We start from the raw sequence: 144,179 nt of genomic DNA, 5'->3' as shown, positions 1-144,179 counted from the left end.
TTAATTTTCTTTTTAGGGGCTGGACAGATGGCTTAGTGGTTAAAGCATATGCCTGCGAAGCCTAAAGATACAGGTTCGATTCACCAGTTCCCACATAAGCCAGATGCACATGATAGCACATGCATCGGGAGTTCAGTTGCAGTGGCTAGAGGCCCTGGTGTGCCCATTCTACACCCCCTCTCTCTCTCCCTATCTCTGTGTCAAATAGATAAATAAAATGCATAAATAAAATGTTAGAAGAATTTAGACAGCCACTGAAATCAAACTCCAGATGCTTACGCCACCTAGTGGCCATGTGCGACCTTGTGCTTGCCTCACCTTTTGTGCATGTGGCTTACAAGGGATCTGGAGACAGATCAAACCTTGGTCCTTAGTCTTTGCAGGCAAGCCCCTGCCTTAACCACTAAGCCATCCCTCCAGCCCCTTTAAAAATCTTTTTTCTTAAAACTGGTTTTCCGAGGTAGGGTGTCACTCTAGCTCCGACTGACCATGGAATTCACTATGTAGTCTTGTGTTGCCTTGAACTCATGGTGATCCTCCTACCTCTGCCTTCCAAATGCTAGGATTAAAGGCATTCGCCACCACACCCAGCCCAAAAAGCTTTTTTTTTTTTTTTTTTTCCAATATACTTAAGCATTTTAATGTGTGCATATGTATTCCTTCATTTTTTTAATTAACAATTTGCATGATTGGAAACAATATCCCATGGTAATTCCCTCCCTCCTCTCACTTTCCCCTTTGTAACTCCATTCTCCATCATATCCCTTATCCCTTCCCCCTCTCAATCAGTCTCTTTTATTTTGATGTCATGATCTTTTCCTCCTATTATGATGGTCTTGTGTAGGTAGTGTCAGGCACTGTGAGGTCATGGCTATCCAGGCTATTTTGTGTCTGGAAGATCACGTTGTAAGGAGTCTTACCCTCTTTTGGCTCTTACATTTTTTCAACCACCTCTTCCACAATGGACCCTGAGCTTGGAAGGTGTGATAAAGATATTTCAGTGCTGAGCACTCCTCTGTCACTTCTTCTCAGCACCATGGTGCCTTCTGTGTCATCCCAAGGTCACTGTCCTCTGAAAAGAGAAGGTTCTCAATAAAAAGTGAGAGTATCATTGATGTATAGGTGTGAACATTAAGAGAAGTGCTTACTGGGCAGTTTGATAAGCACAGTATATACGTTTAGCCAGACAGCAACAGATGTTACACCATTAGGGCTCATGACTACCCCTGTTTTAAGTTTTTGGTATCAAGGATGTATTCCCTCCCATAGAGCGGGCCTCCAGTCCAATTAGAGGACAGTTGGTTTTACCATAACAGACGTGCCACTCTTGTACCCATTGGCTCATTTGGCCAAATTTAAGGCTTGCAGTGACTACTGTTGAGTATCTTCACTGGTGATTTCTCTTTCTCCCATTGAACTGCATGCAGAATGTCTTCTTCCAGCTTTCTGTCAGCTGATCTACATGGAGGAGGTTATCAGCTCAGTTTCAGCAGGATTTCTCAGTGGCTTTGCAGCCCAAGTATGTGAAGTCTTCAGCAATAGGGTTTTACCATCTATTCCTAGTGGGAAACCAAAGGCCTCAGCAATGGTCTATAATATTTTGGGGGCATCAGAGACCTCCATGGCAAACAACTCACTGGAAGGTATCTCATCACTGGCATTGAAAATTTTCTAGTAAAAATCTACGGCTCCTGATTGTTCCATTGTCCAAAAAAGTAGGTTTCCATCTGATTTATTTATATCCTCTTAGATTTTGATTAGCCCTCCCTCCACCTTTCCTTTACTCAATCTCTTCCCCTGACCTCACTTGGGCCTTTTTACCTGCATTAATCTATTCTTCTACTTACATATATATAATACCATCCTATTAAGTACTCCCCTCCCCTCTTTTCTCTTTTCTTTATATCTTTTCTAGTTTACTGGACTTTCCTACTGAGTTTTCTTTTATTATTATTTATTTATTTATTTTGTTTTTTGCCAGGTAGGGTTTCACTCTAGCTCAGGCTGTGTTTGGTGCTATCTGTCACCTTAGTTCTAATAGCATTTGTTTGATAAAGTTGGGAGCCCCCATGTGCGGTGCATATATGTTTAGGATTGTAATGTCCTCCTGTTGGAGTGTGCCTTTAATCAATATAAAGTGACCTTCATGATCTTTCCTAACTAATATTGGACTTAAGTCTACCTTGTCAGATATTAGGATAACACCTGCTTGTTTTCTAGGCCCATTTGCTTGAAACACCATTTTCCAAACTTTCATCCTAAGATGGTGTTCATCCTTTGTAGAAAGGTGAGTTTCTTGAAGGCAACAAATTGAAGGATCCTTCTGTTTAACCCAGTCTGCAAACCTATGCCTTTTGGTCAGGGCATGAAACCACTGATATTAAGAGATATTATTGAAAGGTATGTGTTTATTTTTGCCATTTTTTTTTTTTTGTAGTTCTTCCAGTTTTACCTTTGGTGTCTTATATTAACTAGTATTTGAGTATGTTTGGTTTTTTTTTTTCCAGGTTCCTTATATGTGTGCTTTTATTTCTCTTCAGCATGGAGGAGTCTTTCAGATATTTTCTGTAGAGCTGGTTTTGTTTTGAAATATTCCTTTAGCCTGCTTTTCTTGTGGAATGTCCTTATTTCTCCATCCATTTGAATGGATAGCTTTGCAGGATAAAGTAACCTTGGTTGACAGTTGTTAGTTTTCAGAACTTGGAATATATCACTCCAAGCCTTTCTGGCTTTGAAAGTTTGTGTTGAGTAATCTGCTGTGATCCTGATGGGCTTCCCTTTGTATGTAACTTGATTTTTCTCTTTAACTGCTTTCAGTATATTTTTTTTTATTTGTATGTTTGGTAGTTTAATTATATATGGCAGGGAGAGTTTCTTTCCAGGTTTTGTCTGTTTGGTGTTCTAAAGGATTCCTGTATCTGCATTGACATGTTTTTCCCAATTTGGGGGAAGTTTTCTATGATTTTGTTGAAAATGCCTACTATGTCTTTGGAGTGAAATTCTTCTTCTATTATGTCCTGAATTCTTATGTTTGGTCTTTTCATAGTGTCCTGAATATCTTGAAATTCCCATTCATACTTTCCTATTAGTTTGTCTTTCTCTTAGTTGGCCTGTATTAGATCTGCCACCTGGTCTTCTAGTGCAGATGTTCTGTCCTCTCCTTCATCCATTCTACTGGTGAGATTTTCTAGATTTTTTTTTTTTTTTCCTCTGAGGTAGAGTCTCAACTTCTAGCTCAGGCAGACCTGGAATTCACAATGTAGTCTCAGGCTGCCCTCAAACTCACAGCAATCCTCCTACCTCTGCCTCCTGAGTGCTGGAATTAAAGGTGTGCACCATTGCTAGCTGTCTACAGAGTATTTTATTTCATTGACTGTGTTCTTCATTGCTAGTAATTCTGACTGGTTTTTCTTTATTATTTCTATTACCTTGTTTACATCTTGTATTGACCTCTTTATATCATTAAATTTGTTTCTTGTGTATTCTTTCATTCCTTCCATATCTTCTTTGACTTCTTTGAGCATATTTGTAATTATTCTTTTGAAATCTTTCTCAGGCATTTCTTCTAACTCATTCTCACTGGAGGTCATTTCTGATGCATTAATACTTTGTAGTGGATTTATATTGTCTTCATTTTTGGTGTTTCATGTGTTATAATGTACATATTTTTGCATTTTGGATTAACTTAATGCTTGGATTTTCTAGTTAGCTGTAGCATTATTAGATGTATCAATCAATCTGATGTTATATTTTTTCAGGGTAGGAGCTTAAGGTACTAGGTATGGCTCTTAAGACTTTCAGAGTATCTACAAAAGTGACCCTAGGTGTTGGATTTGCCTTCTATGAGAGTATTCAAGTAGGCTGAGTGGAACAAAATAGAGGCAGATTCTAAAATTTAACTAAACAATGTACACATTCAATGAAACACAGCACAAAGTATTTATGCAAGAGTAGGTATTATGACAACCATATCCTCTAACAAAGCCTCAATCCCTTAGGGTGTGTTTTGCCTCACACCATTAATCCTGTCAATTAGAAGGTTAAGATTTCTGATCTGTTGAGGGTTCTAAGTAGGCTTGTGACCAAGTGAGACCCTTCTCTAGTGAACAAGAGAAGAGGAAACAAAGCCACTATAAATCAAGAAACAACAAATAACAAACCAAAAATATAGCTTATTCAAGAATGGCAAATCCAACCATCCATCAGATTGAACATATAATTTATCCTGATATGGAAGCTGCAATTAGCTCTTTCAATTCAAGTCTATTTACCAGGCTTATTTGGTGGGTACTGACCTGGTGTAATCCCAGTTACCTTTTTGGATAATTTTGGTCTCAGTTATGTTGTGCTCCTGCTTCGGTCCCTCTTTGATGCACTGGGGGTTCAAGTAAGCTGGCTGGGTCACCGGATTGCTGCTCTGGTCGCTGGTGCTGAGTGCTGTGATCTCCCTTCCCCAGGTCTTTTGTGCTTGCTGGGGCTTGTGCTGGGGTGAGGGGTTGGTGTGTGGTGGTGGGGGTCTGTGGATGGTGGTTCTAGTTCTCCTGCTGGTCTACCTGATCCTCTACCTTATGATCTGGTCCTCCATTGGTCGTTGTGGTCCTGCCTTCACTTTTCTTGAGTTTGCAAGGAGCTCTGGTATGAGTATAAAATGTGCTCACCTGGCTTTTCCTGTGGCTCAAGCCGAATCTTACAGCTGTGGCCCATGGACCTGGTACCGCCGCTGCTGGAGCCCCTTCTGCCTGTCTATGTGGGCTCTGGATGCTTTGGATCTCTTTTCCTTCTCTGCTGCCATTGGTAATTTCTTATGCACCTCACTTTTTAGTAGAAGAGTGTATTTTGCTGTTTTTTTTCTTCTTCTTTTTCTTCCCTAGGTCACTTTGGCGTGGTTTCTACACTGCCATCTTAACCGGAAGTCCCTCAAAAACCTTTTTTAGAAAATTTCAAAAAAATGCCAGGCATGGTTGTGCACGTCTTTAATCCCAGCCATCAGGAGGCAGAGTTAGGGGATTGCTGTGAATTTTACGTCAGCCTGAGACTACATAGTGAATTCCAGGTCAGCCTGGGCTAGAGCAAGGCCCTACCTCAAAAAACAAACAAAATAATAGTAATCATATAAAAAATAAGATAAGACTAAGATACAGATAGTGCATACTGAGGAATAACTAAGGATACAGTGAGAAGGCAGCCATCCACAACCCAATGAAAGGTCTTAGAAGAAAACAAACTTACTAACACCTTGATCACAGACTTGTAGCATCTAGGATTATGAGAAGTAAGCTTCAATTGTTTAAGCCACTTAGTCTGTGGTCTTTTGTAATGACAGCCTTAGCAAACTAAAAATCCTGAAAGGCCTTCTGTCTCTCAGACTCAAAAGCCTGAATGTTTCAATCTTCAAACTTTCACAGCTACAACACTGACAGTAACGTTCTTTGTATCTTCACCAATCCCTAATTATTTTGGACACATTTTATTTTTCTTATAGTAGTTCCACAAGCAAGAGCTCTCTGCTTGCAACTGAAGAAATTTCTTCATAGTACACAGGATCTGCTACCTGATTTTTCTGAGCAAGGACAGATGATCCAACTCTCCAGTCAGGTCAGAAATCTCTCACTGAGCTGTTGATTGCATTTCAATCTTTGGATACCAGTAACAATGGTAATAGGATGGTTTCCTTAATAATCCCACAAACCCACTAAATGCTTTCTTAAGTAAAACAAAGGCGAGTGATTTCATTATGCTAAACATTTTCCTTCAATATTAACATAGCAGACTATCAAGAATATAAAATTATTCTTTTCAGAGATCTCTGTTTTTATTTTCAAATAGGATGGTAGCTTTAGGAAAGCCATTTCATTAATATCAGTGCCTCACAAAATCATTTTATTATCATGTTCTATTCAGTTTTTAGAAATTATAGAATCTAGTACTTGTAGATAATGCCATTGCTTTAAATAAGACAACCTGTTGTTAGAAGCCGAGTGTGGTGGCACATACCTTTAATCCCAGCAGGTAGAAGGATTGCCATGAGTTTGAGGCCACCCTGAGACTACATACTTAACTCCAGGGGAGCCTGGACCACAGTGAGACCCTACCTCAAAAAACCTAAAATAAAATATATATCATAATAAACGGAATAAGTAACAATAAACATAAACTCACTTGAGGATCTCTAGAGATGCATTACTAATGCTCTTGTTAGGAAGACTAAAACCCGTGCCTGAACATAGCATGTGTTTTAAGAAGAAATGTGACTTTACTGTAAGATAAGGAAGGAGACTGACTTGTATTATTCAATTGCATGATTCATTTTCATGTTGATGAGACTGGGATAAAGCAAAGTAAATGGCTTGTGCAATTTTGAGTTGCATGGTGCTAGTTTTTGAATTACCAAGAAACACTGGATTAAGTAGCATTGCAGGGTCACAGTGGTCATTCTGATGAGAGCAGCTGGACTGACAGCTGGATGAAGGAGCGCTCTCACAAAGGCGTTCTGACCTTGGTGGCATGCTTGACCTCTCCTTTGAGCTCTCGTAGTCAGCCCCTGGAGCTCTCAACTCTGGCACTGCTTTCAGGCATGCTCAGAATAGAGCTGAAATGGAATCCTGCTATAAATCAATGTCTATGAATGGCTATTATAAAAGTCCCAATTTAAATGCTACATGGTGCATATTCCTTTGAGAGTTGTAAAGTTATGCAAATCATACTCTGAAAGTTCTGATATAAGAGGACCACTTTGCTAAGAAAGGAAGCAACAGAAGTCAGCAAGTTAGTGAATGGCGGTACCTCCGTGGCTATACCACCATGCACTGTGAAAGGGCCACTGCAGAGGAATTTGTAGGAAGCTGCTAAAAATTTGTAAATCAAATAGACACTGAATTTTATTTCCAAACTAATTCAATATGGTGTAATTACCTTCTTTGTCTAGTTGGAAGCTATAACAAACCTCTAGTGCAATTTCAGACCAAATTGGAAAAGGCTTTCTCTTGCCTTTTTCCTGAGCATTTCTTTGCTAAAAGCCCCTATGAACTTAAGCAGACTATGAAAGGCTATTTCTTTACACACAAATGTGTTCCTGGGAAATCCAGAGTCAATCCTCATATCCCTTCCCCCAGACTGTAGATGATGAATTACTTTCACAGTTCAAATGAGCAAGTTCAAAATTTGCACTGAGGCTTTGGTGTTAGTGCATATAGAAGGTATTTCACTATTTATGAATGTTTGTCTAATTACTCTAAGTTGACACTTCTTTTACACTTCTTTTAAACTTATCATAAGTACTCAAGATAGAAAACCAGAATGGTATAAGGTATAGTGGCTCACACCTTTAATCCCAACACTTGGGAGGCAGAGGTAGGAGGATCACTGTGAGTTCAAGGCCAGCCTGGGACTACAGAGGGTATTCTAGGTCATCCTGGACTAGAGTGAGACCCTACCTAGAAAAACAATCAAACAAACAAAACAGACAGAATGGTGCTTATTTTATGACATCTACAGTACAGATCCACTTGAAAAATTTCTTAGGTCAACTTATCTGTGTAATCAATCTCGCAACAATTTGGTAATACATTGTGAAATGTGTCCACTGAAATCAAGCAAGTCCTCAGTACCTCTTGCTAACCTCTCATGGGACCAGATGGTACCACTTGACATTTTAATTTGTTTGATGGTGTTGAGGGAAACCAGATGTGGAACACATATTTCTTTTTTTTTTTTCTTTTTTTTCTTTCTTCTTCTTTTTTTCTTTTTTCTTTTCTTTTCTTTCTTTTTTTTGGCTTTTTGAGGTAAAGTTTCATTTCATTTCATTCTAGTCCAGTTCAAACTGGAATTCACTATGTAGTCTCATGGTGGCCTTGAACTCATGGTGATCCTCCTACTTCTGCCTCCTGAGTGCTGGGATTAAAGTCTTGTGCCACCTCACCCGGTGGAACACATATTTCTAATTCAACTTTGTAGTGCTTGGTTGATGTTTATCCAAGGCACTACATTTTAGATAAATTTAAATCAATTAATTTTGAAGCTGAAATATAAAATAAAATGTGTGTTTTAGAGAAGATAACCCTAGGAGTTTTGGGTTTGTGAGTCCAGAACTCTGTTTAGGCATTACTTTTTTTGTTTTTTGGTTTTTCAAGGTAGGGTTTCACTCTAGTCTGACTAGACCAGATATTTATTTATTTATTTATTTATTTATTTATTTATTTATTTATTTATTTCTACTCTAGGCTGACCTAGAATTCACTCTGTATTCTCAGGGTTGCCTTGAACTCATAGCAATCCTCCTACCTCTGCCGCCCAAGCGCTGGGATTAAAGGCATGCGCCATCAGGCCCAGCTTTAGGCATTAGTATTTTTTTTTAATTTATTTATTTATTTGAGAGCGACAGACACAGAGAGAAAGACAGAGGGAGAGAGAGAGAATGGGCGCGCCAGGGCCTCCAGCCTCTGCAAACGAACTCCAGACACGTGCGCCCCCTTGTGCATCTGGCTAACGTGGGACCTGGGGAACCGAGCCTCGAACTGGGGTCCTTAGGCTTCACAGGCAAGCGCTTAACCGCTAAGCCATCTGTCCAGCCCTAGGCATTATTTTTTGAAGGGTGTGATGTAAAAATTTCTCATCTTTATAACTGAGCTTAAATTTGGAACCTATAATAAGTTAAAAATGGCACATTTTGGATGAATAATGTGGATTTTGTTTTGTTTTTTGTTATATAATTTATTTGGGAGAGAGAAAGAGGCAGATAGAGAATGGGTGCTCAGGACTTCCAGCAACTGCAAACAAACTCCAGATGCATGTGCCCCCTTGTGCTTCTGGCTTACATGGGTCTTGGGGAGTTGGATCTTGGTCCTTTGGCTTTGCAGGCAAAAGCCTTAATGGTTAAGCCATCTCTCCAGCTGATAGAGTTTTTTTTTTAAAGAAACTTTATTTAATTTATGTGTATGTGTACACCAGGGACCAGGGTCTTTTGGTACTGCAAATGAAACCCAGATATTTATGTCATTTTATTTACTTATTGTTATTTATTTATTTGAGAGCAACAGACAGAGAGAGAAAGAGGCGAAGAGACAGAGAAAGTGGGTGTACCAGGGCCTCCAGCCACTGCAAATGAACTCCAGATGCATGTGCAACCTTGTGCATCTGCTTGTGTGGGTACTGGGGAATCGAGCCTTGAACCAGGGTCCTTAGGCTTCACAAGAAAGCACTTACCCACTAAGCCATCTCCCCAGCCCCTTATTTACTTATTTAACAGAGAAAGAGGGAGAGAGCGAGATAGAGAACGGGCACATCGGGGCCTCCAGCCACTGCAAACAAACTCCAGACATGTGCTCCCCCTTATGCATCTGGCTAATGTGGGTCCTGGGGAATGGAACCTGGGTCCTTGGGCTTTGCAGGCAAACATCTTAACTGCTAAGCCATCCCTCCAGCCCTTGTATCACTTTTTGCATTTAGCTTTACTTGAGTGCTGGGGAATCAAACCCAGGTCAGCAGGCTTTGCAAGCCAATGCCTTTAACTACTGAGCCATCTCTCCAGTCCTGATCAAAGCTTTTTTTTAAACATACTTCTTTTTGTGATTATATTTATTTTAATGTTATATCAGAAACAAAAACAGGGCTGGGTGTGATGCTGCACACCTTTAATTGCAGCACTTGGAAGGCAGAGGTAGGAGGATTGCCATGAGTTCAAGGTCACAGTGAGACTACATAGTGAATTCCAGGTCAGCCTGGGCTAGAGCAAAACCTTTGCGAAAGGAAAGAAAGAAGGAAAGAAGAAAGAAAGGAAGGAAGGAGGGAAGGAAAGCCCCCAAACAGCACAAGCATGCAACATCATTGAGGTGATGAAGCAATGGAGGCACCCATTGTAGGTTAAAGCTAGCTTCCCTGCAGCAGCTGAAGTGACTACATACACCAAGGCAACAATGGTGAGCATAGTGACAGTAACTGCCCTCTGGAGTGGACACACCAGTGAAAAGTTTAAAACAAATTTAAGAAACATTGGCTACTGCTGACCTCTTCGCCAGTAGGTAAAATTGAGAAGCCATCACTAGGTGCCTCAGATCTCTGCCAACACTTAGGTTTACAAAAATAAGCCCAGAGCTGGAGGGATGGCTTAACGGTTAAGGCATTTGCCTGCAAAGCCCAAGGACCCAGGTTGGATTCCCCAGGACCCGCATTAGCCAGATGCACAAGGGGGCGCACATGTCTGGAGTTCATTTGCAGTAGCTGGAGACCCTGGTGCACCCATTCTCTCTCTCTCTTCCGCTTACTCTTTCTCTGTCAAATAAATAAATAAAACTAAGCCTAAACCCTAGAACCTCAGGCAATGTTGAAGTTTGTTCTTGGGAGATCCTCATTTTATCATGTTTAAACATCTTCCTTCTGCTGGGTAGTTTCAATCGACGGAAGAGGATTTTTTTCTTCAGTATTAGTTTTCTTCAATTTTGGTTTATCCAACTTCTTCACTTCCAACAAGTCAGGTTTATTATTCATTCATCTAGATTAAAACAGAGACTGAGAGCATAGGAACTCATGTAAGACTGCCACCAAATGCCAGCACGCACTCCGGACAAGGATAATGTACTTTTTTTGTTGTTTTGTTTTGTTTTCCGAGGTAGGGTCTCACTCTAGCCCAGGCTGACCTGGAAATCACTATGTAGTCTCAGGGTGGCCTCAAACTCTCGGCAATCCTTCTATCTCTGCCTCCAGAATGCTGGGATTAAAGGCATGAGCTACCATGCCCGGCCAGATACTATACTTTTTAATTTTAAATTTTAGCTCACTTATTTAGCCATTTTTTGTCAAGTTAGTAATCAGATTTAGAGACCTTTTGAAAAAGATACCTGGCCAGAGATGGGCATGTAGCTCAGTGGTCGAACACTTTCTTAGCATATGCAAAATCCTGGCATAAGTTCTCAGCAAAACCAAACCAAGCCCAAATAAAACAAAACATTATGATCAGGGTATATTGTATATACGTACTGAGGTTGTCAATAAAAAGTTAAAAACAGAGAGGCGTGGTGATGCATGCCTTTAATCCCAGCACTCAGGAGACAGAGGTAAGAGGAGCACCATGAGTTCGAGGCTACCCTGAGACTACATAGTGAATTCCAGGTCAGCCTGGGCTAGAGTGAGAGCCTACCTCCAAAAACAACACAAACAAACAACAACAAAAAAAAGTTAAAAACAAAAAACCTGAGCTTATAGAGTATATGTTCTTATAGTGTATCCCTATGATTTTTTTAAATTTCTCTGGTATCTGTTGAGATGCTGCTTTTTTCATCTCTACTTTTAGTAATTTGTGTCTCTTTTTTCTTTCTTATGGTCAGATTTGCTGAGGGTTTATCAATCTTGTTTATCCTTTCAAAGAACCAATCTTTATTTCATTGATTCTTTGGATTGTTTGTGGTTTCTGTTTCATTAATTTATGCCCTATCCTTTATTATTTCTTCCTTTCTACTGATTTTCGGTTTGCCTCTTCTTTTTCCAAGGCTTTAAGGTGAAGCATTAAGTTGGCTATGTGTGACCTTTCTAATTTCTTAATATAGGCACTTACTGCTATAAATTTCCCTCTTAGGACTGCCTTCATTGTGTCCTAAATGTTTTCGTATGTTATGTTCTCATTATCATTTGACTCTATAATTTTTTAAATTTTCTTCTTGATTTCTCATTGACCCATTCATCATTTAGTAGTGTATTGTTTAGTTTCCATGATTTTGTGTATGCTCTATAGCTTTTCTTGCTATTGATTTGTAGGTTGATTCCACTGTAGTCAGATAGAAAGCAAGGAATTATTTCAGTTTTCCTGTATTTGTTAAGATTTGCTTTGTGTCCTAATATAGGTTCTATTTTAGAGAATGTTCCATGTGCTGCTGAAAAGAATGTATATTCTGCAGCATTTAGATGAAATGTCCTGTAGTTAGATTTATTTGTTCTATGGCCTCATTTAATCCAGATGCATCTCTATTTATTTTTTTGCCAGGATGACCTGTCTATTGATGAGAGTGGGTGTTGAAGTCACCCACTACAACTGTGTTTGATGTTATCTGTGACCTTAGTTCTAATAGTGTTTGTTTGATAAAGTTGGGAGCCCCCATGTTAAGTGCATATAGGTTTAGTATTATAATGTCCTCTTGTTGAAGTGTGCCTTTAGTGACCTTCTTTATCTTTATAACTAATATTCGACTGAAGTCTACCTTGTCAGATATTAAGATAGCAAACGCTGCTTGTTTTCTAGGCCCATTTGCTTGAAACACCATTTTGCAACCTTTTACCCTAAGATAGTGTCCATCCTTTGTAGAAAGGTGAGTTTCTTGGAGGCAACAAATTGAAGGACCCTGCGGTTTAACCCAGTCTGCAATCCTATGTCTTTTGGTTGGAGCAATGAGGCTGCTGATATTAAGAGATATTATTGAAAGGTGTGTATTTATTTTTACCATTTTTTGTAGTTCTTCTGGTTTTACCTTTGATCTCTTATATTAACTAGTATTTGAGTATGATTTGTTTTTTCCAGGTTCCTTATATGTGTGCTTTTCTTTCTCTTCAGCATGAAAGATTCTATCAAGTATTTTCTTTCTTTTTTTTTTTTTTTTTTTTTTTTTTTTTTTTCAAGGTAAGGTCTTACTCTGGTCCAGTCTGACCTAGAATTAACTATGTAGTCTCAGGGTGGCCTCGAACTCACAGTGATCCTCCTACCTCTGCCTCCTGAGTGCTGGGATTAAAAGTGTGCACCACCACACCCAGCTCTATCAAGTATTTTCTGTAGAGCTGGTTTTGTTTTGAAATATTCCTTTAGCCTGCTTTTGTTGTGGAATGTCCTTATTTCTCCATCCATTTGAATGGATAGCTTTGCAGGATAAAGTGACCTTGGTTGACAGTTGTTATTTTTCAGAACTTGGAATACATCATTCCAAGCCCTTCTGGCTTTGAAAGTTTGTGTTGAATAATCTGCTGTGATCCTGATGGGCTTCCCTTTGTATGTAACTTGATTTTTCTCTCTAACTGCTTTCAATATATTTTCTTTGGTTTGTATGTTTGGTAGTTTAATTATAATATGGTGAGGAAGAGGTTCTTTCCAGGTTTTGTCTGTTTGGTGTTCTAATCGATTCCTGTAGATGCATTGGCATCTCTTTCCCAATTTGGGGGAAGTTTTCTTCTATGATTTTGTTGAAAATGCCTACTATGCCTTTGGAGTGAACTACTTCACCTTCTACTATACCCTGAATTATTATGTTTGATCTTTTCATAGTGTCCTGAATATCTTCAAATTCCCATACATACTTTCCTATTAATTTGTCTTATTCTTTTTGGTCTGTATTAGATCTGCTACCTGGTCTTCTAGTTTAGATATTCTGTCCTCTCCATCCATTCTATTTGTGAGATTTTCTACAGACTTTTTTATTTCATTGACTGTGTTCTTCATTGCTAGTAATTCTGACTGGTTTTTCTTTATTATTTCTATTTCGTTATATTTATGTCTTGCATTGAATTAATTTTATTAAATTGGTGTCCTGTGTCTTCTTTGATGCATTGGATTTACTCTTTCATTCCTTTGATTTCCTCTTTGACTTCTTTAAGCATATTTGTAATCATTCTTTTGAAATCTTTTTCAGGCATTTCCTCTAACTCATTCTCACTGGAGGTCATTTCTGATGCATTAATACTTTTTGGTGGATTTATTTAGTCTTGATTTTTGGTATTTCTTGTGTTATAATGTATATATTTTTGCATCTTGGATTAACTTAATGCTTGGATTTTCTAGTTAGCTGCGGCATTATTAGATATATCAATCATTCTGATGTTATATATCTTCAGGGTAGGAGCTTAAGGTTCTAAGTGTGGCTCTTAAGACTCTCAGAGTATCTACAAAAGTGACTCTAGATATTAGATTTGCCTGCTATGAGAGTATTCAAGTAGGCTGAGTGGAACAATATATAAGCAGATTCTAAAATTTAAGTAAATAATGTACACATTCAATGAAAAACAGCACAGAGTATGCAAGAGTAGGTATTATGACAACCAGATCCTCTAACAAAATCACTGTCCCTTAGGGTGGGTGTTGCCCCACACCCTTAATCCTGTCAACTAGGAGGTTAAGATTTCTGGTCTGTTGAGGGTTCCAAGTCGGCTTGTGACCAAGTGAGACTCCTCCCTAATGAACAACAGAAGAGGAAACAAAGCCACCATAAATAAGAAAGCAACAAAGAACAAGCCCAAAATATAGCTTATTTAAGAATGGCAGATTCAATAATCTATCAGATTTGGCATACAATTTGTCCTGATATGGAAGGTGTAATTATCACTTCCGATTCAAACCTATATACCAGGTTTATTTGGTGGGTAACTGACCTGGTGTAGCCCCAGTTACCTTTTGGGATGATTTTGGTCTCAGTTATGCTGCACTCCTGCTTGGGTCCCTCTTTGGTGTGCTGTGGGTTCAAGTAGGCTGGCTATGTTGCTGGATCACTATTCTCTTCACTGGTGTACCACCAGGAACAGACAGCATGACATGCTGAAGATGCCACATGCTTAGGCAATTTGAGGGCCAGATAATAGGGATGGAAGAGTTTGTGGGGATGGGAATGAAAGGGTAGGGGGAGATACACACAAAACTAAATCCAAAATGAATAGGTACCATAGAAACCTTCTTCCTGGATGGTAGACTAAAAGGTGTAACCTTTCATAGGAGTATGGGAGGATCATCTGGTAAGACATTCCCTGGAGGGTTTGAGATAAAACCTAACCCTAGAACATTTGGCTCTGGCTTGCAAGTCCTAGTACTAGAAATCAATTACAGCCAGTAGTGGTGGCTCATGCCTTTAACCCAAGTTTTTGGGAGGCAGAGATAGGAGAATCACCTTGAGTTGGAGGATAGCTTGGGACTACATAGTGAATTCCAGGTTAGCCTGTGCTAGAGTGAGGCCCTACCTAGAAAAACAAACAAAATCAGTTACAGCCCATATTTAGCTGTTGATTGGAGAGACCTACAAGGTCCCCCAAACAAGACAGGCTTCTGTCAAAGCATTTGATTACCCACCTGAGATAAAAGTTAAGACCCTATTGCTGAAGACACCATATTCTGCCAATATAGAACACTGAGCGATCTAACCTGAATCTGGAAGAAAGCCAGTTCCCAGATGATCTGCCCAGATAGTGCTGGAAAGTGCTTCATGAGCTTCTTGGGGAAAACAGCCACCAATGTTGTGAGCAGAGGACACTGCTATGTGAAAGCAACCAGCCTGACAAGATGTACACACCTCTGCAATAGTGACACCCAGCCTAGATGGGTTACCAGTGGCTTTCTGATTGGCTATGAGATATGCTCAGTGGAAAGGAACCCATAGCTGGAACTGGGAACTGAGTCAGAATCCTATGGAGACCAAGATTATGGACTTCAATGTGAAGTTCTTACTAGTTTTTGGCCAAAGGAGAGGCTATACCCATCAAAATCTCTCTTACTTTACAATGCTTATCTCCTTAAACCTATGCTGACCTCACTCTCCATTGGAGAATCTGTTTTCTTTTTCAGAAAGCAATGAGAACTAAGGACCAAAAAAAAAATATATATATATATATATATATATATATATATATATATATATATATATATATATATATCTCAACAAGACAAGAAAAGATAGCTGACTCCCTGGCAGGAGATGAACCACCCCTCACACATCAGCCAGGGCCCAGATGAGACCACAGAGGAATTGGTGAGATGAGCAACAATGCTGTTTCCATGGAGAGCCTGACAACCTGTACCAAGGTGAAGGAGAAAGATACTGAGGATACTCAACACATACCAAAGCAGAAAACCAGAAGTTGCTGAGAGCTCAACACTAAAGTAGACTTAAAACACACCCACCATGGCTCAGGCAATTTTGCGGAAAAGGGGATAGGGAGATTGTAAGAGCCACAGGGTGGAGGGTATTGTCCAGAAGCATCCCCTTCCCACAAAGACTGACTGCTGCTCTCACAACCCCACGTGGAATACTGGTAATTCCACTGAGGAAGACCCTCTGGAATGGGAGCAGGGAGGGGGGAAATGATGGTACCAACACATGAAGTGTCCATACAAAGTTACTACCTAATAAAAACACTAAAATATAGCTATTATAGGAAAAATGCTAAAAATATATAATCTATATCCTCTTAAAGCATTCTCAGTTAAAAAAGTAACATTCCTATTTTGTTAGTCATTTAACTATATCTATATATTTACAATTCTCTATTTTTCAAGTCTGTACATTAATTGATCAATAGTGTCTAATATTGTAGAAATTTCCAGTAATACATGAAGCTATATCAATATATAGGCAAACATTAATATAATTTACATCACTGAAGATTACCAAAATAAAGCTGACTTAATTAGTATAAAAATGAATTATTTAGTCAGACTTAGGTATGTTAGGAGAAGACCTGACAGGTTTATGTATTCAGGGAGCCCACCCAAAGGCTAGCCCACCTAGGTAGTTTGCTAGATTGTGGAGACAGCAGGTGGTTCTGCAGCCATTGTGGATGAAACTGGCTCAGACACAAATTCCAGTTCTGCCAACATTGGCAGAGTGACATTCAGTTTTCTCTTTGGGCTCCTGTTTCTAACTAAACTGCTTAAGAGAAGCTACCTTTCTCCTGTCTCCTTCATTATTTTGGGTTGGCAGCTATGGTCTTATAAATTTTTCTATGTTCCATTCTAAGCTCTTTTGGTTTTTAGAGTTTCTATTGAAAAATCAGTGGTTAGCCGGGTGTGGTGGTGCATGCCTTTAAGCCCATCACTCAGAGGCAGAAGTGGGAGGATCCATGTGAGTCTGAGGCCACCCTGAGACTACATAGTGAATTCCAGGTCAGCCTGGGCTAGAGCAAGACCCCACTTCAAAAAAACTAACAAACAAATCTCGGTTTGGAGGGATGGCTTAGCTGTTAAGGCACTTGTCTGTGAAGCCTAAGGACCCTTGTTCAACTCTCCAGATCCCATGTAAGCCAGATGCACAAAGGTAAGGCAAGCACTAGGTCATACATGCCCACTAGGTGGTGCAAGCAATCTGGAGTTTGATTGTAGTGGCTGAGGCCCTGGCATGCCAGTTCTCTTTCTTCCTCTCTCTAAAAATCCATCAATCAATCATAGGTAATTCTGATGGGTTTACCTTTATATGTAGCTATCTGTTTTTCTCTTGCAGTTTTAAGTACTCTTCTTTCAGTTGATAGTTTTAACTGTATTGTGACATGGGAAATTTGTTCTTGGATCCTGTCTGGTTTTCTGTGTACCTCTTGCACTTGGATGAACCTCTCCTTTGTAAGGTTAGAACATTTTTCTTCTGGCTGGAGGGATGGCTTAACAGTTAAGGTGCTTTCCTGTGAAGCCAAAGGACCCAGGTTTGATTACCCAGAACCCATGGAAGCCAGATGCACAAGGTGGCACATGTATCTGGAGTTCATTTGCAGTGGCTAGAGACCCTGGCACACTGACCTCTCCTTCTCTCTCAAACAAGTAAAACAAAGACTACCAGAAGTCTTTAAAAAATTTTTTTAAAGAAAAAATTTTCTTCAATAATTTGTTAAAAATTTTCCTATATTTCTTCCCCTTCCTGTATGCCCATGATCTGAAATATTTGATCTTTTTAAGGTATCTTACATTTCCCTCATATTCTGTTCATATGTTATTTTGAACTTGTCATTGTTTTTGACTCAATCTATTTCCTTCTGTGTTGTCCTCCAGGGTTTTTGTTTGTTTGTTTGTTTTTTGAGGTAGGGTCTTACTCTAGCCCAGGCTGACCTGGAATTCACTATGTACTCTCAGGGTGGCCTTGAACTCACGGTGATCCTCCTACTTCTGCCTCCCAAGTGCTGGGATTAAAGGTGTGTGCCATCATGCCTGGCTCTGGCACACCCATTCTCTCTCAAATAAGTAAATAAATAAAATATTTAAAAATATTTTGTATTTATTTGCAAGAAGAGGGATGGGAAAGAGAACATGGGCCTCTTGCCACTGGAAACAAACTCCAGACGCATATGCTACTTGGTGTATCTGGATTTTATGTGGGTAAGGGATAACCAAACCCACAACAGCAGGCTTTGCAAGCAAGCACCTTTAACCACTGAGCCATCTTTCCAGATCCTTGTCCTCAAGTTCTGATTGGATATCCTCTAACTGCTCTATTCTGTTCATGAGGCTTTCTTGGGAACATTTTAAGAGTTATTTTACTTTTTCACTTGTTTATTTTTCAAGGCAGGGTGTCACTCTAGCTCAGGATGACCTGGAATTCACTATGTAGTCACAGGGTGGCCTTGAATTCATGATAATCCTACCTCTGCCTCTTGAGTGCTGGGTTGAAGGTGTGTGCCATCATGCCCGGCTTTCACAATTCCTTTTTTTTTTTTTTTTTTTGTCAAGGTAGGATTTCACTCTAGTCCAGACCAACCTTTAATTCACTATGTAGACTCAGGATGGCCTCGAACTCATGGTGATCCTCCTGCCTCTGCCTCCTGAGTGCTGGGATCAAAGGTATATGTCATCATAGGCCGGGCGTGGTGGCGCACGCCTTTAATCCCAGCACTCGGGAGGCAGAGGTAGGAGGATCGCCATGAGTTCAAGGCCACCCTGAGACTACAGAGTTAATTCCAGGTCAGCCTGGACCAAAGTGAGACCCTACCTCGAAAAACAAAACAAAACAAAACAAAACAAAACAACAAAAAAAAAAGGTATATGTCATCACGTCCAGCTGAATTCTAATTTTTAAAAGTTTTTGTTTATTTATTTATTTGAGGGGAGAGAAAGAATATGAGAGGGAGAGAGAGAGATTGAATAGGTGTGTCAGGGCCTCCAGCCACTGCAAATGAACTCCTGATGCATGTGCCACCTTGGGCATCTGGCTTATGTGGGTCCTGGGGAATTGGACCTGGGTCCTTTGGCCTCGCAGGAAAGCACCTTAACCATTAAGCCATCTCTCTACCTCTTTTCACTATGTAGTCTCAGAGTGGCCTTGAACTCATAGCATTTCCTCTTATCTCTGCCTCTGAGTGCTGGGATTAAAGGCATGTGCCACTTGTTTTGACTTGCTTGTTTCTTGGAATTAATTCATTCATTTGATCATATCCATTGTTGGTTCTCTTCTATTTCTTTTATCCATCTGTTAACTTTTATTTTCATTCTTTTCAATTTTATTGAAGTGTTTATTGAGAATTTTTTGTTGTTTCTCTTCCACTTCATTCAGGTGTTAATTAAACTTTTTTTTTTTTCCCCCAGGTAGGCTCTCACTCTAGCCCTAGCTGACCTGGATTTCACTATGTAGTCTCAGGATGGCCTTGAATTCACAGCAATCCTCCTACCTCTGCCTCGCCAGTGCTGGATAAAGGCATGCGCCACCACGCCAGGATTAGTTAAACTCTTTTTGTTGATTTGCTTCCATAGCATTCACCCATGTTTTGAGTTCTTTATTTTTAATTTTTAGTTATTTACAAGCAGAGAGAGAGATAGAAGAGAGACAGAAAGAGAGAATGGGCCCACTAGGGCCTCCAGCCACTGCAAAAGAACTCCAGATGCATGTGTCACTATGCACCTGGCTTTATGTAGGGACTGGGGAATTGAACCAAGGTCATTAGTATTTGTAGCAAGTACCTTAACTGTTGAGCCATCTCTCCAGTCTTTTAATTCTTTTCTGAATTCTTTCTGTTGATTTTCTTCATTCAGTCATGCTTTAAATTCTATTTTAAGTTGTTTTTATCTAGTCTCTTCCATTTCATTCAGTCATTTGTTTATGGCTCCATTAAATTTGTTTAATATGCTGATTGCAATTTCATTTTGGGATTTATGTCTGGAGTTTCCTCTATATTTGCACTGAAGGCTTACGTTATAGGACTAAGCATTCTTGGTGGATGTGTCTTGGCTCAGTTTCCTGCATTGTTTGTTTTGCATTGGAACTTGCTCATCTTGAGGTAGGTAGTCGTCTTGTTTTTGCCTAGAATGCAGCAATAGTAGCTCTTGTGGAATCCATGTTGAGTAGGTTGGTCAGCTTTGATCAAGTTGGGAGTGGAATGGAAGTATATTCACAGGTCTGGACTGGACACACTAGAGTCTGAGCAGGGTCTTCCTTGTGTGTGCAGCCTCCTAGCAAGTCTGGATGAGACTCTGTTCAACTCAGCGATTAAGCAGGGCCCTGCTCTCCCAGTGCTACATGCTTCCTTGTCTTTGGTGGTAGGATCAGCTCCAGGACCCTCCTGGGGGCTGTGGTGGCTAGTGGCAGGCAAAGGGCAGAAAGGGAGATCCAGCTAAGAGGGTTTGACCTCAATCACAGCAGTTGTGGGGATGGTTGCATGTATACTGTGGGTAGAGGATCTGCACTCATGAAGTCTCCACAATCATGTGATTGTGGGATCTCTCCCAGTTTATTATGAATTCCTTACACACCTTCACTTTTTAAGTTGTATTGATGCCTCCTTTCCCCCCTCTTTTCTATGGTTTTATTCTGCCATCCTAACCAGAAGTCTCTCCAGTTTTAGTTTTTTTTTTTTAATTATTATTATTTTTAAAATATTTTTATTGACAACTTCCATAATCGTAAACAGTATCCCATGGTAGTTCCCTCTCTCCCCCCACTTTCCCATTTGAAACTCCACTCTCCATCATATCCCTTCCCCCTCTCAATCAGTCTCTCTTTTATTTTGATGTCAGGCTCTGTGAAGTCATGGATATCCAGGCCATTTCATGTCTGGAGGAGCACGTTGTAATGAGTCCTACCTTTCCTTTGGTACTTACATTCTTTCTTCCACCTCTTCCTCAATGGACCCTGAGCCATGGAAGGTGTGCTTGAGATATTTCAGTGCTGCAAACTCCTCTGTCACTTCTTCTCAGCACCATGGTGCCTTCTGAGTCATCCCAAGGTTGCTGCCATCTGAAAAGAGAAGGTTCTCTAGCCAAAAGTGAAAGTAGCATTAATATATGGGTGTGAGTATTAAGAGAAGTGCTTACTGGGAAGTTTGTTGAGCATAGTACATACTTTTAGCCAGACAGCAGCAGATGTTACAACCCAAGGGCTTGTGACTACCCCTGTTGTAGGTTTTCAGTATCAGGGATATATTCCCTCCCATGGAGAGGGCCTCCAGTCAAATAGAGGGTGGTTGGTTTCCCCCATAGTAGACGTGCTACTATTGCTCCCACTGGCTCATTTGGCCTGGCTGACCAAATATAAGGTTTGCAGTGTCCACTGTTGGGTATCTTCACTGGTGATTTTTCTCTCTCCCATTGGATTGCATGCAGCATGGCTTTTTCCAGCTGTTTGTCAGCTGGTCTACATGAAGGAGGTTTTCAGCTCCAGCAGGGTTTCTCAGTGACCTTGCAGCCCAAGTATATGGAGTCTTCAGCAATAGGGTCTTACCATCTATTCTGGTGGGAAACCGAGGGCCTTGGCAATGGCCTGTAATGTTTTTTAGTAACAATCTATGGCTCCTGTGTGTTGCATTGTTCAAAAATGTAGGTTTCCATATGACTTATTTATATCCTCTTAGATTTTTTAAAATAAATTTCTTTGTGGCAAGCCCAACAAGACTGGCCTTTATTTAATTTAATTTAATTTTATTTGATTTGATATATTTAGAGTGACTGACAGAGAAAGAGAGAGAGAATGGGTGCACCAGGGCTTCCAGTCACTGCAAATGAACTCCAGATGTGTGCGCCCCCTTGTGCATTGGGCTAATGTGGGTACTGGGGAATTGAGCCTCCATCTCGGTCCTTAGGCTTAATGGCTAACCCATCTATCCAGCCCCCTCTTAGATTTTGATTAGCCCTCCCTCCACCTTTCCTTACTCAGTCTCTTCCCCTGACCTCACTTAGGCCTTTTCACCCCCATTAATCTGTTCTTCTACTTACGTATTTACAATACCATTCTATTAGGTCCCCCTCCCTCCCTTTTTATTCCCTTTATATCTCCTTTCTAGCTCACTGGTCTATGCTACTGAGTTTTCTTCCTACTCACACAGAAGTCCAGTTATTTGTAGCTTGGATCCACATATGATAGAGAACATGTGATGTCTGGTTTTCTGGGCCTGGGTTACCTCACTTAGTATAATCCTTTCCAGATCCATCCATTTTCCTGAAAATTTCATAACTTCATTTTTCTTTACCACTGAGTAGAACTCCATTGTATAAATATGCCACATCTCCATTATCCACTCATCAGTTGAGGGACATCTAGGCTGGTTCCATTTCCTAGATATTGTGAATAGAACAGCAATAAACGTAGTTGAGCAAGTATCTCTAAGGCAGTGAGACAAGTCCTTAAGACATATGCCTGGGGTGCTATAGCTGGGTCATATGGTAGATCTATTTTTGGCTGTCTCAGGAACCTCCACACTGATTTCTACAGTGGCTGGAGCCGATTGCATTCCCAACAACAGTGTAGAAGGGTTCCCCTTTTTCCACATCCCCGTCAGCATTTATAATCATTTGTTTTCATGATGGTAGCCAATCTGACATGAGTGAGATGGAATCTCAATGTAGTTTGAGTCTGTATTTCCCTGATGATTAGGGATGTCAAACAATTTTTAGATGTTTATATGCCATCTGTGCTTCTTGTTTTGAGAACTCTCGATTTAGTTTTATAGCCCATTTAAAAAATATATTTGTTTATTTATTTGACAGAGAGAATGAAGGAGCTTTCCAGGAGATCTTTCAACTGCAAAGTCCAGATGCATGTGCCACTTTGTACAGCTGGCTTTATGTGTGTACTGGGCAATTGAACCAAGGCCTTCATACTTTGCAAGCAAGTGCCTTTGATTGTTGAGCCATCTCTCCAACCCTATAGCCCATTTTTTAACTGGGTTGTTGATTTCTTATTATTTAATTTTTTGAGTTCTTTGTATATCCTAGAGATAATGCTCTATCAGATGTATAGCTGGCAAAAATTTTTTCCCATTCTGTAGGCTGCATCTTTGCTGTATTGACAGTGTATTTGCTATATAGAAGGCTTGTAATTTCATTAGGTTCCATCGATTAATATATGGTTTTATTGCATGAACAATTGGAGTTATATTCAGAAAGTCTTTGCCAAGACCAGTATGTTGAAGCGTTTCCCCTATTTTTTCCTCTAGCAGTTTCAGAGTTTCAGGTCTGAAATTAAGGTCTTTGATCCATCTGGACTCAATTCTTGTACATAGGGAGAGAGAAGGATCTACTTTCATCTTTCTACAGATACATATCCAGTTTTCACAGCACCATTTGCTGAAGAGGCTGTCTTTTCTCCAATGAGTATTTTTGGGATTTTTGTTGAATATCAGGTAGCTATAGCTACTTGGACTTACATCTTGGTCCTCTATTCTTTTTTTTTTTTAATTGTTTTTTTTATTATTTATTTATTTGAGAGCGACAGACACAGAGAGAAAGACAGATAGAGGGAGAGAGAGAGAATGGGCACGCCAGGGCTTCCAGCCACTGCAAACGAACTCCAGATGCGTGCGCCCCCTTGTGCATCTGGCTAACATGGGACCTGGGGAACCGAGCCTCGAACCGGGGTCCTTTGGCTTCACAGGCAAGCGCTTAACCACTAAGCCATCTCTCCAGCCCCCTTGGTCCTCTATTCTGTTCTATTGATATACATGTCTGTTTTTGTGCCAGTACCATGCTTTTTTTTTTTTTTTTCTTACTATGGCTCTGTAATATAGGTTAAAATCAGGCATGGTGATACCACCAGCCTTATCTTGTTGCTCAAAATTGTTTTAGATATTTGAGGTTTTTTGTGCTTCCAAATGAAATTTTGGATATTTTTTTCTATTGGAATGAAGGATGCCATTGGAATTTTGATGAGCATTGCATTAAATGTGTAGGTTACTTTTGGTAAGATTACTATTTTCACAATACTGATTCTTTTGATCCAAGAACAAGGTTTCTTTCCATTTCCTGGTGTCTTCTGCAATTTCTCGCTTGAGTGTTTTAAAGTTTTCATTGTAGAGATCCTTCACCTCCTTGGCTAGATTTATTCCAAGGTACTTTATTTATTTTGATGCAATTGTGAATGGGACTGATGCTCTGATTTCATCCTCTAAGTGTTTGTTGTTAGCATATAGGAAGGCTACTGATTTCTGTGTACTTAATTTGTATTCTGCTACATGGTTAAAGGTGTTTATCAGCTCTAACAGTTTGCTGGTCGAGTCTTTAGGGCCCTTTATGTATCGAATCATGTCATCTGCAAATAATGATAACTTGATCTCTTCCTTTCCAATTTGTATCCCTTTTATGTGTGTCTCTTGCCTTGTTGCTATGGCTAAGACTTCTAGTACTATATTAAATAAAGGTGGGGACAGTGGACACTCTTGTCTTGTTCCTGATTTTAGTAGAAAAGCTTCAAATTTTTCTCCATTTAGTATTATGTTGGCTGTAGGCTTGTCATAAATAGCCTTTGTCATGTTGAGATATGTTTCTTCTATTCTCAATCTCTGTAGGACTTTTATCATGAAGGGATTGGATTTTGTCAAATGCTTTTTTTTTTTTTTGCATCTAATGAGATGGTCATGTGATTTTTGTCCTTCAGTCCATTTATATAATGTGTTACATTTATCGATTTGTGTATGTTGAACCATCACTGCATCTCTGGGATAAAGCCTACTTTGTCGGGATGAATGATCTTTGTGATATATTCTTTTTTTAATAATTTTTTTAATTAACAACTTCCATGATTATAAACAATATCCCATGGTAATGCCCTGCCTGCCCTCACTTTTCCCATTGAAACACCATTTTCCATCATATCCCCTCCCCTTCTCAATCAGTTTCTCTTTTATTTTGTTTTATTTTGGTTTTTTGAGGTAGGGTTTCACTCTAGCCCAGGCTGACATAGGATTCACTGTGGAGTCTCAGGATGGCCACGAACTCATGGCAATACCTCTGCTGGGATTAAAGGCATGTGCCACCATACCCAGCTCTCTTTTATTTTGATGTCATCTTTTCCTCCTATTATGATGGTCTTGTGTAGGTAGTGTCGGGCACTGTTAAGTCATGGATATCCAGTCCATTTTGTGTCTGGAGGGAGCATGTTGTAAGGAGTCCTACCTTTCTTTTGCCTCTTACATCTTTCTACCACTTCTTCCACAATAACCCCTGAGTCTTGGAAGGTGTGATAGAGATATTGAAATGCTGAGCACTCTTGCCACTTCTTTCCAGCACCATGATGCCTTCTGAGTCTACCCAAGGTTTGTGATATATTCTTGTATTCTGTTTGCCAATATTTTTTTGAGAATTTTTGCATCTATGTTCATGAGGGTTATTTGATTTGTAATTTTCTTTTTGTTCTGTCTTTGCCTGGTTTTGGTATCAGGGTGATTCTGGTTTCATAGAAGGAGTTTGGTAGGATTCCTTCTTTTTCTATTTTATGGTAAAGCTTAAGAAGTACTGGTGTTAGTTTTTCCATGAAGGTCTGGTAAAATTCACCAGTGAATCCATCTGGGCCTGGACTTTTTTGAGTTGGGAGATTTTGATAACTGCCTAGATCTCCATACTTGTTATAGGTCTATTTAAGTGGCTAATTTCATCTTGATTTAACTTAGGTAGGTCATATAAATCAAGAAAATCATCCATTTCTTTCAGATTTTAGTGAAGTATATGTTCTTATAGTATGTCCCTATGATTTTTTAAAATTTCTCTGGTATCTGTTGTGAAGCTGCCTTTTTCATCTCTAATTTTATAAATTTGTGTCTCTTCTCTCTTTTTTTTTTTTTCAGGTTTGCTAAGGGTTTATCAATCTTGTTTATCCTTTCAAAGAACCAACTCTTTGTTTCATTGATTCTTTCGATTTTTTGTTTGTTTGTTTCTATTTCATTAATTTCTGCCCTAACTTTTATTTTTTCTTCCCATCTAATAATTTTTGGTTTGCCTTGTTCTTCTTTTTCCAAGGCTTTAAGGTGAAGCATTAAGTTGTTTATGTGTGACCTTTCTAATTTCTTTTTTTTTTTCTTTTTCTAATTTCTTAATATAGGCACTTAAAGCTATAAATTTTCCCTTTAGAACTGCCTTCATTGTGTCCCAAAGGTCTTGGTATGTTGTATTCTCCTTATCATTTGACTCTATGAATTTTTTTATTTCCTTCTTCATTTCTTCATTTACCCATTCATCATTTAGTAGTGTAATGTTTAGTTTCCATGATTTTGTGTATGCTCTATAGCTTTTCTTGCTATTGATTTGTGGTTTGATACCATTGTGATCAGATAGAATGCAAGGAATTATTTCAATTTTCCTGTACTTGTTGAGATTTGTTTTGTTTCCTAATATATGTTCTATTTTAGAGAATGGTCCATGTGCTGCTGAAAAGAATGTTTATTCTTCAGCATTTGGATGAAATGTCCTATAGATATCTCTTAGGTTCATTTCTTCGATGATCTCATTTAATCCAGGTGTATCTTTGTTTATTTTTTTCTGGTATTACCTGTCAATTGATGAGAGTGGGGTGTTGAAGTCACCTACTACAACTGTGTTTAGTGTTATCTGTGACCTTAGTTCTAATAGTGTTTTTTTGATGAATTTGGGAGCCCCCATGTTAGGTGTATATATGTATAGGATTGTAATGTCTTCCTGTCAGAGTGTGCTTTTAATCAATATAAAGTGACTTTTCTTATCTTTCTTAACTAATGTTGGACTGAAGGCTACCTTGTCAGATATTTGGATAGCAACTTCTGCTTGTTTTCTTGGCCCATTTGCTTGAAACACTATTTTCCAACCTTTCACTCTTAGATAGTGTCCATCCTTTGTAGGAAGGTGAGTTTTTTGGAGGCAATAAATTGAAGAATCCTGTTGTCTAACCGAGTCTGCAAACCTATGTCTTTTGGTTGGAGCATTGGGTCCGTTTATATTCAGAGTTATTATTGAAAGTTGTGTATTTATTTTTGCCACTTTTCTTCTTTTGTAGTTCTTCCAGTTTTCCCTTTGCTTTCTTTTATTAACTAGTATTTAAATATGGTTTGTTTTTCCAGGGTCCTTATATGTGTGCTTTATTTTTTCTCTTCAGCATAGAGGATTCTTCCAAGTATTTTCTGTAGTGCTGGTTTTGTCTTCAAATACTCCTTTAGCCTGCTTTTGTTGTGGAATGTCTTTATTTCTCTATCTTTCTGAATGGATAGCTTTGTAGGATAAAGTAACCTTGGTTGATAGTTATTATCTTTCAGAACTTGGAATACATCATTGTCAGCCCTTCTGGCTTTTAAATTTTGTGTTGTGTAATCTGCTGTGATCCTGATGGGCTTGCCTTTGTATGTGACTTGATTTTTCTGTCAAATTGCTTTCAATATATTTTCTTTGGTTTGTATGTTTGATAGTTTAATTATAATATGGTGAGGAGAGGTTCTTTCCACGTTTTATCTTTTTAGTGTCCTAAAGGCTTCCTGTATATGTATTGGCATCTCTTTCCCAATTTGGGGGAAGTTTTCTTCTATGATTTTGTTGAAAATAGGAGTGAAATTCTTCTTCCTCTACTATACCCTGAATTCTTATGCTTGATCTTTTCATAGCATCTCTAATATCATGAAATTCCCCATTCATGCTTTCCTTTTAGTTTGTCTTTCTCTTTTTTGGATTGTATTAGATCTGCCATATGGTCTTCTAGTTTAGATAGTCTATCCTCTCCTTCATCTGTTCTACTGGTGAGATTTTCGACAGAGTATTTTGTTTCATTGACTGTGTTCTTCTTTGCTAGTAATTCGGACTGGTTTCTCTTTATCATTTCCATTTCCTTATTTATGTCATGTATTGACCTCCTCATTTCATTAAATTTGTTTCCTGTGTCTTCTTTGATGCCTTTGATTTCCTCTTTCATTCCTTTGAATTCCTTTTGACTTCTTTGAGCATATATATAATCATTCTTTTGAAATCTTTCTCAGGCATTTCCTCTAAATCAGTCTCACAGTATTATTAGATGTACCAATAAATCTTCAGGGTAGGAGCTTAAGGTACTAGGTGTGGCTCTTAGAGTAACTACAAAAGTGACCCTAGATATTGGACTCTTCTCAAATTCCCAGGTCTAAGGGATCCTCTTGACTCAGCCTCCAAACAACTGGGACTATAGGTGTGTGCCACCATGCTAGGCTATTTATTTGAGAGATAGGGAGACAGAGTATGAACACACCAGTGCCTCCTGCCACTGCAAACACTGCAAATGAACTTTGCTTGCTCCACTTTGTCCATTTGCCTTTACTTGGATACTGGGGAATCAAAACTGGGCAATTAGGTTTGGCAAACAAGTGGCCTTTAACCGCTGAGTCATCTCTCTGGCTTTCTTTTGTCTTTTTAAAAAAAATTGTTATTTATTTGAGAGCAACAGACAGAAAGAGAGAGAAAGCAAGAGGCAGAGAGAGAGAGAGAGAGAGAGAGAGAGAGAGAGAGAGAGAGAAAGCAAGAGGCAGAGAGAGAGAGGGGGGGGGGAGAGAATGAGAGTATGGACACATCAGGACCTCCAGCCATTGCAAACAAACTCCAGATGCATGCACTACATTGTATATCTGGCTTATGTGAGAATCCACACTCAAACTGGGGTCTTTAGGCTTTATAGGAAAGTGCTTAACTGCTAAGCCATCTCTGCAGGCATTTGTACAGGTTAACAGAAAAACCACTAGTATCTATATCTATAGTGACACATCTTTCTGTAGCCAGGATATTATTAGCCTTTAATAAATGGTAGCTAGATGTTAATTGTAATCATAATATTTTGTACTTGGTTGAAAGGTAGGCAGAGGAGGTACTGATTAACTAGAGGTGCAGAGGTCAGCAAAAGGTTAATAGGCCCAGTGGTATTGGAGCTGGATCTTAAAGAAATAAGAAGCTGGGTGTGGTGGGGCACACCTTTAATCCCAGCACTCAGGGGGGCAGAGCTTGCTATGAGCAATGGGAGACAGAGGTAGGAGGATCATCATGAGTTCAAGGCCACCCTGAGACTACATAGTGAATTACAGGTCAGCCTGAGCTAGAGTGAGACCCTACCTCGAAAAATCAAAAGGAAAAACAAAAAACAAACAAAGAAAAAAACAACACCACTACCAAAAAGTAGAGCTGGATGTGGTAGATCATGGCTGAAATCTCAGCACTTGGAAGGCTGAGGCACTTGTGATCATAATCTGAAACCAACTTGAGATACATAGTGAATTCGAGGCCAACATGAGCTATACAGTGAGATCATGTCTTAAAAAATAAAATGAAAGCCAGATGTGGTAGCACATGCCTTTAATCCTAGCACTTGCAAGGCAGAGGTAGAAATGCTGTAAATTCAAGGCTAGCCTGAGATGACATAGTGAACTCCAGGTCAGCCTGGACTAAAGTGAGACCCCACCTCAAAAAAAACAAAACCAAAATAATAAAAGTCCAACCAACCAACTAACCAATGCGTAATTTCATAACGTGATCCAATAGACGGTGCTATAATTCAGTTGGTAGATTGATTTCCTAGCATGTGTGAAGAACTGGGTTTGATCTCTCGTTCGTATAAACCAGACATGGGAGCACACACTTGCAGCACTCAGAAGGTAAAGGCAAGAGGATCAGAAGTTCAAGGTCATCCTTGGCTACATGATGAGTAATAGACCATCTTGTCTACATAAGACCATGTTGTAATGGGTGTGCTATGGGTTCAGAAAAGTCCTTGAATCCCAAACCCTAGGTTCGCCTTTAATACCAGCATTCAGGAGGCAGAAGTAGGAGGACCACCATGAGTTTGAGGCCACCCTGAGACTAACTACATAGAGAATTCCAGGTCAGCCTGGACTAGAGTGAGACCCTACCTCAGAAAAAAAAAAAAAAAAAGGACTGAGGATAATTTTATTTATTTATTTTGTTTTGTTTTTTTAAGGTAGGTTCTCACTTTAGCCCAGGCTGACCTAGAATTCACTATGTAGTCTCTGGTTGGCCTTGAACTCACAACAATGCTCCTGCCTCTGCCTCATAAGTGCTGGGATTAAAGGCATGGGCCACCATGCTCAGCTTAAATTATATTTATTGAGGGAAGTACAGAGCCCAGAAAAGGTACCCACGTGGCCAGAAATCACACATGGAAGGCCTGGGAAAAAAAAGCATGGAAAGAAAAAAGAAAGTTTCAGTTGGGGAGCTGGAGGAGATAAAAAGAAGCCATGTGGAGAATAAGGGCTCAGGGGCCCTCCCTGCAGGGCCTGGGCCTCTGCCTGGGCAGAGACAGGCCAGGCCCAGCCAAGGGAAGAGCTCACCCACAACTGGAAGTTCCAAAATGGTCAAAGAACCTGCCCTCCTCTTGCAAAGGTGTTTATAACCTTAAAGTGATGGGCTGTTCTCTGTCTCAGGTGAATTAAAAGGACAGCTAGTTGGTTAGGGCTAGGGAGTCTCATGAAGAGGCTAGCCCTGACATCAAGTTTTGGGGGCTGAACTTAACCAACCACAGAGTTTAAATCCTATAAAATACTTCCCTCCCAGGAGCGGACCAGTTTGTTTATGGAAAAACAGGTGTAGGGAACTAGGCAAGATCATCTTTGATTTTTATTTTTAGCAAGCGTACTTTCCTGTCTGTCTCTCTTTTTTTTTAATTTAAATAAATTTAATTAATTAATTACTTAATTAATTTGAGAGGGAGAAAGAAGGAGAGAGGGTGAGAGAAACAGAATGGGCACACCAGGGCCTCCAGCCACTGCAGATGAAGTCCAGATGCATGCACTCCTTTGTGGCTTATGTGGATCATGGAGAGTCAAACCGGGATCCTCTGGCTTGGCAGGCGAAAGCCTTAACCACTAAGCCATCTCTCCAGCCCTCCTGTCTCTTTTTTACCTTCATGGCTCCAGTCATCCTAACTGTAGCCCCCTTTCACTGTCTCAAAATTATTTAGCTAATTAATTAAAAGGTCAGCCAGATGTGGCGGTGCATGCCTTTAATCCCAGCACCCAGGAGACAGAGGTAGGAGGATCTCCGTGAGTTTGAGGCCCCCTGAAAATACAGAGTGAATTCCAGGTCAGCCTGGGCCAGAGTGAGACCTTACCTCAAAAAACCAAAAAAAAAAAAAAGTAATAATAATAATAAATAATGAAAAGGTCAAATGGGGAAAGACAGTCCAGGTAGAGGTAACAGTATGCAGAATGTATAAGAAAACAGAAGAAGCCAGGTTTGGTGGCGCACACCTTTAATCCCAGCACTGGGGAGGCAGAGGTACGAGGATTGCTGTGAGTTTGAGGCCACCTTGAGACTCCATATTGAATTCCAGGTCAGCCTGGGCTAGAGTGAGAAAACCAAACCAAACCAAACCAAACTACCACCACCGACGACGAGGACAACAAAGAAGAAGAAGGAAAAGAAGAGGATGAGGAGGCCTGGAGAGATAGCTTAGCAGTTAAGGCACTTGCCTGTGAAGTCTAAGGGTCCATGTTCAGTTCCTCAGTACCCACAAAAGCCAGATGCATAGGATGGTGCATGCCTCTGGAGTTTGTTTGCATTGGCTGGAGGCCATAGCACACCCATTCTCTCGCCTTCCCACACTCCCTGCTTCTTTCTCACTCCCTCTCTCTCTCAAATAAATAAGTAAAATATTTTACATTATACCAGAATGTGGTAGTTTGCATTTGAATGTATGGCCCCATAGACTCATTGAACTTTCTACTTCAGTCCCTACCAGGCAGATTCCTGCTAGAAGGAGTGTGTCACTGGGGGGTGGGTCTTATAATCCAGCCCTAAAGTGTGTTTGGGTTGGATCTGAGTTTAGCCCTACTAGGTGTGTTCTGAGCATTTGAACTCTGGTGGCTCTTGCCTGCTGTTTGTGGTGGGGGCTGTTTGGTGGTGTCTCTCAGTTATTGTTCTGTGAGAGGAAGCCAGTTTCTTCTGCCACTGATGGTTTTCCACTGGCTCTGTAAGCCTGAAATAAACCCCTTTCCTCCTATAAGCTGTGTCTGGTTGGATGCTTGTTCCAGAAGGTGGAGCTAACTGCAATAGCGTATGTTCAGTATATTCCAGAAACGACCCCTTTTAACCTAATAATATATTTTTAAAATCCTGGTAGGGTCCAGGCTGACCTAGAATTCACTATGTAGTATGTAGTATCAGGCTGGCCTCTAATTCACAGTAATCCTCCAATCTCAGCCTTCCCAGTGTCAGGATTAAAGGGGTGCACCACCACACCTGGCTCTAAGAATTTTATTTTTATTTATTTATTTGAGAGAAAGAGAGTGAGAAGGAGAAAAAGGCAGAAAGAAAAAAAGAATGGGTACACCAGGGCCTCCAGCCACTGTAAGTTTGGGTACTGAAAAAGTGTTATGTGGAGTTGGGTGTGGTGGCACACACCTTGAATCCCAGCACTTGGGACGCAGACATAGGAGGATCACTGTGAGTTTGAGGCTACATAGTGAATTCCAGGTCAGCCTGAGCTACCTTGAAAAACAAACAAACAAAAAAAAAGTGTTAAGTGGGAACTTGGGAATTGAACTCAGGTCCACCTTCTATGAGGCCAGCATCACCCTGATACCAAAACCAAGCAAAGATAGAACAAAAAAAGAAAATTACAGACCAATCTCCCTCATGAACATAGATGCAAAAATTCTCAATAAGGGCTGGAGAGATGGCTTAGTGGTTAAGTGCTTGCCCTGTGAAGCCTAAGGACCCTGGTTCAAGTCTTGATTCTCCAGGACCCACGTTAGCCAGATGCAAAAGGGGGCGCATGTGTCTGGAGTTCATTTGCAGTGGCTGGAAGCCCTGGCGCGCCCATTCTCTCTCTCTGTCTCTTTCTCGCCCCTTCACTCTCAAATAAATAAATAAAAATGAACAAAAAAATTAAATAAAAATTCTCAACAAAATATTGGTAAACAGAATACAAGAGTATATCAAAAAGATCATTCACCCTGACCAAGTAGGCTTTATCCCAGAGATGCAGGGATGGTTCAATGTATGCAAATCTATAATTGTAATACATTATATAAACGGGTTGAAGGACAAAAATCACATGATCATCTCATTGGACACAGAGAAAGCATTTGACAAAATCTAACATCCCTTCATGATAAAAGTCCTACAGAGACTGGGAATAGAAGGAACATATCTCAATATAATAAAAGCTATTTATGACAAGCCTACAGCCAACATATTACTAAATGGGGAAAAACTGGAAGCTTTTCCACTAAAATCAGGAACAAGACAAGGGTGTCCACTGTCCCCACTTTTATTTAATATAGTTTTGGAAGTCTTAGCCATACCAATAAGGCAAGAGACACATATAAAAGGGATACAAATTGGAAAGGAAGACATCAAGTTATCATTATTTGCAGATGACATGATTCTATACATAAAGGACTCTAAAATCGCTACTAGCAAACTGTTAGAGCTGATCAAAACCTACAGCCAGGGCTGGAGAGATGGCTTAGTGGTTAAACGCTTGCCTGTGAAGCCTAAGGACCCTGGTTCGAGGCTCGGTTCCCCAGGTCCTACGTTAGCCAGATGCACAAGGGGGCGCATGCATCTGGAGTTCGTTTGCAGAGGCTGGAAGCCCTGACGTACCCATTCTCTCTCTCTCCCTCTATCTGTCTTTCTCTCTGTATCTGTCGCTCTCAAATAAATAAATAAATAAATAAATAATTGAAAAAAAAAACCTACAGCCAGGTAGCAGGATACAAAATAAATACACAGAAATCAGTAGCCTTCATATATGCTAACAACAAACACACAGAGGATGAAATCAGAGAATCATTCCCATTCACAATTGCATCAAAAAAAATAAAGTACCTTGGAATAAACCTAACCAAGGAAGTAAAGAATCTCTACAATGAGAACTTTAAAACACTCAGGATGAAATCAGAGAATTGCTCCCAATCACAATTGCATCAAATAAAAGAAAGTACCTTGGAATAAACCTAATGAAGGACGTAAAGAATCTCTACAATGAGAACTTTAAAACACTCAAGCGAGAAATTGCAGAAGACACTAGAAAAGTAGAGAAACATCCCCTATTCCTGGATTGGAAGAATGAATATTGTGAAAATGGCAATTTTACCAAAAGCAATCTACACATTTAATGCAATCCCTATCAAAATTCCAAAAGCATTCTTCATGGAAATAGAAAAAAACAATCCAAAAATTCATTTGGAATCACAAAAAACCTCGAATATCTAAAATAATACTGAGCAACAAAAATAAGGCTGGTGGCATCACCATACCTGATTTTAACCTATACTACAGAGCCATAGTAACAAAAACAGCGTGGTACTGGCACAAAAACAGACATGTAGATCAGTGGAACAGAATAGAGGACCCAGATGTAAGCCCAAGTAGCTATAGCCACCTGATATTTGATAAAAATGCCCAAAATACTTATTGGAGAAAAGACAGCCTCTTCAGCAAATGGTGTTGGGAAAACTGGATATATATCTGCAGAAGGATGAAAATAGATTCTTCTCTCCTGCCATGCACAAGAATTAAGTCCAAATGGATTAAAGACCTTAACATCAGACCTGAAACTCTGAAACTGCTAGAGGAAAAAGTAGGGGAAACCTTCCAACATATTGGTCTTGGCCAACACTTTCTGAATACAACCTCAATTGCTCAGGCAATAAAACCACAGATTAATCACTGGGACCTCATGAAATTACAAAGATTTTGCACTGCAAAGGACACAGTGAAAAAAGCAAAGAGGCAACCTACAGAATGGGAAAAAATCTTCGCCAGCTATATATCTGATAGAGGATTAATATCTAGGATATACAAAGAACTCAAAAAGTTAAATAATAAGGAATCAAACAAGCCAATCAAAACATGGGCTATGGAGCTAAATAGAGCATTCTCAAAGGAAGAAATATGAATGGCATATAAGCATCTAAAAAAATGTTCTACGTCACTAGCCATCAAGGAAATGCAGGTTAAAACTACATTGAGATTCCATCTCACTCCTGTCAGACTGGCCACCATCATGAAAACAAATGATCATAAATGTTGGCAGGGATGTGGAAAAAAAAGGAACCCTTCTACACTGCTGGTGGGAATGCAATCTGGTCCAGCCATTGTGGAAATCAGTGTGGAGGTTCCTAAAACAGCTAAAGATTGATCTACCATATGACCCAGCTATTACACTCCTAGGCATATATCCAAAGAACTCATCTCATTTCCTTAGAAGTACGTAATCAACCATGTTTATTGCTGTTCAATTTATAATATCCGGGAAATGGAACCAGCCTACATGTCCCTCAACTGATGAGTGGATAATGAAGATGTGGTACATTTATACAATGGAGTTCTACTCAGAGGTAAAGAAAAATGAAGTTATGGAATTTGCAGAAAAATGGACCTGGAAAGCCAAGCGCCACATGTTCTCTCTCATATGTGGATCCTAGCTACAGATGACTGGGCTTCTGCGTCAGAATGAAAATACTTAGTAGCAGAGGCCAGTGAGTTAAAAAGGAGACATAAAAGGAAGAGAAAGGAAGGGAGGAGGGTACTTAATAGGTTGATATTGTATATATGTAAGTACAATGATTGTGATGGGGAGGTAATATGATGGAGAATGGAATTTCAAAGGGGAAAGTGTGTGGGGGGAGGGAGGGAATTAACATGGGATTTTTTTTACAATCATGGAAAATGCTAATAAAAATTAAAAAAAAAACAGAAGAAAAGTGTTATGTGGCTCTGGGTAATTGAACTCAGGTCCTGATGCTTTGCAAGCAAGGGCCTTAACCACTGAGCCAGTTCTCTAGCCCTCTCTAGCAAAATTTATATATGATTATAAATCAGATATTCAATAATAAAACATAAAGAAACTTATTTAAATAAATTACATATTAATGAGATGAATATGCTTATTTTTACATAAAGAATTAAATCTTGGCTAAATATTTGCAGGATGCAGAGAATCATCAATGATTTTTTCAATGTTTGCTAATATTTTGATTTTATAATCATAGTGATGGGAATGTTGCTTTGTATAAATACATAGTTCAAATGGCAGAAATATGTTTAGGGCTAGAAATCCTTGCAATTTCTGTCCTGATCCCAGGTCAAAATTCAAGGAACAATTTTTCTTATGAAACTCAAGTCAGCAATTCAAACAGCAATTAAAAACATTTTTAGGCTGGGCATGTTGGTGCATTCCTTTAATCCCAGCACTCAGGAGGCAGAAGAAGGAGGCTCACCCATGAGTTCGAGACCACCCTGAGACTACACAGTGAATTCCAGGTCAGCCTAGTCTGGAGTGAAACCCCACCTTAAAAAACAAACAAACAAACAATAAATAAAACACCTTTTTTTTTTTTTCTAGGGCTGGAGACATGGCCTAACATTTAAGGTGTTTGCCTGCAAAGCCTAAGAACAGGTTTGAATCCCCAGGACCCAAGTAAATTGGATGCATAAGGTGGCCCATCCATCTGGAGTTCATTTGCAGTGGCTAGAGTCCCTGATGCACCCATTCTGTCTACATATCTATCTTTTTCTCTCTCTTTCTAATATATAAATAGATAAATTTAAAGATTTCCTATATATTTATTTGAGAGACATGGGGGGGAGGGAATAGTTGGGCATGTTAAGCAACTGCAAATGAACTTCAGATGCATGTCATGTTGTGATTCTGGCTTTATGTGGGTAATTGGGAATCAAACCTGGGCCAATAGGTTTTGCAAGGAAGTGCCTTTAACGCCTGAACTATCTCACCAGCCCATCAAACAAAAATTTTTCAAATTAAGCATTCCAATACAATAGAATTCAAAGATATACTCATTTCATACTTACATGATGAAGAATGCTGATAGGGAAATACTATATCTTTGTTTTCTATGATGAAGCCATCATGTTTCTATAAGAGCAGAATACTTTTTTTTCTTGAGGTATCCACCCACACCCAGCTGTAGCTTTTCCCAGTTTTTGCTGGTCTACACAGAGGGGGTTTTCAGGTCAGCTCCAGTAGGATTTCTCAGTGGCTTTGCAGCCCAAGTATGTGGAGTCTGCAGCAATAGGGTCTTGCCATCTATTCCTAATGGGAAATCAATCCTGAGCTATGGTTGCCCTCTAATCCAAGCTACCTGGAAAGCACTCTGTAGTCTTAGGTTGGCCTTGAACTCATGGTGATCCTTCTACCTCTGCCTCCTGAGTGCTGGGACTAAAGGTGTGAGCCACCATGCCCAGTCCCCTCCCTCCCTTTCTATTAATTTTATACCCCCTATCTAGGTTACTGGCCTCTGTTACTGAGTTTTATTCCAACTCACAAAGAAGTGCAATCATTTGTAGCTAGGATCCACATATGAGAGAGAATATGTTATGTCTGGCTTTCTGGGCCTGGGTTACATCACTAAGTATAATCCTTCGAGATCCATCCATTTTCCTGCAAATTTCATTTTTCTTTACTGCTGATTAGAGCCCCGGCTGACCTAGAATTCATTATGTAGTTTCAGGCTGACTTCAAACTCACAACAATCCTCTTAATTTGGTCTCCAAAATGCTGGGATTAAAGGCATTTGCCACCACATGAAGTCTGAATGCATTTTTGTTCACTATGTGATCAGAAACACTTTTTTTTTTTTTTTTTAATTTTTTGAGATAGGGTCTCACTCTAGCCCAGGCTGACCTAAAGTTCACTACATAGTGTCAGGGGATCTTGAACTCATGGTGATCCTCCTACTGCTGAGTGCTGGGATTAAAGGTGTGTGCCAACACACCTGGATCACCAATTTTCTGGTGACACATTCATAAGGTCATGACCCACAGTTTAAGAAGCTGGGATAACACATATTTGGACTTGTATATGAATTGGAATAAAACTTGGTAGCAGAGGCCAGTAAACTAGAAAGGGGCTATAAAGAAAGGAGGAAGGGGAGGGTTTAAGAGATTGTAATGTAGATGAACAGATTACTGGGAGTGAAAGGCCTAAGAGAGGTTAGGGGAAGAGATTAAGTAAAGGAAGGGTAGGGGGAGGGTTAATCAAAATCTAACCATGTGGGCTGGAGAGGTGGCTTAGCGGTTAAGCGCTTGCCTGTGAAGCCTAAGGACCCCGGTTCGAGGCTCGGTTCCCCAGGTCCCACGTTAGCCAGATGCACAAGGGGGCGCATGCGTCTGGAGTTCGTTTGCAGAGGCTGGAAGCCCTGGCGCGCCCATTCTCTCTCTCTGCCTCTATCTGTCTTTCTCTCTGTGTCTGTCGATCTCAAATAAATAAATAAATAAAAATTAAAAAAAATTAAAAAAAAAATCTAACCATGTATGAATAAGTCATATGGAAACCTACTTTTTTGGACAATGGTGCACCTAGAAGCCATAGATTGTTATTAGAAAAATTTTTCAGATGGCAGTGACTTTGGAATGACTCAGAAGGCATCATGGTGCTGGAAAGAAGTGACCCAAGTGCTCAGTACTGCAATATGTCTATCATACCTTCCAAGGCTCAAGGTCTATTGCAGAAGAGGTGGCAGAAAGAATGTAAGAGCCAAAGGAAGGGTAGGACTCCTTAAAATGTGCTCCCCCCAGACACAAGATGGACTGGATATCCATGACCTCACAGTGCTTGACACTACTTACACAAGACCATCATAATAGGAGGAAAAGATCATGACATCAAAATACAAGAGAGACTGATTGAGATGGGGAGAATGGAGTTTCAAAGGGGAAAGTGGGGGAGGGAGGTTATTACCATAGGATATTTTTTATAATCATGGAAGTTGCTAATAAAAAAATATTTTGCTGGCAAAAAAAAAAACAAAAACAAAAAGGAGCCGGGCGTGGTGGTGCACGCCTTTAATCCCAGCACTTGGGAGGCAGAGGTAGGAGGATCCCCGTGAGTTCAAGGCCACCCTGAGATTACATAGTGAATTCCAGGTCAGCCTGAACTACAATGAGACCCTACCTCTAAAAAACAAACAAACAAACAAACAAACAAACAAAGGATTCTTAAAAGGTTTTAAAAAAAAAGAAAAGAAAAATTTAAGTGCCAGGGATGGGATACTTTCTAGTGAGTTATTAGTCCATGATGCCCCCCAAACACTACAGGCCATTGCTGAAGCTCTTGTTTTCCCACCAGGAATAGATTGTAAGACCCTATTGCAGAAGACTCCACATGCTAGGGCTACAAGATCACTGAGAAATAAAGCTGCAGCTGAGCTGAAACTCTCCTCCTCCCTGTAGACCAGCTGACAAAAAGCTGGAAAAAGCTGCCCTGCATGCAGTTCTATGGGAGTGGAAATAAACAATAGACACTATAAGGCTTAAATTTGGCTAGCCAGGCCAAATGAGACAATGGATGTAATAGTGGCATGTCTGTTATTGGGGAAACCAACCATTTTCTAATAGGACGGAGGTCCACTCCCTGAGAGGGAATAAATGTGTGATACAAAAAAACCTATGATGGGGGAGGTCATGAGCCCTAGGGGTGTAACGTCTGCTGGTGTCTGGCTACATGCATATATTATGCTCACCAAACTTCCCAGTAAGCACTTCTCTTAATGTTCATACCCATATATTTATGCTACTCTTACTTTTGGTTAGAGAAGCTTCTCTTTTCAGACAGCAGTGACCTCTGGGATGACTCAAAAGGCACCATAGTATTGAGAAGAAGTGAGTGCTCAGTACTGAAACATCTCTATTATACCTTCCAAGGCTCAGGGTCCATTGCAGAAGAGGTGACAGCAAGAATTAAGAGCCAAAGGAAGGATAGGATTCCTTACAATGTGTTCCTCCAGACACAAAATGGCCTGGATATCCATGATCTTGCAGTGCCTGGCACTACCTACATGAGATCCTCATAATAAGAGGAAAAGATGATGATATCAAAATAAAAGAGAGACCAATTGTGAAGGGGAGGGAATATGATAAAGAGTTGATTTATGAAGGGAAAACAGGGGAGGGGAGGAAATTATCATGGTTTATTGTCTATAATTATGGAAGTTGTCAATAAAAAATTAAAAAGAAGCTGGATATAAATAATTGATATTACATATACACCCATACACACATACACATGCAGCGTTTTGTTGTTTTTTTTTAAGTTATGGACATACTCTGTATGTAAACAGCACATGTTGGTATCATCCTTATCTTCTTCCCTGCCCTGCCCAAAGGGACGCCCTGGTTGTGGATGCCGGTTATCCCCATGGGGATTGTGGGTCATTCATTGTGGGGGTAGCCATCAGTTATAGGAAAGAGGCAATGTCTCTGTGCATACTGTCCCAACTTGTGGCTCTAACAATCTTTCTGTCCCCCTTTTCTGCTAAGCCATCTCTCCAGCCCTAAGTTTGGAATAATATGAAAAAAATTAAATATATATATGCTCAGGTAATAAAGTCCATAGCATTTAGTTCATGATCAGGATCAGTTCCTTTTCCCCAAGTTCAAGCACAAGTTTGAAAGTGACAATTCTGTCATTCCAGGGCACTTTTCTGGGAAGGAACAAACTGGGCAATGATCAGAAGGGAGCAGGGCTGAGCACTTGTGTTGCTCCTTCCATGGTGTCTGCCTGGGAAGGAACAAACTAGTGGAGGATGGCAGAGAAAACAAAAGAGAACCAAGATCCATCAATAAGACAAGAAGTTAGCTGACTGCCCACCATGAGATGTGCCACCTCTACCATATCTGACATGGCCCAGGAGAAATTGCAAGGGAAATGATGACATGAACACTGCTCTTACTGCTAGCTTGACAAGCAGCCCAATGTTGATGCTAAGAAACACAGTGATCAAATAAAAATCTCTCAAAACAGAAATCCAGAGGGAACAGAGAACTCAACACTAAATTTGTCTTCCAACATGCCTGCCATGGCTCAGGGAACGTTATGGAAGAGGGAGTGGAAAGATTGTTAGCGCCACAGAGTGGGTAGGAATATCCTGAGGCACATCTTACTACCACACAGGGACTGATTGAGGATTTCATGACCCTTCAAAGAATACCATAACCCCATTGAGGAGGGTGTCTAGAGTAATGGGAGCTGGGCCAAGGGAATACAAGAGAATAACCTGTATTAATTAATATAAAATAAAAATTTAATACTGAAAAAAGAGAAAGTGAAATTCTGAAGCTGGGTGTGGTGACAAATACCTTTAATCCCAGCTCTTGGGAGGCTGAGGGAGGAGCACCACTGTGAGTGTGTGGCCACTCTGAGACTACCTAGTGAATTCCAGGTTAGCCTGGGCTTGAGTGAGACCCTACCTTGAAAACCAAAAATAACTGTTGCGGAACCTTTTTTGAAAAGATCATTCCAATGCCAGCATGAGTGAAAACAGAGGAGTTTATTTCCTGGTGACCGAAGTTGGGATTGCTCCCCAAAGTAACTTTGGTGTTAAACTGAGATTTTACTTTCATTTTATAGTGTTCATAGCTGAGGGGAGGGGTGAGTGAGCAAGTGGGCAGCTAGTTTACAGAAGCAGGACTGGACAGTCAGCTTATGCAGTCTGTATGATTCAAAACAACTTTTCAAAACATACCTATGAATTAACATGCACATGGATCATGTAGTCATCATGTAGTTGGCTCTGTTTTACTCTATTTTAGTCTAAACTATCCTTCCCTTTTTTGTTGTTGTTGTTTTTCTTTCTTTTTTAAAAAAATATTTTTTGTTCATTTTTATTTATTTATTTAAGAGTGACAAAGAGAGAGAGAGAGAGAGAGAGAGAGAGAGAAAGAGGCACATAGAGAATGGGCGCACCAGGGGCTCCAGCCACTGCAAACGAACTCCAGATGCGTGTGCCCCCTTGTGCATCTGGCTAACGTGGGTCCTGGGCAATTAAGCCTCGAACCAGGGTCCTTAGGCTTCATAGGCAAGTGCTTAACCACTAAGCCATCTCTCCAGCCCCCCTTTTATCATCCGTCTGGGCCCCCCTAGACAGTTTTCTCTTTGGGATTCCTTCAGCTGCTGACAGAGATAAGTTCAGATCCTCAGCAATAACTCTTACAGTGACTTAGTGTTTCAGTACAGCTTTCAGCTTTTCCACTACACAACAACAACAACAAAAAGCAGGGCCTGGTGGCCCACGCCTTTAATCCCAGCACTTGAGAGGCAGAGGTAGGTGGATCACTGTGAGTTCGAGGCCACAGTGAGAGTACATAGTTAATTCCAGGTCAGCCTGGGCCACAGTGAGACCCTACCTCGGAAAACCAAAAAATTTAAAATAAATAAATAAATGAATTAAAAAATAAAAATAAAGAAAAGGCCAGGCATAGTGGTGCATGCCTTTAATCCCAGCACTTGGGAAGGTAGAGGTAGGAGAATTGCCATGAGTTCGAGGCCACCCAGAGATTACATAGTGAATTCCAGGTTAGCCTGCTCTAGAGTGAAATCCTAATCTGGGGAAAAATAAATAAATAAAAAGAAAAGAAAGTGACAATTCTGACTTGTAGCTGAAATGTGTGGTTGAAAGCTGGAGGCAGCAGATTTATATATGAGCGTTATACCCAAGCTTTCCAGCTCTTTTCATGATTTCATGATTTCTCTACCTCTTAATCAAACAGGATCATATAAAAATTGTTTGGGGCTGGAGAGATGGCTTAGTGGTTAAGCGCTTGCCTGTGAAGCCTAAGGACCCCGGTTTGAGGCTCGGTTCCCCAGGTCCCACGTTAGCCAGATGCACAAGGGGGCACACGCGTCTGGAGTTTGTTTGCAGAGGCTGGAAGCCCTGGCGCGACCATTCTCTCTCTCCCCCTCTATCTGTCTTTCTCTCTGTGTCTGTCGCTCTCAAATAAATAAATTAAAAAAAATTAAAAAAAATTGTTTGGAGCTGGAGAAATGGCTTTTGGGTTAAGGTACTTGCCTGCGAAGGCTAAGGACCAAGGTTTGATTCCCCAGAATCCACAGATGTCAGATGCACATGGTGGTGCGTGTGTCTGGAGTTCATTTGTAGTGGCCACAGGCCCTGGTCCCCATTCTCTCTCTCAAATACATAATTCTCCCCCCCATCCAGGTAGGTGTCACCCTAGCTCAGGCTGACCTGGAATTCACTATGTGGTCTCAAGGTGGCCTCGAACTCACAGTGATCCTCCTACCTCTGCCTCCCAAGTGCTGGGCCAAATAAATAAGTAAATAAAATATTAAAAAGTGTTGTCTGTATTGAATTATCTGATAGTTATTACTAACACTACTTGAAGGCTGGTGGCGCTGGTATGTGAAAAAGAAGTTCTGGCAGGAGGAGGGGCAGATGGACGCTCCATTGACGGGTGTTTTGAGAATCAGCGGTGTTCACTAGGCTTCCAAGCCAGCACAGCCAGGGAGAAACAGTTCAGCGACGGGAATACGTTCCCAGGAGCGGCAGGGAGACCCAACACAGAGGAAGTCAGCGCCGTTTCTAACCTCCTGTGAGTGTGAGTGTGGAGGACTGAGGCCCTTCATCACCCACCCACAGCCAGGACATGAAGCACCCGGCGGGCCCAGGCCGGGCCATCAGAAGTCGGGTCAAGGACTCCATCCCACGTGGCAGAGACAGCGCGCCAAGGCCAGGGAGGCAGGGGTGGCAGGCGGGGCGGGGCCGCGGGGCGGGGCGGGGCCGCGGGGCGGGGCGGGGCCGCGGGGCGGGGCGGGGCCGCGGGGCGGGGCGGGGCCGCGGGGCGGGGCGGGGCCGCGGGGCGGGGCGGCAGCTGCGCGCGCGTGGCGGGGGCGGGGCGCGCCGCGTGGTGGGTCGGCCGAGTCTGCTCCTCCCCCTGCCGAGTCCAGGCCAGCGGCCGGCCGCGCTCCTCCCCCGCTCGGTGTCTCTCCCCTCCCCTCCGTCCCTCCTCCTCTTCCTCGGTGTGGCGCTCCTCCGGCAGGCAGGCAGGCAGGCAAGGCAGCATGGCGGCCGTGGAGATGCGGGTGTGCGAGACGGACGGCTGCAGCAGCGAGGCCAAGCTCCAGTGTCCCACCTGCATCAAGCTGGGCATCCAGGGCTCGTACTTCTGCTCGCAGGTACGCGGCCGCCGGACCCCTTTCGCCTCGCCTCCCGCCCTCGCGGCGTTTCGGAGCGTGCTCCTCCTCCTCGCTGGGCCGCGCTTCCTCCTCCCGCACCCGAGGCGCCGCCGCCCCCTCGGGCCTCGGAGGGGTCGGGGCCCCGAGAGCCGGCCTGGTGGAGCTGGGGCTGGGGGCCGGGGACGACCCGGCGCGGCCATGTGAGCTGGGGTGGGGGGCGGAAGCCGACTTGCCCAGGTCGCCGGCCTGAAACGGGGCGCCGCGTTCCGGGGCCGGTTCCGGCCGCGCATCCTCGGCTGGAGGCCGGGGCGCTGGGTGTGTGGGCCGCCGCGCCGGCAGGGCGCCCGGCACCGGGCAGGTCGCGGCACCCGGGGCTGGAGGCCGCGGTGGTCACTGCTGTTGGTGTGTTACGGGCCCCGAAGTGACCCGCTGGGCTTTGAGGGGTGCGTGGTCTCGGGAACAGCCGGATCATCCGCCTAGAAGAAGAATGTCTGCGCGGTCTGGTTTACTACGGCTTGTTGACACTTCAACTTTGAGGGTGTGAGAGGGGTCTGCGGAGTGCATTCTTTTCCCTCGACATGCCAGATTATTAATTTAGAAAACCTTAAGTTAATTGAATATCCCGTGGAGTGAAAAAGGGCAGCTCCATCGACGGCTACGCTTCGGTGCTCTGGTGTATTTTCTGTAAGTTTTGTGCAGTGGAGCAAATCCAGCATTGAATGGGACCTGACTGAATAAAGTGTGTGCTTCCTGGAGTACTTGTGGTTTGTTACATTTCTCAGAGTAACGGCAAGGCAGCAGTGGTTTGGCTATTACAGTTTGTTAAAGAAAGGCATTTGAATATTGTAATAAACTGGCAGGTTCCTGGAGAGAGGAGCACTTGTCAAGAGCCCAGAGGCCTTGCCATGGCGCTGCCCTTGCCAATTCCTGTGAGATCTTGAATTAGTCAAGTTAATCTCTCTGAACTCCAGTGTTACCCTGTACAGAGGGAAATGGGGATATGATGATAGTTTTCCTTCCTTATATCACAGATTGTTCCGAGACCCAAATTACTGCATAAAGTCCTGTGCAATGTCGGACCTTGTGTGTTTTTTTAAAAGGGTAAAATTTAACATTGTCATATTTAGAAATAAAAGTAAGGATGAAAAGAAAAAAAAAACTTGGAGAAAAATACAGATACGTATTTTCAAATATAAAATATATGCCAACATAAAGATAGATAATAAACAGATGAACAAAATCCTTAAGATTACAACAATTGTACATAACGTGATTGCAGGAGATCTTCGCTGTTACATTGCTCTTGTTTATAGATAGGATATGATCCTTGACCTTGTTGGTATCATTTGGAAAGAGTTGCACATGGAGGAGTTGTGTGTTGCTTGATCTAAAAATAGCATCAGGCCTATTGCATGGTTCTTTGCTATTGGAAGTTGTGTACCCTGTGAGTAGAATGTAGCTTAAATCTGTTTAAAATTGTGTAACATTTTGTAAAGATACATGAATTAACATGTCTTGACACTTAAAATTCTCCTGAGGTACTAGGAAACTGCTCCAGTCCATAGGTAGCATTCAATTGTAAAGAATTTTGAGTCATTGGAGTTTTTGGAAAAATGCCAGAGAAATTTGCCAAATGAGTTTATTCAGTGCGGTAGGATTGGGTTCTCCAGGCTTACTTTTGGTATTAATGTTATGGCCATAGTCAAATATATTTGGCTGTCATGATTCCTAGTAGTACTTCTTAGGGTCAGTTTTAAAAAATTGGTTGTAGTGGTTGTTTCATTTCTTCACTGTAATTCTTGCCTTTGGAAGCAAACACCTGTAAAAAACAAACCAAAAGATCTTTTGTGTAGAAGTTGTTTTTCTGCACAGATTATGCTTATTCCCAGGATTACAGTTCCCACTGCTTTCAGCATCCAACCCCACAATTGGGTACCTCTTCTCAGTCTAGCCTTACTCTTGCTGTAATCATAGACTATGTTTATACCCTCTCCTTTTCCAGATTGTCACTTGTCATCCAGAAATCACAGCTGTTCCTTCACTGACAGCTTGAAGTCTTGGTTACGTCACTAACCTTTCCTTACATATCCACATCTGTATTGAAGGTGAGGGTTTTCCTAGTCCCTGACCATATTCATCACAGAGGGGTCAGTTTACACTTCTCTCTCTGGTCTTCTAGCAAGCTTGTCTTGGAAACTGAACAAAACTACACGAGACTTGCCCATGACTGAGCCATACTCTTGTTTCCTTTATATTTTTTATAATTTTTAAATTTTTATTTGAGAGAGAGAATGGACATGCCAGGGCCTCTTGCCACTGTAAGTGAAATCCAGATGCATGTGCCACCTTGTGCATCTGTCTTAAGGGGTACCTAGAGAATCGAACCTGGGTCCTTAGATTTTGCAGTCAAGAGCCTTAACCACAAAGCCATCTTTCCAGCCCATCTTTATAATATTTAAGTTTTTTATTGTATTTTTAATATACATATATACACCTACATACATATATGTGTGTGTATATATATATATATTTGAGAGAGAGACAGAGAGAGAGAGAGAAAGAGAGAGAGAGAGAGAGAGGATGAGAACACCAGGGCTCCTAGCCACTGCAAACAAACTCCAGATGCATGTGCCCCTTGTGCATCTGGCTTACGTGGATGCTGGAGAATTGAACCCGGATCCTTTGGCTTTCCAGGCAAATGCCTTAACCACTAAGCAATCTCTCCAGCCCTGAAAAATTTTATTTATTTATTTGGTTATTTTTATTTTTTTAAATTTTTATTTTTTTATTGATGACTTCTATAATTGTAAACAATATCTCATGGTAATTCCCTCCCTCCCTCCACTTTCCCCTTTGAAACTCCATTCTCCATCATATCCCCTCTTCCTCTCAGTCAGTCTCATTTATTTTTATTTATTTATTTTGTTTTTTCGAGGTAGAATCTCACTCTAGCCCAGGCTTACCTGGAATTCACTATGGAGTCTAAGGGTGGCCTCAAACTCACAGCAATCCTCCTACCTCTACCTCCCAAGTGCTGGGATTAAAGGCGTGCGCTACCATGCCTGGCTATTTATTTATTTTTTTATTAACAACTTCCATGATTATAAAAAATATCCCATGGTAATAACCTCCCTCCTCCCACTTTTCCCTTTGAAACTCCATTCTCCATCATATCCTCTCCCCATCTCAATAAGTGTCTTTTATTTTGATGTGGTGATCTTTTCCTCCTATTATGATGGTCTTGTGTAGGTAGTATCAGACACTGTGAGTTCACGGATATCCAGGCCATTTTGTGTCTGGAGGGAGCACATTGTAAGAAGTCCTACCCTTCCTTTGGCTCTTACATTCTTTCTGCCACCTCTCCTGCAATAGACCTTGAACCTTGGAAGGTGTGATAGTGATATTGCAGTAACTGAGCACTCCTCTGTCACTTTTTTGTTTTTTTTAGTTTTTGGTTCAATTTTATTTATTTAGAGAGTGACAGAGAGATAAAGAGGCAGATAGAGAGAATGGGTGCGCCAGAGCTTCTAGCCACTGCAAATGAACTCCAGATGCATGCGCCCCCTTATGCATCTGGCTAACGTGGGTCTTGGGGAATCAAACCTTGAACCAGGGTCCTTAGGCTTCACAGGAAAGCGCTTAACCGCTAAGCCATCTCTCCAGCCCTCTTCTTTTTTTCTTTTTTATTTTATTTATTTATTTTTTAAATTTTTATTAACATTTTCCATGATTATAAAAAAAAAAAAACCATGGTAATTCCCTCCTTCCCCAACCCCTCACTTTCCCCTTTGAAATTACATTCTCCATCATATTACCTCCCCATCACGATCATTGTACTTACATATATACAATATCGACCTATTAAGTACCCTCCTCGCTTCCTTTCTTTTCCCTTTATACTTCCTTTTTAACTTACTGGCCTCTGCTACTAAGTATTTTCTGTCTCACACAGAAGCCCAATCTTCTGGAGCTAGGATGCACATATGAGAGAGAACATGTGGCGCTTGGCTTTCTGGGCCTGGGTTACCTCACTTAGTATAATACTTTCCAGGTCCATCCATTTTTCTGCAAATTTCATAACTTCATTTTTCTTTACCGCTGAGTAGAACTCCATTGTATAAATGTGCCACATCTTCATTATCCATTCATCAGTTGAGGGACATCTAGGCTGGTTCCATTTCCCAGCTATTATAAATTGAGCAGCAATAAACATGGTTGAGCATGTACTTCTAAGGAAATGAGATGAGTCCTTTGGATATATGCCTAGGAGTGCTATATCTGGGTCATATGGTAGATCGATCTCTAGCTGTTTTAGGAACCTCCACACTGTTTTCTACAATGACTGGACCAGATTGTATTCCCACCAGCAGTGTAGAAGGGTTCCTCTTTTTCCACATCCCCGCCAACATTGATGATCATTTGTTTTCATGATGGTGGCCAATCTGACAGGAGTGAGATGGAATCTCAATGTACTTTTTAAAAAAAATTTTTTTTTGTTCCTTTTTATTTATTTATTTGAGAGCAACAGACACAGAGAGAAAGACAGATAGATAGAGGGAGAGAGAGAGAGAATGGGCACGCAAGGGCTTCCAGCCACTGCAAACGAACTCCAGACGTGTGTGCCCCCTCGTGCATCTGGCTAACGTGGGACCTGGGGAACTTAGCCTCGAACTGGGGTCCATAGGCTTCACAGGCGAGCGCTTAACTGCTAAGCCATCTCTCCAGCCCTCAATGTACTTTTAATCTGCATTTCCCTGATGACTAGTGATGTAGAACATTTTTTTTAGATGCTCATATGCCATTCGTATTTCTTCCTTTGAGAATGCTCTATATAGCTCCATAGCCCATTTTTTTGATTGGCTTGTTTGATTCCTTATTATTTAACTTTTTGAGTTCTTTGTATATCCTAGATATTAATCCTCTATCAGATATATAGCTGGCGAAGATTTTTTTCCATTATGGAGGTTGCCTCTTTGCTTTTTTCACTGTGTCCTTTGCAGTGCAAAATCTTTGTAATTTCATGAGGTCCCAGTGGTTAATCTGTGGTTTTATTGCCTGAGCAATTGAGGTTGTATTCAGAAAGTCTTGGCCAAGACCAATATGTTGGAGGGTTTCCCCTACGTTTTCCTCTAGCAGTTTCAGAGTTTCAGGTCTGATGTTAAGGTCTTTAATCCATTTGGACTTAATTCTTGTGCATGGCGGGAGAGAAGAATCTATTTTCATCCTTCTGCAGATATATATCCAGTTTTCCCAACACCATTTGCTGAAGAGGCTGTCTCTTCTCCAATGAGTATTTTTGGCATTTTTATCGAATATCAGGTGGCTACAGCTACCTGGACTTACATCTGGGGTCCTCTATTCTGTTCCACTGATCTACATGTATGTTTTTGTGCCAGTACCATGCTGTTTTTGTTACTATGGCTCTGTAGTATAGGTTAAAATCAGGTATGGTGATACCAAGAGCCTTATTTTTGTTGCTCAGTATTATTTTAGATATTTGAGGTTTTTTGTGATTCCAAATGAATTTTTGGATTGTTTTTTTTTCTATTTTCATGAAGAATGCTTTTGGAATTTTGATAGGGATTGCATTAAATGTGTAGATTGCTTTTGGTAAGATTGCCATTTTAACAATATTGATTCTTCCAATCTAGGAACAGGGGATGTTTCTCCACTTTTCTAGTGTGTTCTGCAATTTCTTGCTTGAGTGTTTTAAAGGTCTCATTGTAGAGATTTTTTTTATATATATATATTTTCATTTATTTATTTATTTATTTATTTATTTATTTATTTATTTATTTATTTATATGAGAGCGACAGACACAGAGAGAAAAACAGATAGAGGGAGAGAGAGAGAATGGGCATGCCAGGGCCTCCAGCCTCTGCAAACGAACTCCAGACACGTGCGCCCCCTTGTGCATCTGGGTAACGTGGGACCTGGGGAACCGAGCCTCGAACCGGGGTCCTTAGGCTTCACAGGCAAGCGCTTAACCGCTAAGCCATCTCTCCAGCCCCATTGTAGAGATTCTTTACTTCCTTGGTTAGGTTTATTCCAAGGTACTTTCGTTTATTTGATGCAATTGTGATTGGGAGCGATTCTCTGATTTCATCCTCTGTGTGTTTGTTGTTAGCATATATGAAGGCTACTGATTTCTGTGTATTTATATGTTTATTTATTTTTTCCTCAATTTTTATTTATTTATTTATTTATTTTTAAATTTTTATTAGCATTTTCCATGATTATAAAAAAATGTCCCATGGTAATTCCCTCCCTCCCCCCTGTGTATTTATTTTGTATCTTGCTACCTGGCTATAGGTTTTGATCAGCTCTAACAGTTTGCTAGTAGAGTTTTTAGGGTCCTTTATGTATAGAATCGTGTTATCTGCAAATAATGATAATTTGATTTCTTTCTTTCCAATTTGTATTCCTTTTATGTGTGTCTCTTGCCTTATTGCTATGGCTAATATTTCCAAAACTATATTAAATAAAAGTGGGCACAGTGGACACCCTTGTCTTGTTCCTGATTTTAGTGGAAAAGCTTCCAGTTTTTCCCCATTTAGTAATATGTTGGCTGTTGGCTTGTCATAAATAGCTTTTATTGTATTGAGATATGTTCCTTCTATTCCCAGTCTCTGTAGGACTTTTATCATGAAGGGATGTTGGATTTTGTCAAATGCTTTCTCTGTGTCCAATGAGATGATCATGTGATTTTTGTTCTTCAACCCATTTATATAATGTATTACATTTATAGATTTGTGTATATTGAACCATCCCTGCATCTCTGGGATAAAGCCTACTTGGTCAGGGTGAATGATCTTTTTGATATACTCTTGTATTCTGTTTGCCAATATTTTGTTGAGAATTTTTGCATCTATGTTCATGAGGGAGATTGGTCTATAATTTTCTTTTTTTGTTCGATCTTTGCCTGGTTTGGTATCAGGGTGATGCTGGCCTCATAGAAGGAGTTTGGTAAAATTTCTTCTTTTTCTATTTCCTGAAAAGCTTAAGAAGCAGTGGTGTAAGCTCCTCCTTAAAAGTCTGGTAAAATTCAGCAGTGAATTCATCTGGGCCAGGGCTTTTTTTAGTTGGGAGATTATTGGTAACTGTTCGGATCTCCATGTTTTTTATAGGTCTATTTAAGTGATTAATCTCATTTTGATTTAATTTAGGTAGGTCATATAAATCAAGGAAAGCATTTCTTTGAGATTTTCATACTTTGTGCAGTTATGCTTTGATAGTATGATTTTTTGAATTTCTCTGGAATCTGTTGTGATGTTACCTTTTTCATCTCTGATTTTATTAATTTGTGTCTTTTCTCTTTCTTTTGGTCAGATTTGCTAAGGGTTTATCAATCTTGTTTATCTTTTCAAAGAACCAATTCTTTGTTTCATTAATTCTTTGGATTTTTTTTTTTTTGTTTCTATTTCATCAATTTCTGCCCTAATCTTTATTATTTCTTCCCGCCTACTGATTTTTGGTTTGCCTTGTTGTTCTTTTTCCAAGGCTTTAAGGTGAAGTATTAGGTCATGTCCTTGCGACCTTTCTAATTTCTTAATATAGGTACTTAAGGCTATAAATTTACCTCATAGAACTGCCTTCATTGTGTCCCAGAGATTTTGATATGTTGTGTTCTCATTATAGTTTGACTCTATGAACTTTTTGATTTCCTTCTTGATTTCTTCATTGACCCATTCATCATTTAGTAGTGTATTGTTTAGTTTCCATGATGTTGTGTATGCTCTATAGCCTTTCTTGCTACTGATTTGTAGTTTAATTCTATTGTGGTCAGATAGAATGCAAGGAATTATTTCAATTTTCCTGAATTTGTTAAGATTTGCTTTGTGTCCTAATATATGGTCTATTTTAGAGAATGTTCCATGTGCTGCTGAAAAGAATGTATATTCTGCAGCCTTTGGATGAAATGTCCTGTATATATATGTTAGGTCCATTCCTTCTATGACCTCATTTAGTCCAGATGCTTCTCTGTTTATTTTTTCCCAGGATGACCTGTCAATTGATGAGAGTGGGGTTTAAAGTCTCCCACCACCACTGTGTTTTGTGTTATCTGTGACCTTAGTTCTAATAGTGTTTGTTGGACAAATTTGGGAGCCCCCATGTTAGGTGCATATATGTTTAGGATTGTAATGTCCTCCTGTTGTAGTGTGCCCTTAATCAATATAAAGTGACCTTGTTTATCTTTCTTGACTAACATTGGACTAAAGTCTACCTTGTCAGATATTAGGATAGCAACCCCTGCTTGTTTTCTAGGCCCATTTGCTTGAAACACTGTCTTCCAACCTTTCACCCTAAGATAATGTCTATCCTTTGTAGAAAGGTGAGTTTCTTGGAGACAACAAATTGTAGGATCCTGCTTTTCTTTTTAATTTTTAAATTTTTATTAACATTTTCCATGATTATAAAAAAAATCCCATGGTAATTCCCTCCCTCCCCACCCCCACACTTTCCCCTTTGAAATTCCATTCTCCATCTTATTACCTCCCCATTACAATCATTGTACTTACATATATACAATATCAACCTATTAAGTATAGCAACCTGCTTTCTGCAAACCTATGTCTTTTGGTTGTGGCATTGAGGCTGTTCTTATTAAGAGATATTATTGAAAATTGTGTATTTTATGTTTGCCATTTTTTTTTTTTTTTTGTGGTTCTGGTTCTACCTGTGTTCTCTTGTGTTAACTAGTATTTGAGTATTGTTTGTTTTTTCTAGGTCCCTTATATGTGAGCTTTTCCTTTTCTTCAGCATGGAGCTTTCTATCAAGTATTTTCTGTAGAGCTGGTTTTGTCTTCAAATACTCCTTTAACCTGCTTTTGTCATGGAATGTCCTTATTTTTCTGTCCATTTGAATGGATAACTTTGCAGAATAAAGTAACCTTGGTTGACAGTTGTTATCTTTCAGAACTTGGAATATATCACTCCAAGCCCTTCTGGCTTTAAAAGTTTGTGTTGAATAATCTGCTGTAATCCTGATGGGCTTGCTTTTGTAGGTAACTTGATTTTTCTCTAACTGCTTTCAATATTTTTTCTTTGGTGTGTGTGTTTGGAAGTTTGATTATAATATGGCGAGAAGAGGTTCTTTCCCGGTTTTGTCTGGCTGGGGTTCTAAAGGCTTCCTGTATCTGCATTGGCACCTCTTTCCCAATTTGGGGTAATTTTCTTCTATGATTTTGTTGAAGACGCCTACTATGCCTTTGGAGTGGATGCCCTGAATTCTTATATTTGATCTTTTCATAGTGTCCCAAATATCTTGAAATTCCCACTCATACTTTTCTATAAGTTTGTCTTTCTCTTTGTTGGACTGTATTAGATCTGCCACCTGGTCTTCTAGCTTAGATATTCTGTCCTCTCCTTCATCCAGTTTACTGGTGAGATTTTCTACAGAGTTTTTTATTTCACTGTGTTCTTCATTGCTAGTAATTCTGACTGGTTTTTCTTTATTATCTATTTCCTTCTTTATGTCTTGTATTGCCTTCTTTATTTCATGAAATTGGTGTCTTGCATCTTCTTTGATTCGTTTGATTTCCTCTTTATGTTCCTCTTTGACTCCTTTGATTTGTTCTCTGACTTCTTTGAAGATATTAACAGTCATTCTTTTGAAATCTTTCTCAGGCATGTCCTCTAACTCGTTCTCACTGGAGATCATTTCTGATGCATGAATACTTTTAGGTGGATTTATATCATCTTGAGTGTTTCTTGTGTTATAATATATATATATTTTGCATCTTGGATTAAGTTAATGCTTGGATTTTCTAGCTAGCTGGGTATTCTTAGCTGTATCAATTGATTGGATGTTATATATTTTCAGGGTAGGAGCTTAAGGTGTTAGATGTGGCTGTTAAGACTCACAGAGTATCTACAAAGGTGCTCCTAGGGGTTGAGTTTCCCTGCTATGGGAGTATTCAAGTAGGCTGAGTGGAATAAAATGCAGGTAGATTCTAAAAGTTAACTAAACACTGTACCCATTCAATCAAAAACAGCCCCACGTATGTATGCCAGAGTAGTTATTATAACAACCAGATCCTCTATCAACATAGAGGTTAATATTTCTGGCCTGTTGAGGGATCCAAGTCAGCTTGTGACCAAGTGAGACCCTTCCCTGGTACAATCCCAGTTACCTTGGATGATTTTGGTCTCATTCAAGTTGCTGCTTGGGTCATCGGGCTGCTGTTCTGTTTTCTGGAGCTGGGCACTGGCTTTTCCTGTGAGGCAAACTGAGCCTGGCAACTGTGGCCCTGCAGATCAGCACCCCTGCTGCTGGAACTGCTGCTAATAAAGCTGCCTCTGCTGGGTCTGTCAGCAGCTGAAGCTGCTGCTGCTGGGCCCACCGCTGCTCTTGCCTCTGCTGCTGCTGTTGCTGCTGCTGTTGCTGCTGCTGTAGCTGCCACTTTTGGAGCCACTGCTGCTGCTGAAGCTGCTGTTGCTGGGTCCACTGCTGCTGCTGCCACTGAAGCTGCTGCTGCTGGGTCTGCTGCTGCTGTCACTGAAGTTGCTGCTGCTGGGTCTGGTGCTGCTGCCGCTCCTAGGTCTGCTGCTGTTGGGGCCTCTGTTACTGTTGCTGGAGCCACTGATGTTGCTACGGGACTCTGCTCCTGTTTGGGTCCAGCTGTTGGCCCAAGTTGGCGTGGCCAGGTCCTGGGACCGCTGCTCTGTTCGCTGGAGCTGGGCTCAGGTGGTGGAGCTGGGCTCAGGTGGTGGGGGAGGGGAGAGAGCCGCAGCTGCCCTGGTTCTCTTGCTGTTCTACGTGTTCTTCTACCTCGAGGTCTGCTCCTCTGTTGCTCACTGCTGCTCTCCCTTCACGTTTCCTGAGTTGTGGAGAGGTCCGGTGTGAGTGGAAGCTCCCGCACCTGGCTTTTCCTACAGCTGGAGCTGAGTCCGTCGGCTTTCTGGTATGCCGCCGCTGCTGCAGTTGGCAGAGCTGCCAGGGCCGCTTTTGCTGGCCTATGCGGACTCTGGATGCTCTGGATCTCTTCTGCTGCTCCGCTGCTGCTTCAATGTCCTATACACCTCACTTTTTAGTAAAAGTGTGTATCTTGCTGGTTTGTTTTGGTCTTTTTCCCCTCAAGCTGCTTTGGCATGGTATCTACGCCACCATCTTTTTTTTTTAAAATTATTTATTTATTTATTTGAGAGCGACAGACACAGAGAGAAAGACAGATAGAGGGAGAGAGAGAGAATGGGTGCGCCAGGGCTTCCAGCCTCTGCAAACGAACTCCAGACGCGTGCGCCCCCTTGTGCATCTGGCTAACGTGGGACCTGGGGAACCGAGCCTTGAACCGGGGTCCTTAGGCTTCACAGGTGAGCGCTTAACCGCTACGCCATCTCTCCAGCCCCCATAAACTTTTGAAAACAGCAAAAAGGAAATGCAGCTAACACATCCTATCAGATTGGGTCTTCTTCTCTGGGTTATGATATTCTAAACTCCCAGAGAAAGCCTGCCCTCTTGCAAAGACAACTTTTTTTTTTCTTTACAATTTTTTACTGACAAGTTCCATGATTATAAAAAATATACCATCATAATGCCCTCCCTCCCCCCACTTTCCCCTTTGAAACTCCATTCTCCATCATACCGCCTCCCCTCTCAATCAGTCTCTCTTTTGTTTTGTTGTCGTGATTTTTTCCTCCTATTATGATGGTCTTGTGTACATAGTGTCAGGCACTGTGAGGTCATGGATATCCAGGCCATTTTGTGTCTAGGAGGAGCATGTTGTAAGGAGTCCTACCCTTCCTTTGGCTCTTACTTTTTTTTTTTTTTTTGTTACGAGAGGCTGGTTTCATCAAAATTAGTTATGAAGCATCATAAAATCAGAAGAAATATATCTAAGAATAATTTTGGCAAATGTGTAAATATCACAGTACAAAACAAGAAGCAAAACAATTAAACCGATCAGGAATGTGAACTTTATAATACATTAAAAACATGAATGACTCAAGTAAGAAATGTTTGTGGTCTGGGATGTAAAGAACATAAAACTGCATCTTTAAGAGTTTTCAGGAAATATGAAGTTAACGCATCAATATGATTTAACAGCAAATAAACTCATCTGAAGTATGACACGTTTGGAAGTAACTCCATCCCTGCCGACCAATCCAGAATCCACTAGCCATGACAATGCTTGATGTGTGCTCACTGCAACTGAGGAAATGAATTTTTCATACATGAAGCAGCCACTAAGGTTTCATGGGTTAGAGTGTGGGTTTCTCCGGGGGCTTTCTCTAATTATTGCTGAGGAATTGAGGGCTGGGTATAGGAAGAAGACGATTCTCCATATACTCGCATGGACACTTACGATCTGAACTTCTCCACTGCAACGACCCACCATGAGATAAAGACTCCTAGAGAGAACACACCATGCCCTTCCAACTCCTCACTATCAGTAGGGTAAAGGCCTATGATGTCGGTCGTTCAGGAAGGTGCTGAGTCACATAGAGAATCTGAGGTTGAGCCACTTCTTAGCCCGCTTGTGCATGGAAATCACTGCTGTGGGGTTAGCTGAGAGCTGGGCAGAGGAATGCTCATTTGTGCACAGGGTTTCCATAGCCCGAGGAAGGTTTAGGGGTAGAGGGATCTGAGGATCCAGGCCCTTTCTGACCACCTAAAGGTTGTACAGGTCCTTTCTTTTTGGGGTCTGGAGTTTTGTTTTGGTTCTTAAACACCTGGTTTGGATCCAGCTTGTTCACAAAGGAGTCGGTCTCTTCAGTGAGCAGGTTTGTATTGTAGGTGATAGGCTTGTACATACTGAACCATTGCTTGGCCTGTGGGCTAATGCCATAGCTGGTGAACGCATACTGCCACTGGGGCAGGCCCAGATGGGTTATGAGCAGACGGTAATAGGCAGTAAAAGTATCTCTAAGAAAATGCCAGTCAAAGTGAGGCTTCTCTGGTTGGTCATCACTGTCTTCATGAGAGTCGTCCTCCAGGTCTGCTAGAGTTGGTGCATTTAAATGGAAGACTGATTGAGCTGAGCCAGTTTTGAGATGCTGTTAATTGCCATGTCTCCCAATGGAATAATGTGGTCATCTAGTTTCACACTCCATGTCATGTGGAAGCCATTGGTCATATATAAATGTTCTTTACATTGTCAGGCATCACACAGTTGTCCTTTTGTTCCCATGAAGAAATCATATGATGTTCAGCAGGCAGCTTTTCTATAATGGTCACCTCTGTCACACCTGGGGAAGATTCTTTAATTGTTGAGCTGTAGCTCCTTAGATTCCAAGTAGTCTCTTTTCATACACATGACTTACAAGCTTTCTCTCATATTCTGGGGACTGTCTTGTCATTTTCTTGATGGAACCTCGGATGTGGGTGACGCCCAGGGTCAGCTTCTCCAGGTGCGGCTTGCTGGGGCTGGGTGGCGTGGGCAGCGTCCGCTCCATGGCTCGTGGCCCTGCTCCGCGCACCGCCGACAGACCCAGGGAGCCGTGCGGGGAGACTGGCTGTTACATTCTTTCCGCCCCCTCTTCTGCAATGGACCCTGAGCCTTGTTAGGTGTGATAGAGATATTTCAGTCTGGGCACTCCTCTGTCATTTCTTCTCAGCACTATGGTGCCTTCGGAGTCATCCCAAGGTCACTGCCATCTGAAAAGAGAAGCTTTTCTAACCAAAAGTGAGAGGAGCATCAGTATGTGGGTATGAACATTAAGATAAGTGGTTACTGGGCAGTTTGGTGAGCATAGTATATACATTTAGCCAGACAGCAGCAGATGTTAGACCTCTAGGGCTCATGACTACCCCTGTTTTAGGTTTTCAGTATCAGGGATGTATTCCCTCCCCTGGAGCAGGCCTCCAGTTCAAGTAGAGAGTGGTTGGTTTCTCCCATAACAGACATGCCACTGTTGTACCTGTTGGCTCATTTGACCTGGCTGGCAAAGTTTAAGGCTTGCATTGTCCACTATTGAGTATCTTCACTGGTGATTTCTCTCTTTTCCATTGAACTTCATGCAAAATAGCTTTTTCCAGCTTTCTGTCAGCTGGTCAACATGGAGGACATTTTCAGCTCAGCTCCAGAAAGATTTCTCAGTGACCTTGCAGCCCAAGTATGTGGAGTGTTCAGCAATAGGGTCTTACCCATATTCCTGGTAGGAAACCAAGGGCCTCAGCAATGGCCTGTAATGTATGTAATGGCCTCTAATGGGGGTATCAGCAACCTCCCTGGCCAACAACTCACTGGAAGGCATCCCATCCCTGGCACTGAAAATTTTCTAGCAACAATCTGTGGCTTCTGAGTGTTCCACTGTCCAAAAAATAGGTTTCCATATGACTTTTTTTTTTTTTTTTTTTTTTTTTCAGTTAGGGTCTCACTCTGGCCCAGGCTAATCTGGACTTCACTATGTAGTCTCAGGGTGGCCTCGAACTCACAGTGATCCTCCTACTCCTGCCTCCTGAGTGCTGGGATTAAAGGTGTGCACCACCACGCCCCGCTCCATATGACTTATTTATATCCTCAGATTTTGATTACCTCTTCCTCAGCCTTTCCTTTACTCAGTCTCTTCGCCTGGCCTCACTTAGGTCTTTATATCCCCATTAATCCGTTCTTCTAGTTACATATATACAATATTATCCTATTAAGTCCCCTTTCCCTTTCTATTCCCTTAATATCTCCTTTCTAGTTTTCTGGCCTCTGGCACCGTGTTTTATTCCTACTCACATAGAAGACCAATCATTTGTAGCTAGGATCCACATATGAGAGAGAACATGTGATACTTGGCTTTCTGGGTGTGGGTTACTTCACTAAGTGTAATTCTTTTCAGATCCTGCAAATTTCATAACTTCATTTTCTTTACCGCTGAGTAGAACTCTATTGTGCAAATGTCCTACATCTTCATTAGCCACTCATCAGTTGAGGGACATCTAGGTTGGTTCCATTTCCTAGCTATTGTGAATAGAGTAGCAATAAACATGGTTGAGCAAGTGTCTCTAAGGTAGTGAGATGAGTCCTTAGGTATATATACCTAGGGGTGATATTGCTGGGTCATATGGTATATCTGTTTTTAGCTGTCTCAGGAACCTCCACACTGATTTCCACATGCATTCCTACCAACATGTTGTGTTGAAGGGTTCCACTTTTTCAGCCTCCTAACCGGCATTTATGGTCATTTGTTTTCATGATGGTGGCCAATCTGACAGGAGAGAGATGGAATCTCAATGTAGTTTTAATCTGCATTTCCCTGATGACTAGGGATGTAGAACAAAAAAAAAAAATTAAATATGTACGTGCATGTGGTAATCCGAAGACAGCTTTGGGTGCCACCTGCAGGAATGTCATCCACCTCCGTTGATACAGGGTTTCTCATTGGCCCAGGGCTCACCAATATGGTATACTGGCTGGACAGTGGTTCCTAGGAATCCTGCCTCTGCCTTCCTGGCACAGAAGTTATAAATGTGCATCACCATGCCTGGCATTTTCACATGGGATGTGGGGATCAGAAAAGGTTCTTGATTTTTTATTGAAATATTTTCTTTCTTAGGCTTCTTTGCTAGCTGGCATTGCACTGCACCACTGTTGATGTCATCTATGATATGCAGGTGGTGGCCATGCATATTGCACCCCACAGACTGTGCAGTGCCTAGGATCTATTTGATGTTTACAGAAAATTCTCTGGCCAAAGACTGGTGGCACATTTGTTTGGCAATGTTGACAATCTCATCAAAAGAAACATTGCCACTGTGTTTAATGTTTTTCTGCTTCTTTCTGTCTCTTGGTGGCTCCTTGAGGGCTTTGATGATCAGAGCAGAAGCAGAAGGCACCACTTCAATCTGAGCCTGTCTGTTCTGAATGATCAGCTTTACTGTAATACTCAGACCCTTCCAATCACCGGTTGCCTTGGTAATGTCATCACCAACCTTTCTTGGAGACAGACCCAGGGGACCGATCTTGGGGGCCAGGCAGTTGTGGCGCTGACTCACCTCTGGTGCACCTCAGGTACACCGTTTTGATCTTGTTGGAGTCGAACTTAGGCGACATGGTGGAGGCGGCTGGTGTCGGATGAACCCGGATTCAGGACAACTGACGAAAGTTGCACCTTAGCCTCCTCTGAGCCCAAAGATCTTATTTTTATTTATTTATTTGAGAGAGAGGGAGAGAGGCGGGGGGGGGGGGAGGTGAAAGGGAAGGAGGGAGGGAAAAAATGAATGGGTGTGCCAGGTCATCCAGCTACTACATATGAACTCCAGACACATGTGTCACCTTATGCATCTGGGTTATGTGGGCCTCAGGAAATTGAACCTGGGTCCTTTGGCTTTGCAGGCAAGCACCTTAACCGCTAAACCATCTCTCCAGCCCTCTTTATAATATTAAAAAAATATTTTATTCAAATTGAGCCTGTCGTTCTGGTGTATGCCTTTAATCCCAGCACTCAGGAGGCAGAGGTAGGAGGATCACTGTGAATTCGAGGCCACCCTGAGACTACATAGTGAATTCCAGGTAGGATTTCACTCTAGTCTGACCTGGAATTCACTATGTAGTCTCAGGGTGGCCTCGAATTCACAGTGATCCTCCTACCACTGCCTCCTGAGTGCTGGGATTAAAGGCGTGTGCCATTACGCCCGGCTTAATATTTTAATTTAATTTAATTTATTTATTTGAGAGAGGGGGGGAGGAGGGAGGGAGGGAGAAAGAGAAAATATGGGCATGCCGGGGCCTCCAGCCACTGCAAACAAAATCCAGATGCATTCACCCTTTTGTGCATCTGGCTTACGTGGGTCCTGGGGAATCAAACTTGGATCCTTTGGCTTTGCAGCCAAACACCTTAACTGCTAAGCCATCTGTCCAGCCCCTGGCTTAATACTTTTAAATGCCCTGTAATTACCTCATTTGTTATAAGGCAGTATCTCAATCAGGTGAACTTTATTGATACAGTGTCTTTTACACTACCTTATGCTTGTTTGCTAGTACTATTCTTTGTATGCAGCAAGTGGTCATTACATTGGATCAATGAATGAATGTATCAAAAGGCAGATTAGGGGACTCATTACTGCATTGGGCTCACAAATTTATCCTTCATTAGCAATGTGACTTTGGGCCTATCACATCTCTGGTTTTCAGTTATCTTTTCTTCTTAATTTTAATTTTATTTAATTTATTTGATAGAGAGAATGAGAGAGAATGAATGAATATGGGTGAGCCAGGGCCTCAAGCCTTTGCATATGAACTCCAGACACATCATGTACCACCTTGTGGATCTAGCTTATGTGGGTCCTGGAGAATAGAACCTGGGTCCTTTGGGTTTGCAGGCAAGTGCTTTAACTGCTAAGCCATCTTTCCAGCTCCAGTTTTCATTTTTTTTTCAATCTTTAAAATATTTCTTATTATTGGAGAGCAAGAAAGAATGAGTGCGCCAGAGCCTTTAGCCACTGCAAAGAAACTCTTATGCTACCATGTGCATCTGGTTTATGTTGGTACTGAGGAATTGAACCTGAGTCCTTAGGCTACGCAGGCAATTGCATTAATTGCTAAGGCATCTCTCCAGCCCTTCAGTTATCTTTTTAAATAGTACCACTAGAAGTACCTACTGCAGAGTTCTGGTAAACATTAAATGCTGAGTAAGAAAAGCACTTGCTGCCGGGCGTGGTGGCGCACGCCTTTAATCCCAGCACTCGGGAGGCAGAGGTAGGAGGATAGCCATGAGTTCGAGGCCATCCTGAGACTACATAGTGAATTCCAGGTCAGCCTGAGCCAGAGTGAGACCCTACCTCGAAAAACCAAAAAAAAAAAAAAAGCACTTGCTATGTAAGTAAACTTATTAAATTAGTAGTTTGAATATGCTTTATCTTCCATTGTGAGAGTTTTTTGAGAATGGTGTACTCATTTCTGTGTTTTTGTCTTCCATACAATAAGTACTGAGTTCACAGAATGATAAAAAGGAATGAGCCTGCTGTAAATTTTGCATTTATGTGGTCCTTTATAAAGACTGAATACTATAGTAGGCAAAGGAATGCTGTCAGCTATTTATTATAGTTGAACTTTGTTTTCAGGTTTTTAGCTGATAATAAGCAGTTGTTTTATAATCAGTTGTTTTAGGCTTTCATTGCCTTGTCCTTTGACAAGATTCCTTAGCACGGGGTCTAAGTGATAGGCCATTGTTTGTTTATGGGCATTATACCTTCAAAAATTAGTACAGGGAAAAAAATAGTATAAGGGTAGGTGGAAGGAAGACCACATTTGGAATCAAAGCTGGATGTGGGATTTTCCTCCCATATCTTTGGATAAGTCATCTTTTAATATCGTTTTCTTTTTGGTTTTTCCAAGGTAGGCTCAGGCTGACCTGGAATTCACTATGTAGTCTCAGGTTGCCCTCGAATTCTCAGTAATCCTCCTGCTTCTGCCTCCCGAGTTCTGGGATTAAAGGGGTGCACCAGCACACCCAGCTTTTATCATCTTTTAATATTTGAGAGAGAGTGTTAACACATCATCCTTGTTTAGAGTTGAAGGGAGGATGAAGAAAAGTAGTATGTAGTCTTATATATTAAGATACTATTAAAATGAGTTTTAGCGATTGGAGAACATGGTTTAGCAGTTAAAGTATTTGCCTGCAAAGCCAAAAGACCCTGGTTCAATTCCCCAGGACCCACATAAGCCAGATGCACAAGGGGGCGCACGTGTTTGGAGTTCGTCTGCAGTGGCTGGAGGCCCTGGCGCGTCCATTCTCTCTCTTGCCTCTCTCTCTCTCTGCCTCTTTCTCTCTCTGTCGCACTCAAATAAATAAGAATAAACAAAAAAAAATTTATTTATCTACTAGAGAGAATGAAAGAGGAATGGGCACATCAGGGCCTCCTGCCATTGCAAACAAACCACACGTTTGCCACTTTGTGCATCTAGCTTTATGTGGCTACTGGAGATTTGAACCCTGGGCTGTCAGGCTTTGCAAGCAGGTGCCATTAACCATTGAGTCATCTCCTCAGCCCTAACTTAAATTGAGAATGTCACGTTATGGCTACATTTGTTCTATCCTCTGTAAAAGCTGAATAGTATTACTGATTTTTTTTTAATTTATTTATTTGAGAGCGACAGACACAGAGAGAAAGACAGATAGAGGGAGAGAGAGAGAATGGGCGCGCCAGGGCTTCCAGCCTCTGCAAACGAACTCCAGACGCGTGCGCCCCCTTGTGCATCTGGCTAACGTGGGACCTGGGGAACCGAGCCTCGAACCGGGGTCCTTAGGCTTCACAGGCAAGCGCTTAACCGCTAAGCCATCTGTCCAGCCCAGTATTACTGATTTTTTTAAGGTTGATTGTTTACTATAAGCAAAACCATATTCTAATTCATACACATATGTAATTAGATAAGTGATTCCTTGAAGATGACTAAATGATTCATGTGTATTTGTATTATACATGTTAAAAACACAATGTCAACCAAGGTCTACAACCTAGTTTCCATATACATTCTTGAACACTTCATGATTTCTGCTCCTTAGAAGTACAAGCAACTGGTCAGGAATCATTGATCCAAAAGTTTAAGCTGTCTTAATTATTATTATTTTTAAAAATTTTTTTAATTTATTTGAGAGCGACAGACACAGAGAGAAAGACAGACAGAGGGAGAGAGAGAGAATGGGCGTGCCAGGGCTTCCAGCCTCTGCAAATGAACTCCAGACGCATGCGCCCCCTTGTGCATCTGGCTAACGTGGGACCTGGGGAACCGAGCCTTGAACCGGGGTCCTTAGGCTTCACAGGCAAGCGCTGAACCGCTAAGCCATCTCTCCAGCTCTAAGCTGTCTTTAAAGTACAGATGAAAATAATCAAAACTCTGAGGAAAATAGAGCAACTATATTTCAATTATTTCGAAGTGACAAAAATTTGTTAAACAGGACATGTCGTATCCTTTAATATTAAGGTGTTGGGGTGGGATATAAAAGAGGCACAAATGTTTATCAAAGTTATGGATATTCAAGTATTATTCTTTTAGTTGATAAAATGTAAATTTAGTAAGAATAATTCCTTGACAATACAATAGACATAAATAACTAAATCTTACCTGTTTTGATGTGAATTTTTCTGAATTTAATTTTATATTCATCTCACTGGTAAAATTTTACCAACATTAAGAGCTGTAGAATAAATCTGCATTCAATATGTTCAGTTTGGATTTTGCTATTCAAGTATAGATTTTATTAAAATGTATCTTCACATACCACCACATAAATTAAATATTAAGCCCATTTCAGAGTAATAATTCAATGCATATTCAGTAAATAATACATAATAAAACACAGTGGTTTATTTTCTCTGTTTTTAGTGCAGATTTGATGAAGTTATCTTTTAAAAAAACAGAATTATGGTTTGGTTATTTTCCTTGGAAATATTTACTGAAGAAAGAGAAGGTATCATAAATATAAACACTATTAAGAACTATTGTTGATATAGGGTCATTGTTCATGGCTGATTGGATTTAGTGACTCCCCCCTTTTTTGGTTTTCTGAGGTAGGGTCTCTCTGTAGCCCAGGCTGACCTGGAATTCGCTATGTAGCCTCTGGGTGGCCTCAACTCACAGCGATCCACTAACTTCTGCCTTCTGAGTGCTGGGATTAAAGGCGTGTGCCACCATGCCTGGCTCTTTCCACATTTTTAAGATGCTATTTAACGTACAATAATTCCTATAAGTTTGCAGTCATTTTTATTTAGGAATATATAGAATAATGGCAGAATTGGTATAAAAGCCAGGTTAAACCATCCTAAGATGATTGAATGTCTTTGTCCAGCACATAGTTCTCATGGTATAGTTAGTAAGGACCTTCTGGTGGTCAGTAGAATTTTGTCATAAGTTACTACTTTTATTTTTTCTTTTTTGGTTTGTCTAGATAGGGTCTCACTGTAGCCCATGCTGACCTGGAATTCACTATGTAGTCTCAGGCTGGCCTCAAACACATGGTGATCCTCCTATCTCTGCCTCCTAAGTTCTAGAATTAAAGGCATGCACCACCACATCCCACTTGAATTAATACTTTCTAAACATCTTTTTATCCTTTTATTTATTTATTTATTAGATACAGAGGGATATAGGGAGAGAGATAACAGGGAGAATGGGTGCACTAGGACCTCTAGCCACTGCAAACGAATTCCCAATGTGTGTGCCACAATGTGCATCTGGCTAACGTGCGACCTGGAGACTCGAACCTGGTCCTTAGGCTTCACAGGCAAGTGCCTTAATTGCTAAACCAGCTCTCCAGCCCAATAATTTTTTTATTTTAAATTTTTTTTTGTTTCGAGGCAGGGTCTCCCTCTAGTCCAGACTGACCTGAGTACATTATGTAGCCTCAGGGTGGCCTCAAACCAGCCATCCTCTTACCTCTGCCTCCTGAGTGCTGGGATTAATGGTGTGTGCCACCATGCCTGGTTTGAATTAATGCTTTTATTACAGTACTATTTGTTTAAAAAAATGTGAACATTATTTTCTTGGTAGGTAATAATGTTATACAAATCAATTCCAAATTATAGTTTTGGAAGTTGAAAGGATATATGATATACTGTTCATTTAGTTTGTGGCTTGAGAAAGTTGTAGTGCTGGGTGTGGTGTTACATGCCTTTAATTTCAGGTCTCTTTTTTTTTTTTTTTCAAGGTAGGGAGGGTTTCACTCTGGCTCAGGCTGACCTGGAATTTACTGTGTAATCTCAGGGTGGCCTCGAACTCACTGCGATCCTCCTATCTCTATCTCCCAAGTGCTGGGATTAAAGCCGTGCGCCACCACACCCAGTTTCAGCACTCTTGTTTAAAAAATATTTTATTTTTATTTATTTGAGACAGAGAGATAGATACAGAAATAGGCAGATAGAGAGAGAGAGAGAGAATGGGTGTGCCAGGATCTCTAGTCCTGTAAATGAACTCCAGATGCATGTGCCCCTTGTGCATCTGGCTTACTTTTTTTTTTTTCAGACATGGCATACTTGCAGAATTATCAGTTTGGTGACTGACATACATGCATAACCAGGCACATTCAGGTGAGGATATTATAAGAGATAATGGCTTTATTTATTTATTTATTATTTTGTTTTTCTAGGTAGGGTCTCATTCTAGTCCAGGTTGACCTGGAACTTACTATGTAGTTTGAGGGTGGCCTTGAACTCATGGTGATCCTCCTTCCTCCCAAGTGCTAGGATTAAAAACGTGAGCCACCATGCCCAGCTAATTTTTTTGTTTGTTTGTTTTTGTTTTTCGAGGTAGGGTCTCCTTCTAGCCCAGGCTGACCTGAAATTCACTATGTAGTCTCAGGGTGGCCTTGAACTGAGTGCTGGGATTAAAGGCATGTGCCACCATGTCCGGCTATTTTTTTTTTTTAAATTGGTGGGGAATTGCTTTAGTATTAATAGTAAACCCTTTTAGATAGATGAAGTATAGGAAGGAACACTTGTACTACAACTAGTAGACTTTTTAAAAATGTTTATTTGCAAGCAGAGAGGGAGAGAGAGGGAGATAGTGGGACAGACACACAGAAGGAACATGCCAGGGCCTCTAGCCACTGCATACAGACTGTAGAAACATGCAACACTCCTTGCATTGGAATTAAACCTGGGTCCTTGGGTTTTGCAGGAAAGCACATTAACTGCTAAGTCATCCTTCCAGCCCCAACTTTTTTTTTTTGAGACTGGAGATCATTTTTTTTTTAGAATTTTCTTCTTTTTTGAAAAATTTTTTTATTAGCATTTTCCATGAATATAAAAAAATCCCATGTTAATTCCTTCCCTCCCTACTTTCCCCTTTGAAATTCCATTCTCCATCATATTACATCCCCCTCACAATCATTGTACTTACATATATACAATATCAACCTATTAAGTACCCTCCTCCCTTCCTTTCTCTTCCTTTTATGTCTCCTTTTTAACTCACTGGCCTCTGCTACTAAGTATTTTCATTCTGATGCAAAAGCCCAGTCATCTGTAGCTAGGATCCACATATGAGAGAGAACATGTGGCGCTTGGCTTTCTGCCAGCCCCAACTTTTAAAAAGATACTATTTATTTACTGAGAGAGGACAGAGAGGCAGATATATATATATACATATACATACATACGGGGAGAGAGAGAGAGAGAGGCGTGCGAGCGCGTGTGCATGTGTGTGCTCACGTGCAAGAGTAGGAGAGAGAGAGAGAATGGGCACGCCAGGGCCTCTAGCTAGTGCAAAGGAACGCCAGACACATGCGCCATCTTTTGTTTTATGTGGGTACTAGGTTCCTTGAACTTGGTTCCTTAGGCTTTGCAGGTAAGTGCCTTCACCATTGACCCTTCTCTGCAGCCCTGGATTTTTCTTCATAGCGCAGTTTTAATGTAGGGAAACACAAAAATGATTGCATCCTTTCTACTTGATCCTGAATTGTTCCACATTGTACAGTTTTGACATGAAACAGTCTTTGATTCATGCTTGGGCAGTTACTGTTCTCAGCTCAACAATTAGAAGTCTTATTATTTTGATTTCTTTCATAATAGTACCATTGGAAAAAAAGAACAATCGGAAACATCATATATACTAAGCCTACCTTCCTGTGTGTGTCTAGCAGCTGTAGATGAACCTGTGAGAAGGACCCTGTGAATCATTCTCATCATGTTATTGTACTGGTTTGAATGTAAAATGCCCCCTTAGCCTCAGGCGGTTATAATTAAGCTTCTTTTCCAGTTCCCAGCTGGTGGAGTCTTCAGGAGGTGGAGCCTTGCTGGAGGAGGTGTGTCACTGGGGGTGGACTTGGGGTTGAACCCTACTGTGTGTTGGAGCTAGCTCACTGAGATTGCTCTTTCTCTGTTGCTGTGTTGCTGATCTGTGATGTGAGCTGGTTGCCTTGCTTTCTCCACTATGATGAAGCTCCTCCTTGAAAATGTTAAGCCTGAAATAAACCCTTTTCCTCCCATGAGCTCCTTCTGGTTGAGTGTTTTGTCCCAGCAGCTAGAATGTAATTGCTATAGTTACAAATAAATTCTCCCCTATTGTCTCCATAACTTGTCTTCCTGAGAGCCTCATTAGAAATTTGGTCCTGGTATACTGGAGCAGTGTCATGTCTTTTGGGAAGCTTACTTAGAATCATTCAGCTGGTGCCTGCTGTGGTCTGGTGTGGCATTTATCTGCCTCTTAGGCACAAGCCTCAAAAAGGTGGTTAGGCTTTGAATGGTGAATGACATAATAGCAGTTTCCCTTACCATACTTCATAAAGTGAGAGGCAGCTGAGGCTTCTCCATATTATAAAACTATTCAATGATTTTGCCTTGAGTTATATTCAAAAGAGCAGCCCTTTGCTTCAGATTCTGGAGGTCAAGTTATGAGCTCTAATCATTCTGTAAAACAGGTGAAGTGAGTTCCATTAGGCAATAGACCCACCCTCCATGCATCTTCTCTCCCCTACCTGGTCTTTGATGAATGGGGATTTTCTTTCTTACTGATTATTTTGTTAACTGGCAATAGAAATGAGTTTGAATACCAACTTTACATTGTTCACTACTAAACAAATGGTAGAAAAATATAAATGCAGTTATAATGAATAACTTAATATTGCTTTTGAATTAATTTTTTAATCTATGTATGTTGGGGAAAAGCTGTTTATTATTCATAGGTTCTAGAAAACCATAGGTAAATGTCTGTATGCCTTATAAGCTAGCCTATTAAAAAGAATATTAAGGGCTGGAGAGATGGCTTAGCGGTTAAGGCATTTGCCTGCAAAGACAAAGGATCCTGGTTTGACTTTCCAGGACCCACATAAGCCAGATGCACAAGGGGACACTTGCATCTGGAGTTCGTTTGCAGTGGCTGAAGGCCCTGGTGCGCCCATTCTTTCTCTCTCAATAAATAAAATATTAAAAAAAGAATATTAGTAAAACAAAAGTAAGTTGTGTTTCAGGTACTCCATTTCCTGAATTTTGCATTTATCTTTCATTTGATTTTCCATATATTTGATTCCTTGTTAAGTGTTTACTTTTAATGTTTTTAAATTTTTTATAAGTGAAATCACAATACAGTCTTCGTGCAACATGCTGTCTTTGTTTAACATTGTTTTCCTGAGGTTCTTGATAGTGTATATTCCTAGATTATTCATAGCTAGATGGCATTCCAACAGATTCATTTTTTTGTCAGTGGACATTGTAGTGGTTTAGTTTGTTTTTATAAGCAATGCTGCTCTAAACACTTGTTGCTGATTACTAATGCCTCTGTACAGGGGTTTCATTGGGGTATATTTGTAGGAGAAGAATGCTTGAGTCAGAGGGTAGATACATCCACCTTGATTTTGATGGTACCAAATTCTTTTCCCAAGTACTTGTACTTCTACTCTCATCATCAAGCTGGCCTTTGGTATTAGCAGATTAAAAATTTTGTCTTCATGTGAATTCCAGGTTAACCTGGGCTAGCGTGAGGCCCTACCTCAAAAAGAAAAAAAAGTCTTTGTGGTTTTGGTGTTGGATTTACTTATAAGAAGGAACATGTGTTGGGCTATTTTCATATTTGTTCACTTGGAATCATTTTAAAGATTAAATAGTCCTCAAGGAACTTACGTTATCCTTGCAAATAGGAAACACTTCACAACAGACATATGAGGAGAATGTGCTTGTGAAAATTATAGCTAAGGAGTTTTTTCTGTTGAATTAAAACAAAGCGCTTAATACTGAGTTTCCCTAGTTTTCAAACAGCTTGAATAGTACAGGTTGAAACTCTGAAATTGAACCTTTTTGAGAGACAACTCAATATGCATTGCACATTTTGGTTTTTCAGATTAAGGATTCTCAGCCAGGAAAGTCAGAGCAATTATTCCCAAGTTTGGAAAATTCCACTTCTGATCCAAGCATTCTGAATAAGAGATGCCCAGCTTAACTACTGCAGCATGTTCATTAGCCAACTTGGCATTTTACTGTTTCATTTATGTTTGCTTGTATGTGTGTTTGTTTATACATTTGACAATGTCACAAGTAACATAATGTTGCATTCATTTCTAAACTATATTACTGTTCTTAAAAAATGTTATATTTATTTATTAGAGAAAGAGTAAATATGAGAATAAGAATATGAATGCTCGTGTTAGGGCCTCTTGCTGCTGCAAATGAACTCCAGACACGTGAGCCAATTTGTGCCTGGCTTTATGTAGGTAGGGGGAATTGATACTGGCAAGCTTTGCAAGCAAACATTTTTAACTGCGGTACCATATTCTCAGCCCTCTATTACTGTTGTTATGCTTAGGAAAATTAGTAGGAATTCCTTAACATCATCTGTTAGCCAGTCATAATCATAGCAGTTATCCCCTAAGTACTGTTTTGTTTGTTTTGAGTTTTGGAATCAGGACCCTCTTTATTCACGTAGCATTGGTCATCATGTGTCTTTGTCTATTTTAATTTAAAGTCATATTTTCATGATTCCAATTCTGTTACAATCTACTCACTTATCTTTTGGTTCTTCGATTACTTTCTCAGTGTTTTTATGTTTTGAATTTTTTTTTTTCCCTCTAGGCAGGATCTCATTCTAAATAGCCTAAGCTGACTTGGAATACTCTGTAGTGGCTGGCCTTGAATTCACAATCCTCCTACCTCTGCCTTTCAAGTGCTTGGATTAAAGGCATGTGCCACCATGCCCTGCTTACCTTTTGAATTTTTTGGTTTTCTTTTTTCACATTTTTATGATTGATTTTTTTTTTTTAGTTAGCATACAAACAAAGTAATGGATTTCATTTTGACATTTTCATATATGTGATCTCATTATTCTTTGTTATTTGTCCCCACCCTTCCCCACACACTCTTTATCATCCTTAAAATTTATTTATTTTTATTACTTGAGAGACAGGGAAGGAGGGGGGGAGGGGGAGAGAGAGGGGAGGAGGGAGGGAGAGAGAGAGAGTAAAAGGAAGAATGGGTATGCCAGAGTCTACAGCCTCTGCAAACAAACTCCAGATGCATGTACCACCTAATGCATCTGGCTTGTATAGGTCCTGGGGAATTGAACCTGGGTCCTTTGGCTTTGCAGGTAAGCACTTTAACCACTAAGCCATCTATCTCTCCATCCCTCTGTATCATCTTTCTGATCCCCTTGCTCTTGCCAATGGTCCTTCCTGCTTTTTATTTTATTTTAAAGAAATCTATTTATTATTAAAATTTTAAAGTTTTTATTTTTTATTAGAGACAGAGAACAAGAGAAAGAGAGAGAGAGGCAGATTGAAAATGGGCATGCCATGGGCTGGAGAAATGGCTTAGTGGTTAAGGTGCTTGCCTGTGAAGCCTAAGGACCCAGGTTTGATTCTCCAGGTCTCACATAAGCCAGATGTACATGGTGCCACATGCATCTGGAGTTTTTTGCAGTGGTTAGAACTGGCGCGCCCATTCTCACTCAGTCACTCTCCCTCCTTCCTCCCCTTCTCTCTATCTCTAATAAATAAGTAAAAATAAATCTTTAAAAAAAAAGAAGAAAATGGGCATGCCAGTGCCTTCAGCCACTGCAAATAAATTCCAGATGCATGTGCTACCTTGTGCATCTGGCTTATGTGGGTCCTGGGGAATCGAACCTAGGTCTTTGGCTTTGCAGTCAAGTGCCTTAACCACTAAATGATCTCTTTAGCCCTTGTTTATTATTTATGAGAGAGACTGACTGTGTATGGGCAGGCCAGGGCCTCTTGTCGCTGCAAACGAATTCCAGACACACCTGCTACTTAGTGTTTCTGGTTTTACATAGGTACTGGGGACTTGAACCCCTGCCCCCCCCCCCCCCCCCGTAGACAGGCTTTGCAAGCAAGTGCCTTTAATTGCTGAGTCATCTCCTTAGCCCACCTCCTGCTTTCATGTCAGATATATTACATTATCTTCTCTTGTTCTTCCTCCATCCTTTGTATTTTCTGTAAGCCAGAAATTAAATTCCTTATGGTATCAGTACTCTCCTAGAGGCAAGGGCATTTTAGCAGCAAGACTTAGATTTCTAAAAACATTCCTGTTAAAAATAAGGACTAAGGTGGGTGTGGTGGTGCACGCCTTTAATTCCAGTACTCCTAAGGCAGAGGTAGGAGGATCACCATTTGAGACTACACAGTGAATTCCAGGTCAGCCTGAGCTAGAGTGAGACCCTACCTTGGGGCAAAAAAAAAAAAAAAAAAAAAAAGTGCTGTTCAGAAGAAACAGGACTGATTCTAGAGCTGGAGGAGGACAAGTATAAGGTAAATCTCATTTGTCTGGTGCCTCCTGAGTTCTGGGATTAAAGGCATGCACCATGATGCCTGGCTTAAGAACTGACCTTTGATAAATAAACTAGGAAAGTGAAATAGATGAATAAAAGGGGACTTTTTAAGGTGGAGAAGAGCACATTCACTCTGGAGGGGGCTATGTTATACGGAAGAGGAGCTGTTTGCAGTGCACATGTATAACAAGTAGATTTACCATTTCCTTGTTGACTAGTTCAAGTTTAGAAACAAAAACAAAGTGAAACGATTGTTGAAAGGGAAAGAGGCCTTCTATTGAGTATTCTTTTTCCAGAATATAAATATTCCCTGGCATTTTTCATTAAAGTAAAACATTATTTTAACTTTCAAAATTGAAAGTGGTAGTATATAAAGTTAAATTATCATTGTAACCCTAATATCCTAAAAACATCTTAACAGTTTGGTTTATTATCTTTCCAGACTTCATAAATGTGTTATATAAAGACAGTAAAACTGTTTGAAGGGACTTTGACATTAATTAGCTGTGTTTATTGCACATAATTCTTCTGTACCTCAATTTTCTCATCTGAGTACAGGATGTATATAACAATAGTATCTAATTTATAGTTACTGTGAGGATTAACAGGATTAATATGTGGAAATTCCCCAAATCTGCTTGGTACATGCTAAATGTTAGCTGTTGTTTTTACCCTCCCTCCCTCCCACTTCCCCATTTCCCCTCCTTCATTCTTTCCTTCCCTCCCTCCATTTCTTTTGTTTTTGTTCTGTTTTTATTGTCTAAACAAAAATAGAATCAGGGCTGGAGAGATGGCTGAGTAGTTAAGGCACTTGCTTGCAAAGCATAATGGCCCAGGTTTGATTCCCTAGTACCCACGTAAAGACAGATGCACAAAGTGGCACATGCATCTAGAGTTTGTTTACAGTGGTTAGAGGCCCTGGTGTACCCATATTCTCTTTTTTTCTTTCTCCTTATAAATAAAATTTTTTATTTTATTTTTTATTTATTTTTATTTTTAAAAATTTTTATTAGCATTTTCCATGATTATAAAATATATCCCATTGTAATTCCCTCCCTCCCCACCCCCACACTTTCCCATTTGAAATTCCATTCTCCATCATATTACCTCCCCATTACAATCATTGGAATTACATATATACAATATCAACCTATTAAGTATCCTCCTCCCTTCCTTTCTCTACCCTTTATGTCTCCTTTTTACCTTACTGGCCTCTGCTACTAAGTATTTTCATTCTCACGCAGAAGCCCAATCATCTGTAGCTAGGATCCACATATGAGAGACAACATATGGCGCTTGGCTTTCTGGGCCTGGGTTACCTCACTTAGTATAATCCTTTCCAGGTCCATCCATTTTCCTGCAAATTTCATAACTTCATTTTTCTTTACCGCTGAGTAGAATTCCATTGTATAAATGTGCCACATCTTCATTATCCACTCATCTGTTGAGGGACATCTAGGCTGGTTCCATTTCCCAGCTATTATAAATGGAGCAGCAATAAACATGGTTGAGCATGTACTTCTAAGGAAATGAGATGAGGCCTTTGGATATATGCCTAGGAGTGCTATAGCTGGGTCATATGGTAGATCAATGTTTAGCTGTTTTAGGAACCTCCACACTGTTTTCCACAATGGCTGGACCAGTTTGCATTCCCACCAGCAGTGTAGAAGGGTTCCTCTTTTTCCACATCCCCGCCAACATTTATGATCATTTGTTTTCATGATGGTGGCCAATCTGACAGGAGTGAGATGGAATCTCAATGTAGTTTTAATCTGCATTTCCCACAAATAAAATTTTTTTAAGAAATTGAATCATTGCTTTACATTTTGTACAGCATACCATTTAAAGATATTTTTATTTATTTATTTGAGAGACAGAGAGAGGAAGAGGCAGAGAGAGAGAGAGAGAGAAAGTATGGGTGCATAAAGGAACTCCAGACACATGTGCCACCATGTGCATGTGGCTGGGTTATGTGGGTCCTGAGGAATTGAACCTAGGTCCTTTGCCTTTGCATGCACATGCCTTCACTGCTGAACTATCTCTTCAGGCCTATACCATTTTTCATTTTCATTTTAATTAATTTATTTATTTTTAATATTTTTATTTATTTATTTATTTGACAGAGAAAGAAGGAGAGAGAGAGAAAATGGGCACACCAGGGCATCTAGCCACTGCATACGAACTCCAGACACGTGGCCCCCTTGTGTATCTGGCTAACATGGGTCCTGGGGTACTGAACCTGGGTCCTTTGGCTTTGTAGGCAAATGCCTTAACCGCTAAGCCATCCCTCCATCCCTCCAAGGTTTTTCTTCCCTCAATTTTTATTAACATTTTCCATGATTATGAAAAATATCCCATGGTAATACCCTCCCTCCCCCCATTCTCCATCATATCTCCTCCCCATCACAATAAGTCTCTCTTTTATTTTGATGTCATGATCTTTTCCTCCTCTTATGATGGTCTTGTGTACGTAGTAGTGTCAGGCACTATGACGTCATGGATATCCAGGCCATTTTATGTCTGGAGGGAGCACGTTGTAAGGAGTCCTACCCTTCCTTTGGCTCTTACATTCTTTTTTTTTTTTTTGGCTCTTACATTCTTTCCGCCACCTCTTCCGCATTAGACCCTGAGCCTTGGAAGGTGTGATCGAGATGTTACTCAGTACTCCAGTCACTTCTTTCCAGCACTATGATACCTTCTGAGTAATCCTAAAGTCACTGCCATTTGAAAAGAGAAGATTCTCTACCCAAAGTGAAAGTAGCATTAATATAAGGGCATAAATAATTAAGAGAAGTACTTACTGGGCAGTTTGATAAACATAGTATATACATTTTTCCAGACATCAGCAGATGTTACACCCCTAGGGCTCATGACTACTCCTGTTTTAAGTTTTCAGTTTCAAGGATGTGTTTACCACTTTTTAAAATTTTATTTTACTTTCAGTTTTAAAAATTTTTTTTGTTTATTTTGATTTATTTATCTGAGAGCGACAGACAGAGAAAGAGGCAGAGGGAGAGAATGGATGTGCCAGGGCTTCCAGCCACTGCAAATGAACTCCAGATGCATGCGCCCCTTTGTGCATCTGGCTAACGTGGCTCCTGGGGAATCGAGCCTCGAATTGGGGTCCTTAGGCTTCACAGGCAAGTGCTTAACCAAGCTTAACTGTTAAGCCATCTCTCCAGCCCCTATTTGGTTTTTTGAGGTGGGGTCTTGCCTCTAGCCCAGGCTGACCTAGAATTTACTTTGTCGTCTCAGGCTGGCCTTGAACTCATGGTGATTCTCCTACCTCTGCCTCCCAAGTGCTGCGTGTACCACCACTTCTGGCTACTGTTCACTATTTTGATGGTGTGGGATTGAACCTAAGTCTTTGTGCGTGCTAGGCAAATGCTGTACCATTGAGGTATGCCTATAGTCAGTTATTATTTTTAGTTTTAAATTTTTTATTTATTTGAGAGTGACAGAGAGTGAGTGAGGCAGAGAGAAAGAGAGACAGAATGGGGACACCAGGGCTTCCAGCCACTGCAAATGAACTCCAGACGCGTGCACCCCCTTGTGCATCTGGCTAATGTGAGTCCTGGGGAATCAAGCCTTGGACTAGGGTCCTTACGCTTCACAGGCAAGCACTTAACCACTAAGCCATGTCTCCAGCCCCCAAAGTTAATGTTTTTTTTTCCTACATTTTCTTTATTTTATTTTCTTAATATCATGTGATATAACAACATAAACAAATTTACCAACTGATTAAAAGGAAACTGAGTCCAAATTACATTGATGTCATAATGTAACAAATTAAGATTTTGTATCCACATTTTAAATTATAATATTCTGGCACCTCATTACTTTTTTTCATCACTCTAGAGAATGTTGGGTCTCCCCAGTAGCTCCTGGAGTTACAAGATATAGACTTTTGACTCAATTTTTAGTACAGGTATGAATTCCCTCCCAAGGAGTGGACCTAAAGTCCAAGTATAGAGTAAGTGGTTATGCCTATAACTGACATGCTACTGTTGCAGCAGCAGGTAAATCTTCTATGGGTCTTCTATGCCTCTGTGAGTCCAATATAACCTCTCTTGTTCGTTGCAATGGTGACACGAAGTGGCCTGGCTGTAGGTGGTTTATTTGGTGCGAGAGAGAGGAGCCTCAACGCTAATCATAATTTTGATTTAGTCCAGGGAAGATATTGTTTGTTAGGCTAATAGGCAACACTTGAGTCTTTAGTTTGTCTTTCATGGTGTTCTATTAAATCTGGGCCAGCCGTGGCCTCTGGAATTGCCTCAAAATTAATCATCATCCCCAGTAAAGAGGCCCCAGAATAACAGTTGGATGGACTCTGGATGCAATCCAGTGTCCTTCAGACTTGTCAAGCCATCATGCCACACCTCATTTGTTTCCTGAGAAGCCCACATCTACATCTCCAAGTGGTAGAAGACATCTTAGGCCTTGGCTAGCATTTCCCATTGAAAGTCTCCCCAGGTTATTGTAAGGCCTAATGTAAGATGAATAACCTTCTAAAAATATTTATCAAATATGAATCTTGAATAGGGGCATCCAAAACCACTGATGCGTCATTTCCAAATTCAGTATATTGTCTTTACTTATTTATTTTTTTCGAGGTAGGGTCTCACTCTAGCTCGAGTTCACTCTGCAGTTTCAGGGTGACCTTGAACTCATGGTGAACCTCCTACCTCTGCCTCCCTAGTGCTGGGATTAAAGGGATGTGCCACCATGCCTGGCCTCATTTCCAAATTTTGTTCTAATTGTACAGGATCCTTTGGGAGTGACACTGTTTCCTAGCCTATAGTATTGCTGCCAATTGTTTGATGTCATAAACTATTACATGAAGCACTTTTCTTTTTCTTTTTCCCTTTATTTATTTTTTTAAATTAGTTTTGTATTCAGCAAATACAGGCAGTTTGGTACCATTATTAGGCTCATCTGTGACCTACCCCCTCCCCATTGGCCCCTCCTTGTTGAGGTATATGGGTCGTGCATTGTGGAGTTAGCCCACAGTTATTGGTACAATAAATGTCTCTGCATATCATGACCCAACATCTGGCTCTGACATTCTTTCTGTCCGTAAAATTTCCCTGAGCCATATTGGGTTCATTTTTGGTCTGCTTCAGTGATGAGGTGTTGGGGGCCTCTGGGGCTCTGGCTCTCTGACTTGGTAGGAGTTGATTTTTCTCTGTGTTGGTCTCCTTCCCCCTTGTGCTGGTACCCAGTTCATCAGGAAAACAGCACCCTTGCTTGTTTCGCCAATTTTTCTTAGTTTCAGCAGGGGTCCTTTTGAGGTATGATGGGGTGGCTCTCTCCTTAGGATCTGCATTTATCTGAAAAAGAGAAGCAGATTCTCCAACAGAGAGTAAGTTAGCACCAGGACAAATGAGATAATCCTTACTTTTTTATAGAGAGTTTAATAGGTGTAGGCCCTCTTGTAGCCCATGATTGATGGTAGCTTGATATTGGAGAGTGGTCTTATGTTTGGATATGGTTCTGACTTGTTTCCCAGCTCCAGCTATGGGTCCCATACCACTGAGGGGATCAGTTAGCGAAATTGAGAGCAGTTGGTTCCCCACCATGGCTGTGTGCCACTATTGCACTTGTGTGGGCATCACAACAGGTTATTTTCTGCTAAGTAGGTTAGACAATGAGTTGCTTGGACAGATATTGGTCATTTCCCCCAGTCGCCCATGTAGCACCTTCTGGCACTAGACACGCTGACTGTCTGGGGACTGACTCTCTCCTGGCTTCCAGCCATGCTGTTCCATTTTACATGTCAGCTGCATATGGTGTCTTCAGTAATAGGGTCTTACCACTAACCTTTGGTTGGTCATCAAGTACTGCCGGAGCCTGCCGGCTGAAAGGGTTCAAGCCTGATGGGGAGTGAGGATTAAGGAAAGACAGAAGAAAGAGTGAAAGCATGGACTCCAGTCCAGGGCTGAAGCAAGGCCTCAAGCCAGGACTGAAGACCCAAAGTTAATGTTTTTTATGTGTGTTTCGTAATTACTAACTGTATGATCTTAATCCTTTATTGAGATAGGGTCTTGCTGTGCAGTGTAGGCTGGCCTGTGGATCCTCTTTCCTCAGGTTCCCAGTTCGTTGTTGAGCTTTATCAGGTGTGTGTTATCTTACCATGTGAGTCTTTTTTTTTTTCTTTGTGTGTGTGTGTGTGTGTGGTTTTTTAAGGTAGGGTCTCACTCTAGCCCAGGCTGACCTAGAATTCACTATGGACTCTTAGGGTTGCCTTGAACTCAGGGCAATCCTCCTATCTCTGCCTCCCGAGTGTTGGGATTAAAGGGGTATACCACCATGCCTGGTGATGTGAGCCTATTTTTAAGTACATAGTATAGATCAATAGTGTTAAGTATATTTATTTATTGTGAAACATATCTCCAGAACCTTATCTTGTATAACTGAAATTTTATCTTCCTTAAGCATTCCCCCTTGTTCCCATTTTCCATCCCCTTGTAATCACTTTTCTACTTTGTGATTTTTGTACCTTACCCATCTTATACAAGTGGAATTATATGTGTTTCCTTTTATGACTGGCTTATTTGACTTAATGTACTCAAGATTAAGTAGTGACATGCCATGTAATAGAATTTCCTTTGTTTTTAAGGCTGCATAGTATTTCAAGCAAGTGCCTTTAACTACTGAGCTATCTTCCCAGCTCAGTTCCTAGTCTGCATAGTATTTCATTGGGTGTGTATATGTCACATTTTGTTTATTCATTCTTCCTTTGATGGACATTAAGTTGCTTCTGCCTCTCATTATGAATAGTGCTCAGTAACATTGATGTGCACATACATACCTGTTTAAGAACCTGCTTTCAATTCTTTTAGGTAGATACATAATTGGGATTGTTGGATTGTATGATACAGTTTTAGAAGAAAAGCTGTTAGCTTCCTAACATTGAACATGATATTCTCTTTGTCTTTATTTTGAAGGACTTGAATCTTGTTATACTTTTTCTGCATCATTTGAGATGATCATATCATTTTTAAAAATACTTATTTGAGAGAGTCAGATATCTAGCCACTGCAAACGAACTTCAGACACATGCATCACCTTGTGCATCTGGTTTACACGGGTACTGGGGAATTTAACCTGGGTCCTTAGATTTTGCAGGCAAGCACCTTAACCACTGAGCCGTTTCTCCAGCCTGATCATATGATTTTATTTTTGCTTTTTTTTTTTTCAGTAGGTAGAGTTAAGGTAAAGCATATACCATCATGCCCAGCTTTGCATGCCATTTTTTAAAAATATGTTTTTTTAATTTATTTATTTATTTATTTATTTATTTATTTATTTATTTATTTATTTATTTATTTGAGAGAGGGAGAGAGAGAGAATGAGAATGGGCACGCCAGGGCCACCAGCCACTGCAAACGAACTCCAGATGCATATGCCCCCTTGTGCAACTGGCTTACATTGTCCTGGAGAGTTGAACCAGGATCATTTGGCTTTGCAGGCAAAATGCCTTAATTGCTAAGCCATCTCTCCATCCCTTGCTTGTCTTTTTTTATGTTAGTAACATCTGTGCTATTCTGAGATTAGTGATTATGTAGTTATGTATATCAGGGGTCTGTACATTGACCTTTGTACATTGTTTGCTTTTCTTACAGGAAAGGAAATGTTGCAGTCAGGTCTGCATTGCTGGTAGAAATCACCCAACCAAGAGTAGCTTGTGAGAAAAAGAGGTGTTTTTTTGGCTTACGGGCTCGAGGGGAAGCTCCATGATGGCAGGGGAAAACGATGGCATGAGCAGAGGGTGGACATCACCCTATGGCCAACATAAGGTGGACAATAGCACCAGGAGAGTGTGCCAAACAGTGGCATGGGGAAACTGGCTATAAAACCCATAAGCCCACCCCCAACAATACACTCCCTCCAGGAGGCATTAATTCCTAAATCTCTATCTGCTGGGAATCTAGCATTCAGAACACCTAAGTTTATGGGGGACACCTGAATCAAACCACCACATTCCATTCCTGTCCCCCATAAACTGATAACTATATATGATATGAAATGCAATGCATTCATCCAACTTTAAAAGTCCCCATAGTTTTTTTTTTATCAATTTCTGTGATGTTTAGACATGCCCATAGTCCAATATCTTTTAACTGAGCCATAATATAAAAAACACCCTTAAAAATCCAAAAATGGCACAGAGTAAACATTCACACTGCAAAAGATGACATTGGGCATAGCAAAGAAACATTTAGCCAATACAAGATTTCAAACAACCAGGGCAAACATCAAGCTCTGTAGCTTCATGTCCAACAACTCCAGCCAGTGACAAATGTCCCAAGTCTGATAATTCTAACCAGCAACAGATCTCTGGCATTCCAATTCCTCCCCTCCAGCTAGGCTACTCACATCCTGGAAAACTTCACTGGCACCGGTAGCTTTCCTTAGCAGCCACCTTGTGGTCGTGGCATCTCCACTGCAACCAGTGGTTCATCCTCATGGCCCCATGGGGTCTCCATGCAGGCATCTAGCAAACCTGTTTCACACTGCCCCATGGCCATTTCCAGAACACAAGACTGTGTTGCAAACTCAAGGACACTCTCTTTCCTGCATTTTTATATTCCACAATACCAGGTGGAGTGCCAGTTTGTTAATCCAGGGGGGAATAAAGCAGACTTTGAAGAACAGGACCCTTCTTGAGCACTCAGGCCCCTCCAAAAGTTTACATTCTTCCTGTTGCCCCAGTGCAGGTCAGCTATCCCAATCTGAAAGGTTGTAATCTCTCAATTGCAGCTGAACCGGCAGTAGTTCACCCAAAGATTTTCATTTCTACACAAAGCAACTCTGCACAACTTCTCAGGACCCAGGCATAATAGCAAGCTTCCCACACAAACTACTAGCCCAGTCCAGGCAGAGCTCTTTCTCACCCTTACAAGCCAAACCTCACAGTTCATAGTTCTTACTGCATTCAGGCTTTTCAACTCTGACCAGAATAGTCCATCAAGCTGTACTTACAGCACTGCAAGGCATCTCTTAGGCTAGGGTTTCAAATCCTTCCACATTCCTCTTGAAAATCAGCTCCAAAAGGCCAAAGCCCCACCAGTCAGGTGTCTAGCAGTAACCCAACTCCTCGGTACCACTTAACTGTTGTAGTCAGGTTCTCTTTGCTAGTAGAGGTCACCCAACCAAGATCAGATTTACAGGCTCCAGGGGATCATGATGGCAGGGGAAGATGATGGCCTGAGCAGAGGGTGGACATCACCCCCTGGCCAACATAAGGTGGACCATAGAATAGGAAAGTGTGCCAAAACTGGTAAGGGGAAACTGGCTTTAACACCCATAAGCCTGCCACCAGCAATACACTCCCTCCAAGAGGTGTTAATTCCCAAATCTCCGTCAGCTGGGCATCTAGCATTCAGAACACCTAAGTTTATGGGGGACACCTGAGTCAAACCACCACAGGAAAGGAACTTTTTTTTTTTTTTTTTAAAAGAGACAGAATTGGCATGCTAGGGCTTAAGCTACTGCAGTCAAACTCTAGAGGCTTGTGCCACCTAGTGGGTATTTTCAGCCTTGCACTTGCTTCACCTTTTGTGCATCTGGCTTAGGTGGGATCTGGAGAGAGATCGAGCATGTGTCCTTAGGCTTTGCAGGCAAGCTCTTTAACAGCTAAGCCAGCTCTCTAAGCCCCCTTTTTAAATATATATTTTACTTTTATTTGTTTACTTGACAGAGAGAAAGTGGGAGAGAGAGATAGAATGGGCATGTCAGAGCCTGCAGCCACTGTAAACAAACTCCAGACACATGCCACCCTGTATATCTGGCTATACATAGGTCCTGGGGAATCGAACCTGGGTCCTTTGGCTTTGCAGGCAAGCACCTTAACTGCTAAGCAATCTCTCCAGTCCCAGCCTGAACTTTTTATTATTTATTATGTTTTTTAGTTTTTCAAGGTAGGGTCTCGCTCTAGTCCAGGCTGACCTGTAATTCACTATGTAATCTCAGGGTGTCCTTGAACTTACAGTGGTCTTCCTATCTCTGCCTCCCAAGTGCTGGGGTTAAAGGCATATGTGCTACCATGCCTGGTTGAAGTTTTCTTTTAGTGGTGCTTGGGATCAAGTCCAGCCCTGCATATGCTAGGCAGGTGCTCCATGTAGAGCTGTATGTAGAGCATCTGTCTACTAGTGTGTAGGCTTCTCGCCTTCACTGTCTCCCTGGCCAAATCCTCTGAGTAACCCTGAAGGGCAGTATTATGAAGCACTTTCTGGTGCTATCTGCCCAAGAACAAACACTGTTCTGAGTGGTGGTGCTTTAGATCAAAACCGTCTTTCTCCCTTTCAAGCCCTCAGTTCCTCTGTTGACATTCTTTTTTTTTTTTCTCAAACTTTTTAATTAAGAACTTCCATGACAATAAAATAAATCCCATGGTAATGCCCTTCCTCCCCCCACTTTCCCCTTTGAAACTCCATTCTCCATCATATCCCCTCCCCCTCTCAGTCTCTCTTTTATTTTGATGTCATCATCTTTTCCTCCTGTTATTATGGTCTTGTGTAGGTAATGTCAGGCACTGTGAGGTCATGGATATCTAGGCCATTTTGTGTCTGGAGGAGCATGTTGTAAGGAGTCCTACCCTTCCTTTGGCTCTTACATTCTTTCCACCACCTCTTCTACAGTAGACCCTGAGCCTTGGAAGCTGTGATTGAGATGTTACTCAGTATTCCAGTCACTTCTTTCCTCTGCCGACATTCTTTTATTAACTTGACTAAATGGGGATTAATAATAAAGATCTTGCAAAACCAGAAAGATGGGACTCCCCTTAAGGTTGGACACAATCCAGTATTGGAGAAAAAAAAATTCAGTTTTTAAAGCTAATTTAGTGTCTCTACTTGGGTGCTAGGAGCTGATGTGAGGCAGAAATGCCAAATGTTTGGTAACCTTTTTTTTTTTGGTAAATATTTATTTGAGAGAGAAAGACAGAGTGAGAGAGAGAAAGAGAGAGGGAGGGGGGAGAGAATGGATGCACCAGGGCCTTCAGCCTCTGCAAACGAACTCCAGACACATGCGCCCCCTTGTGCAACTGGCTTATGTGGGTCCTGGAGAATTGAACTGGGGTCCTTTGGCTTTGTAGGCAAACATCTTAATCACTAAGCCACCTCTCCAGCCCCTTCTCCTTTAAAAAAAAATTATTTATTTGAGAGAGAGAAGGAAAAGGGAGGGAGGGAGAGACTACATGCCAGGGCCTCCTGCCACTGCAGATTCATGCATCACTCTGCATCTAACTTAGGGAATTGAACCTTAGCTGTCAGGCTTTGCAAGAAAATGCCTTGATCTGGAATTCACTGTGTAGTCTCAGGCTGGCCCCAAACTCATAGCAATCCACCTACCTTTGCCTTCCAAGTGCTGGAATTAAAGGCATGCACCATCATGCTTGGCTCCTTTTCTCTCTTTTTGGACATTAAGCAGTGATGATAGGCAGGTTCCTGATCACTCTAGACAAACACTACATGCACATTACATAAATTAAGTAATACAAAAAAATATGCAGAGCTATGAAAAGACAGAGAAAACAAGAGCTAAAGATACAGGGGAAATCAGATCATGTTAAAAGATGGGTCTTTTGCTTCTTAATTTTTTGTTAAAATATTAAGAATTCTTTTACTATTAGTTGCAGGTGTTTAGGGAGATAGGAGAAATAATAAAACTAAGAGCATTCTAGTATGCTGCAACTGCTGGGGGCAGTATATTTTCCTATTATGTGAAGATAGCTTGATGAGATAAAACTGAACACAACTGTGATGACTGTTCAAAATATAGGCTAATCTTACTTATTTGAAGTAAAGTTTCTCTTTTTTTCTTCAATACTGGAGATTTAACCCAGAGCCTTGCACATGCCTGGCAAGTGTACCATTCAGCTGTTATCCTTGTATCAGCTGTATTATATCAGCTATAATTTGTAGTCTTAGATTATTTTAAAAAAACAAATTAATTTATTTGCAAGGAGGGAGAGCAAAAGAATAAGAATGAGAATTAATATGGGTATGCCAGGACCTCTAGCTGCTGCCAAGAGCCTTCAGCCACTGCAAATAAACTTTAGATGAAGGTACTACTTTGTGCATCTGCCTTTACATGGGTACTGAGGAATTGAACCTCGGTCATTAGGCATTGAAGGCAAGTACCTTAACCACTGAGCCATCTCTCCAGTCTTGAGATTACTTTTTCTTTATACATCCATATTTGGTTTTTCAAGGTAGGGTTTCATTCTAGCCCAGGGCGGCCTCAAACTTAAAATGATCCTCCTATCTCTGCTTTCTGAGCGCTGGGATTGAAGGTGTATACCACCATGCCTAGCCTTAAAAAAATTCTTTTTTTTGGTAAAAAAATGTTTTTTTAATGTTATTATTTATTTACAGAGAAAGAGAGGAGAGAGGGCTGGGGGATAAGAGGGAGATAGATAGAGAGAGTGGGCATGCCAGGGCTTCTAGCCACTGCACATGAACTCCAAACTCCATCTGTCTTATGTGGGCACGAGGGAATTAACGTGGGTCCTTAGGCTCTGCAGGCAGTCACCTTAACCGCTAAGCCATCTCTCCAGCCCCCAAGATTACATTTTAAAGTTATTATTTATTATTTTATTTTTATTATTGACAACTTCCATAACTGTGGACAATAAAACGATAATTCCCTCCCCACCCTCACTTCCCCTTCACAACCCCAGTGCCCATCATATCCCCTCCGTCTCTCAATCAGTCTCTGTTTTATTTTGATGTCATCATTTTTTCCTCCTATTATTAGGGTCCTGTGTAGGTAGTACCAGGCACTGTGAGGTCATGGATATCCAGGCCATTTTGTGTCTGGAGGAGTGCATTGTAAGGAGTCCTGTTCTTCCTTTGGCTCTGCCACCTCTTCTGCACTGGACCCTGAGCCTTGGAAGGTGTGATTGAGATATTTCAGTGATGAGCACTCCTCTGTCACTTCTTTTTTATTTTTTATTTTTTAATTTTTTTTGGTTTTTCGAGGTAGGGTCTCACTCTGGCTCAGGCTGACCTGGAATTCACTATGTAGTCTCAGGGTGTCCTCGAATTCTCGGCGATCCTCCTACCTCTGCCTCCTGAGTGCTGGGATTAAAGGCGTGCACCACCACGCCCGGCTATCACTTCTTTTTTAGCACCATGGTGTCTTTTGAGTCATTCCAGAGGTCACTGCCATCTGAAAAGAGAAGCTTTTCTAACCAAAAGTGAGAGTAGCATTAATATATGGGTATGAACATTAAGGAGTGCTTACCAGGCAGTTTGGTGACTAGAATATATGCCTTTAACCAGACACCAGCAGGTGTTATACCTCTAGGGCTCATGACTTCTCCCATAATAGGTCTTCAGTATTAGGCTTGTATTCCCTCCTATGGAGTCCAGTTAGAGAGCGGTTGGTTTTCCCCATAACAGATGTGCCACTACTGCACCTCTTGGCTCATTTGGCCTGGCTGGCCAAATATCAGGCTTGCAGTGTCCACTGTTGGTTATCTTCACTGGTGATTTCTCTGTCTTTCATTGAATTTCATGCAGTGTGGCTTTTTCCAGCTTTCTTTTTTTTTTTAAATAAGATTTTTAAAATTTTTTGGTTTATTTTTATTTATTTATTTGAGAGTGACAGAGAGAGAAAGAGGCAGAGAGAGAGAGAGAGGGAGGGAGGGAGAGAGAATGGGCACACTAGGGCCTCCAGCCACCACAAACAAACTCCAGATGCATGCGCCCCTTTGTGCATCTGGCTAACGTGGGTCCTGGGGAATTGAGCCTCGAACTGGGGTCTTTAGGCTTTACAGGCAAGCACTTAACCACTAAGCCATTTCTCCAGCCCCAACTTTTTCCAGCTTTCTGTCAGCTGGTCTACATAGGAGGTTTTCAGCTCAGCTCAGTGGCCTTGCAGCCCAAGCATGTGGAGTTGTCAGCTGTAGGGTCTTACATCTGTTACTGGTGGAAAACCAAGAACCTCGGCAATGCGGCAATGGCCTGTAATGTTTTGGGAGCGTCAGGAACCTCCCTGGTCAACACCTCACTAGAAGGTGTCCCATTCCTGGCACTGAAACTTTTCTAGTAACAATCTATGGCTTCTGGGTGTGCCATTGCCTGAAAAACATAGGTTTTCATATGACTTATTCATACCCTCTTAGGTGTTTTTCTTTTTTTTTTTTCTTTTTTGGTTTTTCAAGTTAGAGTCTCATTATTGCTCACGGTGACCTGGAATTCACTATGTAGTCTCAGGGTGGCCTGGAACTCATGGCAATCCTCCTCCCTTTGTCTCCCTATTGCTGGGATTAAAGATGTGTGCCACCCTGCAAGCCTTATAATTGGCCTGCCAGGCCAAATGAGCCAACGGGTGCAATAGTGGCATGTCTGTCATGGTGGAAACCAACTGCCCTCTAGTTGGACTGGAGGCCTGCTCCATGGGGGGGGGGTACATCCCTGATACTGAAAACTTAAAACAGGGGTAGTCATGAGCCCTGGGGGTGTAACATCTGCTGATGTCTGGAAAAATGTATATACTATGCTTATCAAACTGCCCAGTAAGCACTTCTCTTAATATCCATACCCTTATATTAATGTTATTCTCACTTTGGGTAGAGAATCTTCTCTTTTCAGATGGCAGTGACCTTGGGATGACTCAGAAGGTATCATAGTGCTGGAAAGAAGTGACTGGAGTACTGAGTAACATCTCGATCACACCTTCCAAGGCTCAGGGTCTAATGCAGAAGAGGTGGCGGAAAGAATGTAAGAGTTAAAGGAAGGGTAGGACTCCTTACAACTTGTTCCCTGCAGACATAAAATGGCCTGGATATCCATGACCTCATCATGCCTGACACTACTACGTACACAAGACCATCATAAGAGGAGGAAAAGATCATGACATCAAAATAAAAGAGACTGATTGAGATGGGGAGGGGATATGATGGAAAATGGAATTTCAAAGGGAAAAGTTGGTGGGGGAAGGGAAGGTATTACCATGGGATATTTTTTATAATCATGGAAAATGTTAATAAAAATTGAGAAAAAATGATGTGTGCCACCAAACCCTGCTCCTCCTTAGATTTATTTTTATTTATTTGAGAGTGACAGAGAAAGAGGCAGAGAAGATTGGGGGGGGGCACATCAGGGCCTCCAGTCACTGCTAACGAATTCCAGATGCATGCACCACCTTGTGCATCTGGGTTATGTGGGTCTTGGGGAATCGAGCCTCAAACTGGGATCCTTAGGCTTCACAGGCAAGTGCTTAACCACTAAGCCATCTCTTCAGCCCTTCTCTCTTAGATTTTGATTAGCCTTCCCCCACTTTCTTTACTCTGTCTCTCCCCCTGACCTCACTTAGACCTCTCCATCCCCAGTAATCTGTTCTACTTACATATATACAATACTCTCCTCTTACCCCCCTCCCCCTCACATTTTATTCCCTTTCTAGCGTACTGGCCTCTGTGATTGAGTTTTTTTTTTATTTAAACAATTTTTTAAAATTAATTAATTAATTTATTTATTTGAGAGCGACAGACACAGAGAGAAAGACAGATAGAGGGAGAGAGAGAGAATGGGCGCACCAGGGCTTCCAGCCTCTGCAAACGAACTCCAGACGCGTGCGCCCCCTTGTGCATCTGGCTAACGTGGGACCTGGGGAACCGAGCCTCGAACCGGGGTCCTTAGGCTTCACAGGCAAGCGCTTAACCGCTAAGCCATCTCTCCAGCCCAATTGTTTGTTTTTTTTTTTATCTAACACATAGATGTCCAAACATTTCTTGCTAGGATACACATATGAGAGAGAACATGTGACTTTTGGTTTTCTGGTCCTGGGTTACCTCACTAAGTATAATCCTTTCCAGATCCATTCATTTCCCTGCAAATTTTATTTCATTTTTCTTTACCACTGAATAAAACTGCATTGTATATATGTCCCACATCTTCATTCTCCACTCATCAGCTGAGGAGCAACTAGGCTGGTTCCATTTCCTAGCTATTGTGAATAGAGCGACAATAAGCATGGTTGAGGAAGTATCTCTAAGGTAGAGTGATGAGTCCTTAGGGTATATGCCAAGGAGTGGTATAGCTGGATCATATGGTAAATTTATTCTTAGCTGTCTCAGGAACCTCCACACTGATTTCCACAGTGGCTGTACTAGATTGCATTTCCACCAACAGTGTGTTTCTTCCCGTGTACTGAGTTTTGGTTTGTCTTGTTCTCATTTTTTCCAAGGCCTTATGGTGAAGTATTAAGTTTTTTGCTGGTGACCTTTCTAATTTCTCTTTCTTTTTTTTTTTTTTTTTTTTCTTTTTTCAAGGTAGGGTCTCTCTCTAGCTCAGGCTGAATTCATTATGTAGTATCAGGGTGGCCTCGAAATCACGACATTCCTCCTACATCTGCCTCCCAAGTGCTGTGATTAAAGGCGTGCGCCACCATGCCTGGGTGAAATTTTTTTTGAGATTGGGTCTTACTCTAGCTCAGGCTGACATGCAATTCACAAGTCTAGCTTGATTCTATGAATTTTTTGGTGGCCTTCTTTATTTCTTCATTGAACCATTCATCATTTAGTAGTATATTGTTTAGTTTCCATGATTCTGTGTATGCTGTATAGCTTTTCTTGCTGTTGATTTGTATTTTAATCCTATTGTGATCAGATAGAGTGCAAGGAATTATTTCAATTTTCCTGTATTTGTTAAGGTTTGCATTGTGTCTTAATATATCCTAATATATTTTAAAGAATGTTCCATATGCTGCTGAAAAGAAGTATTCTGCAGCATTTGTGTGAAATGTTCTGTAGATGTCTGTTAGGTCCATTTGTTCTAAGACCTCATTTAATCCAGATGCTTCTTTCTTTATTTATTTTTTTGTTGTGTTGATCTGTCAATTGATGAGAGTGGGGTGCTGAAATCACCCACTACAACTGTGTTTGGTGTTATCTATGACCTTAGGTCTAATAGTATTTGATGAAGTTGGGAGCTCCCATGTTGGTACATACATGTTTAGGAGTGTAATGTCCTCCTGCTGTAATGTTCCTTTAATCAATATAAAGTGACCTTCTTTATCTTTTCTAATTAATGTTGGTTTGAATTCTACCCTGTCAGATATTAGGATAATGAAACCTGCTTGTGTTCTAGGCCCATTTGCTTGAGATACTGTTTTCCAATCTTTTGCCCCAAGATAGTGTCCATCTTTTTTTTTTTCCTATTTTGTTTTCTTTTTTTTTTCCTCTATTTTTATTAACATTTTCCATGATTATAAAAAATATCCCGTGGTAATACCTTCCCTCCCTACTGTCCATCTTTTAAGGGAAGATGGGTTTCTTGGAGGCAGCAAAGAGAAGGATCCTGCTTCAGAACTTGAAAAACATCATTCTAAGCCCTTCTGGCTTAAAAAACAAACATTTATTTGACAGAGAAAGAGTAAGAGGGGGCAGGGAGGGAGGGAGGAAGGGAAAGAATAGGCACACCAGGGCCTCCAGCCACTGCAAATGAACTCCAGACTCATGCACCCCCTTGTGCATCTGGCTAATGTGGGTCCTGGGGAATCAAACCTGGGTCCTTTGGCTTTGCAGGCACACGCCTTAACAGCTAAGCCATCCCTCCAACCCCCTTCTGGCTTTTAAAGTTTGTGTTGAGTAATATGCTGTTATCCTGATGGGTTTGCTTTTATAAGTGACTTGCTTTTTCTCTCTAACTGCTTTCAGTATTTTCTTGGGTTTGTGTGTTTTGTACTTTAATTATAATGTGGCAGTGAGAAGTTCTTTCCTGATTTTGTCTGTCTGCGTTGGCATCACTTTTCCTATTTGGGGGAAGTTTTCTTTTATGATTTTGTTGAAAATCCCTGCTATGTCTTTGGAGTGAAATTCTTCTCCTACTGTGCCCTGAATTCTTATGTTTGATCTCTTACAGTGTCCCAAATGTCTTGAAATTCCTATTTATGCCTTCCTATTAGTTTTTCTTTTTCTGTATTAGACTCTATTAGATCTCCCACCTGGTCTTCTACTTTAGATATTCTGTCCTCTCTTTGATGCCTTCTACTGGTGAGACTTTATATCTATAGAGTTTTCTTTTTGACTTACTCTGTTTTTCATTTCTAATATTTCTGATTGGTATTTTTTTCATTATTTCTATTTCCCTATTCATGTATTGTAGTGACCTCCTTATTTCATTAAGTTGGTTTCCTGTGTTCTCCTTCAAGAATTTGTTTTCTTCTTTGACTCCTTTGATTTTTTGAGTATAGAGCTAATCATTTGTTTGAAATCTTTGTTAGGCATTTCATATAAAACAGTTTCACTAGGGGTCATTTTTTTTCTCAATTTTTATTAACATTTTCCATGATTATAAAAAATATCCCATGGTAATACTCTCCCTCCTCCCTCCCATTTTCCCCTTTGAAATTCCATTCTCCACATTTTTGATGGATTAATAATTTTTGGTGGGAATTGTCTTGATTTTTCGTGTTTTTTGTATTCTAGTGTAGATATTTTTGCATCTTGAGTTAATTTGATGCTTGGGTTTTCTAACCATCTGCATGCAGTTCTTAGCCATGTAAATCCAACTTTATTTATCTTCAGGGTTAAAATTATTATTATTATGATTTTTTTTTTTTTTTTTTGATGAAGGGTCTCACTTTAGCTTAGGCTGACCTGGAATTCACTATGTAGTCTCAGGGTGGCCTTGAACTCATGGCAGTTCTCCTACCTCTGTCTTCCGAGTGCTGGGATTAAAGGTGTGTGCCACCACACCCAGCTAAAATTATTTTTTGATTAATGTTAAATGGAGACTATACATTATATATATATATATATATATATATATATATATATATATATATATATATGAGATAATTTTATGTTAACTGGGTTGCTGTTGGCTAATCCACTTTCATATCATATCGCCTGCATCTTGATTATTTATTTGCAAGCAGAGATATTGAGAATGGGGGCTCTAGGGCGTCCAGCCACTACAAACTCCAGATGCATGTACCACCCAGTACATATGGCTTTACGTGGGTACTGGGGAATCAAACCCAGGTTGTTGAGCTTTGCAGGCAAGCACTTTAACAGCTGAGCCATCTCTTCAGCCTCTAGATTACATGTTACTTTATTTCATTTACTCATTCATGATGAAGAGAAAGAGACGGGGTGGGGGGCAGATATAGAAAGAGAACGGCCACACCAGGGGCTCTAGCCACTGCAAATGACCTCCAGACACATGTGCTACTTTATGTATCTGGCTTTATGTGTGTATTAGGGAGTCAAACCCAGACTTCGGAAGCAAACCTTTAACCGCTGAGCCACCTTTGCATCCCTGATGTTTATTCTTAAACATTTCCCAGTACTTAATTTGCTAATCCACAAGTTTTAGTTGTGCAAATAAAATTTGCACTAAGTATTTTTTATATAAGATATTCCTTAGGGACTGGGGAGATGAATCAGGGATAAGAATATTTGCTGTGTTAAACATGAAGAACTGAGTTCAATCCTCAGTATACTTGTAAAAAGCCGGGCATGGCCATACGTGCTTGGTACCCCAGTACCAATGGGTGGAGGCAGGAGAATCAATGGGTAACACAGCTCCCGGTTTAATGAGAGGCTGCATCTCAAGGATGTAAGTGAGAGAATGATAGAGGAGGCTACTTGATATCTTTTTCTGGCCTTTGTACACATGTGCATTGGTTTTGTGTATCTACCTTTATCATAAGCACACTACACTCCACCATACACAAAAATTCCTTAAAGAAGCCGGATGGGCATGGTGGCGCATGCCTTTAATCCCAGCACTCCGGAGGCAGAGGTAGAGGAATTGCTGTTGGAGGCCACCCTGAAGCTATGTAGTGAAATCCAGGTCAGTCTGAGATAGAGTGAAACCTTACCTTGAAAAACAAAAAAAACTAAAAACCAAAAACAAAACAAAACAAAAATCCTTAAACATTCTTCTAATTAATGAAGGCCTAGAAACTAATTGCTTTGTTTGCTCTTTTAGGAGTGTTTTAAAGGAAGTTGGACTACTCACAAGTTACTACATAAGAAAGCAAGTAAGTCGAATCGCTTATCCTCCTTACACTCTTCGCTTCAAAGTGTCTTACCTTTTTGTGTAGCCGGGTGTGTTGGCACATGCCTTTAATCCCAGCATACGTGAGGCAGAATGAGTAGGATCACCATGAGTTCGAGGCCACCTTGAGACTCCATGGTGAATTCCAGGTCAGCCTGAACTAGAGTGAGACCCTACCTTGTAAAACCAAAAAAGAAAAAAATATTTTTGTGTAGACCTTAGGAAAACTTGTTTAAGTGACTTAGACACATACTTTTTAAAATTCTATATCAAAGTGAAGAAAAACAAATCGTAAAGTCCCTAATTAAAAGCACACAACTAATTTTTTAAAATTTTATATGTTTGTTTATTTTTTGTTTTTTTGAGGTAGGGTTTCACTCTAGCCCAGGCTGACCTGGAATTTACTATGTAGTCTCAATGGTGGCTTCAGACTCTTGGCAGTCCTTCCAGTTCTGCTTGCTTAGTGCTGGGATTAAAGGCATGTGACACCACACTTGGCTTTTTAAATTTTTTTAATTGATAACTTCCTTAATTATAGACAATAAACCATGATAATTCCCTCCCCCCTCACTTTTCCCTTCACAACTCCACTCCATCATATCCCATTCCCCTCTCAGTCTCTCTCTCATTTTGATGTCATCATCTTTTCTTCCTATTATGAGGGTCTTATGTAGGTAGTGCCAGGCACTGTGAGGTCATTTTTTTTTAATTTTTTTTTTATGTTATTCGAAGTAGGGTTTCACTCTAGCCCAGGCTGACCTGGAATTTACTATGTAGTCTCAGGGTAGCCTTGAACTCCTGGTGATCCTCCTACCTCTGCCTCCCAAGTGCTGGCATTAAAAGCGTGCACCACCATGCTCGGCTCCATAGTGCCTTTTGAGTCATCCCAGAGGTCACTACTATCTGAAAAAAGAAGTTTCTGTAACCAAAAGTAACAGTAGCATTAATATATGGGTATGAACGTTAAGGGAAGTGCTTACCAGGTAGCTTGGTGAGCATATAATATGTATTTAGCCAGACACCAGCAGCCACTCGTAGGGCTCATGGCCTCCCCAGTCATAGATTTTCAGTATTAGGCACATATTCCCTCTCATAGAGCAAATGATAGTCATGAAATTTTCAGAGCAGTTTGAAAAATTAACGTGAAGGCCATTTATCAGTCAAGTATGAAATTATTATTTATTATTTATTTTATTTATTTTCAAGGAGTGAGAGAAAATGAGAATGGGGCATGCCAGGGCCTCTAGCTGCTGCACACGAACTCCAGAAGCATGTACCACTTTGTGCATCTGGCTTTACATGGGTACTGGGGAATTGAACCCAGGTCATTAGGCTTTATAGGCAAGGTATAGGGTCTTGCTCTAGTCCAGGCTGATCTGGAATTCACTATGTAGTCAATGTCAGGTTGGTCTCAAACAAACAGCAGTCCTCCTTCCTCCACCTCCCAAGTTCTGGGATTAGAGGCATGTACCACCACATCCAGCATATTATTTTTTTTTAGTATTATTTTTATTCATTTATTTGAGGGAGAGAGAGAAAGAGGCAGATTGAGAGAATGGGTGCACCAGGGCCTCTAACTGCTGCAAATGAACTCCAGACACATGTGCCACTTGTGTACCTGGTTTATGTGGGTTCTGGGGAATATAACCTGGGTCCTTTGGCTTTGTAGGCAAGTGCCTTAACCACAAGCCATCTCTCTAGCCCCGTTTTTTTTTTTGTTTTTTTTTTTTTTTAATTTTATTTTTGAGACAGGGTCTTATGTAACCCATGGTGGCCTCAAACTCAGTGTAGCCACTGATGACCTTGAACTTCTGATCCTCCTGCCTTCACGTCTGCTTGCTGGACTTACAGGCTTGTGCCACCACACCTGGTTTTGAAAATTTCTGTTTTTGATATGTTTGCTTTCGATCTCTTGTAGTAAGAGTCTGATATCATTTGGGAAGGTTTTGCTACCACTCACAATTCATATTTTAAAATGAACTTTTTACAAGTTGATATTGTAGAATGAATGCATTTAGCATTGAGAAGGGCAGTTCTATAAGGTTTTGGTACAAACAAGCATATGTTTTGTTTAGGTATCGATTCCCTCCTCTCTGGGCATTTTGATCTCCTACAAGGAGTTGTAAGGATTGTGAAGATAGGAGAAAAGAAGTGGCTCTGTTAGATTAGGGTGACTCTGCTCGCTGTTATTCAAGTAACTGTGGCTGTTGAGCAGCCTGATTACTAAATTTCTCCTTTTCTGTTTTCACATCTGTCCATCTCCCAGAAGATGAAAAAGCAAAACGAGAAGTATCTTCCTGGACTGTAGAAGGTGATATTAACACTGACCCATGGGCAGGTTATCGATATACTGGTAAACTCAGACCACATTACCCACTGGTGAGTAAATAAGGTAATAAGACCTTAATGTTCCTTTTAGTTACTTTTCAGTTTCCTAAAAATGCTTATAATGTGCATTTTATTGACTGGGTAAACAGGATTGAGTTCAGAAAGGAACTTGTATTCTAAGGGATACTTGGTAGATATGGAGGAAATGGGGAAATTTTTAGACTAAAAGATTAAAACTTCATTACTTTTATAAAAAGAAAAGAGGGGCTGGGGTGCAACAGTGCTAGCAATACAAGCATAATGACCTGAGCTTGATCCTCTGCACTTATGTAAAAGCCATGTGTGGCTGTGCTTGCCTGGAACCCTAGACCTGAGTGGGACAGAGACAGGAAAATTACTGAGGCTTGCTCTGTTTCAGTGAGAGACTGTCTCTAGGAAACAAAAGTAGAAGAGTGATAGAGGAAGGTGCGAGATGTTTTCCTCTGGTTCTGCATGTATGCGTATGGGGATGTACATCTCCACACATGTGCATATACTGTACATATAAAAAAAGCATTTTTGCTAAAAAAAATCATGGAAATTTCAACTTCATAATTTCTTAGTATGGGTACTAAAGAAAAAAAAGAAGAGGTGGCTGGAGAGATGGCTTAGTGGTTAAGGCACTTGCCTCAAAAGCCAAAGGATCCATATTTGATTCCCACATAAACCAGATGCACAAGGTGGCACATGTGTCTGGAGTTTATTTGCAGTGACTAAAGGCCCTGGTGTGCCCATATTCTCCCTCTTGTTCTCTCTCTCAAATATATAAAATAAAAAAATATTTTTTAAAAAAGGAGTCAAGTAAACATTTTATGGAGTTTTTTTTTTTTTTCGAGGTAGGGTCTTGCTCTAGCCCACTCTAACCTGGAATTCACTATGTAGTCTCAGGGTGGCCTAGAACTCACAGCAATCTGCCAACCTCTGCCTCCCGAGTGCTGGGATTAAAGGCATGCGTTTTATTTGCAAGCGGAGAGATAGAAGGGATTTAGATAGAGATAATGGGTGTACCAGAGCCTCTAGCCACAGGAAACGAACTTCAGATGTATGCTCCATTTTGTGCAACTGGCTTTACGTGGGGACTGTGTAATTGAACTCTGGTTGTTAAGCTATGCAGACAAGCAAGCGCCTTAACCACAAAGCCATCTCTCTAGCCCCGTGGAGTAAATAAATATGTTTTGGCTGGCATGACAGCTTTCTAAATTTTTTTTGTTTGTTTGTTTCTTTGTTTTTTGAGGTAGGGTCTCACTCTGGTCCAGGCTGACCTGGGATTAACTATATAGTCACAAGGCAGCCTCAAACTCATGGTGATCCGACTACCTCTACCTCCTGAGTGCTGGGATTAAAGGCGTGCACCACCACGCCTGACCTAAATTTTTTTTTAATGTGATTCATTGCAACTTTATTTATTTTTTTTTAAACTTGTTGCATTTGCAAGCAGAATGAGATAGAAGAGAGACACACAGAGAGAATGGGTGCGGCAGGGCCTCTAACCACTTCAAATGGATTCCAGATGTGTGAGCCACTTTGTTCAACTGGCTTTACATGGGTACCTGGGGATTGAACTGTGTGGTCTTTAGGTGCTGAAGGCAAGGCCTTAAGTATTGAGCCATCTCTCCAGCTCCATTACAACTTTTAAAATACATATATTTATTTTAAAAAATACTTTATTATTTATTTGATAGAGAGCGAATGGGTGTGCCAGGGCCTCCAGCCACTGCAAATGAACTCCAGATGCATGCGCCTCCTTGTGCCTCTGGCTAATGTGGGTTCTGGGGAATTGAACCCGGGTCCTTTGGCTTTGCAGGCAAACGCCTTAACTGTTAAGCCATCCCTCCATCCCAAAAATATATTTATTTTTATTTATTTATTTGAGAGAAAGAGGCAGAACCTGGGCATGCTTTTAATCCCAGCACTCAGGAGGCAGAGGTAGGAGGTGGATTGCTGCGAGTTTGAGGCCACCCTGAGACTACATAGTGAATTTCAGGTCAGCCTGGGCTAGAGTGAAACCCTACCTCAAAACAAAACAAAAAAAAAGAGGCAGAGAGGGAGTGAATGGACACCTACCTATCTGTTTGGTATATAGGACTTATGAGTTTTATCATAGAAAGTCTCCTAGGTTGAAATCTGTTTGCTATCCTTAAATACTTAAGTTCACTTGACTGATGGTTTTCTTTTTAATTTTGTTTATTTATTTATTTGAGAGCGACAGACAGAGGGAGAAAGAGGGAGGGAGGGAAGGAGGGAGGGAGGGAGAGAAAATGGGCTCCAGGGCCTCCAGCCACTGCAAATGAACTCCAGACGCGTGCATCCCCTTTTGCATCTGGCTAACATGGGTCCTGGGGAATCGAGCCTCGAACCGGGGTCCTTAGGCTTCACAGGCAAGCACTTAACCGCTAAGCCATCTCTCCAGCCCCATGTTTTTCTATTTATAAAAGAAAAACAATTTTAATTTAAAACTTAGGAAAATACAAAATTTATCATACTTTTCTTAATCATCCCTTCCACTGACCACCTTTACATTTACTTTGAGACATTGTTTATTGTTGTCAGCTTGCCAGTTTGTTTGGAACAGCAAGGCACCTTGTGATCTATATTTGATCTCCAATCTCTGATGGCTCTGGACACTCTCCTTTCTTAACATGAAGGGTAGCATTGACACTATGCAAGTAAAAACAATTTTAATGAAATACATACCTGCTTTGATATGTCAGATGTCAATTAAAGTATTCATTTAAAAGCTTTTACTTGAACATAGAGACCCCCCCATCCCCTTTGCCCCTGACTTTATTTTCTTACTAGGTAGTAGGTTTTTAACAAGTCATTGTTGTTTTTAGATGCCAACAAGGCCAGTGCCAAGTTATATTCAAAGACCAGATTATGCAGATCATCCATTAGGTAAGTGCTTGGCTGACATTTTTCAGTGTGGGCTTGGTTATTACTGCAAAAGGAAGGAGTACTTTTCTTACAGAAGGTTTTCAATGCTGGACTTCTAATATAAACATTGTCTTTAAGCCACGTTAGAGTATTTAAGAGAACTAAAGGTTCTTTCCTCCCCATTAGGCATCTATCCAGTTCTAAAAACAGTGTTCAGCCACTTAAGACTACATGTAGAACAATACTCTGTTTTATGTTATATAAATTATTATTTGGGGAGGGGGAAATTGAAGAAGTTTTTTTTTTTAAATTTTTATTAGCATTTTCCATAATTATAAAAAAAAATCCCATGGTAATTCCCTCCCCGCCCACACTTAGAAGTTTTGATTTTATCATGGTCCCTTACCTAAAGTAAGGTAAATGTAGGGTATGGAGGCTTAAGTGAAGGCCAAAAAATTTGCCCTGCTGCAGTCATAGAAAAGAGTAGTAATGGTGGTGATAATGGCAGTAAGGAAGAGGAGGAGGATGATTCTAATCTATAATTGTAACTGATGTTTATTTTTGCTTAACTATGTGTCAGGCACTGTGCTAAGTTCTTTGCACGTGTTACTCCATTTAATACTTTCAACATTTCTGAGGTAGGTTCTGTTGTCTTCTGTATTTTATAGATAATAATAGTAAGACATGCAGAGAAGATGGGCATTTTGCAACACAGGTCAATGGAGTTAACCTTTGGATCTGTGCAATATAATGTAGGTTAGACTAGGTGAAATTACTCTTTATGAATGTCTAAGATGGTTGAATACCAAGAATTTCATATTGCCTATTGTTATTTATTTAGCTTTTGATTTTAAAATATATCCCAAACTGGCCTCAAACTTGTAATCCTCCTGTCTCAGCCTCCTGAGAGCTGGAATTACAGGTGTGTGCTACTATTTTCAATTCATATGATTTAGTATAAGCTAAGCTTCTTTTGATTTCTGAGATAAAGGAAACCATATTTCTTTTCCACATGCATGTTTTTTATTTAACTTTAGTTTTGGTCTTTTGAGGTAAGAAGATTACCGAGTTGAAGCCAGCCTGAGGTAGGGTTTTGCTCTAGCCCAGACTGACCTGAAATTCATTATGTAGTCTCAGGCTAGTATCGAACTCAAGGCAATTCATCTACCTCTGCTTCTCAAGTGCTAGAATTAAAGGTGTGTGCCACCAAGGATACACAAGGATACGCCAAAGAGTACACCTTTTTGTGTATTCTTTCATGTTTATTTTCTGCATAAAATTTAGAATTACTTTGTTTTGCTTCCCAAAAATAGCCTGTTGGCATTTTTTTATTAAGCATAGTATTGAACTTACAGATTAATTTTTGAAGAATTGGTACCTTGACAATATTGAATTTCCTATCCAAGGACAGAGTATGGTTTTCTATTAAAAAATTTTTTTTTGTTCATTTTTATTTATTTATTTGAGAGTAACAGAGAGAAAGAGGCAGATAGAGAGAGAGAGAGAATGGGCGTGCCAGGGCTTCCAGCCACTGCAAACGAACTCCAGACACGTGAGCCCCCTTGTGCATCTGGCTAACGTGGGTCCTGGAGACTGGAGCCTTGAACCGGGGTCCTTAGGCTTCACAGGCAAGCGCTTAACTGCTAAGACATTTCTCCAGCCCAGTTTTCTATTTTTTAAAAATATATTTTATTTATTTATTTGTGAGAGAGAAAAAGAGGAAGAGGGAGGGAGCGAGGGAGACAGAGAGAGAAAATGGGCACACCAGGGCCTCTTGCCACTGCAAATGAGTTCCACTTTTGCATGTGCTGCCTCATACATCTGTCTTATGTGGGTCCTGGAGAATAGAACTGAGGTCCTTTGGCTTTGCAGGCAAGTGTCTTCTATTTCAGTCTCTTTGATATTTTTCAGGCTTCCTCCTGAAGATCATTTATTACTGTGTGTGTGTATAAAATATTTGAAGCCGGGCGTGGTGGCGCACGCCTTTAATCCCAGCTCTCGGGAGGTTGGGAGGCAGAGATAGGAGGATTGCCAAGAGCTCAAGGCCACCCTGAGACTACATCGTGAATTCCAGGTCAGCCTAGGCTAGAGTGAGACCCTACCTCAAAAACCAAAATAATAATAATTTTTTTGAGATACAGGCAGAGAGAGAATGAATAAATGAATGAATGAAAATTAATGAATGAATATGGGTGCATCAGGGTCTCCAGCTATTGAAGACAAACTCCACATGCATGTGCCACCTTGTGCATCTGGCTTACGTGGTAGTCCTGGAGAATTGAACCTGGGTCCTTTGCAAGCAAGCACCTTAACTGTTAAGCAATCTTTCCAGCCTTTAAATTTTTTTTTTAATATTGTATTTTTATTTATTTATATGAGAGAGGTAGAGAGATAGAATGAATGGGAATGCCAGGGTCTCCACTCACTGTAAACGAACTCCAGATACATGTACCACCTTGTGCATCTGGCTTACAAGGGTCTTGGACCTGGGTCCTTTGGTTTTGCAGGCATATGCTTTAACTACTAAGCTATCTCTCTAGCCCTTTTTGTATTTTCTAACTTGTTTGTATTATGGTAAAGTTATTGATTTCAGTATATTTATTGTACAAGGTACCAATTTCCTGAATTCTTATTTTCATTCATCAGATGGTTCTTTTATTCTAGGGAGATATATATATGAAATTGATGATTTTAATATTTACTTTTATTTTTTATTTATTTATTTTGGCTTTTCGAGGTAGGGTTTTACCATAGCTCAGGCTGACCTGGAATTCACTAGTCTCAGGGTGGCCTCAAACTGTCTGTTATCTTTGTACCTTTGCCTCCCAGATGCTGGGATTAAAGGCGTGTACCACCATGCCCAGCTTATTTTTTCCTTTTAGATTTTACATGTGTGGTTTCTGCTTTTTTTGTCTGTTTTTTTTTTTTGGATGTAGGGTCTCACTCTAGCCCAGGATGACCTGGAATTTACTATGTAATCTCAGGGTGGCTTTGAACTCACAGTGATCCTCCTACCTTTGCTCCCTGAGTGCTGGGATTGGGGGGGGGGGGAGGAAGAGAGAGAGAGGGAGGGAGAGAGGGAGGGGGAGAGAGAGAAAGAGAGAGAGAAAATGGGCACACCAGGGTCTCTAGCCATTGCAAAAGAACTCCAGATGTATATACCTCCTTGTGCATCTGGCTTATGTGGGTCCTAGAGAATGGAACGGAGATCTTTTGGCTTTGCAGGCAAACACCTTAATTGATAAACCAACTCTCCAGCCCTGGTTTCTGTTTGTTTGTTTGTTTCTCTCTCTCTCTTTCCTCTCTTCCGTTCCCTTCCCTCCTTTCCCCGCCCCTCTCCTCCCCTCCCTTGTCTCATGGTGGCCTTGAAACTCACAGTGATCTTCTTAACTCTGCCTTCCAAGTGCTGGGATTAAAGGCATACACCACTACGCCCTGCAAGAATTGTTTTTCTAGGGGCTGGAGAGATGTCTTAGCAGTTAAGCGCTTACCTGTGAAGCCTGAGGACCCTGGTTCAAGGCTCGATTCCCTAGGACCCACGTAAGCCAGATGCACAAGGTGGATCATGCATCTGGAATTCGTTTGTAGTGGCTGGAGGCCTTGGTGCCTCCATTCTCTCTCTCTCTCTCTGTTGCTCCCAAATAAATAAATAAATTAAAAACAAAACAGAGCCGGGCATGGTGGCGCACGCCTTTAATCCCAGCACTCGGGAGGCAGAAGTAGGAGGATCGCTGAGAGTTCGAGGCCACCCTGAGACTACATAGTGAATTCCAGGTCAGCCTGAGCCAGAGTGAGACCCTACCTCAAAAAACCAAAAACAAATAAAAAAAAAATAAACAAAACAGGAGAATTTGCTTTCTAGATGACCACTTATATTTGAATATTGAACTAATAACCCTGCCTAAATCATGGTGACTTTTAAAATAATTTTGGCCAGGTGTGGTGGCACATGCCTTTGATCCCGGCACTTGGGAGGGAATGGTAGGATCACTGTGAGTTTGAGGCCACCCTGAGACTATATAGTGAATTCCAGGTCTGCCTGGGCTAGAGTGAGCCCTATCTTGAAAAACAAAATAATAACAACAACAACAAAATAAAATGCTTGGTAGCATTTCAGTTGGAATCTTTCCACTATTGTTTTCAAGCAATACTAGTTGATTATTTGTTATATAAGATTTTGAAGTAATTGTTGAATTGGCTTATTTTAAATGTGTGTGAAACTTGAATTAGCTTTTATTAACAAAGATCATTTGGCAGTATTTTCCACAATTTTTTGACTGACCCAGAGTGAGAAGTGGATTTTATATATGACCTCTCTCTTTCCGTGTGTGTGTGTGTGTGTGTGTGTGTGAATTAACAATGAAACTTTACACAGCAGCATTTACCTGAACCTGTATAAAACCAAATCCTGTAATTTCTGTTTCCATTTGCTTTGGTTTTACTTACCAATTTTGTATTCTAGGAATGTCTGAATCTGAACAGGCTCTTAAAGGTACTTCTCAAATTAAATTACTGTCAGCTGAAGACATAGAAGGGATGCGGCTTGTATGTAGGGTAAGTTCCTCCTGGGGTAGAATATGCTTACTCATGACTTAGACTTAAGTCAGTGATTTGCTGATTTATAAGGGTTAAAAGTGTTACACTGTAAGAATATAAGTAGTCATACTTTTAGTGATTGTAGAAAAAGTGTTTGAAGCCAGGTGTGGTGCACACCTTTAATTCCAGCACTGTGGAGTAGGAGGATAGCTTGTGAGTTCAAGGCCACCCTGAGATTACATAGTGAATTCTAGTTCAGCCTGAGCTAGAGTGAGACCCTACCTTGAAAAAAAACAAAAAGCAAGGCATCTTCATTTGATTGCTATTTGTTTTCCTTTACCATTCACATTATATATTCAGTTACTTTTTATTTATTTATTTTTTGCAAGCGGGGGCAGGAGGGGATAGAGAAGGAGCACACCAGGGTCTCTAGCCACTGCAAACGAACTCCAGGTGCATGTGTCCCCTTATGCACCTGGCTTTTGTGGGTACCGGAAAATTGAACCTGGGTCTTTGGCTTTGCAGACAAGTACCTTAACCACTAAGCCATTTCTCTAGCCCCAACTACTTTTTTTTTTTTTTTAATTTGGATAACATTCATTCATTACATTATGCAGATACAAAGATGAATTTGCCCTGGTCCTCCCTGTCCATAAGAATTTGGGATATTATTTTTTCTTTAGTGGCAGGAAATAATACATGTTTATTTTTTAACTATTTAACTTTTTTTTTTTTTTTTTTTTGGTTTTTCGAGATAGGGTCTCACTCTAGTCTAGGCTGACCTGGAATTCACTATGGAGTCTCAGAGTGGCCTCGAATTCATGTCATCCTCCTACCTCTGCCTCCTGAGTGCTGGGATTAAAGGCATGCGCCACCACGCCTGGCTTAAATTTTTTTTTTTTTTTTTTTTTTTTTTGAGGTGGGGTCTCACTGTAGCCCAATTCGTCATGGAGTTCCAGGGTGGCCTCGAACTCATGGCAGTCCTCCTACCTCTGCCTCCCATGTGCTGGGATTAAAGGTGTGCACTGCCACGCCTGGTTTAAATTTTTTTTTTTTTTAATAATTAAGAACTTCCATGATTGTAAACAATATCCCCTGGTAATTCCCTCTGTCCCCCAACTTTCCCCTTTGAACCTCCACTCTCCATTATATCCCCTCCACCTCTCAATCAGTCTCTCTTTTTTGGTGTCATCATCATTTCCTACTATTATGATGGTCTTGTGTAGGTAGTGTCAGGCACTTTGAGGTCATGGATATGGGATATTATTTTTATTTTAAATATTTATTTTTATTTATTTATTTGAGACAAAGGGAGAGAGAGAGAGACAGAGAGTGAGTGAGAATGGGTGTGCCAGGGCCTCCAGCCACTGCAAACAAACTCCAGATGCATTAACCCATTTGTGCATCTGGCTAACGTGGGACCTGGAGAATTGAACTTGAGTACTTTGGCTGTGCAGGTATGCACCTTAACTGGTTAGCCATCTCTTCAGTTCTGGGATACCATTTTTTAAAAATATTTTATTTATTTATTTGAGAGAGAGAATGGGCATACTAGGGCCTCTAGCCACTGCAAGCAAACTCCAGACACATGCACCACCTTGTGCATCTGCCTTAAGTGGATACTGGAGAACCAAACATGGGTCCTTTGGCTTTGAGGGAAATGCCTTAACTGTTAAGCTGTCTTCCCAGCCCATGACATTTTTTTTTTTTTTAATTTTGAGAGAAAAAGAGCAAGAGAAAGAGAGAAAATAGGTGCACCAGGGCTTGCAGCCACTGCAAATGAACTCTAGATGTATGTGCCCCTTGTGCATCTGGCTTACGTGGGTGCTGGAGAGTTGAACCGGGATCCTTTGGCTTTGCAGGCATATACCTTAACCTCTAAGCCATCTTGCCAGTGTCCCCTTTTTTCTTTTTAAAAATTCATTTATTTGCAAATAGATAGAAGAGAGACAGAAAGAATGGGTTTGCCAGGGCCTCTACCTGCTGTAAACGAACTCCAGATGTGTGCAACACTTTGTACATCTGGCTTTATGTGGGCACTGGGGAATTGCAGTTGTATCCCTTGGCTTTGTAGGCAAGTGCCTTAACTGCAAAACCATTTCTTCGCTCATGTTATGATTTTTTTGAATTAATCTCTTCTTTTCTGTTTACTCTCCCCCATTGTAAAAATGTTATGGGGGATTATCATGGTTTATTAATAAAATAAAATTAAAGAAATATTATAAGACTTAACCTTTATCAAAATTATTTAGATAATTTAGAATGTGCTTTATTATGTGTATATCATTTTAGCTTTTTAAATGAACGTTAGGGACTAGGGAGTTGGCTTAGTGATTAAAAATGATTGCCTGCAAAGCCTGCTGGCCAGGGTTCAATTTCTCTGGCTTTATAAATACCCATGTAAAGCCTGATTGTGGCACATGCGTATGGAGTTTGTTTGTAAAAGACCCTGACATACCCATTCTCTCTCTCTCTCATACACACAAATAAATAAAAATATCTTAAGAAATTAACCTTAGCCCAATTTTATGTAAATTTATATTTTAACCTACATTTTATATTATAAATTTGTGACATTTAAATATTATATGCAAAATAATATTGAAAGATCAATTTCATTTTCCCAATTTTTACAAAAATCTAAATCAGTACAGTGTATAGATTTGTTTTATTTTTGAACATACTAAATTTTATTTTACAGCTTGCTAGAGAAGTTCTGGATATCGCTGCTGGGATGATTAAACCAGGTGTAACTACTGAAGAAATAGATCATGCTGTACACTTAGTAAGAATTGTTATCTGTTTACTTTAAACAAAAGTTTGTAATTAGTTTTGCTGTTTCTTCAGCTGTATAAATGTCTAAAATGACTTGGTTAAGCCAATTTGAAAGCACATTTTTGCATTATTTCAAATATGGAAATCATTCAGTAACTATTCCCTATAGTAATAACACTCTGCCTTAGCCAGAGGCTATTTCAGGAGGATCACTGTGTGCTTGAGGCCGGCCTGGGCTACAGTCAGTCCTGGTCAGCCAGGCTGGAGTGAGACCTCATGTGGAAAAAAATAAAAAAACAAACAACAAAAATCACTCTGATTTTGGGATCTGTGTATTCAGCTCAACACAGTAGCACATTTGGAAAAAACAGCATAGCTTTTTCCTTGCCGCTATTGTCTTAAGTTATACAGTGTTTACAATGTAATAGCAGTAGAAATAATATAGAGATTATTTAAAATATTTAAAATGGGAAGATGTATTAAGTTAAATGCAAACTCTACACTATACAGAATATTGAGTGTCTACAGATATTGCTATCTAACCATTAGTACTGCAACCTGACCTTCATTGATGCTTAGATCTGGAGGTCTGAGGTGAGCTTGCAGTGTCATATTTCTGAAACCTTTAACCTTTTAATTCAGATTTTATGAGATGATTAATCAACAATTTCAATAAATCATGCTACTGCATTTACCAAATATTTTAAAAAACGATTGCTGCTACTTAAATATATTAGAAGTCAGTGTTTCTTTTCATATCTATAGTAAACAGATCAGACAATTTTTTAAATTTATTTTATTTATTTATTAGAGACAGAGCAAGAGGGGGAGAGAGAGAGAGAGAAAGTGAATGAGAATGGGAGCACCAGGGCCTCTAGCCACTGCAAACGAACTCCAGACACATGCACCACCATGTGTATCTGGCTTACATGGGACCTGGAGAATCGAACCAGGGTCCTTAGGATTTGTAGGCAAGTGCCTTAAATGCTAAGCTATCTCTCTAACCCTAAATATTTGTAGTATATGACATGGGGATGTCTTTTTTATTTTACTTTTTAGTAAGGATTGTCTTTTAGAGTCCTTAAGACTTTGTGATTACTACACAGATTATATAGCTAAATTGTTCACACATATACAAAAGAGTGTTAAGTAGTTAAAACATATGAAAAATAGGATAAGCCTGTTCTGGTACCAAATAAATGCAAGCTATAAGGCTTAGTAAGTCTATTTTAAAGAAACATTTATATGGAGAGAATGAAACTGACATTATAGTAATATTTTGCTTGATGGTATTGTAAGTGGAGATAACCCTCCTGTAAATTTTTATTTTCTTTGTTTTTGTTATTGTTTTTCTAGAGGTAGGGTCTCACAGTAGCTTAGGCTGACTTGGAATTCACTATGTAGTGTCAGATTGGCCTCAAACTCACAGTGATCCTCCTACCTCTGCCTCCTGAGTGCTGGAATTAACATGTGCTCTACTGTGCTTGGCTTCTGAAAGAATTTGATATGTCTGGTGCTATAAAAATGTGAGTTTTTTTTAAAAATTTTTCCTAAAGATAGGGTCTCACTTTAGCCCATGCTGACCTGGAAATTACTTTGTAATCTCAAGGTGGCTTTGAACTCACAGTGATCCTCCTACCTTTGCCTCCCAAGTGCCCAACATAAGTTTTTTTATTTTTTATTTTTTTGTCTTTTCTTTTTTTAAGTTTTTTTATTTTTAAATTTTTATTAGCATTTTCCATGATTATAAAAAAAATCCCATGTTAATTCCCTCCCTCCCCCCCACACTTTCTCCTTTGAAATTCCATTCTCCATCATTACCTCCCCATCACAATCATTGTACTAACATATATACAATATCAACCTATTAAGTACCCTCCTCCCTTCCTTTGTATTTTTTATTTTTATGAATTGTGGTTTTTGGGCTTTTCATATAGTTCTGTAAAGTGTCTGGTAAACAGTAGGCATTTCAAGTATTTTCCATTGGTTGTATCCCTTTGAAATAGTTTTTTTTTTTTTTTTAATTTACTTGTTTAATATCCCCAACAACCTCTTGAGACAGAAAAGGAAACTGAAGAGGAAAGACATTAATTAAGTTGTCCAAGGTAACTTGTGAGTGATGAAGCTGGTATTTTTAATCAAGGCTGAAAATCTAATGCCTGATATCCTTGTGCTCCAAACTGATACTTATAGTTCTGTGATATTCATAGATATATGTCTGTAAGGAAGGCATAACTTTGTAGGTTTTGGTTGTGTGGTTATTTATTTATTCACTTTTCTTGTGAGTTTTTTGTAGTTTGAGGATATGTATAAATTTGTTAAAGATTTCCGGTAAGAGTGAAATTGCTAATACGATCATAGTATACCCCACAAATATTCTGTGCTATCATTAAAAAGTTACTATATGAAGCCCGGTGTGGTGGTGCACTCCTTTAATCCCAGCACTGGAGGGAGGGGCAGAGATAGGAGGATTGCAATTAGTTCAAGGCCACCTTGAGATTACATAGTGAATTCCAGGTCAGCCTGGGCTAGAGCAAGACCCTACCTCAAAACCCCTCCCCCCAAAAAAATTATTATGGAAACAGAAATTATGTATGCTGTGATTTAATACTGTGTGAAGATATCTAAAAAGTAAATGTGTTAATGGAAACCAGAATTTTTTTTAGAGTTCCTTTATAATCACATTGAATATGGTGATTAAAATGTCTCAGAAAGCATTTTATAACTTAATTTATTTATTCATTTTAATATTTTATTTATATATATTTGTTAGAGAGAGAGAAATAGAATAGGCACACCAGGGCCTCTAGCCACTGCAAACAAACTCCAGACACATGCATCATCTTGTGCATCTGGCTTACGTGGCTTCTCGGGAATAGAACCTGGGTCTTTAGGCTTCACAAGCAAGCACCTTAACTGCTAAGCCATCTTTCCAGCCCTACTTTTGGTATTTTTCAAGATAGGTACTAGCTCTAGCCCAGAGTGACCTGGAATTCATTCTGTAGTCTCAGGCTGGACTTGAACTCACAGCAATCCTCCTACTTTGGCCTCCCTAGTTCCAGAGTTAAAGGCGTCGCCACCATGCCCAGCAGTACTTTACAATTTTCATATTATTATTATTCAGATTTTGGTTATAAGGATTTAGGCTTGCTTCTATGCTATATAAGAAGTTATTACATTAGTGGTACTTATTAATATTCTGTACATCTTTACTAAAAATACATTTTTCACAAGTAGTTATTATAAAATCTTCATTTAGTAACACTTCAGTAAATTTGTACTGTGTGGATTTGCTTTGTATAAATACTAGTAAACTGGTTTGCATACAGTGGATCTGATTCATATTGTAGAAGATGATATTTACCAGCCAGACATGGTTACATATGCTGATAGTCCCTGCTTTTTTGGGAAGTTTAAGCAGGTAGCTCACTTGATTAAGCCTATGAGTCCTAAGACCAACCTGGGCAACAACACCACTCACACAACACCCATAACATAGACTCACACTCATATATAGATATATTCATACACACATATACAGTTTTTACATATCAAATATATATATATTTATTTTGAGGTAAGGTCTTGCTCTAGCCAAGGCTGATCTGGAATTTACTATGTAGTCTCAGTATGGCCTTGAACTCAAGGCAATCCGCCTACCTCTGCCTCCTATTTGCTGGATTAAAGGCATGTGCCACGCCCAACTAATAATCTGTCCAGTCTAGTTTTTTTGAGATCTTAGGATATAATTAACTGCATATAGATTACTTTTGCACCTTCCCAGTTATTTTCTCTATATTTTAATTTATTATAGGCATGCATTGCAAGAAATTGCTACCCTTCTCCCTTGAATTATTATAATTTCCCAAAGTCTTGTTGTACCTCAGTGAATGAAGTCATCTGCCATGGAATTCCAGACAGACGGCCTTTGCAAGAAGGTGATATTGTTAATGGTAAGATGTGTAGCTTTTGACACTATGAGGAAAGAAATATGTTTTGAGAATCTGTTAGTGATTTCCATATTCTTGCTTCTTTCCAAAAAAAAAGCTTTGGCCAGAAACAAAAACCCCACAAAAGTCTCTAAAATCTCTGAAGCCTGATGTTTTACATGTTGCTTTTAAGAACACATCTACTATGATGTGTTTGGTACACTATGCTTTTTATTTATTTATTGACAATTACTGTACATGTACAAAATATATTTTGATCACAATCTCATCTCATTACCTTCTGAACCCCCGTCTCCCAACTAGTCCCTGTTCTTTGTGTTCCCTTTTTTTGTTCTTGTGTGTGTGAGACCCACTGTGTTTAGTGTAGTATGTATGTATTCACCTTCTCATTGCTGGGACATAATACCTGACAAAAATCAGTTTAAGAGAGAAAAGGCTTATTTGTTATTATTTTTCATTGACAACTTCCCTAATTTTAGACAACCATCATAATTCCTCCCTACTCCCTACTTTCCTCTTCACAATTCCACTCTCCATCATATCCCCTCCTGCTGTCAAACTCTCTCTTATTTTGATGTGATCATCTTTTCTTTCTGTTATGATGGTTTTGTGTAGGTAGTGCCAGATACTGCAAGGTCATGGATATCCAGGTCATTTTGTATCTGGAAGAGTGCCTTGTAAGGAGCCTTACCCTTCTTTGGGCTCTTACATTCTTCCCGCCACCTCTTCTGCAATGAACGCCAAGCCTTGGAAAGTGTGATAGAGGTGTGTTGAGCACTCAAGAAAAGGTTTATTTTAGTTTATAGTTCTTGAGGGTCAAGTCCATCTTGATGGGGAAAGCAAAAGAAGTCACATAGGTAGGGAGGAAGTAGAGAGAGTGATGGATGTTGTTGTTTAGCTAGTTCTCTCCTTATATAGCTGAGGACCCTAGCCTATGGAATGGTGCTGCCCACAGTTACAAGCATGCACATAGACTAACCTAATTTATACAATCCCTCATGGGTAATTCTAGGTTCTGTCAGTCTGAAATGAATGTAAACACAGTGTATGGTGGGGCATTGTTTACCAGTGTATATACAACTTACCAGTGGCTATATCACTTAAGAAAATATCTCCCCTAACAACCATTCACTGCTGGTAACTTCTCAGGGAAGGAGGGGGGAGCCTCATGCTGTCCTTCATTACCCATTATAAGAATGTTGATGGGCCCAGTATTGTACAGGTTGAAAGTCACTGTGAGGTCTTGAATACAATAGTACAATTAGTCATGTCATGTCTGGACAGCAGCATTACATAGCACTCCTCCCTATCCTCTGGCTTATATTCTTTCTGCCCCCGTGCCCTCTCTTCTGTAATGTTCTGTGAACTGTGGAGGGGATGAGAGAGTTGTATCATTTACTTCTGAATACTCAATAGTTACTTAATTCAGCACTTTGATGAGTTTTGAGTCTCTCCAGTAGTCACTGCCAATTGTAAAAGGAAGCTTTTCTGACCAAAGTTGAGCAACACTAATCTAGGGGTGTAAACAAATATTTAGAGGGCAACTTCATGGCACAGCATATCTATTTAGCCAAACAACAGTAGTAGCTTCCCTCTTAGGGCTATGACATTCCTAGCCATAAGCTTTTGACTGTTTTCATTATTATGCATGGTTCTTTCTTCATGGAGGAGCCTGAAAACCAGTCAGAGAGCAGTTGATTACCCTCACAACAGTCATGCCGTTACTGTACCTGTGGGCACATCTTGCCTGGCTTGCTGGTTGTATAACTTGCAGGTTCAGTTGTTGAGTTAAGAGTGTTGACTTTTCTTCCCTTGAAATCTGCATGGCACTTTGTAACACTATGAAAGCTATAAGCAGGGAGGAGACTTCAGTTCAGTTCTAGCTTTATTTGTTTATGTCCTATAATTGAATCATGTGTCTTCAGGACTAGGGTGTTACCATCTAGTTCAGTAGCAATAGCTTGTATTGTTTTAGGGGCCTTCCTTACAAAGTGATCTATGGCTTCTGGGTGCAGAATTATCTACTTTTAGGATATTTTGTCTGTTCAAACTCTTTTTTAAAAAATTTTTTTTAAAAACATTTATTTATTTGCAAGCAGAGAGAGACAGAGGCGACAGAGAGAATGGGCATGCCAGGGCTTGTAGCCACTGCAAATGAACTCCAGACACATGTGCCCCTTGTGTATCTGGCTTACATGGGTCCTGGGGAATCGAACCTGGGTCCTTTGGCTTTGCAGGCAAATGCCTTGACTGTTAAGTCATCTCTCCAGCCCTCACCTAGTAGTTTTTTTGAGAGATAAGAGAAATCCTTAGAGCAGGGCAGAGGTAGGAGGATTGCTGTGAGTTCAAATACACAGTGAATTCCAGGTTAGCCTGAGCTAGAGTGAGACCCTGCCTCAAAAAACCAAAAGAAAAAAGAAACCCTTAAAACATATGATGACCTTATAAAACAAAAATCTCACTTTACTGAATGGAGTGGCTTTGAAGACCTATATACTATGCTGCCTTGGAAGCTCTGCTTATGCAGAGGAGAAACTACAAAAGCATGTCCCTCGAGGGTAAAAAGACAATGTTAATGAAGAAAACACCTGTAGGTGGCATTTTAATATGAATGGAATTAGCCTTTTTAGGATCCTGGTATAATCTGGAAGCATGAATCCAAATGTTAGATTGCACAGAGTAGGCCAGTGTGATGTTGGCTGTGAAAGTAGAGATTAATTAAAATGCTATTACTACAATTAATTGTTATTGATTTATTTCAGCTGTTTATGAATGTTCCAAGTTTTTTTTTTTTTTTTTTTTTTTTCTCTCCCGAGGTAGGGTCTCACTGTGGTCCAGGCTGACCTGGAATTAACTCTGTCATTTCAGGGTGGCCTTGAACTCATGGCAATCCTCCTACCTCTGCCTCCAGAGTGTGGGATTAAAGGCGTGCGCCACCATGCCCGGCTTGAATGTTCCGAGTTTTGACTTCAGTATTCTTTCATATAAACCTTACTATTATTTTTAAAAACTATTTATTTATGTTGAGAGAGAGTCAGATAGAGAGAATAGGCATGCTAGGGCATCCATCTACTGTAAATGAACTCCAGATGCATGTGCCACTTTGTTCATCTGGCTTACTTGGGTCCTAGGGAATAGAACCTGGGTCCTTAGGTTTCTTGAGCAAGTATCTTAACCACTAAGCCATCTCTCCAGCCCCTTATTGTTTTTATTACATGCACTAATAAGAGGTTTTTAAAGGAATGTATAGGTAGGTGCTGGAGCCTGCATTATAATGTGGTAGGTTGGCTAAAATTTATAGTTCAAAAGTACTCTTATGTATTCTGTATAGACATTTAGTGTATTGTCATGATACAGTAATTTTATTTTATTTTATTTATTTCTTTGGTTTTTCAAGGTAGGGTCTCGGTCCAGCCCAGACTGACCTGGAATGTAGTCTCAGGCAGCCTCACACTCATGGCTATCCTCCTACCTCTGCCTCCCAAGTGCTGGGATTAAAGGCATGCACCACCATGCCTGGCTAGTAATTTTATTTTTTAAGTATGGGGACACAGAGAAGTGTGAATGCTCACAAAAAATGAAAGAGATGATTTTCAAAAAACAAATTTGGAACAATGTAAGTTTTGCTTTTATTCTCCTAGAGAGAGGAAGAAACTTGTTAAAGATAAGTGAAAGTAGTATTATCTACTTAATTTCAGAATGTAGCCAAACCTTCTGTTTAATAGGAACTTTGGTTATTTTTCTTGCAGTTATATTCTGAATAACCTTTTCTTCTGCAGCACATGAATAAATTAGTATAAAAAAAGCAGCCAGTCATGGTGGTGCATGCACCTTTAATCCCAGCACTTGGGAGGTAGAGATAGGAGGATCACTGTGAGTTGTAGGCCACCCACCAGGTCAGCCTGGGCCAGCGTGAGATTGTACCTCGGAAAACAAAAAACAAAACAAAGCAACCAAAAAAAAAAACCTCCATCAAAACTGATTCCTATATTGTCTTGCATAGCCATTTTCCTATTCTTCACAGTGAATTTAGTTGAATGACCTTGAAGGAATTTCTGTCATTGGTGTCTTATTTGAGAATGTAGAATTTATCTTCATTGAGTGGCTTGATCTTATCATGTTGGGAACAACCTACATTTTATTTTGCAATACAGAAAACAAACCTGTGGCCTTTATATTTGCCATTCTGTTGCAGTGGACATCACTCTTTATCGCAATGGCTACCATGGGGACCTGAACGAGACATTTTTTGTTGGAGATGTGGATGAAGGAGCACGCAAACTAGTTCAGACCACATATGAATGCCTGATGCAAGCCATTGATGCAGGTTAGTCCGTCTTGGTTGCTGGGCACCCATTGGCACTGCAGGGCTTTGAAATGCCTCATTATTGCACTGCTGTGCATTTCTCTTTTTTAAAAAATATTTCATGAGTGTGTGGCTGTAGGCATGCATGTGCCATGCACATGTTTGGAGGTCAGAGGACAGCTTGTGGGTTGATTGTTGCTGTGCTACCTCTTTTGAGGCAAGATTTCTCCCCCTGAATTCTTTCTCTGCTATTCTTGCCTTGAGCTTCCAGAAAATTCTCCTGTTTCTGCCTCAGATCTCTCTTATCAGCATCAGTGTGATAGAAGCCTGCATAGTTTCAGCTTTTTATGTGGAGTCTGGGGATTCAAACTCATATCTTCAGAGTTGCACAGCAGTCGCTTTATCCAGAGGCCAGAGGAGAACTTACAGTATTTTGCTCTGTCACTTAACGTCATATTTCCTTGGTGTTGGGATCTTTTTCTCAACCCGGAGCTATCATTACTCGGGAATGCCCAATTCTACCCAGATTTTTACATGGGTTGTTTGGGGAGTCCAACTTGGTGGGCTCTGATCCAAGAGACCCTCATGGTTAAGCAGCAAGTGCTCCTAACTGTTGAGTGATCTCCCTAGCCTTGTATATTCCTATATTCCTTTTTTTTTTTTTTTTTTTTTTTTTGGTTTTTCACTCTAGCTCAGGCTGACCTGGAATTCACTATGTAGTCTTAGGGTGGCCTTGAACTCAAAGTGATCCTCCTACCTCTCCCTCCTGAGTGCTGGGATTAAAGGCATGTTTTTTTTTTTTTTTTTTCCTTATTAATTTGAGAGAGAGAGAAAGAGGCAGATAGAGAGAATGTGTCCAAGGCCTCCAACCACTGCAAACGAACTCCACACACATGTGCTACCTTGTGCATCTGGCTCCACATGGGCACTGGGGAATTGAACCTGAGTCCTTTGGCTTTGCAGGCAAGTGCCTAAACCACTAACCCATCTCCCCAGTCTATATATTTCATTCTTGCATCATTAGGAAGTTTAATACTCTGTTTTTGTTTGAGTTGCTTGTTAGGGAGATACAAACACCTCTCTTTACCCCAGATAGGGCTCAGATGACAGACTAAAAGCAAGATTACACCAGTCTAATTAGTGAACCAGTGACTTTATTGGGGTTACTTACAGAGTATGGCTGAGGTTATTTTACAGCAGCACAAGTGACTCAGACACAGGTGCATCTACAACTTCCTTTCAGTTCACCTTCTACTTCCTACAGACTTAAGAAGACGACTTGGAGTTGGGGAAGGGCAGCAAGGGGCAGTAGCTGGAATCCCAGGTGAGGGTCTTGTGATCCTCCTCTCTTCTGATCGGAAGCACCTTAGCTCCATTTGTTGCCATAGAGATGGCTATTACTGTACTTTATCCAAGGTTTCCAAGGCTTCTCGGCCAAAGCATTCTACTCTAAGATGGATGGCATCATGCTATGCTGGAGGAAAAATGACTTATGACAAGTGCTTGCTTTGGCAGCTCACAAAGTAAAATTGGAATGATGTAGAAAGGATTAGTATAGTTCCTGAAGAGCAATAACTGACAAATTTGTGAAGTGTTGTCTGATATTTTTGAGAAATAAACATGTTTTAACATTAAAACAAAACTCAGCTACTGTATTCTTCACCCTGGTATAGAAGTAGTAGAGAACTTGAAATGTTGAAACTTACTTTCTAGAGTAGAATTTTGAGTGTGTATACATTAATGACATTTGGGGTCTTTTAATGCTTTGTTAAATTATAAGATGCTTACATATATATCTCTGGTGTCTACCCACTAGATGTCAGTTACCAACACCTCTCCCTAATGTAATGATCAAAAATGTTTTCAGATATTAAGCTTAGGGTCGAAGTTCCCACTTTGATAATTAGGGAATTCTCTGTATCTACCCTCTAACATTGTTGAGTGATTTTTTTTTTAAACTTTAAAAATGTATTTTTAAGGGCTGGAGGGATGGCTTAGTGGTAAAAGCACTTGCTTGCAAAGCCAAAGGACCTAGGTTTGATTTCCCAGGACCCATGTAAGCTGGATGCACAAGGGGGCATATGCATCTATAGTTTATTTCCAGTGGCTGGAGGCCCTGGCGTGCTTATTCTGTCTCTGTCTTTCACATAAATGAATACAAACACAAAGTATTTAAAAACTATTTTTAAAATATTTTTATTTATTTATTAGAGAGAGGCAGAGAGAGTGTGAGTGTGTGTGTATATGTGTGTGTATATATGTGTGTATGTGAATGGGAAGGCCAGGGCCCCCTGCCACTGCAAATGAACTCTAGACACCTGTACCACTTTGTGCATCTGGCTTTATGTGGGTACTGGGGAATCAAACCAGATCATTAGGCTTTGCAAGGAAACACCTTCAACTGCTCCAGCCCCCCACTTCAAAACTTTTTTTTTTTTTTTTTTTTTTTGGTGGTAGGGTTTTACTCATGCCACCATGTCAGACTGTCATTCTTTCTTTCTTTTAGTTTTTTCGAGGTACGGTCTCACTTTATAGGTTCAGGTTGACCTGGAATTCACTATGTTGTCTCAGGGTGGCCTCAAACTCACGGCAATCTTCCTACCTCTGCCTCCTGAGTGCTCGGATTAAAGGTGTATGCCACCATACCCAGGCTTAACTAAAACCATGCCCGGATGTCATTTGGTTGTTTGATGATAGCCATTCTGACAGGAGTGAGATGGAATCGCAAAGTAGTTTTAATTTGCATTTCTTTGTTGGTTAAAGATGTAGAACATGTTTTTAGACACTTACTAGCTATTTGTGTTTCTTCTTGTTTTTTTTTCTAGGCAGGGTCTCACTCTAGCTCAGACTGACCTGGAATTTACTATGTAATCTCAGGATGGCCTTGAACTCATGGTGATTTACCTCTGCCTCCTCAGTGTTGGTATTAAAGGCGTGTACTACCATGCCTGGCTATATTTCTTTTGCGAACTCTCCATTTAGTTCTATAACCCACTTTTTAAAAAAATTTTTTTTGGTTTATTTTTATTTATTTATTTGAGAGTGACAGACAGAGAAAGAGGCAGAGAGAGAGAGAGAGAGAGAGAGAGAGAGAACGGGCGCACCAGGGCTTTCAGCCACTGCAGACGAATTCCAGATGCATGCGCCCTCTTGTGCATCTGGCTAACGTGGGTCCTGGGTAATTGAGCCTCGAACTGGCATCCTTAGGCTTTACAGGCAAGTGCTTAACCGCTAAGCCATCTCTCCAGTCCTAGAGCCCACTTTTTTTAAAAATTTTATTTATTTATTTATTTGAGAGTGACAGACACAGAGAGAAAGACAGATAGAGGGAGAGAGAGAATGGGCGCGCCAGGGCTTCCAGCCTCTGCAGACGAACTCCAGACGCGTGCGCCCCTTCGTGCATCTGGCTAACGTGGGACCTGGGGAACCGAGCCTTGAACCGGCTATAGCCCACTTTTTGACTAGCTTGTTTAGTTGTTTATTTGGTTCATTGTGTTTTTTGTATATCCTAGATATTAAGTCTCTATCAAGGATTAGTTTCATTATGTAATATGTAGTATGGTTTATATTTTGCTGTACCACCCCCTTCAATGACTGAAAAGGTCTGGGTAGGAATGAAAGAACATTGTGAATGCATGGTTCCTCAGAATCTGAAAGGTCAAAGTATTCCTCTGACTATTTACTCAGAAGTTTAATTGGATTAGGGAGATAGGTATCCACTATGGGTAGGTAATACCTAAAGTCCTAGTTGAAAATCAAATAGGCTGTAAGGAGTTAGAAGACCCTCCAGGAGTTTGGCAGTTCTTAGCCAGACCTGCTCCTGGGGTCTTAGTGTCAGCACAACCTTAAATACCAACGAGAAGCAACTTTTGGAGTTAGTCAGAAAAGGGTCAAAAATCATAAAATTTTTGGCAGTAAGTGTATTATGAAAAATATCTTCCTAGTCGGGCATGGTGGCGCTCGCCTTTAATCACAGCACTTGGGAGGCAGAGGTAGGAGGATCACCGTGAGTTCGAGGCCACCCTGAAAATTCCAGGTGAATTCCATAGTGAATTCCAGGTCAGCCTGGACTAGAGTGAAACCCTACCTCGGAAAAAAAAAAAAAAAAAAAAAAAAAATCTTCCAAGTACCTGGGACTTTTTACAGAGGCAGCTGTGCATAGTTGAGAACTACTACATGAATAAGTAAGCCCAGGATAAGTAATGCTTTCTGAGGCTGACCAGACTGAAACTTGGGAAAAGATGAGTTTCTTTTTGGACATTCCTGTTTTCCATGCTACACTTGAGTTACATGATTTTTTGTTTAGTGAAATGAAATGCAGTGGATAGAATAGAAGAATAAAATTGAATACATATGAAAATGCCAATCATATGATACTTGGCCCTTAAGGAAATTGGACAAGAAAGTATTTTCCAACTCATTGTTTAGTGTTTGTTATGAGACAAGGAAAAAGGTGCTTGTCCTGATTACTGCTGGATACTGCTAACTGTCTTCTTTTTCTTGCGTGAAACGAGGTTCGTCTGATTTGAAGCAGAGCTTTGCCATTTGCTGGCTGTATGGCCTCATTTACCTCATTGGTAAATTTGGGCCTGAAGATACAGAAAGTGTTTACAGAGGATCTTAGTACCCAGAAATTAGTTTTTAGTAAATATCATTCTTTGTCATGATTTTTTCTCTTCCATTCCAGTGAAACCTGGTGTCCGATACAGAGAATTGGGAAACATTATTCAGAAACATGCTCAAGCAAATGGATTTTCAGTTGTTCGAAGCTATTGTGGGCATGGAATCCACAAGCTGTTTCATACAGCCCCCAATGTACCCCACTATGCCAGTAAGTACTGTCTATATGATGGATTATGCTTATGTATCTAACAAATAATTTATTTGAACATACTACAGGGCCTTCTATTTTGTACTTTTTTTTTTTTTTTTTTTTTTGAGACAGGGTCTCACTTTGGCTTAGGCTGACCTGGAATTCACTATGTCGTCTCAGGGTGGCCTGGAATTCACAGTGGTCCTCCTACCTCTACTTCCTGAGTGCTGGGATTAAAGGCATGCACCACCATGCCCATTTATTTTGTATTCTTTAAAGTGTTAACTAATAGCTATATCTTAAAAATGAGTATTTGTTCAAATATAAGTCAAGTTGAAGTCTTCACATAACAGTGCAAAGTAGGTGTGTTTGGTCCTTGTGGGGTGACCCACGCTCTCTCATCTTCAGCATATTTCTTTCTAGGTCACCTTAAGATTGTCCTCCCAGTTAACAAGTAGCATGGCAAGGAGAAGCTTGGAGGTTTATTAAGTTCAGGCATTTTAATGAATTAGCCTGGAATTGGCATAAATAACTCCTGCAGGAATTCAGTCACACCATTACTAACTATAAGGGAGGTTGGGAAGTGTAATCTTGTTTTGGAGAAGAGTAAACTGATTTTGACAGGCAGTAATCTGCACATGTTCTGCCCTACCCTTCTGATTTCTTAGGTGAGATCAGTTTATCCTACTTGGTCTGGTAGGAGTTCTTGTATAGGTCTGATACTGTATTTCTCAAGTCAAGAGCTATAGGACAGAATAAACAAGCGGAGGGAGGGAGGGAAGGAGAGATGTACTTAGAATTGCTATGTAATTGCTTTTGTTTTTGTTTTCATTTATTTATTTATTTGAGAGCAATACAGAGAGAAAGGTAGAAAGAAAGAGAGAGACAATGGGTGTGCCAGGTCCTCCAGTCACTGCAAACGAATTCCAGACATACGCGCCTCCCAAGTGCATCTGGCTAATGTGGGTCCTGGGGAATTGAGCCTCAAACCAGGGTCCTTAGGCTTCACAGGCAAGCACTTAACCACTAAGCCATCTCTCCAGCTCTGTAAATTCTTTTGATTAGTCTTTGTGATTAAGTTCTCCTCCATAGGGAATGGTATTCTTTTTTTTTTTAATTTTTATTAGCATTTTCCATGATTATGGTATTCTTATTAGCAGGATTGAGTTGATAAATGGGAAGCACTGTGGGAACTCTGCATGACAGCAGTACATAAAAAGTGACCTGGCCTGCACAGTGAATGGCTCAGGCTTCTGATTCCACCATTTGGGAGGCTGCAGAGGATTATTGTGTGAGAACAGCCAGGAATATAGAGTGAGTTCTAGGTCAGCCTGGCATAGAGTGAGACCCTGAGTCAAAAACAAACAAAAGGTCTTGCAGAGCAACATGCCTAACCATCTGTGAGAAAGACACTGCAATGGCAGGAAACCCAAAGAGAATGTGAAAGACCACTACCAGAAATGGATGGAAGAGCAGGTGCAGAGGCCGACTGACAAGACAATGGCTGCATTTTAGCAAAGAAAGATCCCTCCAGCTCCATTCTCTGCCCTGCCACCTGCCAGGGCCATGATCCCACCTCCTCCCAGTCTCCCAGGTCCTCCTCGACCTGGAATGATGCCCGCACCCCATATGGGAGGCCCTTTTATGATGCCAATGATGGGCCCTCCTCCTCCTTCTGGAATGATGCCTATGGGACTTGCTCTTGGAATGAAGGCCACCCATGGGAGGCCACATGCCAGTGATGCCTGGGCCTCCAATGATGAGATGTTTGCCCCATGATGGTGTCTACTCGGCCTGAAATGACTCGACCAGATAGATCAGAATAGAAGGAGACTTATGTCTTGGCTCTGTATTACTTGTTTTTTTCCCCTCTGTAGATTGTGGTGCTTGACTATTGCCCAGCAGCTTTGTGAACAAGGTCTGCTTCCCTTCATAGCAAAGAATAGTTTTGGAGGGAGAACTGGGACAAAAAAGTATAGCCATTATTTGTATTGTGAAATTTGGAAATTAAATCAGCTTTAAAAAAAATTATTTATTTGAGAGTGACAGAGAGAGAAAGAGGCAGAGAGAGAGAGAGAGAGAGAGAGAGAGAGTGAATGGGCGTGTCAGGGCCTCCAGCCACTGCAAACTCCAGATGCATGCTCCCCCTTGTGCATCTGGCTAACGTGGGTCCTGGGGAATTGAGCCCCGAACCAAGGTCCTTAGGCTTCACAGGCAAGTGCTTAACCACTAAGCCATTTCTCCTGACCCAAATCAGCTCTTTTTAAACACACAAAAACTAGTGATCCCTAATGTTCACTTTTAAAATATGTTTATTTGCAAGGAGAGCGTAAGAGAGAATGAGAATGAACATGAACCTCCAGCCACCTCAAATGAACTCAAGATGCATGTGCCACTTTGTGCATCTGCCTTTCTGTGGGTAATGGGGAATTGAACCCAGGTTGTTAGGCTTTGCAGGCAAGCACCTTAACCACTGAACCATCTCCCCAGGCCCTAATATTCACTTTTAGAATGGCAGTGATGATAGGCACTTTCTCATTTTATCATCACAACTCTAAATTTTCTCCTTGATCCTTTTCTTTTTCCTACCCTCTCCTTCCCATTTCCTCCTTCTCCTTTCTTTTCACTTCCTTCTCTCTCTCTGTTGCAAAGGCAACAAAACTCTGGTTTCAGAAGAATGAAGACAATAACATTGGTCGAAGAAGGAGATGTGATCAGTGGTCACAAAATGTACCATTGATATACATGAGACAACCCCTGGGTTGTTTTAAATAAGTTTTTTGTTTATTTATGAGAGAGAGAGAGGGAAAGGGAAAGGAAATGAATATGGGTTAGCCAGGGCCTCCAGACACTGCAAATGAACTCCAGATAGATGTATGTGCCACCTTATGCATCTGGTCCTGGGGAATCGAGCCTCGAACCAGGATCCTTAGGCTTCACAGACAAGCACTTAACCGCTAAGCCATCTCTCCAGCCTGTAATGCTATATTCTTAACCCCCATGTGGTGGAACCAGGAAATGTTTTCTAGTTTGAGAGAAGGCCTTGTTAGGTAAGCTTACCTGCTTCTTGTGTAAATTACTAGTGATAGGGGTTGGAGGGATGGCTTAGTGGTTGTTTGCCTGCAAAGCCAAAGGACATGGCTCGGTTCCTGAGGACCCACATTAGCCAGATGCACAAAGGGCCACACAAGTTCCTTTGCAGTAGCTGGAGGCCCTGGCATGCCCATTCTCTTGTTCTCTGTTAATTAAATAAATAAATAAAATATTTAAATTACTAGTGATAGAAGTGGTGATGGCATTAACCTACATGTATATATTGTATATTTTACTGATTCTGTTAAGTAGATGGTAGAGGAAGTATAAAAGTTTTAAAAGCATTCAGCAAAGCTGGGCATGGTGGCACATGCCTTTTTTTTTTTTTTAATTTTTATTTATTTATTTGAGAGCGACAGACACAGAGAGAAAGACAGATAGAGGGAGAGAGAGAGAATGGGCACGCCAGGGCCTCCAGCCTCTGCAAACGAACTCCAGACACGTGCGCCCCCTTGTGCATCTGGCTAACGTGGGACCTGGGGAACCAAGCCTCGAACCGGGGTCCTTAGGCTTCATAGGCAAGCGCTTAACCGCTAAGCCATCTCTCCAGCCCGGCACATGCCTTTAATTCTAGCATTTGGGAGGCAGAGGTAGGAAGATCGCTATGAGTTGGAGGCCACCCTGAGACTACATAGTGAATTCCAGGTCAGCCTGGGCTAGAGTGAGACACTACCTCAAAAAAAAAAAAAAAAGCATACTGTCAGTAGTAAAGTCCCTTAGATAATGTGTGTTTGTTGAGTGAGATATGTTGTGCAATTTTGGAAAAGATTCTAAAAATAAGTATTATATTGATGAATCAGAGGCAGAAACAGGAATGGAATGTAGATTTTCTATATTAGCACTTTACAGTAGAAAGATAATATGAAGTGCATTGGTAATTGAAAAGTTTCTCATAGCTCTATTAACAAAGAAAAATAATGGGTGAAATTTAGTACTTTATTGTATTGAACCCATTACACTTCAAATTAATCAATGTAAAAATCATTGAGGGCTGGAGAGATGGGTTACTGGTTAAGGTGCTTGCTTATAAAGGCTGTCATTGTAGGATTGATTCCCTAGTACTCTTGTAAAGATGCATAAAGTGGTGCATGTATCTGAAGTTCATTTGCAGCCACAAGAGGCCCTGACGTGTCCTTTTTGTTTGTTTTTTTGTTTTTTCAAGGTAGGGTCTCACTCTAGCCCAGGCTGACCTGGAATTCACTATGGAGTCTCAGGGTGGCCTCAAACTCATGGCAATCCTCCTACCTCTGCCTCCCAGTGCTAGAATTAGGATTTAAGTTGTGCACCACCATGCCCGGCTCATGTTGTCCATTCTTTTCCCTCTCTGTCTTTATCTGTGCTTGCAAATAAATAATAAATAATTATATAATAATAATACAAAAATAAGCAAATAAATCTTTAAAAAAGAAAATTGTTGAGATATATTATTACATGATAGTTTAATCATTGAAATTTGTAATATACTGATTCTGTATATACAATAAGTTGAATGTCATTGTGAAAGCTTGACAATAAAAACGATTTACTTTTTAAAATTGTTAATTTATGCATTTAACAAGATTTGGAATTTGCAGGTAGCGTATTTTGGCATAACCTAAGGTAGTAGGAAGCTGCTATGATGGTCATACCCCAGGAAAGGAGCTGACTAGAAATGTGTGGGTTAGGTAGCACCATGTCTTAGAGTGGTGATTATTGATTGAACCTCAGTGGATAAGTTCTTCGAGTAGAAAACATTGACCATTCAGTGTCCTGAAAGGATAAGCAACCTGGAGAGGCTGCTATGTTTGCCATCTGGTGGCCAGAGTGAGCAAATGTTCTTGTTTAACTGGTCTTTTTTAAAAGAAATTCATTTTATTTATTTATTTGTGAGAGAAAGAAGCAGAGAGAGAGAGAGAGGGAGGGAGGGAAAGAGTAAGTGTGTGTGTTGGGGGGGGGGGAGGAGGGAGAGGGCCTCCAGCAGCTGTAAACAAACTCCAGATGCATGTACCACCTTGTGCATCTGGCTCATGTGGGTCCTGGAAAATCAAACCTAGGTAGGTCCTTAGGCTTTACAGGCAAGTGCCTTAAACGCCAAGCCATCTCTCCAGCCCTTAACTGGTCTTTTTTTTTTTTTTTTTTTTTAAATCATCAGTGTTTTTTTTGCCCTTTAATTTGAAATTTAAAGTGGTGCTCCCCCCCCCCTTTTTTTGGCCTAAGATTGTCTAAAAAAGTCTATTCCTATTTTTAAATTATTAAGCCTGTTGGGATCATGGGACCATAGCACTGGACATTTTTAATACATAAATTGTGTAGCAACAAGCTAAGATAAATCCTTGTAGGGTAAATTGTAATTTGTTTTCAAATAGAAAGAAATGGCTTCTCAGCATTTAAACAAATGGATGATGTGCATTGATTTCTTACCACTTGAATTATAAAAGAATTATGTATTTGTATCCATGTGATGTGTCCTATATGCAAACATACTCTCTCCCTCAAAGTTGGAAGTCTTCTGGGATATGAAACCTTTGTCATTCCAACTTATATATATGGATGAATGATGGCATTCTGCTTGGTTCTGTGATCATATTTCTAATCTGCAGTTAGCCTAGATGACAGTACTTTTCCTTTTATAGAAATAATAACCCTATCTGAAGTCCAGCCATGGTCATCTTTATTTTTATAGTAGAGAACATAAGTAGAAATGAAATGTGCCTGAATTATACCTACTCCAAAATAGGTGGTCAGTGTGAACTGTTTGCTGACATACTTTAGGAGAGAATAAGTAAGAAGCACTGATGGGAATGTAACTTCTGTATTCCTTTGTAGATATTTAGTGTCATGCTGTTGTTTTTTTTCTGTCTTGAGACCTTTTTTTTTTTTTAATTTCAGAAAATAAAGCAGTTGGTGTGATGAAATCAGGCCACGTATTTACAATTGAACCAATGATTTGTGAAGGTGAGAAAAAAATGGTGCTGTAACATTCTCTCTATTATTGCTTTTTTTTTTTTTTAATTTTTGTTTTTTGAGGGAGGGTCTTGGTAGCCCAGGCTGACCTGAAATTCACTATGTAGTCTCAGCAGCATCCATCTACCTCTGCCTCTTGAGTGCTGGGATTAAAAGTGTGCACCACCACACCTGGCTCTTTTATTGATTTGTTTGAGATAGGGTTTTACTATGTAGCCTACGCTAGTCTTGAGGTTGCCATCTCTTTGTTTCAGCCTTCAGGATTCTGCGAATTCAGGTTTGCGTCTACAAATCTGGTGTGTGAAACATTTACCATTCATATGTTGATACATGGATGAGTGATAGCATTATTTTTATTAAGTTTTGGTTGGTCTTCAGATTAGCAGTTGGTTTTGTTTGTTGGTTTTTGCTTCATTGTCCTTATCACATCTTGAACTTGATTCAATAATGTGTACAGTGGAACACTATCACTATAAGGGTTTCCAAAAAGTTGATACTTACTGCATGCTAATTTTCTTGTCATAGACTCTAAAGTACTTGAGTGTTGGTCCCTTTTCATAGAGATCTTGTCAAAAGATGCAGTGTAATAATTAAAAGTCTGCACCAAGTCCCTCTAGTTGAGGCTTTGTGTAGGAGAAAGAAGAGGAACAAAGAAATAACATTTGTTGAACCACTTACTTTGAGGCTCCGCAGTTTATGATGATGGTGCTATACTCATTACACAGAGGAATAAACAGATCCTACTTAGCTGTTTTTGTGAGCCATTTGACACCCATGTTCTGAGGTACCATACAGCATTGTGAGAAAGCACAGCACAGACACAGTAAGCTCTGGAAGCTTTTCTGTTGTGATCTCTGTGATAGGCATGTGGCAGTGATGGTGGGCTTGGTGTTATGAGTAGGGTTCATCACTAAGTATTTGTCAGATGATAGCTCAAAACACGTTCTAGTAGTTTTTTGAGTCTAAGGAGTACAAAGTGAGGCGGTGACTGGTGGGGCTAGTGTGTCCTGAGCACTCTATTCTCTTGATCCTCTAGTTTGTAGTGTTCCTATGAGTGACATCCATATTTTCTTCTTGACATTTGAGTCATTAAATCCAGCTCACTCAAGGGGTGCCGGCTCAGTCTCTTGTTTGCAGTCATTTTAAAGCTGCCGCCTTACGTTTTCTAAAATCAAAATTGTAATCCTTATCTTGCCAACACTCTAAGGTGTTGTAAGAAGTAAGTGAGCAGATTTACACTAAGATAAGGTCACTTTAAGGACTGCATATATATAGGTTTTAAAAAAATCTTTGTGAAATTATACAGTTCTGATTGTGAGCCACTTATAAAGTGTAGCAGCAGTGACAGGAACGTCATAGCAAAGTCATTGTGATTCCATATTTTCATTAACTGGCATCTGGTTGGTGAGACACTATAGTAAGCTGGTAACTTTTTTTAGACTTGATTCAGTTAAACATCACATTATAACATGCTTCAGTGTAACTCAGCTACGTTAAATTCTAGCTCTAAAATAGAAAGTCTCAAATGCAAAGATTTTCCTCAGGATAATAGTAAAGTTATGCTTGACTTGACGTTACTACAGAATTTGCTTTATCAGGTCTCAGTAAAATCATTGTAGGTACATGCCTTGTATCCATTTGTGTAAAGATCATTACATTGAAGAACACCTGTTTGCCATCTTTGGTTATTTTTCCTAAGCATGGGTTATGTTTTTTAAAGTTTCATATTTTCTTTTTAGCCCGGGATTTAATCTTGCAAATGTAGGTTACATTTTACTGTACAGCTTATATTCTAGGATTTGTCTGTTTGAGTTTGTGATGTTTTACCTAAAGATTAATCAGAATGAAGAATGTATTGATTTTTTGACTCCTAGTTTAGAAAGAAGATGCTTCTGTAAATTTCCGTTTTTATAGTAGTGCCTAGTTCTTCCTTAACTTGCTCAGTGCTCTCAGCTTTAGAGTCTCTTGGGGCTTTTCCTTTCTGCATTTGCTTATTGTACCCACAAGGGTTATGTCATTGTGTGTTAGGTTCCGCACTGTATTTCTTACCTCTTCTCTGCTTTTAGTTCCTCTGAAATTCATCATGCTTCATCATACTCTTCTCAAAATTCTTTGCTCACTCTTTTTTCTTCCTTCCTTCCTTCCTTCCTTCCTTCCTTCCTTCCTTCCTTCCTTCCTTCCTTCCTTTCTTTTTTCTTTTCTTTTTTTTTTTTTTTAGGTAGGGTCTCACTCTAGCCCATGCTGACCTGGAATTCACTGTGTAGTCTCAGAGTGGCCTTGAACTTATGGTGATCCTTTTACCTCTGCCTCCCAAGTGCTGGGATTAAAGGTGTACGCCACTGTGCCTGGCTTTCACTCTTTTTAATTTATTCATTTTGTGAGAAAGAGGGAGAAAGAACAGGTGTGCCATAGCCTTCAACCACTATGAACAAACTCCAGATGTGTGTGCCTCCTTATGCACCTGTGTGACATTGTGCGCTTGCGTCACTGGTGTGTCTGGCTTACATGGGATGTGGCGATTCAAATAGTGCCTTAACTGCTAAGTCATTTCTCCAGCCCTGCTGTCTTAATGTGGTTACAAGAATATGGTGTTCAAAAACTTCACTGGGCATGGTGGCTCATGCCTTTAATCCCAGCACTTTGGAGGCAGAGGTAGGATTGCAGTGAGTTCAAGGCTAGCCTGGGCTAGAGCGAGAGCCTACTTTGGGGGAAAAGAAAAATCATGCATTCATCTGTTGTCATCATCTGGCTTTGTGCCTGCTATTTAAAATTGTACCTGGAATTACATGATATAGTAAGAACACAAAAATGTAGTTTTTCACTTTGTACAATAGCTATAGTTTATTCAGATGTCAGTTAGTTCCTGAAAATTTAACCATTCAAATTTTTACTCATAAATTTGTGAAGAGTAGAATCAATTTGCTTTCAAAATTATGTTGGAAATACCATCTTGATTTGACACTGGGAAGAACAAAAATTGTGAAGCTACAACATACCTGAGGAAATTCAAGCATTATCACTATTTCATTGGTGATATGGACCAAATATGAAGTTGCAAATGTTTTAGCTGAAATAAAGTATTAACAGGCATATTGATAATAAATTTTCTCATTTTTCCTTGGTATTTACTTTTCTAGAATTGGTTTAGAAAACTGAGAGATTAAACTAAAATTGTTTTTGTTTGTTGAAGGTGGATGGCAGGATGAAACCTGGCCAGATGGTTGGACTGCAGTGACGAGAGATGGAAAGCGGTCTGCTCAGTTTGAGCACACCCTATTGGTGACGGACACTGGCTGTGAAATCCTCACCCGGAGACTTGATAGCTCGCAGCCTCATTTCATGTCCCAGTTTTAATTTCTCCCAAGACGCCACATCTCAATAATACCTTCCTACTGTACTATGCATTTTATTAAGAGTACAGGCAGGAAGAAGCTTTTCTTTTTGTAATCACCTGTTTTGTTTTGACTATAGATAAGAAAGGACTACACCATTTGGTATGTGACCTCGAGAGCTTGTCTTGGGTCTGAAAAAACTGAGAAGAATAAAGGAAATATTGCTCACCTCTTCTCAATCCCCCCTGCCTCACCTCCTCAATTCTCTCAACCCATATTTCCTTATTTACCCCTTGAGCACTTTTACTTGAGCCTGCTTCTAAATGCTTTTATCACTGCCACAAACCAGCCATCCAGAGCCAGCAGCTTTCCAGGTGAATGTGGAAGATGAATATCCTCCAAATATTAGCAACATGTGTTGCTCCATTTTAAAATTATATGTATGGAAATATATATGCCTATATTTTAAATTACATATGCATAGTTAGTGAGCACTATGTGACATTTGTTTTGAATTGATTCTGTTTTGACAAGGTTATTTGCTGTCATAAACGGATCCATACTTGGTAGTGATTTAATTCCTAGTTGGGAATTGGCCTCGTCTCTCCCATGCTAATTATTATCCTTGTATGTAGGGAAGCACTCAGTGAAGCTTTCTCTCCAGAGTCTGGACTCTGTGTTAGTGAGTGAATGGTAACATTCACTTTGAAAGAAGGCTATCAGACTTCTAAAGGCTGGTATGTGGCAAAAATAGCTGTGCTCTAGGTGGTGGCTGGTTGTTGCAGAGCCTAATTTCATAGTACGCTACTACTTCAGACCTCCATTTGGTCAGAAATATGAGCGAGAAAGCCACCTTTCTTCCTCTTTTTATTTCACGGGTTACCTTGGAGGTACTCAGAAAGGTGTGTAGAGATTGCCCTGTGGCACAGGGTGGTGACAGAGCTCCACAGTGTCTCCAGCTGGGATCACAGTTAGGTGGGCTGTGAAATTCTAACATTTAGTAAACCAGCGATGAGAAAGGAACTTAAAATCTAAGTGCTGTAACTTGTGGTAGGGATCAGCTGTCCTTGGTGTGTTGGAAACGCACCTCACCTATGTGTAGTTGAGAGCATTTGACCTCAGCTGCCCAGTATCTACTCCTTTCAGTGTTTGTCCAAGTAGTGCATCCAGTGAAGACATATCAGATCCTGAAGTAGTTGTCACTCCAGCATACTTGGTTACTGTGTGTCTGTCTGATGACTTTCTTACAATATACTTTGATACCACTGACACATTATACTCGTAAGAGATCTTTTCCAGAGTGCCTCAGACCTTATTGCTTTAAGAGAATTATGATGTTTTCATTGTTTTTATTTTAATGATTTCATAATGTGACTGAATCTGGCATAGACTTCGGGGGCTGTGTGTCTGTGTGTGTGAGGTTTTTATCAAGATGTAATATTTGTGAATGGAATGCCTTGTATTATGAATGTTAATATAATGTGTAAAGGGAGATTAAAAGTTTGAATGATTGTCCCACCATGTAGTTGCATCTGTTGGGATTTCCGGGGAAATTGGTGGGAATGGGGAGGCTGATTTCATAATCTAAGACAAACTCATGAGCATTAGAGTACAAACACTTTTTCAGTATAATTTCAATTGCAAGACAGTGCTTAGCCCAGTAGAGTACTGGCAGCAGTCAAGATGAAACCATGGCTTTGAGAAGTTTTAGAACCAAGGATACTGAATATTTAGGAAAATATTTCATCTTCTATTTGTGGAATCAACAATGTGGGTTTATTCAATCACTATAATTAGGAAATAAGCTCAAGGAACAAAATTTTGGGATAGTTTTGTGAAAAGATCAAACACCCTAGTCATAATGCTTTTTCTTGGTTTGGGTGAGACACACAGAAAAAGTGGCTATCACCTAGTTACATATTAATTTTTTCCTTTTTTCTTTCTGTTAAAAAGAACTTTCTTGTGTAAAATACTGCATATTGGTCACATTCCCATCAGGTTATACTCTTAAGTTCCCTCTGCCTTGCCCCCATGTGTTGTGTGTCCTCCCCCCCTCCTGCCAGGTAGGGTCTTGCTCTACCCTGGGCTGAACTGGAATTCACTATGTAGTCTCATGGTTGGCCTTGAACTCACAGCGACCGTCCTCCGTTGGCCTTCTGAGTGCTGGAATTAAGGTGTACACCACCATGCCCGGCTTCGGGTTTTTAGTTTTTTGAGGCAGGGTCTCACACTAGCCCAGGCTGATCTAGAACTCACTTTGTAACCCCAGGCTGGTCCTTGAACTCACAGCAGTCTTCTTACCCCAGTCTCCTGAGTGCTGGGATTAAAGGTGTGAGCTACCATGTCTGACTTAATACCATGTCTTCAATTAAACGTATAAGGGCTGGAGAGATGGCTTGGGGCTTAAAGGCTTGCAAAGCCTGTTGGTTTCTGCGTATTTATTTTTAAATTTTTTTTAAGTTTTGTTTTTTTTGAGAGGGGGGGAGAGAATGGGCGCACCAGGGCCTCCAGCCACTGCAAAGGAACTCCAGATGTGTGCGCCCCCTTGTGCATCTGGCAAACGTGGGTCCTGGGGAATTGATCCTTGAACTGGGGTCCTTAGGCTTCACAGGCAAGTGCTTAACTGCTAAGCCACCTCTCCAGCCCTTGTTTCTGGCTTTAATTTTGTAGCAGCCCTTGCCAGGTTGAATGAGCATTCTTTTCCCATGGAAAGAGACCTTGGTATCTCTCAAATGAATAAGTAAAAATGTAAACAAAATACACACACACACACATAACTTTTTAAAAATATTTGCAAGCACAGAGAAAGAATATGAATGAGAATGGGCATGCCAGGGCCTCCAGCCTCTGCAAATGAACTCCAGATGGATGTGCCACTTTGTGCATCTGACCTTATGTGGGTACTTGGGACTTGAACCCAGGTTGTTAGGCTTTGCAAGCAAGTGCCTTAACTGCTAAGCCATCTCTCCAGCCCATGTTTGCCCCTTTTTGTGTACATACATAATATTACAAGCTAGGATCCACATAGGGGACAACATGCTGTTCTGAGCTTTTTTTAGTTTAGGTTTCCTTGCGTAATATAGCTCTTTGCAGATCTATCCATTTTCCTGCCAATTTCACTTTTCTTTCTGCTGAGTAAAACCATTGTTTAGCACCACATTTCCATTATCTATTCATGTGGTTCTGGTCTCTTAGGCTGGTTCCATTTCTTAGCAGCAAAATATGGGTGTATGTGCATGTATGTTTCTGGTGGCATTTGGAGTCATTTGGATATATGCTCGAGTGGTATAGTTTGATCATATAGCAGCTCTATTTTTAATTTTTGAGAAAAAGTTTCTAAACATGTATAACCTACCAAAATTAAAACTAGAGCCAGGCGTGGTGACGCACACCTTTAATCCCAGTACTTGGGAGGCCGAGCTAGGAGGATTGCCATGAGTTTGAGGCCATCCTGAAATTACATAGTAAATACTAGAGCCGGGCGTGGTGACGCACACCTTTAATCCCAGTACTTGGGAGGCAGAGCTAGGAGGATTGCCATAAATTCGAGGCCACCCTGAGATTACATAGTAAATTCCAGGTCAGCCTGAGCTAGAGTGAAACCATACCTCAAAAAACCAAAACCAAAAATCCAACCCTAGATCTTAACAGACTGTCTCATACCAGTAAGCAGTAGTTAAGTCTCCCCATAAAGAAAAGTCCAGGACCTGATAGATTCATTGCCTAATTCTATCAGATGTTTAAAAATCTTGGGCTGGGCTCATGCCTTTAATCTCAGCACTCAAAAGGCAGAGGTAAGAGGATAGCCAAGGGTTTGAGGCCAACCTGAGACTAGAGTGAATTCCAGGTCAGCCTGAACTAGAGGGAGACTATACATTGAACTCCCCCCCCCAAAAAAAATGGGGCTGGAGAGATGGCTTAGTGGTTAAGGCACTTGCCAGTGAAGTCTAAGGACCCAGGTTCAATTCCCCAGGTCCCACATAAGCCACATACTTGTACATGGTGGCACATGCATCTGGAATTAGTTTGCAGTGTCTAGAGGCCCTGGTGTACCCATCTCTCTATGTGTCTCAAATAAATAAAATCTCAAATCTCAAAGTGATTACATAATGCAGGAAGGGAAGGAGCACTACCAAATTCATTCTATGAAGCCACTATTACCTTGATTAAAAAACCAGATAACAACAAAGAAAATTACAGTTCAATTTCCCCAGTGAATATAATGCAAAAACTTCCAACATTCTTTGCAAACTGAATTCAAGAGCATACTAAGATCATCCATCATGAATGTGGTGGTTTGATTCAGGTGTCCCCCATAAGTATGTGCTCTGAATGCTAGGTTCCCAGCTGATGGAAATTTGGGAATTAACACCTCCTGGAGGCAGTGTATTGTTGGGGGCGGGCTTATGGGTGTGATAGCCAGTTTCTCCTTGCCTGTGTTTGGCACACTCTCCTGTTGCTGTTGTCTGCTGATGTTGATGAGGAGGTGATGTCCACTGTCTCTGCTCATGCTGCTGCTTTCCCTGCTGTTATGGAGCTTCCCAAGTCTAAGCCAAAGTAAACCTTTTTTCCTCAGAAGCTTCTCTTGGTCAAGTGTTTTCTGCCAGCAATGTGAATCTGATTGCAACAATGACCAGGTGGGCTTTATACTTGGCATACAAGATTGATTCATCATACATAAATCAATAATTAAAAAATGCCATGTTAATAAATGTATGGGTAGAAATCACATGACCATCTTAATGCAGAAAGGCATCTAACAAAGTTCAACTTACCTTCATGACAAAGTTCTGGAGAAAGTAGGATTAGATGTGACAAGCCCATAACCAACATTTACTATAAGAGGGAAAGAAAACAAACAAACAAACAAAAAACCACACCATTTCCTTTCAATTTGTCTGTTTTCCAGCTTTTTGAATGCAAGTTTTCATACTTCTCTAATGTTCTGGATTTCACTGGGGTCTGTTGTGACAACTTTTTTTACTTCTGATTTTGTAAATTTGGGTTGTCTTGTTACTTTGACTAAAGGTTTGTCAATCTTTCTCTAAGCACTAACTCTTTGGTTGATTGTATGTATTAATCTTTTAGTTTACATTTTATTAATGTCTAGTATTTATTTTTTTTGCCATCTAACAGATTTAGAATTGGCTTGTTTTCCTAGAACTGTGAGTTGGATCATTAGGTTGTTTGCTTGTGAGCTACTTCTTTTTTTTTTTTTTTTTTTCCTGAGGTAGGGTTTCACTCCAGGGTGGCCTCAAACTCACGGTGATCCTCCTACCTGTGTCTCCTGAGTGCTGGGATTAAAGGTACCACCACGCCTGGCTGAGACCTACTTAAAAAAATATGTGTGTGTATATATATAATTTGAGAGAGACAGAGAGAGAGAGAATGAATGGCTACACTAGGGCATCCAGCCATTGCAAATGAATTTAAGATGCATGTTCCACCTTGTGCATCTGGCTTATGTGGGTCCTGGTGAATTGAATATAGCTCCTTTGGCTTTGCAGGCAAGTGCCATAACCATTAAGCTATCTCTCAAACCCCTAGCTTTTTAAATATAATTTTAATTATTTGAGAGAACGAGGCAGATAGCATATGCAAGAGAGAGAATGGGTGAATCAGGGCTTTCAGCCACTACAAATTCCAGACACAAGTATCTTGTGCATCTGGATTACATGGGTCCTGGGGAACTGAACCTAGGTCCTGTGGCTTTTCAGGCAAACGCCTTATCTGCTAAGCCATCTCTTCAGCCCAGGAGATCTAATTTTTAAAAAAAATTATTTGCAAGCTGAGAGAGACTGAAGACAGAATGGGTGCACAAGGGCCTCTAGCTGCTGCAAATGAACTCCAGATGCGCTTGTCACTTTATGCATCTGGCTTTATGTGGGTGCTGGGGAACCAAACTCAGGTTGTTAGATTTTGCAAGCAGGCGCCTTAACTGTTGAGCCATCCTTCCAGCTTTTTTTTTTTTTTTTGAGTGAAATATTCTGTATGTATGTTAAATCCAGTTCATGTGTAATACAGTTTAGGTGTGAAGTTCCTTGGCTGATTTTTAGTTTGGAGGCCCTATCGAAATGTGGAAATGGGGTATTGTTGTCTTTCACTATTGTGTCAGGACCTATGTGATCTTTATTTATGCCTCTTAATGTTTGTTTAATGAAGTTTGGAGCCTTAATAAAATATCAGAAGAAATTGCTTCATAATTTAGGCTGTATTGTGCCATGTAAAAGTCAAGTTTTTGTTTGGTTGGCTGGTTGGTTTTTTCAAGGTAGGGTCCTAGCCCAGGCTGACCTGGAATTCACTCTAGTCCCATGCTGGTCTCAAACTCACTGCAATCCTATTTCTGCCTCCTGAGTGCCACCAACGTGCCACTTTTTATTTCATTTTAAAAGTAAACACCTATCCAGGTATGGTGTCTCATGCCTGTAATCCCAGTACTACTGGCTAAAGCAAGAAGAGTGATCCAAGTTAAGGCCAGCCTGGGCTCATTATGTAGTAAGAGCATGTCTCAAAGCAAAACAACACAAAAGAAAATAAATGAATCACTAAGGAGAGGTTAGCTCGGTCGCACAAGATCTCTGCATGGAAGTTCTGCAGCTAAGGGGCAGCTGCTTTGGGTGGCAGCCTCCTCCCTCAGTTTTCATTCTCCCCTTTGGTGCTTAGTATGAAAAGAAGGAACAAGATGACCTTGACTAACTTCTCTGCTGCTTTTCATTTTGGGGACTGCGCAGTAGCACCTCTGCCTGTATATGACAATTTTGTTTACTTTAAAATTGTATTAGCTTGTATACTGTACTAAAACATGACAAGAACTCTGTATATGGATCACTCAAGGGTTTCCTATAAAGATTTTCACCTATCATGGCCTCTGTGGCCATGTGCAGACATTTTTTCTTTATTTTAAACTTGCAAAATGACTCCCATTTCTTGGGTAATGGGATTCTTAGTCCTGTTAGGATTATCCCACCTTCCCTCACCACTCTCAACCCTGACATGGCAAGGATGCTGTTTTCCACACTTGTAAGCGCATTTATACGATGGTGCTTTAAGAGCATATGAGCAATAATCAAGACACTAAGGCTCTGAGTTCAGTTGATGGCATAACTAGGAGAAAGGCAGACAAGCATAGGAAAAGTTTAGCAATACAGGCCATTCTGTTTGGCTTCTCTACAAACCCTTTTCCCAGCAAAGGCCTTAGCAATCTGAGACCCCCCCTCCACCTGCATCAAGCTGCACACACACCCCTCTAAACAGAACTGACCTCTAGCTCCTTAACTACCTTTAGTAACTCTGCTTTTGTGGTTCGTTTCCATCCAAACCTATCCTGGAACTTATCTATGTGGAAACTAAAAGGCAGGGTGCTGATCTAGCCTGGACTGGTGTGTAGTAAGGCAAACTGTCCTCTAAGTGAACTTTTAGGGAAAAAAAAAAGTTATATGGGCTGGAGAGATGGCTTAGCGGTTAAGCGCTTGCCTGTAAAGCCTAAGGACCCCGGTTCGAGGCTCGATTCTCCAGGACCCATGTTAGCCAGATGCACAAGGGGGCGCATGTGTCAGGAGTGTGTTTGCAGTGGCTGGATGCTGTGGTGTGCCCATTCTGTCTCTATCTGCCTCTTTCTCTCTCTCTGACCGTTGCTTTCAAATAAATAAAAATAACCAAAAAATTAAAAAAAAATTAAAAAGTTATATGCTTATATATATCCTATTACTATGTACAATTAAAATCAGATGCACCATGGGAAAGGACATGCACAGTTTAACAAAGGCTTATGATAACCCAAACGTGTCAATCGAAACCCAAAACCACCCATCCCTACCTACCTAGCAACCAACTCCTCCTCCTGGAGCCCAAAGAAGGACACCCTGGACAGTGACCCACTGCTGAAGTACTTCAGCTTTATCTTTGAATAAAACTTGCTGTTGTATTACTTGTGTGTGCTTTTTCAGGTTTTTGAATGAGATGCTGAGAACCTGAAAATACCTGTCTGGACAAGCAATAGGAGAGTAAATCCTCTTTCTGTAGAGCTCCTATTTGTACACCGATACAACTTAGCAATGGTGTATATACGGGCTGCAAAGCACATGTGCTTTATTTCAGTCGTTAGGTGAGGCCACCAAACAGTGGAAGGGTATGATTTACTTTTTGGTGTGTGTGTATGTGTTTGTACCCTGTGTGCATGTGCATAGGCTTCTGCTCTGCTTCCCTTAGATGTTGCTTACTGAACATCTAGCTCCAGTGATCCTGTCTCCAATCTCCTCAGCCCTGGGGGTACAGGCATGTGTGGTCACACCCATGAGGACTGAAGTCCTTGTGTTTGTGCAAGTACTACGAACCACTGAGTCCTCTTCCCAGTTCCGGGAAATGATTTTTTAAAAACTTGAATCCTAATATGGGAGCCCTAAGTGAGAAAACTGGCTAGAGTCAAGGATGTGTTTTAAAGCATGGTTCTGCTGATTTTAGTATTACATCTTGCTATTTTGGGCAGTTGAATGTTTCAGTGCATGTTTAGAGTGGAGGTCATTCTTTTGTGTATCACAGTTGGGGTTTTTGGTAAAGATACTTTAGACTTTAAGCATGGGGGAATACTTAAACCCCATAGCATAGTTGTGGGTTTCTCCAAAGTGTCCATTGGAGGCAATTCTGTGGTACATTCTGCACTTCTGAAGGAGATACATACATATTTGCCTCATACACATGGATTCTTTTAATATCCAGTTGATGAAAAAACTCTGCTTCTTAGAGTCCATTCTATTGTTCTCATAAAGTAAAAAGAAACCTTGGGAAATGAAAGATGAGGAAGATGTATTCATTCTACTGGTTTGTCATCAAGACACAATACCTTTAGTATAGTACTGTGCATTTATCAAAATAGCTGCTTTGTAATAAACTTTTTCTTTCTTAAAATTTATTAGGGAGAGAGAGAGAGAGAGGGGAGAGAATGGGCGTGCCAGAGCCTCCAGATACTGCAAATGAACTCCAGACACATACGCCACCATGTGCATCTGGCTTGTGTGGGTCCTGGGGAACTGAACCTGGGTCCTTGGGCTTCTCAGGCAAGTGCGTTAATTACTAAGCCATCTCTCCAGCCTGTAACATATTTTTTCTAAAAGATATTTGCAGACAATATTTCAAAACTTGTCATGTGAGTTAAAGCAAATTGGCTGAATTCACAGTCAGCCTTCCTTCTGAATTAACATTATTTATTTGCAAGCAGAAAAAGGGAAAGTACGGTCACTCTAGGGCCACTGCAAAGGAACTCCAAACACATGTACCGCCTTGTGCACCTGGCTTATGTGGATACCAAAGAAATGAACCCGAGTCTTAAGGCTTTGCAAGCAAGCACCTGTAACCGCTCTCTGCAGCTCGTCACCATTATTTTGAAAGTATGGGGGTTGGGCTGTAGACTTTGGTCATCAGCCTGCTTGAGAAACTGGTAGCCAAGCAGAAAATGTTCAGGAGCTTTCCACACATAAAAAAAATCTCCCACCAAATCACTAAGCCTTTGGTAATTACCCAGTATAATCTTAACATTCAAATGAGATTCATGGAAGTAACACTATTTCTGGAGCCATTTTTGGGGGTGTTGGAACTTGTTCCTTAACTGGCTACCCGGTAGCAATTTTAGACACAATGCTTTATCTTCACTTGCACCTCAAGTGACCCCATCATCTTGTGTACTGTTAGTTTCCAGAGCTAATAATAAAGAACTGTCATTTTACAGCCAGTACGAATAGGTAGGTTAAATAAAAAACAGAACAGCCCAACATGCTAAAATGGAAATGTAGGCAAGATCTGAAAATTGCCAGGCATAAGAAGTATTTCCAATTAAATATGCTTCCAAAATTTCCCAATAACTTCTCTGAACTAGTAGAATCCTAATTTAGAATAATCAGATTTGCTGACATGCACATGTTTTTAGTCTAGTGCTTTAACTGTGCTTTGTTCCACCAGATAGATATATAGCATACAGCTTCAAGAGGGTGAATTAGCAAGGCTTAAAAAACAGTGAGTTTGCTGGTGTAGTGATGCACACTTTTAGCTCAGCACTCAAACACAGAGATAGGAGGATCGCTGTGAGATCGAGGCCAGCCTAGAACTACAGAGTGAGTTCCAGGTCAGACTGGGCTACAGAGAGACCTTACTTCAATAAATAAATAAGTAAGTAAGTAAGTAAGTGTTGCAGTCCAGTCCGCATTGCTGGTAGAAATCACCCAACCAAGAGCAGCTTCTGGGAAAAAGAGTTTTATTTGGCTTACAGGCTCGAGGGGAAGCTCCACGATGGCAGGGGAAAACGATGGCATGAGCAGAGGGTGGACATCAGCCCCTGGCCAACATAAGGTGGACCACAGCAACAGGAGGGTGTGCCAAACACTGGCATGGGGAAACTGGCTATAAAGCCCATAAGCCAGCCCCCAACAATACTCTCCCTCCAGGAGGCATTAATTCCCAAATATCCATCAGCTGGGAAGCTAGCATTCAGAACACCTAAGTTTATGGGGGACACCTGAATCAAGCCACCACAGTAAGTAAGTAAATAAAACGGCTAGGGATATGGTCTAGTAGTTAAGGCACTTGCCTGCAAAACCAAAGGACCTAGCTTTGATTCTCCAGGACCCAAGTTAGCCAGGTGCAGAAGGTGGCATTTGCATCTGGAGTTCTTTGCAGTGGCTGGAGGCCCTGACATGCCCATTCTCAATCTCTCTCAAATAAAAATATTAAAGAAAAAAAAAACCAAGACCATCATAATAGGCGGAAAAGATGATGGCATCAAAATAAAAGACTGATTGAGAGAGGGAGGGGATATGACGGAGAGTGTTTTAAAGGGGAAAGTGGGGGGGGGGAATTACCACAGGATATGGTTTACAATTATGGGAGTTGTCAATAAAAAAAAGTAAAAATCCACTGGCTGGAGAGATGTCTGGCTTAGCAGTTAAGGCTTTTGCCTGTAAAGCCAAAGGATCCCCATTCAATTCTCCAGGACCCATGTAAGCCAGATGCACAAGGGGCCACATACATCTGGAGTTCATTTGCAGTGGCTGGAGGCCCTGGCACATCCATTCACTCCTCTCAAACAAATAAAATGTATTTTAAATAAATAAAAATAAATCAACAGAGTTTGAAGCTAGGTTGGGCTACAGCAGACTGTCTTAATCAAAATCAAACTTCTGGTGGTGGCTCCGGCAGCAGCAGCAGCAGCTCTGGCAGTGGCAGATCCAGCAGTCACGGATCCAACACTGGCAGCTCCAGCAGCGGCAGCAGCAGTGGTGCCAGGTCTGTGGGGCCACAGCTGGCAGGCTTGGCTTGCCCCACAGGAAAATCCATTGCCCAGCCCAGAAGACAGAACAGCAGTCCAGTGATCCAGCTAGCCTCCTTGAACCCACAGGGCATCAAAGAGGGACGCATAACTGAGACCACAATCATCCAAAAAGGTAACTGGGATTGCACCAGGGAACGGTCTCACTTGGTCACAAGCTGACTTGGAATTCTCAGCAGACCAGAAATCTTAACCTCTTTGTTGATAGAGGATCTGGTTGTTATCATAACTACTCTTGCATAAATATTCGGTACTGTTTTTGATTGAATGTGTACATTGTTTAGTTATATTTTAGAATCTATCCATATTTTGTTCCATTCAGCCTACTTGAATATTCCCATAGCGGGCAAACCCAACCCCTAGGAACACCCTTGTAGATACTCTGAGAGTCTTAAGAGCCACACCTATCACCTTAAGCTCCTACCCTGAAGATATATAACATCAGATTAATTGATACAGCTAAAAATACCCAACTAGCTAGAAAATCCAAGCATTAACTTAATCCAAGATGCAAAAATATATATATTATAACACAAGAAACACCAAAAATCAAGACAATATAAATCAACCAAAAAGTATTAATGCATCAGAAATGACCTCCAGTGAGAATGAGTTACAGGAAATGCCTGAGAAAGATTTCAAAAGAATGATTGTAAATACATTCAAAGATGTCAAAGAAGAAATCTAAGGAATCAAAGAGGAATTCAAAGGAATCAAAGAAGACACAGTACACCAACTTAATGAAATAAAGAAGTCAATACAAGACATAAATAAGGAAATAGAAATATTAAAGAAAAACCAGTCAGAATTACTAGCAACGATGAACACCGTTAATAAAATAAGAAACTCTGTAGAAAATCTCACCAGTAGAATGGATGAAGGAGAGGACAGAGTATCTAAGCTAGAAGACCAGGTGGGAGTTCTAATACAGTCCAACAAAGAGAAAGACAAACTAATAGAAAAGTATGAATGGGAATTTCAAGATATTTGGGACACTATGAAAAGATCAAACATAAGAATTCAGGGCATAGTAGAAGGAAATGAATTTCACACCAAAGGCATAGTAGGCATCTTCAACAAAATCATAGAAGAAAACTTGCTCCGAATTGGTAAAGAAGTACCAATGCAGATACAGAAATCCTTTAGAACCCCAGCCAGACAAAACCTGGAAAGAACCTCTCCTCATAATCTAATATATCATAATCAAACTACTAAACACACAAACCACAGAAAAAATATTGAAAGCAGTTAGAAAAATCAAGTTACCTACAAAGGCAAGCCCATCAGGATTACAGCAGATTACTCAACACAAACTTTAAGCGCCAGAAGGGCTTGGAGTGATGTTTTCCAAATTCTGAAAGATAACAACTGTCAACCAAGGTTACTTTACCCTGCGAAGCTATCCATTCAAATAGACAGAGAAATAAGGACATTCCATGACAAAAGCAGGCTAAAGGAGTATTTGAAGACAAAACCAGCTCTACAGAAAATACTTGAAAGAATCCTCCATGCCAAGAGAAAGAAAAGCACACATAAAAGGAACCTGGAAAAAACAAGCAATACTCAAATACTAGTTAACACAAGAGAGCAAAGGTAGAACTGGAACCACACACACACACAAAAAGCAAACATAAATACACACCTTTCAATAATATCTCTTAATGTCAACGGCCTCAATGCCCCAAAGAAAAGACATAGGTTTGCAGACTGGGTTAAAAAGCAGGATCCTACAATTTGTTGTCTCCAAGAAACTCACCTTTCTACAAAGGATGGACATTATCTTAGGGTGAAAAGTTGGAAAACGGTGTTTCAAGCAAATGGGCCTAGAAAACAAGCAGTGATGCTATCCTAATATCTGACAAGGTAGACTTCAGTCCAATGTTAGTCAAGAAAGATAAGGAAGGTCACTTTATATTGATTAAGGGCACACTCTAACAGGAGGACATTACAATCTAAACATATATGCACCTAACATGGGTGCTCCCAAATTCATCGAACAAACGCTATTAGAACTAAGGTAACACCAAACGCAGTGGAAGTGGGGACTTCAACACCCCGGTTTCATCAATTGACAGGTCATCCTGGGAAAAATTAGAGAGGCATCCTGGCTAAATGAGATAATAGAAGGAATGGACCTAACATATCTACAGGACATTTCTTCCAAATGCTGAAGAATATACATTCCTTTTCAGCAGCTCATGGAACATTCACTAAAATAGATCATATATTAGGACACAAAGCAAATCTTAATGAATACAGGAAAATTGAAATAATTCCTTGCATTCTGTCTGACCACAATGGAATCAAACTACAAATCAATAGCAAGAAAGGCTATAGATCATATACAAAATCATGGAAACTAAACAATACATTACTAAATGATGAATGTGTCAATGAAGAAATCAAGAAGGAAATCAAAAAATTTATAGAGTCAAATGATAATGAGAATACAACATACAAAAATCTCTGGGACACAATGAAGGCAGTTCTAAGAGGTAAATTTATAGCTTTAAGCACCTATATTAAGAAATTAGAAAGGTCGCAAGTAAACGACCTAATGCTTCCCTTAAAGCCTTGGAAAAAGAAGAACAAGGCAAACCAACAATCAGTAGATGGGAAGAAATAATAAAGATTAGGGCTGAAATTAATGAAATAGAAACACACACTCACAAAAAATCCAAAGAGTCAATGAAACAAAGAGTAGGTTCTTTGAAAGGATAAACAAGATTGCTAAACCCTTAGTAAATCTGACCAAAAGAAAGAGAGAAGAGACACAAATTAATAAAATCAGAGATGAAAAAGGTAACATCACAACAGACACCAGAGAAATTAAAAAAATCATAGGGACATACTATAAAAACATATACTTTGCTAAATATGAAAAAATGAAAGAAATGGATGATTTTCTTGATTTATATAACCTACCTAAATTAAATCAAGATGAGATTAATCCTGTAACAAGTATGGAGATCCAAGCAGTTATCAAAAATCTCCAAAATAAAAAAAGTCCAGGCCCAGATGGATTCACTGCTACATTTTACCAGACCTTCAGGGAAGAACTAATGCTACTGCTTCTTATGCTTTTCCATAAAATAGAAAAAGAAGGAATCCTACCAAACTCCTTCTACGAAGCCAGCATCACCCTGATACCAAAACAAGGCAAAGGTAGAACAAAAAAAGAAAATTACAGACCAATTTCCCTCACGAACATAGATGTAAAAATTCGGAACAAAATATTGGCAAATGGAATACAAGAATATATCAGAAAGATCATTTACCCTGACCAAGTAGGCTTTATACCAGAGATGCAGGGATGGTTCAACATACACAAATCAATAAACGTAATACATTATATAAATGGACTGAAAGACAAAAATCATATGATCATCTCATTAGATGCAGAAAAAGCATTTGACAAACTCCAACATCCCTTCAATGAAAAAAGTCCTATAGAGACTAGGAATAGAAGTATCATATCTTAATATAATAAAAGCTATTTATGATAAGTCTACAGCCAACATATTACTAAATGGGGAAAAACTGGAAGCTTTTCCACTAAAACCAGGAACAAGACAAGGGTGTCCACTGTCCCCACTTTTATTTAATATAGTACTGAAAGTTTTAGCCATAGCAATAAGGGAAGAGAAGCACATTAAAAGGCGTACAAATTGCAAAGGAAGAGATCAAGTTATTATTTGCAGATGACATGATTATATATATAAAGGACTCTAAAGACTCTCCCAGCAAACTGTTAGAGCTGATAAACAACTACAGCTACGTAGTAGGATACAAAATAAATACACAGAAGTCAGTAGCCTTCATATATGCTAACAACAAACACACAGAGAATGAAATCAGAGAATCACTCCCATTCACAATTGCATCGAAGAAAATAAAGTACCTTGGAATAAACCTAACCAAGGAAGTAAAGGATCTCTACAATGAAAACTATAAAACACTCAAGCGAGAAATTGCAGAGGACACTAGGAAATGGAAAAACATCCCTTGTTCCTAGATCAGAAGAATCAATATTGTGAAAATGGCAATCTTACCAAAAGCAATCTACACATTTAATGAAATCCCCATCAAAATACCAACAGCATTCCTCAAGGAAATAGAAAAAATAATACAAAAATTCATTTGGAATTACAAAAAACCTCGAATATCTAAAATAATACTGAGCAACAAAAAAGAGGCTGGTGGTATCACCATACCTGATTTTAACCTATACTACAGAGCCATAGTAACAAAAACAGCATGGTACTGGCACAAAAGCAAACAGGTAGATCAACGGAACAGAATAGAGGACCCAAATCAAGTCCAAGTAGCTACAGCCACCTGATATTTGCTAAAAATGCCAAAATTACTCATTGGAGAAAAGACAGCCTCTTCAGCAAATGGTGCTGGCAAAACTGGATATTTATCTGTAGAAAGGTGAAAATAGATTCTTTTCTCTCTCCATGCACAAGAATTAGTCCAAATGTATTAAAGACCTTAACAACAGACCTGAAACACTGAAACTGCTAGAGGAAAAAGTAGGGGAAACCCTTCAACATATTGGTCTTGGCAAAGACTTTCTGAATATAACCCCAATTGCTCAGGCAATAAAGCCACAGATTGACTGCTGGGACCACATGAAATTACAAAGATTTTGCACTGCAAAGGACACTGTGAATAAAGCAAAGAGGCAACCTACAGAATGGGAAAAAATCTTTGCCAACTATACATCTGATAATGGATTAATATCTAGGATATATAAAGAACAAAAAATTAAATAAATCACCAAGCGCCACATGTTCTCTCTCATATGTGGATCCTAGCTACAGATGACTGGGCTTCTGCGTGAGAATGAAAATACTTAGTAGCAGAGGCCAGTAAGGTAAAAAGGAGACATAAAGGGTAGAGAAAGGAAGGGAGGAGGATACTTAATAGGTTGATATTGTATATATGTAATTCCAATGATTGTAATGGGGAGGTAATATGATGGAGAATGGAATTTCAAATGGGAAAGTGTAGGGGTGGGGAGGGAGGGAATTACCATGGGATATATTTTATAATCATGGAAAATGTTAATAAAAATTAAAAAAAAAAATAAAAAAAGAATCAAACAAGCCAATTAAAAATGGGCTATGGAACTAAATAGAGTTCTCAAAAGAAGAAATATGATGGCATATAGCATCTAAAAAAATGTTCTACATCCCTAGTCATCAGGGAAATGCAGATTAAAACTACATTGAGATTCCATCTCACTCCTATCAGATTGGCTATCATCATGAAAACAAATGATCACAAAAGCTGGTGGAGACGTGTAAAAAGAGGAACCCTTCTACATTGTTGGTGGGAATGCAATCTGGTCCAGCCATTATGGAAATCAGTGTGGAGGTTCCTAAGACAGCTAAAGATTGATCTACCATATGACCCAGCTATAGCACTCCTAGGCATATATATAAAGACTCATCTCATTTCCTTAGAAGTACATGCTCTATCATGTTTATTGCTGCTCAATTCACAATAGGTGGGAAACAGAACCAGCCTAGATGTCTTTCAAGTGATGAATGGATAATGAAGATATGACACATTTATACAATGGAATTCTACTCAGTGGTAAAGAAAAATGAAGTTATGAAATTTGCAGGAAAATGGATGGACCTGGAAAGGATTATACTAAGTGAGGTAACCCAGGCCCAGAAAGCCAAGTGTCGAATGTTCTCTCTCATATGTGGATCCTAGGTACAGATGATTGGACTTCTGTGTGAGAAGGAAAAAACTCAGTAGCAGAGGTAGCAGAGGCCAGAAAGCTAGAAAACAGATGGAAAGGGAAAAGAAAGGAAGGGGGGGGGGTACTTAATAGCATGGTATTGTATATATGTAAGTAGAAGAATAGATTAACGGGGGTGAAAAGGCCCCAAATGAGGTCTGGAGAAGAGATTGAATAAAGGA

General features: G+C 40.4%; 1 protein-coding gene and 2 pseudogenes across 1 annotated transcript; 1 reads left to right on the top strand and 2 right to left on the bottom strand.

Moving 5' to 3' along the window:
- Positions 1 to 43,588: 43,588 nt before the first annotated feature.
- Positions 43,589 to 128,446, top strand: Metap1 (methionyl aminopeptidase 1). Its single transcript, XM_004661636.2, has 11 exons — positions 43,589 to 43,778; positions 91,868 to 91,919; positions 94,203 to 94,315; positions 97,138 to 97,198; positions 101,640 to 101,731; positions 104,415 to 104,498; positions 108,303 to 108,441; positions 112,634 to 112,765; positions 117,432 to 117,575; positions 123,519 to 123,584; positions 126,784 to 128,446. Exons 1-11 carry the CDS (start codon positions 43,665 to 43,667, stop codon positions 126,945 to 126,947), a joined length of 1,161 nt encoding a protein of 386 aa, XP_004661693.1. The 5' UTR covers positions 43,589 to 43,664; the 3' UTR covers positions 126,948 to 128,446.
- On the bottom strand, positions 56,311 to 57,174 carry LOC105944245 (annotated as a pseudogene).
- Positions 59,060 to 59,777, bottom strand: LOC105944246 (annotated as a pseudogene).
- Positions 128,447 to 144,179: the final 15,733 nt, after the last annotated feature.

This window comes from Jaculus jaculus, chromosome 2, assembly GCF_020740685.1.
Source record: "Jaculus jaculus isolate mJacJac1 chromosome 2, mJacJac1.mat.Y.cur, whole genome shotgun sequence".
Taxonomy (NCBI): domain Eukaryota; kingdom Metazoa; phylum Chordata; class Mammalia; order Rodentia; family Dipodidae; genus Jaculus; species Jaculus jaculus.
The sequence above is the reverse complement of the archived record's forward strand: the minus strand, read 5'-3'. Positions and strand labels throughout refer to the sequence as shown.

What these genes read in the sequence shown, in the direction of transcription:
- Metap1 (XM_004661636.2), top strand. Translation starts at nt 43,665, where the DNA reads ATGGCGGCCGTGGAGATGCGGGTGTGCGAGACGGACGGCTGCAGCAGC. An exon ending in GCTCGTACTTCTGCTCGCAG is followed by an intron (nt 43,779 to 91,867) that starts GTACGCGGCCGC and finishes TTGCTCTTTTAG; the next exon opens with GAGTGTTTTAAAGGAAGTTG. An exon ending in GGATGCGGCTTGTATGTAGG is followed by an intron (nt 101,732 to 104,414) that starts GTAAGTTCCTCC and finishes TTTATTTTACAG; the next exon opens with CTTGCTAGAGAAGTTCTGGA.